This window comes from Toxotes jaculatrix, chromosome 9 (assembly GCF_017976425.1).
Source record: "Toxotes jaculatrix isolate fToxJac2 chromosome 9, fToxJac2.pri, whole genome shotgun sequence".
Lineage (NCBI taxonomy): Eukaryota > Metazoa > Chordata > Actinopteri > Toxotidae > Toxotes > Toxotes jaculatrix.
The window spans coordinates 7876776-7996373 of NC_054402.1; the positions used below are offsets into that span (position 1 = coordinate 7876776).

General features: G+C 41.5%; 7 protein-coding genes, 1 long non-coding RNA gene and 1 other non-coding gene across 14 annotated transcripts; 6 read left to right on the forward strand and 3 right to left on the reverse strand.

The window, feature by feature from the left end:
* Window positions 1–7012: 7012 nt before the first annotated feature.
* trnak-uuu lies at window positions 7013–7085 on the reverse strand. The gene has a single exon. It is a non-coding gene; the product is annotated as a tRNA-Lys (tRNA).
* Window positions 7086–13783: 6698 nt separating this feature from the next.
* On the forward strand, window positions 13784–18650 carry nek3 (NIMA related kinase 3). 3 transcript variants are annotated; one of them, XM_041045526.1, is made up of 14 exons: window positions 13784–13822; window positions 13961–14084; window positions 14456–14549; window positions 14666–14763; window positions 14872–14955; window positions 15327–15394; window positions 15502–15588; window positions 16244–16298; window positions 16545–16745; window positions 16999–17113; window positions 17265–17417; window positions 17544–17675; window positions 17864–17981; window positions 18255–18650. In XM_041045526.1, the coding sequence occupies exons 1-14, from the start codon at window positions 13785–13787 to the stop codon at window positions 18319–18321; spliced, it is 1434 nt and encodes a 477-aa protein (XP_040901460.1). In that variant the 5' UTR covers window position 13784; the 3' UTR covers window positions 18322–18650. The 3 variants fall into 3 exon arrangements, with proteins under 3 accessions (XP_040901460.1, XP_040901461.1, XP_040901462.1); XM_041045527.1 differs by having other exon boundaries at window positions 13790–13867; XM_041045528.1 differs by lacking the exons at window positions 13784–13822; window positions 13961–14084 and having other exon boundaries at window positions 14478–14549; window positions 14638–14763.
* Window positions 18651–29617: 10967 nt separating this feature from the next.
* lpar6a (lysophosphatidic acid receptor 6a) lies at window positions 29618–32200 on the reverse strand. Its single transcript, XM_041047163.1, has one exon. The coding sequence runs from the start codon at window positions 31352–31354 to the stop codon at window positions 30254–30256; it is 1101 nt and encodes a 366-aa protein (XP_040903097.1). The 5' UTR covers window positions 31355–32200; the 3' UTR covers window positions 29618–30253.
* Window positions 32201–33413: 1213 nt separating this feature from the next.
* Window positions 33414–41134, forward strand: LOC121187142. Its single transcript, XR_005894576.1, has 3 exons — window positions 33414–33613; window positions 35129–35170; window positions 40049–41134. It is a non-coding gene; the product is annotated as an uncharacterized LOC121187142 (long non-coding RNA).
* On the reverse strand, window positions 37033–45332 carry rcbtb2 (regulator of chromosome condensation (RCC1) and BTB (POZ) domain containing protein 2). Its single transcript, XM_041046271.1, has 12 exons — window positions 45146–45332; window positions 43548–43682; window positions 42530–42680; window positions 42083–42249; window positions 41833–41991; window positions 41403–41510; window positions 41162–41304; window positions 40621–40811; window positions 40038–40164; window positions 39128–39267; window positions 38895–39025; window positions 37033–38782 (listed from the first exon to the last, which is right to left on the reverse strand). Exons 2-12 carry the CDS (start codon window positions 43671–43673, stop codon window positions 38642–38644), a joined length of 1584 nt encoding a protein of 527 aa, XP_040902205.1. The 5' UTR covers window positions 43674–43682; window positions 45146–45332; the 3' UTR covers window positions 37033–38641.
* Window positions 45333–46893: 1561 nt separating this feature from the next.
* On the forward strand, window positions 46894–87407 carry fndc3a (fibronectin type III domain containing 3A). The gene is made up of 26 exons (XM_041046021.1): window positions 46894–47311; window positions 50480–50623; window positions 60658–60733; window positions 69830–69906; window positions 70013–70259; window positions 70550–70849; window positions 71383–71441; window positions 72620–72786; window positions 72901–72960; window positions 73051–73189; window positions 74019–74072; window positions 74197–74321; window positions 74503–74677; window positions 75226–75312; window positions 76947–77085; window positions 77732–77800; window positions 77926–78044; window positions 79063–79168; window positions 79387–79562; window positions 79707–79820; window positions 79971–80120; window positions 81514–81860; window positions 82442–82654; window positions 82955–83121; window positions 84449–84573; window positions 85825–87407. The coding sequence occupies exons 2-26, from the start codon at window positions 50513–50515 to the stop codon at window positions 86146–86148; spliced, it is 3726 nt and encodes a 1241-aa protein (XP_040901955.1). The 5' UTR covers window positions 46894–47311; window positions 50480–50512; the 3' UTR covers window positions 86149–87407.
* Window positions 87408–91190: 3783 nt separating this feature from the next.
* On the forward strand, window positions 91191–94996 carry mlnr (motilin receptor). Its single transcript, XM_041046739.1, has 2 exons — window positions 91191–91971; window positions 94689–94996. Exons 1-2 carry the CDS (start codon window positions 91191–91193, stop codon window positions 94994–94996), a joined length of 1089 nt encoding a protein of 362 aa, XP_040902673.1.
* A 4338-nt stretch (window positions 94997–99334) lies between these two features.
* Window positions 99335–113297, forward strand: zgc:153184 (uncharacterized protein LOC751652 homolog). 3 transcript variants are annotated; one of them, XM_041047105.1, is made up of 6 exons: window positions 99335–99461; window positions 110242–110328; window positions 110531–110602; window positions 110775–110843; window positions 111861–112073; window positions 112748–113297. In XM_041047105.1, the coding sequence occupies exons 2-6, from the start codon at window positions 110308–110310 to the stop codon at window positions 113189–113191; spliced, it is 819 nt and encodes a 272-aa protein (XP_040903039.1). In that variant the 5' UTR covers window positions 99335–99461; window positions 110242–110307; the 3' UTR covers window positions 113192–113297. The 3 variants fall into 3 exon arrangements, with proteins under 3 accessions (XP_040903039.1, XP_040903035.1, XP_040903036.1); XM_041047101.1 differs by lacking the exon at window positions 99335–99461 and adding an exon at window positions 99985–100149; XM_041047102.1 differs by lacking the exon at window positions 99335–99461 and adding an exon at window positions 99985–100149 and having other exon boundaries at window positions 110245–110328.
* A 1333-nt stretch (window positions 113298–114630) lies between these two features.
* LOC121186694 (TPA-induced transmembrane protein homolog) lies at window positions 114631–118331 on the forward strand. 2 transcript variants are annotated; one of them, XM_041045464.1, is made up of 7 exons: window positions 114631–114991; window positions 115393–115470; window positions 115752–115838; window positions 116135–116267; window positions 116550–116710; window positions 117182–117252; window positions 117357–118331. In XM_041045464.1, exons 1-7 carry the CDS (start codon window positions 114923–114925, stop codon window positions 117541–117543), a joined length of 786 nt encoding a protein of 261 aa, XP_040901398.1. In that variant the 5' UTR covers window positions 114631–114922; the 3' UTR covers window positions 117544–118331. The 2 variants fall into 2 exon arrangements, with proteins under 2 accessions (XP_040901398.1, XP_040901399.1); XM_041045465.1 differs by having other exon boundaries at window positions 114631–114985.
* The last annotated feature ends 1267 nt before the right edge of the window (window positions 118332–119598 follow it).

Sequence of the window (119598 nt, forward strand, 5' to 3'; positions counted from 1 at the left end):
CAGCACACCTGACTTGACTCATTTAATCAACTGATCTCAGTCTTCAGACAGTTGATTGGTCAAACTGTGTGCTCTTGATTGGTTGGAACAAAAACCTGCAGCCACATGGCCCTTTGTGGAACAGTTTGGACACCCCTGATCTAATGGGTAGAACAAAAAAACAAATGCAAATTTGCCAAAACTTAAACTATATAGACAAAATAACAATATATGTGTATCTCTTTGGAAATGACAGGGGTTAACTTTTCTTTTTCATTCCTGACCACAATATTCCGGATTTGGGAAGGCCAGCAGGATTATTAGCAGATCAGCTTTTCAGCTGTAGTATAATTTGGTCTTGGAAGGTCAGCTCATGTTACACTAACTCACACATCTTAGCAAGAGTGTTCAGGCTGGACCCAGAAAGTAGGACACGGAATAAATATTGTCTCTTTTTCTCCCTGTTAATTTTCTTTAACCTTGAAGGAAAATACCGTGAGAGGAAGAAAACATGGAGAGAAATCAACAAAAACAATCAAACCACTGAGTGAATGCTACTGAAGTTACGCTGTGGCATCACATTGTGCAGTGACTTTTTTAATATTGTTGGAGCGGGGATTATTAAAGGGAGAAAGCACGGAATCACCTTTAGAGAGTTCAGCTTGGCAGCCAGTTAGATCCTTCCACATCAATTAATTCTTCCTAATTAATTTTTTCCCGACAGTACCCTAGCGAGATAATTACTGCCCTTAAGAACAACTCTGCTTAAAAAAAGGTTTTGTGCTCCTATAACACCAATCTCCATAATGATATTGCATTAATTGATACTGCTGCAGGAAAGAATGATAGGGAGCCATGACTGCGACCATATAGACCCTGTAGAGGAAAACAGTGGCCTGTCACCCTGGTAATCCACAGAAATCATCAGTTGTAGCAGTTATTTTGTTGTGTAATGTGTGTGAATCTACTATCTTATTGATTTAAAATAAAATACCTATGTTTTGTTTATTGTTTCCCATTAGCAATTTACAGTATGTCTGCTGTAAGAGCTCTGCCCATCACCAGGTTTATGTGGACAGGGAAATAAAGGGAGTTCATGATGACATACACCAGACAATGTGCATCAGCAGAGAGGATCAGAGACTGCTGCTCAAAGCTCACACACAGGAACAGACAGATTACAACTCAAGGCTCACTGCTTCACCTACAGGGACACAGAGTGGCTGCGGTTAGCAGGGTTTTCAGTTTGTTTGAACTCAGAATAGGTAATCCCCATTCTCAGAGTGCATATCTGAGTAACAAAGAAAATACCATAATCTCCTCTGTATTTATAGTACCACCTTAACTTTTGAAAGGTAAGGTGCACCAATACAGGTGTTTCCAGTCTTGGCTGATTATACCTCTTCCCAGGTTGAGAGTGGGTGGAGCTATGCTGGGAATCACACAGTATCATCTGATTCCAGAACAGGCCATTTTCACAGCAGACATTTTGACTTGTCAGTGCAGGAAAAGCACAGGTGACACTCTGTTGTGTTCCAGTTCCAGTGTCCCAGTCAGCCATGACAGTGAGCAAGTATGCACAACACCCAGGACCCTGAAACCAAATGGAATTCAGTCATCATTCAGCTCATTATTTATACTTGTGCCTTTCCTACTGTGGCATGTCAAAATGTCTTCTGTGGAAAAAAGGGCCCATGATAAAGGTATAATTTGTTCTGTCCAACCTGTGCAAGAAAGCTAACAAGAGAATCCAAAAGAGATGTCAATCAAGAATGATCTGTATGTGCTCACACAGTCTAATCAGCCAATCAAATAATTAAAATCACCTGTGTGGTTTTAACATGGGTGCAGGGCCTTCAAAGTAAAATGTGATTCTCAAAAATTGGACAAATGAGGAAAAACTGTATTCTGTAGCCCAAGCTTAGAAGTCATCTGTCTTAAGGATGATATCTCCTCTATTTTATTAGCAATTTATTTATTTAAAATAAATTCACAAAGGACAGAAGACTACTTCTATGCTGCCCTCATTCTCATTTTGTAAGGTTCTAAGAGTGTCTCAGTTGCATGCCTCAGGTGTTTTCTATTTGCCACCTACCTTCCATGACATCAGTAATAGAATACACCTGTGGGCTAAATGTCTGGACCACTTCATTAACAACAGATGTAAATTTTTCAGGATAGAGAAGTAATAAACATTCAAATCCCCAAAGGCCTCCCTAAATTCCCTCACTCCCCTTCTTTATCACTTCATTCTCTCATCTCCTTCAGGTTATTTCCTGCTAAGAGTGGCACCGAGGGATGACAGGAAAGGAGCAGAAGAAAAAAAAAAATAAAACTTTGGTTTCCTCCCACAGATGTCTTTCTTGTGTGTAGTTAGCATCAGTGAAAAACAGTGAGATGCAAGCTGGCGTTTCCTTTCAAGCTTCTACAGTGAAAGTTCAAACCCAGGAAGCAGGATCATTTCCAAACCCCTGAGCCAGACCGCGACAGAAGGGACGGGCGGCGGGCATTGTGGGTAGCTGAGAGCCCCTGTGTGTGTGTGTATAAAGCCAGACCGCGACAGAAGGGACGGGCGGCGGGCATTGTGGGTAGCTGAGAGCCCCTGTGTGTGTGTGTGTGTGTGTGTGTGTGTATAAAGCCAGACCGCGACAGAAGGGACGGGCGGCGGGCATTGTGGGTAGCTGAGAGCCCCTGTGTGTGTGTGTATAAAGCCAGACCGCGACAGAAGGGACGGGCGCCAACTGGGACAGAAAATGTATGACAAAATGCCATGATGCTAACACTTTGGTTGTTAGTTTTTTTTTTTTATAGTGTTGTACTTAGATTTCCTTTAGTGTGTTTTCATTTGTGTGATGGATTAGTGCTATTCAGAATATTTATTCTATATTTTATTGGTATATTATTCTTTTATTTTCTTTATTATTCTAAAGTAATAAAATGATAGTTTTTATTTTATACTATTATTCTCTGCTGTTGTTATGTGTGATTGTGTATATTTTTTCCACTTTTATGTATATAGAGTATATTAATTTAATTTCTGATAACTTTCATTTCTAAATTGTTTTGGCAATGTTGGAGTTGGAGATTGTTATAATATAGATATTGTTAAAACATGGCTGTTTGTGTCAAGTGTCTTTTCTTCCTTTTGGGGGGGGGGCGCTCGGAGGGGGTGTCGCCCAGGGAGTAATTCAATGAAGAACCGCCACTGTGTGTTGTGGTGACATTTTCCTATGGTATTTCTGTGGTACTCAGAGATTTGTGTAGCATTTTGGGACATGTACCACAAGACCGTGCCACAGGTTCCGTTGTATTTTACCACATGTTCACTGGTACAATCCTGTGGTACATGTCCCAAAATAAAAGCACAAGTCTCCAGAGTACTGGAATAGCACCCCTGGAAACATGAACACAGGAAGTACTAAAAGAACTGCGGTACATGGGGTAGCCTTCAAATGATATTTTATCACAGGGCATTTTTGTGAGGGAAGAGCTAAAAGAACTAGAATATTGTTCTTATAATCACTGTGTGGACAGAAGACAACGACCTGAAAAATAGGGACATGGTGACAGCTTCCAAGATAAATTACCTTTGAATCAACGCATGCTCTGAGGATGGTGATAAAAACATTTATTTATGATGCTCAAATGGACCTTAAAGTTCAGACAAACTTTGTGGATTGTCCCACAAAATGACCTTCACTGTCCACAAACGGCTTCACTGACACAACACAGCAAATTCTTTGTGTCTTTGATGTTCATCTGTAACAGCCTGATAATCAGACTGAATTGCCCTTTCGTTTCAGTTCATTTATTCGTTCTCTTTGAATCTTAACAGTTATAGAAACGTGGGCGTTGAATCAGAAGTTTGGAACCAGACTACAACTTTAATGTTTCCTCTAAGAGCTTGTTTATTATATCAGAGGCGTGACTCTGAACACAAATTCTTGCTCTTTGTAGTTTTTTGTTTTCATTATCTAATTTCTCACAGGGCATGCATTTGAAGATTTAACACTGTCGTTTCAATTACACTAAAATGTGCCACCTGGGTAAAGAGATGTTGTTACAGTCTATTGTAACAGTATCTCATAGACCTACGTATTATTTTATTATATCTAACCACCAAGTATCATGTCTTCCCACCATGGTCTCTGGTGGAATTAAGTATTCACCCACTCAAGCAGTGGATTTCCAACCATCCCCAGTGAAGAACCATTTGATGGCTTTTAATAGAAATTTCTCTTGAACTGGCAAGGCATCAAGATTTTTTTTATGTTACAAAAGATGTATTTCACTGATAACCTCAAACATAAAAATGTAAGTGAAGATTAAAAATGACAGATTTTACGACATGAGCAACTTTCTCTGCAAACATTTTGACATTACAGAAAGTCATTCATGTTTGGATTCTCTGAATTCTTTAGCACTTGACCCTGTTTTTCTTTTCTCATTTGAGAGTTATCAAGCTGCATGTGAATGTTGCTGGTAACTGGTAAAATACCATGAGTTCTGTGGTTCTGTTACCTCAAGTTTTGAGGTAACTTCCACTGGTACTTCTTGTGTTGTTGGCGGCGGCGGGCATTGTGGGTAGCTGAGAGCCCCTGTGTGTGTGTGTATAAAGCAAGACCGCGACAGAAGGGACGGGCGACGGGCATTGTGGGTAGCTGAGAGCCCCTGTGTGTGTGTGTATAAAGCAAGACCGCGACAGAAGGGACGGGCGGCGGGCATTGTGGGTAGCTGCACCATTAGTGTTCCGTCGGTTGTGTGTTGTTGTTGTTGTTGTTGTTGTTGTACCGCAGGAGAGGAAGAAAAACCAGAGTCAAATTCCTTGTTTGTATGTACAAACTTGGCCAATAAATCTGATTCTGATTCTGAGAGCCCCTGTGTGTGTGTGTATAAGGCAAGACCGCGACAGAAGGGACGGGCGGCGGGCATTGTGGGTAGCTGAGAGCCCCTGTGTGTGTGTGTGTGTGTGTGTGTGTGTGTGTATAAGGCAAGACCGTGACAGAAGGGACAGGCGGCGGGCATTGTGGGTAGCTGAGAGCCCCTGTGTGTGTGTGTATAAATGAAGACCACGGCGGGCATTGTGGGTAGCTGAGAGCCCCTGTGTGTGTGTGTGTATAAAGCAAGACCGCGACAGAAGGGACGGGCGCCAACTGGGACAGAAAATGTATGACAAAATGCCATGATGCTAACACTTTGGTTGTTAGTTTTTTTTTTTTATAGTGTTGTACTTAGATTTCCTTTAGTGTGTTTTCATTTGTGTGATGGATTAGTGCTATTCAGAATATTTATTCTATATTTTATTGGTATATTATTCTTTTATTTTCTTTATTATTCTAAAGTAATAAAATGATAGTTTTTATTTTATACTATTATTCTCTGCTGTTGTTATGTGTGATTGTGTATATTTTTTCCACTTTTATGTATATAGAGTATATTAATTTAATTTCTGATAACTTTCATTTCTAAATTGTTTTGGCAATGTTGGAGTTGGAGATTGTTATAATATAGATATTGTTAAAACATGGCTGTTTGTGTCAAGTGTCTTTTCTTCCTTTTGGGGGGGGGGGCGCTCGGAGGGGGTGTCGCCCAGGGAGTAATTCAATGAAGAACCGCCACTGTGTGTTGTGGTGACATTTTCCTATGGTATTTCTGTGGTACTCAGAGATTTGTGTAGCATTTTGGGACATGTACCACAAGACCGTGCCACAGGTTCCGTTGTATTTTACCACATGTTCACTTGTCCCAAAATATAAGCACAAGTCTCCAGAGTACTGGAATAGCACCCCTGGAAACATGAACACAGGAAGTACTAAAAGAACTGTGGTACATGGGGTAGCCTTCAAATGATATTTTATCACAGGGAATTTTTGTGAGGAAAGAGCTAAAAGAACTAGAATATTGTTCTTACAATCACTGTGTGGACAGAAGACAACGACCTGAAAAATAGGGACATGGTGATCATCATGGTGAATTTTTAAAGCAGCACAAACAAGAAAAGCTGCATCACAGCATTTCTGCATTTATAATGCTCTAGCAGCTGCACAATCCCCCACAGTCATGCCTGTTCTTGTGCAAACATGATCTTCTCAGCCCTATCAAATACTTATATAATACTTTGAAAATACAATTATGTAGTTTTGGACTCAAAATTTATCTCATTAAAATCAGCAGCTGGAGGTCACGGTTGGTCCACTTCTAAATTTGTGTTAAATTTCTGTAATTCAAGGAGCTAATTGCCGTCTGGTTTCATGGAATAGTTCAACCAAACTGCATGAAACTACCATCAACGTTTATAGAAGCTCAGCTGAGGTGTGTACAGAACCTCTTCCCAAAGTTAACCAAGATATCTTTTTACAGCTCTGAGACAAGCATAAAAAAATGTCCATTACATTTTCACAAATAGCTTGTGCAGCATAATCCAGGACAATAGGACTGTAGACAAATTGTTGCACCATGCTCAATATTTACCTCATTATTGCCTTTATTTCCCCCCAGTTGAAAACTACTTGCTGATAGGTGCAACCGGAACTGCCAGAGAGCAAAAAAACAGGAGGTAATGAGGCAAGTATTAGACGTTTGGACCCACTACACAGTCATTTGGCTATGAAGCACTTGGTTTATGCTGCACAAGATGTTAAGGGAATTCTGCTGAAAATTAAAGGAGCATACCGGTGTGTTTTGAAGTCTCAGCTCCTTCACTACAAGTCCATACACTTTACATTTGCTCTGAATGAATAAATTAATGTAAAACTATTTTTTTTTCTCGTCGTGATTCCGGATCTGCGCTCACACATTGTCGTTTCTAATGCCAATGTGCGGTTTGTTGCAAACGATGTAGAGGCGATGTAAAAAGGACACCAAATGCATAGTAAACTGCCTGAAAAAAACCCCCGCTGAATTCACTGAATAAGATTGTACTCGTATAGTCTAAATGTTTACATGTGCCAGAGTGTTTGGGCGTTTCACCTGGGAATCACTTTTGCTTTACTGTACGTTGTATTTGCTGGTTTGAGGTGTTCAAAATATCTGCCGCCCGAACAGGGACTTGAACCCTGGACCCTCAGATTAAAAGTCTGATGCTCTACCGACTGAGCTATCCGGGCTCTGCTGCAAAATGAGCGGAAAACCATTCAAGAAACTTAGGCAGAGGTTATTGTCTTAGAAGACGTCTATACACATACACGTCTGTGTGACGCTACTGCTCGATTACTTTTCCATCATGGCCAACATTTTACCTCTGCCACCGTGCAGGCAGGCACATTTCTCCCACTCCTGCTTGCTGTATTTGATTTTGATCTGCAAGTCACCGACCCTAACCCGGAACAGTGCGGATCATTATTTCAGTTTCCCTGGCAGCAGCAGTGGAGGTTTCTGGCACGGGCGAACCGGACAGCCGCCCGGGGCGGCATCACATGGGGGGCGGAAAATCATCTGCGCCGCTAAGCTGTTTTCTATTATCTATCACATTACTGTGTGTGGGGAAATTGACCAATTGGCGACTTCCCCATCTCCCAGCATGCACCACCAGCATATGCATGTAGAAACGGCACCCTGACTCAAGGTGGTGGTTAGGTTGGAAGAGTGTGGGAGTCGTCCCTAGTGATGACCTAGTGGTCCTCTAACACTTGAGGCTCCGACACATGCGCGGTAGCTCATAAGGCAAGTATATTGAACCACTGTGCCGAGGCGTGGTTTGGTCACTGACATGTGAAGCACATGAGTGGCGTTCGAAGCACGCCACTCAAAAGGGGAAAAAAAAAGAAAAGACATGTAACACTAACTGCCATGTTTTAACACACACATAACAACAGCAGAGAATAACAATAAAATAAAAACAATATAATTTTATTATTTTAGAATAATAAAGAAAGTAAAAGAATAATATACAAATAAAATATAGAATAAATATTCTGAATAGCACAAATCCTTCATCACACAAATGAAAACACACTAAAGGAAATCTAATTATAACACTATTAACAAAAACTAACAAAAACTAAAACCAAAATCTGACCTTTCTGGCCTTCCTTGATGCAAAATCATCAATAATATCATCATGTGAAACCTGCTCCCCTATTGAGTGATTGATACCAGTGGCGGGTAGACCCTGAGTGGGTCACGGTGCCGCTTTGTACAGCCATGCCCAAGAGGCCACCATGCCCCCTGGGTCACGGTGCTGCTTTGTACAGCCATCAGTGGAGCGTTTGGGAGCCATCCCCATCTCCCAGCATGCCCCAGCAGAATATGCATGTATAGACGGCACCCTGACTGAGATGAGAGTGCCTGGAGGATATGTGTTGTCCACCAGAGTATTCATTGTTAATGATGGCTGATTGAGGCTTTGTTGAAGCTTTGTTGGCCTGATATTTTGTGTTATGAATCATAAGCTATCCTAAAACAAGTCTAAAGAGTCCATAGCTTAAAAGATGTTGGGTGTTCAGTCCCCAGATGGCAAATGTGATCTCATGCTAAATGTCTAATTCATGAGCTAAATAACACCTAACTCTGACGGGAATCAAACCCACGCTACATTGTTGCAAGACAACTAAATCAGTGACAGGGTTTTGATACCAAATGAAGCAGTGAAGTGTTTCATATGTCATAAATCACGTGATTTTTCCTAACCAAAACACAGAAGTCTGACTCCGAGTCTGTCATGGAGCAAGATAAATAGTACTTTTCTGTTTGATGGCACCAGATGATAATGTGGTTTCAAGTGGATTGATAATAACAACAACAACAACAACAATAACAATAATGATAATAATAATAATAATAATAGGAGACCATGTTTGTCATTTGGCATGGCTGACTGCAACCCTATATAATCTTCACTTATATTTTGTGTTGTGAAACATTGAAATGGTGCTGGTACATTCATGAGATATGCTCTACAAATACAGACTGATGTTATTTTCACATGGTACTGGTGCAAATACAGATTATGTCATGGTATGTTTTGGACTTCGTTGGTAAAGAGGTTTATGAGTACGTGGGTAAAGAGGGTGTGCTTGAAACAGGGCACTTTGCTCAAAGAAAAGGGCAGTGGGTGTGGCTTGTGTAACTGCTTATGAGTTTTTATTAAGAAATAACAGTTTTTCTACAGTTTTTTGACTCTATTTTCGGGGGGGGGGGGCATGGTGCCGTATTGTATGGCTGTACAAGGCGGAGCACCCTGACCCTGGGGGCATGGTGCCGTATTGTATGGCTGTACAAGGCGGAGCACCCTGACCCTGGGGGCATGGTGCCGTATTGTATGGCTGTACAAGGCGGAGCACCCTGACCCTGGGGGCATGGTGCCGTATTGTATGGCTGTACAAGGCGGAGCACCCTGACCCTGGGGGCATGGTGCCGTATTGTATGGCTGTACAAGGCGGAGCACCCTGACCCTGGGGGCATGGTGCCGTATTGTATGGCTGTACAAGGCGGAGCACCCTGACCCTGGGGGCATGGTGCCGTATTGTATGGCTGTACAAGGCGGAGCACCCTGACCCTGGGGGCATGGTGCCGTATTGTATGGCTGTACAAGGCGGAGCACCCTGACCCTGGGGGCATGGTGCCGTATTGTATGGCTGTACAAGGCGGAGCACCCTGACCCTGGGGGCATGGTGCCGTATTGTATGGCTGTACAAGGCGGAGCACCCTGACCCTGGGGGCATGGTGCCGTATTGTATGGCTGTACAAGGCGGAGCACCCTGACCCTGGGGGCATGGTGCCGTATTGTATGGCTGTACAAGGCGGAGCACCCTGACCCTGGGGGCATGGTGCCGTATTGTATGGCTGTACAAGGCGGAGCACCCTGACCCTGGGGGCATGGTGCCGTATTGTATGGCTGTACAAGGCGGAGCACCCTGACCCTGGGGGCATGGTGCCGTATTGTATGGCTGTACAAGGCGGAGCACCCTGACCCTGGGGGCATGGTGCCGTATTGTATGGCTGTACAAGGCGGAGCACCCTGACCCTGGGGGCATGGTGCCGTATTGTATGGCTGTACAAGGCGGAGCACCCTGACCCTGGGGGCATGGTGCCGTATTGTATGGCTGTACAAGGCGGAGCACCCTGACCCTGGGGGCATGGTGCCGTATTGTATGGCTGTACAAGGCGGAGCACCCTGACCCTGGGGGCATGGTGCCGTATTGTATGGCTGTACAAGGCGGAGCACCCTGACCCTGGGGGCATGGTGCCGTATTGTATGGCTGTACAAGGCGGAGCACCCTGACCCTGGGGGCATGGTGCCGTATTGTATGGCTGTACAAGGCGGAGCACCCTGACCCTGGGGGCATGGTGCCGTATTGTATGGCTGTACAAGGCGGAGCACCCTGACCCTGGGGGCATGGTGCCGTATTGTATGGCTGTACAAGGCGGAGCACCCTGACCCTGGGGGCATGGTGCCGTATTGTATGGCTGTACAAGGCGGAGCACCCTGACCCTGGGGGCATGGTGCCGTATTGTATGGCTGTACAAGGCGGAGCACCCTGACCCTGGGGGCATGGTGCCGTATTGTATGGCTGTACAAGGCGGAGCACCCTGACCCTGGGGGCATGGTGCCGTATTGTATGGCTGTACAAGGCGGAGCACCCTGACCCTGGGGGCATGGTGCCGTATTGTATGGCTGTACAAGGCGGAGCACCCTGACCCTGGGGGCATGGTGCCGTATTGTATGGCTGTACAAGGCGGAGCACCCTGACCCTGGGGGCATGGTGCCGTATTGTATGGCTGTACAAGGCGGAGCACCCTGACCCTGGGGGCATGGTGCCGTATTGTATGGCTGTACAAGGCGGAGCACCCTGACCCTGGGGGCATGGTGCCGTATTGTATGGCTGTACAAGGCGGAGCACCCTGACCCTGGGGGCATGGTGCCGTATTGTATGGCTGTACAAGGCGGAGCACCCTGACCCTGGGGGCATGGTGCCGTATTGTATGGCTGTACAAGGCGGAGCACCCTGACCCTGGGGGCATGGTGCCGTATTGTATGGCTGTACAAGGCGGAGCACCCTGACCCTGGGGGCATGGTGCCGTATTGTATGGCTGTACAAGGCGGAGCACCCTGACCCTGGGGGCATGGTGCCGTATTGTATGGCTGTACAAGGCGGAGCACCCTGACCCTGGGGGCATGGTGCCGTAGTACAACGAAATGCTCTACAAATACACACTGATGTCATTTTCACATGGTACTGGTGCAAATACAGATTATGTCATGGTATGTTTTGGACTTCGTTGGTAAAGAGGTTTATGAGTACGTGGGTAAAGAGGGTGTGCTTGAAACAGGGCACTTTGCTCAAAGAAAAGGGCAGCGGGTATGCTTGTGTAACTGCTTATGAGTTTTTATTAAGAAATAACAGTTTTTCTACAGTTTTTTGACTCAATCGGTTTCTTCTTTTACAAACTATTTCCCCAGCCTTGGAAAAAACCCGTAGGACTATATATCTATATAACTCTCTATCTATATCTGATATATTATATATCTACTGCTCTATCTACACTGATTGTCCAAAAATACACTATCAACACCACTACTAACACCTAACAACCGCAACAAACCAACCTACTCTGCAAAGAAAAATTCAAATGACCGCCACTATATAGAGCTATCCTATCCCTGAACACACTCGATCCCACCACGTGTTTTACATGACAAACCGAACTAATCAGGCGATTCGTATGACGTCCGAAGCACTCACCTGCTTCAAACGTCAGTACTCGCGTGACCAAACCACACCTCGGCACAGTGGTTCGAGACAACTGCTTCATGAGCTACCGCTCATGTGTCGGAGCCTCGGGTGTCAAAGGACCATCACTAGTTTGGGGGGTTGTGGTCAACTCAGAAAATGCACTGTCTTTTCAAAGTGGCAGGAATTCCAACTTCCACATTTTATGGCAACAAGAGAGATAAGTCTTTGATTTTTTTGCAGATATCATATTTGTGTTGCTAAAAAACATTTTTTTTCTTTAAAATCAAAGTCTTGACTTCAGTTCAATATGATTTTAATGATTTTTAACGGCACAATAATTTTAACCCGTCCAAAACACATTTTTGATTCAATGTCCTTTGTAGTGGACATCAGGACTTATTAACCCCTGTTTGTAATACATTAGGGAGCAGAGGGCTAAGTGAGGCAGAGAGGATTTTGCTAAGAATTGTGGAAGGAGACAATGAAAGAAGTTTTAGTTCAAAATGGATGGATTAAATGGATTAAATTTATATGTCTCCTTTCTTTATCACTTAAGTCAGGAGGAGTCAAACCCACGAGCGAGGAGCGTGTTGCCTGTGTATGGGAGAGATGCAGAGAGATTGATTAAATATGATGCCTGAGTTGAACCCATGAGTGAGGAGAGTGTTGCCTGTGTATGGGAGAGATGCCTTGGTCCTGTTTATTCCCACGACTTGACATTAGTTGGCGTTTGGCCAGTCCAAACTCTTCGTGTGTTGTTGTTGTGTGGTGTTTGTGGGTTGGTTATTTGTGTTGTGTGGTTTTTTTGTTGTTTGTTTTGTGTTATTGTTGTTTGTTTGTTTTTTTTTTTTGTTTTTTTTTTTTGTTTTTTTTTAAAATATATATTCTATAATTGAATCTTTTGAGCAGGTAAGTCAGAGAGGAAGAGCAGAAAAAATTGAGCCTGCATTATTTTGTAGACATAATAATATTACCTAATATATTGAAAACACAAGTAACAAAAGAGGAAACGTTTAAGTGTATTATACAAGCACTTCAAAAACAGACCAGGGGTCGGCAACACGCGGCTCCAGAGGCTGGCTCTTTCATCCCTCTGTTGTGGCTCCCTGTGACTTTGAAAAATAAAGAAAGAGCATTTAATTTAAATGTATTTTTATTTTAGTTCGTTCATTTTTTAAATATAATTCTGAATTTGAGGATTACGGTCATCTTGTAACATTAAAATAAAACGCTTTTAAATTTTTTGTCGCTCCAAATATGCGTCACAAAGGCCGCTGTGCGACACCCGGTGCCAACATTTTCAGGTTGACAGCTGACTGCATGCTCCAGTACACGTGATTAAAGTGATGATGGAACACAGAAGCAGACGGCATTTTTGGTTCGCTGCAGGTGGATAATTTAAGTTTGGATTTTTAGTTCATAAGTACGAGGACTTAAATAGACATTGAGTATTCTATTTTTAAGTTAGCATTAACCAAGCGTCTTTTTTCGGACTTCAAAATGTTTTTGTTACATGCAGAAATAATGTTATCCTCATTTTAGATGTCCTAAAAAATGAATAAATAAATGAAATAAAATAAAAAATTAAAAACGGTGCAGCCGTGGTGGAGCAAGTTAAGAGTGCGGCTTTGGAGATCGGAGGGTCATAGGTTCGACCAAGCGCAAAAAAACCGGATATGGTGGTGGTGAAGGAGCCTCCCCTGCCTCTGCGACCGTGGCTGTGGTGCCCCTGAGCGATCCACCTCAGCTCCCCGAGCGCCTCACTAGGCAGCCCCCTGCCCCAGCGTCTCTAGTGCATGTGCATAAGTGTGTGTCTTTCGTTCACCTGGTGTGGGTAAATTGCAAAGAGTAATTTCCCCAGGAGGGATCAATAAAGTACTTTAAAAAATGGCAAAAGGGTTTTGTTGCTCCGGGTGTTTTCTTTTCTGTGGGGGACGGTCCAAATGGCTCTTTGAGTTTAAGGTTGCCAACCCCTGTGTTAGACTAACAGGGCAAATGATTATAATATTATTCTGGTCGTTGGGGAAACGTATGAATCCCTATCTAGGATTGATTAAGACTTGATAATATATTGCCATCTAGCGGTGGCACCGCACAGTACAGGTGTACATGTTACTACGTCATGCAACAATGAGGAAGTCGCGGCCAAACAAACAGCACGCGCACAGGTGGATTATTTTTGGTGCATTCGTGTTTGTAAATGTCTGACTGAAGTAAGAAAGTGCGAATGTAAAGTGACGTGTCCACCGGCTCAGTGTGTTGTAGCTGGATGTTGTTATTATTTGTGGTCTCTCTCTTTTATAAAGCTGCTCCATGGAGACATATTCACTCCTGAGAGTCGTCGGTGAGGGGTCTTTCGGCCGGGCTTTGTTAGTCCAGTGTAAAAGCAGTCAGGAGAAGTATGTGGTCAAGGAAATCCAGCTGCCAAAGGTATGTGCAAACAAAGGCAGTGATGTACCGGAGATTTATCCTCAGCCTTTCATCGATGTCACTGTTTGATAAATCCCGTTGATTTTATTTTGTTTTGTAATACCATACACGTGCTTTTGTTGTGGAAAAACTTCTTAACATAATAATAAAACATTGATATGCTGGTTTTCCACTACGGCGTATGTAGAGATACCAACACTCTGCAGACTACATTTGAAACCAGTCTTACATATAGACTCTTCATTTCGGATGTGGAAATGTCATTTACACTGTGCTGATAACCTACGAGACTGCTGCCTGCCCAGAAACATGGGGGCTGTTTGTTTTGCATAATGGGAAATGCATTCGGGCTTGTATTTGCATTTTTATAGAATCAGTCCAAATTGGAGAATTCAAGGAGAGAAGCCATCCTACTGTCCAGAATGAAACATCCTAATATTGTGGCCTTCAGGGAGGCATTCGAAGGTATTCACAGAAGAAACACTCCCTTTAAAACGTATTACAAGACATTTTGGACTCTTGTTACATACAGTTATTATTATTTGGATTGCAGAATAGGCAATGTGATTGTGTTTGTTCAGCTGATGACCTCCTGTGCATTGTTATGGAGTACTGCAGTGGAGGAGACCTGCTCCAGAGGATCCAGCACCAGAAAACTACGCAGTTTTGTGTTGATGATGTAGGCCATGACTATCTGCAACTAATCTCACAATTTTATGTTATTTTATGTTTTCCCTTGTCTTTTAAAATTTAATTTCACTGAAAACTTTTTTTTTTTTTTTTTCAGATCTTGAGGTGGTTTGCTCAAATGTGTGCAGGTGCAAATTACATCCACAATAAACGGGTTTTGCACAGAGATCTGAAGTCCAAGGTAGTCCAAGTTTCTAGAAATGATAGTTTATAATAACTCTATATCTTAATAGATTGTGCTTTATGTCTAAAAGCATTTGTTGTCATACATAGAACAAAGATTATGGAGTCATGAGGAAGATCAGATTTTCTTTATGTTTGCTGTCTGAATCAGAAAAAGTCAATAATTTAGTTTGTTGGTTGGTTGCATGTTGATAGAATCTCATCAGTGTGAGCGCTGCAGAGTGAAATGAACAATGAAGAAATTGCTGATAGAGACACAATCGCAACATTATCTCCCACTTATGCATAATGTCATCATTTTGCCATGCTTGGCTGCTCTTATTCTCGCTTCACATTAAATCATCACTTCTCTGTCATTTCCTTACCCAGAACATTTTCCTGACAGATAATGGGACAATCAAGCTCGGGGACTTTGGCTCAGCGTGTATTCTGAACAGGTGCAGGAAGAGACTGGCAGCAGTTTATAGTTTGCCGTTTATGCACTTTATTTGATTTGCTGCTGTTGCAATTTTAACTTCCACTCATTTTTGTTATTGTGTTATAGCTCCAAGGCTTACGCTCATACTTATGTTGGCACACCATATTACGTGGCTCCAGAAATCTGGGACAACAAGCCATATAACAATAAAAGGTATGTTACCATGTCTGTTTAGCTGGATCCTTGTTTTGATACGGCCCGAGATTAAATTAAAATAACATGAAACCTTAATAACATCAGCATCAGTGTCCATATGGGGACATTGGCTCATTGCAACAGGAAGTGTTAAATAGATAAAGCAAATAAACATCCTCCAAATATATAAGAACAACATATAAGAGCATACAAGTGCTAATATATGAATATATGAATACATAAATATGAATATGCAAAGTGCACTAAAGAGGGCCATATACATATATAGAAGGTGTCCGGGCTTATGAGAAAAGGTATACAGCTTGCAGGTATAGTAATATTTACAGATCTTTTTAAGGTATCTACAGAATGTGCGAATTAGAATATATACAAAAACTCATAATCTTTCCTAAATTTCCATGTTTGCCTACAGTTCCCCTTCAGGCTTGATTTTCTGATGGCTTTGCATTAGCCAGTCTTAGATGCCGGGGTGTCAATCAGTGCACCAACAACGAGGAATTTTCAAAATAGTCTGTGTTCTCAGCTAAGTTCTCATCTAAGCAGAGATTATGCAACTCGTACGTGGGATAAACAGTCTTGTATCTCTGTGCCAGTACATGACGAATGTCTGGTGTGAATGAATAACCATCTCTGATGTTTATGTGTTCTGCAGTGATGTGTGGTCTCTGGGCTGTGTTCTCTACGAGCTCTGCACCCTTCGACACCCGGTACTTCCCCTCCCTTCTCTCTCTGTGTACCACAACATTGACTGTGGGCCTCTCTCCAAATACAGTCAATGAATCATTGTGTGAAACACTTCTGTTGTGATCTTACTGCACAGCGAGGCACAGCAAAGCGATGGAGGTCTAGTATCTTCAGCTGAGTTAGATTATCTTCTGTGTATTTTTTGTGGCTCAGATGTTGCCGTGTGGCCTGTTGTCCCAGAGATCCTCACATCTCAATCTTGTGTCCAGTTCCAGGCATCCAGCTGGAAGAGTCTAATTCTTAAGGTGTGTCGGGGTGCGTACCCTCCCCTCCCCAGACACCTGCCGTACGAGCTGCAATACTTGGTCAAGCAGATGTTTAAGACAAACCCAAAAGACAGGCCGTCCCTGCACACCATCCTGACCTCTCACCGAGTTTCCAAACTCCTGCGTTTGCATATTACCTCCCAGGTAAAAACAAGCTTCCAGCATGTTGACAGTTACTCAAGCAGTTGAACCCAAAGTGATTTTATGGCTGCCCATCCATCAGAACGACATGCTGTCAGGATATGGTGTCAGAGTGAGAATTTAAACTCTTACACAACTTCCCCAGCTGTGGTGACCCTGTGTGGAATCTGACCTTTGACAAGTTGCTGTTAGTTCAGATGGCTGCGGAGCTCATGTTATGTGTTTCATTTACTGCACTGCTTTGGATCTTTCACAGCTGATAGAGACCGAGGGACAGGGGAGGCGTACGGGTCGATGGAACAGAGAAGAGGGGAAAAAGGTGGCTAATCTTCTGGGAGAGAAGAGTTTAATAAAAACGTCAACATTTGGAGGTAGAGTCAGAGTTAACAGTGTCATCATGAAATAAAGGACATACTTGTTAAGTCTGGTATCAACTTGCACGTGATTGTCAGTGAGAAAACAAGCAATTTTCAATGTTATCGCCATCAAACAAGAATTATAACAGAAAACCTCTCACCCCAGGCATGGAGTTATCTGAGGGTCACTGTGAGAGCAAAGAACCCGGCCATCGAAAGCAGTGGGCCGCTGCGCCATCAGACACTGTGCTGCAGTCGCTGGCCAACGCCAGCCTTGTCTCATCTGACAGCATGAAATCAACCAGCCAGACTCTCACAGGTTCCACTCATGGAAATGTGATAGCAGTGTCAACATTTCAATTTCCTGAAATGTACAAAAAGAAAAGTAGTCTGAAGAATGAAATACAGTATTAGAGTTTTGTATCCCTGTTTTTTTTTTTTTCAGGTGTGTCAGAGGAGCCTGAGGTCAGCAGGCAGAGGAGACAATGGGAGAGGGATCCTCCTGAGAGGCTTCTGAGTCTGCTGGAGAAGGCCCAGCTGAGCAGAGCCTTCAGCACCTTTTTAATAAACAGAAGGGGTTTGTTGAAATAACTGAATCCATTCCATGTAATTTTAACATGAGAACTTTTGCTGTAGAGCACAACAAATTAATTAGAGACTTTTTTCCCTCAAAGACTCATTTCAGTCATGTTATTATTATTATGTCTGTGCAGTAGATGACATAGTGTAAGTATCCGTCTATGGTGTTGTGGTTTCCATTTACAGGTGACAACCTGCTGATGGGACCCCTCTCCCAGCCGAAGGGTGACGACACTGACGGTCCTGAGTCGGAAGTGGCCGTAGACGAGGACCGGCTAGAGCCACGTTCTGACGATGAGGACACGTAAGTAACCATGACTTCTTTCTGTGTGGTTTTATTTTTCTACTGACCTTATTTTGTGTGGTTCATCCCTCTATGTAACAAATCATGTAAAGATGTGGCTAGTGGCTGGTTGATTGGTTTAAAGTTGTTTTGGATGTCCAAACCAAGAGTATGAGAGTATGAACATTATTTACATTAATAACCACATTAGATATTAATGTGTTGAGAGAGTGGTCCATGAATATCTGTTGGATCTCTGATGAATGTATTGTACTGTATTTTCTCTCATCACAGGGACTTTGAAGAAGAATCTCCATGTGACTGGATAGATGAAGCTGAAAAAATGCTTTCAGAACACTAAAGTCTCATTCCCTCTAAGCCAGCACTACCACAAGGCTGTCATTATTAATGTATACAGTTGTTTAAAATTCAATTTCCAAATGCCAAAATCATATTATTTGTATGTATGACCAGACCTTACATACATCTTACGTATTAATGAGGACCAGTCTTTAATAGCTGGTTATACGCAAGATAACAATCCATTTAAGCTCAAACAAAGTTCTTTTTTTAATATATTGTATGATTCAAGCTGTGTGCTGTTTTGTGTGACCTCGATCACACGGCTGCAGCAGAACACTAATATTTGAACTGAATATTGTTCTTTTTTACATAAAGATTCTTGGCATGTGTCTGTGCTCTGTCTCTCATTTGATGATTTGAACATCTGCTGTGTACTGTTAAGGTGACCAGTGATAACATTCCCAGTAGACCAAGGCCGTCTGGAGGCTCCTGTTTGGCTTGTCGGGGAAGCAGGAAATATTAGACTCAGAGTAGCCGGGTCTTCATGGGGTCACGCCATTTTGAGCCCACCCTCAACTTTTGATGTCCGCTTCCTCCTCAGTATCAAAAGTAGACTAAACATGTTCAGTCATTGGTGTTCTTTGTGTTTTATTCTTTTGGTGAGACAAACCATACATCTGGCCCCCTCTATCTGTTCTGTTATTTTTAATTTGCTGTGACTACAATGGTGCAGACACAGAGATGACAGTGCTGGTTTTTGCTACAATAAATGCTGGTTATATACCACTAGGTGGAGTTTAAACACTGATGTGAACCTTGCAGAGTGGAGAAGAGTGTGAAAAGCCACATTCTGATTCAAATACAGTTAAACCTGAACCAGAAAATCTTTTCTGTAAGATGCAGTCAGATAAACCTGTGAATTCTTGCCCTGTTTGTATGTGAATTTATGAGAGTATAAAGATATTTAATATAAGGGAACAAGTAGAGCCTGTTACGCTCTTTGTTACACCAAATTAAAATATTGATAGTAAGAAACAAGGGCAGACAGTAGCTTAACCTTGTGTGACAACAGCGAGATCAAAATCAAACCTCGCCCACGACAGTTTGAGCTCAACAGGATATACATACTACAAAACCTTGAGTCAACAAAGCCATAATGGTGCTGATTCACGAACAGTCACACCAGGGATGGATTATCCTGTTGCCAAAGTTCCTCCAGCATGAGAAACCTCCCACTGGCTGACAGGAGGGTTCCACTATATGTAGTAGTGTGTAGTGGCAGTATGTCTTTTGCTAGATAACTGCCCATTATGTGTTTGATTGAGGAAGTTAAGAGCTGCAGTTTACCCCTTATCTTGAAGCCACACTGAATCCCCCTCTAGAGCTCAGGCCCCAGCGTCCTGCTTTTTTTTAAAAAACTATATTTCCTCTTGTGTACCTCCATGTCCATGTTCACAGAAGATACAGATAAAGTTGTGTAGCACTGCTGAGCTACAACATGTTCATGCTGTGTGCCCTGCAGATGGGGAGGGTTGTCTCCCATCAGTGTCCATAATGGACTAGACACTGTCATTATAGCTCAGTCATCTAATGTAAACTGGGTAGTCTGGGGGACTCTGGGATTATGTCATTAGGGGATGTAAGTAAGTCTTTGAACCACAGTACTCTTTTACATTAAACAGTTTTAATCTATTTAGGAATTTATTCAGAATTGTTGGTTTGGATTAAACTGAGTAGCTGTTGCTGTAACTAGTGGGTCAAGGGTGAGAGACCTGGCTTGGAAAAAATCCTGACTGAACAGTTTTATGCAGTTGTACTGCATAAAATGTAGAGGCAAACAAGCAGATGAACAGGAGCTTCCTCTTGCAGGAAGGATGTGAAGTCGTGTCTGTTGTATCTCAATGGCTATAAATGGGTCAAAAACGAATTTCTGTTGAATGAACGAATGAATTCATCTGTGCAACATTCCCACACTTATTTTTAATCAGTTTGATAATCTCCTTCATTGCCCTGAGTGGAATGTGATAAGTGTGAAAAGTGAAATGTGCAACAGTCCCACAGTGTTTTGTGGTGATTATTCCCCTGTGACCTCACTGCTGTGTTTTTGTTGACACTTTGAGCAAAACCACAGCGCTTTGGTGTTGCAACTCGCGTGCAAGTGGGACAGCCCACACACAAAATCTGTGGAACTGAGACACTGAGGTAGTACTTCCTCACTGTCTTTCTCTGTTCATCTTAACTCGCCTTGCTCATTTTTAAAACACACTACATCCTGTGTTTCAGAAATGTACTCAGTAAGGTTGCAGCTCTAGCCCCTGCTTGGACATCTAATCTGAAGTGCTTCATTGATTTTCTTCCTGCTCATCCTGGTGTCCTGATAGCAAACAATCAAGCAACTTCCCCTCTTATCAAATGATGCACAAAAGGCCTTTCACACCTCGACCCTCTGCTTCTGTCATCACCCTTGATGAAATATTGATGCTTGTTATCTGTGGTAATCTCTGATCACGTTTAGTCTGTGTCTCTGTGTCTGTTTTTGTGGCCTGCTTTCTGAGTGGTCCCAGTTTCACTCAGGAAGAGCTCTGCAGATGCAAGATGACCCAGCGATCTCTGTCTGGCTTCTGATGTGGGTACTGATCTTTCACTTTTCTTGTTCAGAGCAAATGCTTATTCAAAACTGGAACTTAGTCTGCACACCTCTACAGTGTGTTTGTGTGTGTGTGTGTGTGTGTGTGTGTGTGTGTGTGTGTGTGTGTGTGTGTTTTCTTTTTAAGATGTTCTGCTACGTCAGTTTCCAAGCTGCATTTCGGTTTTCAGTGGATATTTATAGCCTCACTACCACACAGTGAAGAAAACAATGAAACTTGTTACCATGACTCACCCAGTAAAGAGAAGTGTTTCATGGGGAGCAGATCTTCCTGTTAATAACAAAGCACTTAGGCGCTGCAGTTGGGAGTCTCTTTGCAACTATAAATATGGGAGCTGTCATTGTTATGATTATTTCAAGCCCTTTGCAGTGACCCTCCATTGTCTGCTGCCATTGTTTTGTTGCTCTGTATCAGACAATAGAGACTGTTGAGGCCAAGAAGGGTTTGTCATGGAACAGCACAATTCATCAGATGTTGAAAGTAAAAAGGTCAGGAGCAGTTAAATTTGGATCTTGGGTTATGTGGGACAGTGCCGGCCCTGCGCCTGTTGTCGGCCCATTTGCAGGTTTAAACTCTGCTGTTGTTTGTGGCTCACATGCCTGTTGACTGCTAATGGGCCGGTCTAGCTGTAGACAGGGTCCCAGGATCTGCTGGTCTGTCCTGTTGCTATCCTTCCTTTGAGCCAATAATACATCAATAGCAGACAAAAGTTTCAACAGACACTTTAAAAGCTTTCCTCTTGTAACTTACATCCAGTTTACTGAAATCAGCTGTTTTTTATTTGTTCTATGAAGTAAGAATTATATTGCTCCATTTAAGTGTATTTAAATTTGATATGCATCTTTTTGTTTTCAATCTCAGGTGTAGTTTTAAATGTTCAGTTTAGTCCTTATTCCTTATTCCATGTGATGGGCTGATCAAAGAGATGCTTTAAAAATGTTCTCCTTTTTTGTTTCTCTCTGTCAAATGTTTCACCCTGCCATCTTATTGCTATTTTTATTCTATGGAAAACAGCAGTTGTGGTTTTGAACTGAGCTGCTGCAATGACTGCACACACTACACACTACATGCAACTGTAGGACACGCCCACAGTGAAGAGAGTTGCAGGTCTTTAGCTTTGCTCTTTAGTCAGAAAGAACAGCAGGTAAGGATTTTTGCAAAGTAACTCAGTATGTTATATTTGAAAAAACAAAGCTGGTGTATCCTTTAAACTGAGCTGAAGGCAGCATTTTTCATCTGCCCTTAAATGAGTATTTGTGGTGTGTTTCACATGAAAGGTTTAATTGGTTGTGAGGAAAATAGAGCTTCATTAATTCACAAAATGAGTTTGACACGGATTCATTCAAGCTCGAAAAAGATACTACAGCCGTTCAATCTCCAACATGAATTAAACCATTCAGCCTTGCGATTCTGTGTAGTTGCACAGTTAGTGTTTATATCTCATTGCTCTAGAACAGTCAGCGTACATCCACACAGCACAAGTTCAAACAAGAAAGAATGATCAATGACACGTTAAAGGCTAATGTCTTTATCAGTCATACCACTCGGACTTCCCGAGTGAATGTGCATCTGTTCTGTCTTTGTATGTGCTGGAAACACTTGCACTTGAGATGTGTTGAAGGACCATACTGGTGATGTTTCATGTTCTGCCCCATTTACTAAGTCACACATGTATTATATACAACAATTATAAACAACAACAGTGCTCCAGTGTTTCAGATTTTCCAACATATCTTTGTCAAGGCAGCCATCAGCTTCCGTCTATTACCATGTAGCATGGAAATCATTTTATACACTGTTGAAGCTTAAAAGTTGACTTTAAATTTGTGTAATCTATTACATTCCTTCATACGTTTTCCTTCCACTAGGGAACAAAAGCTAGAGTGGGAAACATGCAAAAAAGTTTTATTGCACGTTGCCTGTTCCTCCTTGTTTGCCTGCCTGGTTGTCAGCTCATCTGCCTGTGTGTACATTTGTGTGCGCATATGCCTGTTATTTTTCATTTTCAGTTTGGGTCCTCCCTGTATGTACTGATACTGGCAATCCTGACAGAATGAACCAACCATGGACCCAGCAGAGCCTTCTGAAGATGGGTTTTATGATTTGTCATATACCCTTGTTTGCTTATATGGACAGTGGAAAAGAACCCCAAAAAGGTCTCTAGTCTCCAGGTGACAGTCCCTGCTGCCTGTCCTTCCAGACCACGAGTCGGCTGTTGTCTCAGCCAACGACAACCAGCCAGCTCCTACTGCTGTTGTCTCAGCCGACGTTGGCCAGCCAGATCATCAGGCTCCCCGACCAATGATCCACTTGTCAGCCTTTGTTGCATCTAGTTCTCATCCTCACTTGTCAGCCAGTCTGGGCCTCCCATTACTGGTCACCTCCTCTAGACCCCAATACCCAGCTCTGCCTACTGTGGGTTCCTGCCTTCGCTGACACCCACCAAACCAGTTTCGTCTGTCTGTCTTGCCCCTGAGCCAACTGCCCAAGGTGTCCTCCTCATTGGCTCTCCAGCCTTCAGACTGTCTGCCAGAGTGGTTCCGCCAGTTTGTCCTGTCTCTGAGGTCTTCTGCTCTGCTTCTATCTTGCCCCCAGGCCATCCACCTGCCTCCTGCTTCCCTCATCACCCAGGTCTGTATTTAAAAATTGCTTCTTTTTTTTATCACTTCCTTGTTGCATATTCTGCTTTTGTTCCCTAGTGTTTTCATTTGTGCCAGCTACATGAATTTTATTACATGGTGCCTGTACCTGCTTGTTTGCCTGCCTGATCGTTGACTCATCTACCAGTTTTGATCAGCTTGTCAATTTTCTTTAGAAGTTACTTCACTTCATCAGCCTGTCTTGTGAGTCAGAGCTAAAACTTGCAAAATGTTCCCTTAATGCAGTGGGTCTCAAACTGTAGGGCATAGAGCCATCCATGACACCACCAGATAAATATGTCAGTGAAACCAGGTTGAATGAATTTGATTTATGCAGGAAAAGAAAACAAGAGTTTGCTGATGCTATTGTGCTGACCTTTATTTCACTAAAATTCAACTTGGATCCCTTTTTATTAGTTGCTTCGCCTGACACTGTTAATGATTCATAACAACTGTGTGTGAACTTTTTTTTTTTGGCTTCTGTAAGGGGGTATGCCAGAAAAAAGTTAGAGAACTGCCTCAATGTGTAATTAATTGGAAAAACAAGTGAAACAGCACAATCAATACATGATTGTCAGATATTGCATTAAGAGATTATCCTCTTCTCTTGTTTCATGTTACCTCTGTTGGCAGTGGAATTAACTTGGTCTTATCTGTTTGCTACATGGGGCTAATTGTGTGGTTTGTTTTAGGGTGATGCAGATAACCTTGGGTATCAATGAGCTGTGCCCTTCCCACCCTGAGGCGACAGTTTCAATAAATCAGGTGTCCCTTCAAGACCCTGATTCAAAAGGACGTGAGGGTCGTATTTTAAGCATGTCATGTTTAAGTTTGAACAGAATCTCGCTGTGTTCTTTTGGGGAAGGCAAATTCCTCTTTAAAAACAAGAATGCATAGGGTAAACAGCAAAGATGATTAAATTTTACTGAGAATTGTTTCAGACAACGGCTGGGTTGAGCAGATGAGGACATCACCTCACTGAAATTAAATGGTGATTCTCTGTGGTTAAAGGAGGCTGAATTCTGCTGAGGAAGAGAAGCAGGAGAAGAGAAGAAGTATTGTGTGGACTGTGGAAATTCCTCATGGGGAACATGCTGACCCACAGGCTGACCTGTAAGCGTCAGCTTTTATGTGTAGTTGTGCTGTGGAGTGTGCTATGGGCATTTGTTTATGGGTCTGTGCTGTAGCATTACCAGAGCATATCACTAATCCTGCCATGTGCTTGGTGGAGCCACTCCCTAAAACGTGAGGGGTGAATTTAATACAGCTTCAGTACAACTTGTCCCAATCAGATCTTTAGTTACTGTATAGTTAAATTTGGCAACATTTTCATCAATTTTATGTGTGTACCAAGATGTTTTGACAGGGCATGTAGGACATGTGGCTGTTCTGGGGTTTGACCCTGTGACCTCTCCTTTCTCTCATGAGACTGTCAGTCGCACCAGTGAGCTACAACACAGGATTAATGAGTTCACATCGGCTGGTTGGACATTGTTTAAACCCCCAGGAGTCTCCAGAGGAGGAGCTCCCAGCTAAGGAAACCCCAACCTGTCCCATCAAGCAGATCATACCTAAGCATAATGTTTTTATTTTCTCCAACTGACTGTAATACTATGTTCAGTGATGCTGAAACACACAGACTGAAGCAAGATCTGCAGAAGATTTGATGTACTGTTATATCTCATGTGAATGTACAGTGAATGCATTGGGATTAGAGACCACTTACAGTGTAGTAGACAGGGGTGTTCCCAGGAAATAAACCTGTCAACCCAAAAATATGTGTGCAACAGCATAAGCATGTTAGTGTTGATGGGAATTCCCAGCAGGATTCACAGAATAACCTAACTTTCGATAAGTACCTTTTCATGCTGGGACTTGAGGTCTCTTGGTTTAACACGAAACTGTGTAGGCACTTTCCCAGGTATTTCAACACTTTTACTAAGGTCCTCATTCCCACACATACACACGCACACACAGTCAAAATGAAAGAAGTTTATCACTAAATTTGCCCTCTGTTATTGATTAAAATCAGACCACACCATACTTTAGTTAGTTTGAGCGTCAGAGCGTGAATCATCGTCTGTCAGATCTGTGCAGTTTTACAGGAAGTTTTTGGCTGGTGAATTAATGTCATGTATGCTCCGACCACCAGGCACAAACAGGCTCTGAATTCTTCCCTTAAGGGAAAGACTTGTCTGGTTGACGAAGAGAAGAACAATGATGGGAACTGTGCGCACACTCTTTGTCATATGTGGTTGAAATTTCCTAGTTTTATTTCAGTGCTGCATTGTTGAAATACACAGCCAGACCAGCATGACCTTTCCACTTCGCGTGCTACATCCATTACGGTACCCCAATGAAGGGAGTGTTTTATCAACATGCTGTTTATGCTTTCTGTTTCATTCCATAGATGTTATGCAACCAAGAGCTGATCTGGTCAAATACTCCCTCCAGGGACTGATAAGGTCTGTTTATGGTCTGAGGCGACAGAGAGTTAAGGAGGATTACATGTGACCGTTGGTGCAGTTATTTAGTTTACCTCCCTCCTTGCAGACACTAAGCTCATTCCACCGCTGGTTCGCTGGTTATTAGTTCAGTGCGGCCTCTGATTTCAGAATGAGTGAAGCTGTTGTACTGGCACAGGCAAGATGGTTCTTTTTTGTCAAACCACATCCTGACAAGTGATTACTGAACTCCATGTTCTGTCTCCTGCATTGTGTGCTTTTATTGCCCTCTCCTTCCCTGTCAGGAAAATTGTCTTGCAAACAAGCAATCTTCCCCCCTGGAGGGTGACAAACTTTTTATAGAACAATAATAATACCTGTTTACCCCGAAACCAAGGTGGGCCTGTAAATACTGGAGATGTGGACTGTGGGAAAATAGTGCAGATAGCTAAATGGGCACTGGCCACATTAGTGTAATAACAGTTATTTCCTCCTAAATTTTTCCTGTGAGCCATGCAAGAAAAATGGTTGACTAGCCTCCACAGAGACCCCCTTGCCCCCCAGATCAATTTAGTAGGATAGTTGCTTCCCATGTCATGTGATCCAGAGCTGTGAAGTGATTCTTAAGACGAGGATGTCACCCCCAACCTCCTTCTACTGACATGAGTTCTCAACACACCAGAGGATCTCCAGTCAATTGGGACTGACAGAACTTCAAAGCAACCATTAAGAGGCTCAGTGGAGAAAACATGCTGTATTTACCACAGGGGAAATATGAACCTAAAACGATAAGATAAAGGCTAGACACAGGCTTGCTTTAGTCTCCCGTGAGACTTGGAGGATCGCACTGACTGTGATGACCCTGATGAAGACAGCTTCTCAGACGAAACATAGGTGTTGGTTTATGTGACCTTGGAAGATTCCAGCAGTCACTACAAATTACTTATTTATATGATATATCCCTAAGGGCTGTTTTGTGCGAATTAAGCAGATAAAACTATTGGATGTCAAACCTTTAAATATCATAATCTTAGGAGCAGGAAAGTTTACTTGTGTGGAATTGTTATATTTTCTTCGCATTACTTTCACAATACAATTTCAGAGGTCCTCGGGCAATCTCACACTGTGCTTTGATTCATCTGAAATTACCATGAGACTGCAGAACAGAGCATATGTGATGACAACCCGAGCAGCGTCTGTGTTTTCTCACCCTGCAGACCTCAGGGAAGGTGAGGTCAAGCTGATTAGATAACTGTTGTGGATGCAGAGGAGCCTGCTGGGCTCATGTGACGGGTCCGACCCCTGATACAGTGTGAGTGTGCTCATACAACCATTAGACTCGAACAGTTTCATGTTCTTGACATTAAGCAACACACTTGCTGTAAGACAGGAACAACTGAGAAACTACGTGTAAGTCACTGTATATGAGGGATGTGGTTTATTTTACAAGAGATTTGGAAATATTAAGTAAGCACTGTATTTATGTACCTTATTTATTCATTATTTATTCACTCTTGGGGCACAATTGCGGTTAAAATGTTGAGATAATCAGTTTGTTTGTCTTCACTGTGGTCAAACTGTGATTTCCTTTGTTTTCCTCTCTCAATCTATCTTTTGAACCAGATGACAACAGCCATAAACATTTGGTGGTAAAGGCTGCGTGTGCTGAATATACAATACACCTGAATATACAAGAATACTGAGTGACTCATCCATACAGATATGAATAATGATCAGTGACCTGCGGGTTTTGTCTTTAAGTGAGTTATTAAAATGTGAGATCAGCTCTGAACAAGTCTGGTCACACTTTTAGAAAGCTTGTGGTCGTGTTGCAGTTCCTCAGATGACAATGCTGCTTTAAGATGTCCTCCTGTGCAGATGATGTGAAGTGCCTCAGTGTCATATTGTACTTGTTTGTTTTCACAATAGCCCAGGTCTTTAACCCTGTCCTTGACTCGCTCACATGGTCTCAGAACCAGAGTTGTAGGTGGGGCATGAATAAAGAGCCGCTGACTGACCTTCAGGTTATGTCAATAAAGTTAGAGCAACATGTGCTTTCTGTTATTCACTCTCACGCTGTGCCGACTCCTCACTGGTGCCATATCTACGGGTAAAAATGTGAGTCTAGAAACTGAATTTGAATCATGTATACTGGAATTGCTCAGATTCAGAGAACTGTTTTTCACATTTTTGAGATTTCGCAAAAATTGACATACAGTTGATGGTGTGGGTTCATAGAACCCCTTTCAGCCATTTAGCACCTACTGTATAATTTCCTTTACTCCAACTGATCCACTGACGCGTAGAGATTGATACAAATGGAAGTGCTCGTGGTGTCATGTATAGAGAACTGAAGGGATTTTTTGTGCGTGTGTGAGTTCTCTGAATCTGAACAAATCAAATACAAATATAAATGATTCAAATTCAGTTTCTAGATACACACTTCCGCCCGTAGACATGGCGTCAGTGAGGTACAGATGGCAATATCTCTATATAATCAATGATCTACCCTTGATTGCTCTTCCTCAGCACTTCCTTCAACTAAAATTACAGAACTGAATTTCAATTGAGAGAACTTAAAACAGAAGTATATAGAGAGTGTAACTTCCAGTGAGGATCAGTTACAGTTTTGAAGCAAATTTAGTACAATTTCATCATATTATATTCCGTTTAACTGGAATTGAGTTCCATACTGAATTCAACTTCAAATTATGTGATTCCTTTAATTGTAAGTTACTTTGGATAAAAGCGTTTGCTACATGATTAAATGTAAATGTGATTTAAATTCAATAATGCATTTATTAAAGTTGAGCAATTCAAATTCAGATATAAATTATTCAAATTTATATATATACACAAGGGTGTGAGCATGCCTGCTTGAATGATAAAGCTTTGTTGATCAAAGACATCCTGATTTATTGTGTAGCTGTACTGACTGTACTGTTCTGGTGCAGAAGACCAGTGTTGTCAGTTTCAATGTTAAAAACACCATGTCCTTGTGGGGGAGGAAAAAACATTTTGCAGGATGATAAAATGGAATTCCTATCTAGGTTAAGTTAAACATGAGAGACACTGCACTGTTTTAGCTCCTTTCTAGAAACAGCTGATCCACTCTTTAAGGAATTTCACTGTGGCATTTGGTCAAGTTATGCTGCTCTTGACTTGATGGTTCTTGTTTCACATTTACATACATATCTATTTAATGTTTGCCTGAAAATCTGTTTTTGTCTGTTGTTAAGGACTTCCTCTTCACCATCGCTGGCGTCCACACAGGAACTCGTCACTCCCCAGTGGGAGTAAGACAGACATCATCATATTTTCTACTTCCACTTCTTTACCTCCTCATTTGCACGCAGGACAAGCATCAGAGAAGACGTGCAGTAGTTAAATGGTGGGAAGTCAATTGTTTGCTGTAGTGTGCTATATTACAATCCTCATATGTTTTGTACAAACTAGAGGTGGACCAGCAGTCTCATTTGGTATAACGCTGTAAATGGACAGGTGCTGTACTAACATGTAACTCTTGAGTTTTGGTTCATTATGTTGTGTTCAAGTTCAACATTCAAAATGAATTACATTCCAGATAAAGGGCATTTTCATCATTTAAAAGACAAAAGGTTTCATTTAGTTTTAGACAGTATATGACTTTTATTCATTACTGTGGCATGAGTGCAGTATCTGGAATTCCGTATCAGTGCATTTAATGGCAATTAAGTCATACAGGCTACAATGAAGTGACGCCAGAACAAAAAAGGCACTTCTGTGACCTATTTGTAACACAGAATTTATGAAAAAAACAAAGCCCTGTACAATTTATAACTCGATATAACTTTGTTAATTTAATAGATACTATTCTAAAGTTAGCACCACAGCTTACCAATGCACATATATACAGACACATGTAGCATTCAATATCATAATTGTCCTGTTGTTCAGTGATCACATTCCCTTCCAGGTCACTGGTAGAGTAATTGCGCTTAACATAATTTCCACAGGAAAGGGAAATTAATAAGCAGTAATAAATAAAGCAATAAATCCACAGATGTGAACAAAGGGTCATGTAGCACTAATACTGCAGAGTGGAGCCTGTCAATGACAGGTCCAAACATTCGCCCTGAGATGCAGACTAAGATCAGTTAATACTTCTTTGGCACGTGCTTCATTTATGCACTCCAAAAAAAGTCCATTCCCATAATCTCATGGAGGTTTGTTTTTCTATGGAAATGTTGATTTAATACGTAAGTAAAACAACCCCACCATCATACTGAAGACTCATTATGGAAGACTTTTGCTTTCAGATTCCTCAGGCTGCACTGCAGGTTGGAGCTGGTTTCTGACTGCAGGGCCTCGGAGAACTTGACATCATACGTATGGCTGACCTGGGACTTCCTCTTGATGGAGTTCTGGATGGTCTCTGAGGTGAAGTAGTAAACAATGGGATCGAAACAACAGTTGGATACAGCAATGCAGAGGGCTATCGGGTAGATGGTTCGGACCACAGACTCGACAGAGCAGCCTGTTAAAGTTCCGGTGCGGACCAGAGCATAGAAAACCAAGTTTACATTGTAAGGAATAAAGCAAAAACAAAATATAATGAGGTGAACAATTATCATGCGCAGGATCTTTGTTTTGTTCAGCTTCCCCCCACGACTGATGGTTTGGGGCCGACGCAGGGTTTGCAACACCATTATGGAACAACAAACATTGAGTAGCAGGGGGATAATGAAGCCCACAGTTTCTATGAATATTACCACCTTGGACAGGTGAGATTTCCACTGCTTGGAGGAGAAGTTCTCGAAACAGAAAGTAGCATTTGTCTTGTTGTTCTCTTGTGACGTGGTATCCAACATGAACCCTGTGGGGAGACTCCCTGACAGCACCAGCACCCATACAGCAGTACAGACTATCCTGGCATTGCGTTTAGTCCTCAGCGTCCTTGAACGAAAAGGATGCACAATGGCTAAAAAGCGGTCCACGCTAATGCAGGTGAGAAAGAGCATGCTGCCGTACATGTTGGTGTAGAACAATGAGACGGAGACCTTGCACAGCATGCTCCCAAAAGGCCAGTTCTGGTTGATGAAGTAGAAGACCCTCAGAGGCAGTGTGAAGACAAACAGCAGGTCAGACACGACCAAGTTCATCATGTAAGTCGTGGTCTCGTTCCTCAGCTTCAGAGAGCAGGTGAATATGTAAATGGCCACAACGTTGGTGATCAGTCCCACCACAAACACAATGCTGAAGACAGTGCTGTACAATGGGTATTTGAACCCATCGTTCTTATCACAGGTGGAGCTGTTTGCTGAGATATTTCCAACCAGTGCTAAGGTGAAACTGTTTGTTGAGAGGGTAGTGTTGTACATCCTGAAGGACAAAGAGTGGAGGGATCGGGGTGCTATTAGCTGTATAATGAAAGGGCTGCCCTGCACAACAAATCCACCATGAACGGAGAGAAAAGCAAAAAAAGGATGCGTTGAAAGTCATTCAGGGCACGAGCACAGATATTTCTTTCCAACACAATTGTCCATGTTAGAGAGGACTGCTGCACATGGGTGACATGATTCCCTCCCACGTCTTGATGTAGTAATTTTGGGGGTTATTTCATGTTGAAAAGACCCCTCCCAGAGGACAGCGATTTGGGCTGGTGTGTCCTCCCCTCCCCCTGCCTTATCTCTCAACCAAGCTGCACCCCACAAGTTGCAGACAGAGCTTTACTTACTCAGATAAATCAGCCATACAAATGTGTCCCCTTTTAACTCAGGAAGTCCACAACCACCACAAGCTGCTGCGTCCACAAAAGGAACGATGGCATATCCACATTCAGGTCTGTTAGAGAATGTCCTCATTGCATAATCCCTTCTCTTTGTCAAAACTAAGTCTTGTCCTTTTCAGGTCCACAGCAGAAAAGTTGTCTTCAGCTTTCCACTTCTCACAAAGTCTTGACCACAAACCACAAGGATTCTTCCCAGGAGCAGAGCTGGAGCTGGAATTGAGCTCCTAGTCTCTGTGTGTCACAACGTGAGTGTGTTTGACTGTTTGTCTTCAGGGTCTATTTCCTGCCCCCCCTCCCCTCTTCCTCTGTCCTACTAACTGGCTGAGTCACTCAGAATCCACTTCTCTGTCTCTCTCTCTCTCTACTTGTCTCTCCCTCTGCCAGCCTCAGGGGTTTTGCTCAGCACACACCATGCTCAGACAGAGTTCCTACTTCTCCTTTGTGCCTGTGTAGCAGACAGTTTTTGTACTTTGAGTGGATAGCAGCTGTGGTAACTCCTCCCACTGCCTCTAGCCCAACTCCTCCTACTCCTTTGTCTGCTCTTACAGTTGGAGAATCAACTAAAACAACACTCACTTTGTGAGGGAATTCATGAAGATTTTATAATGTGCTCAACAGATCTTCATGCTTGGATACACATTTAAAATACATGTTGTGAGACGTTCTAACTTGAGAAGCAAGTGAACGAAAGCTAATTTTAATTGAAAACTAAATGTAATATCACCAAAATTGGGCTTATTTTAAAGCAATTTTCCATATCAACTAAGCTGTAAAAATGTGCTACTGCAATTCATTTTTATATATTAATTAATTAATTAATTAAACTATGATGTGGTGAGAGAAAATCACAGGCATTAAAATGTATATTGTGTATTTTTGTGACTTCTCAAACCCATTATAACCCCTTGGAACCCCTGGAATTTAACTACATACATTTACACAGAAACTCTACTTTTGCAACCCCACTGCTCCTCAGTGGGGGAATATTGTACTTTTTTATTCCATCACATTTAGCAGCTCTAGTTACTCATCAAGTTGCATATCAAGCTATTACATAAAAAACTTAAGATGATCTTCTAAAATGCCATACATTGTTATAGGCTGTATCTGACTAATTATAGCCCAGTGATATAATACCTGGTAATATTATATTTGCAGGGCAGTTACTTTTACATTTGATGCTTAATGTACATTTTCCGCCCACTGTTTATGTGCTCAAATAACATTTTGAATGCAGGAAGCAGTATTTGTTAATTTGCTACAAATAGATGAGAAATAAATCAGAATATTTCTTTAACCACTGTACAACATAACAGAATTGAAAAATCATTTAAAAAAATCTAGTTAATCTTGTTATTTAAATAAACTGCTGTTTAATTTGTTTTTTTTCTTCATCAGCTTTACTGAGGACAGGAGGTCCCTCAAAGGTCCCTGAGAAGGTCACTAAAACCCTGCAACTGCCTGAGGTGACTGCATCCACAGGTTTGATGGGAGGTACAAGAACTGTCTCCTTGTTGTTGCCTCTTGTTGTTGACTGCCTGTGTGGGCAGCAGCTCTGCTAAAGAAGAACAGTGTTTTATTCTGAAAGGGACATTGGAAATGAGACAGAACAGAGCACTTTCTCTATTCAGTGGTTTTTCAGCTGCCCGTCAGTCCATGCCCACAGCTTTCTCGTCTCAGCGCTTTGTGAAAGTAGCATTCAAGTTCTCCTTTAATAGAAATGCTCAGCTTGGCAGTCAGTAAAAACACTGCGGCTTTTGTCGAGGTAGCTTAGCAGGGAGGAATGTGAAGTTTATAAATAATTAGTCTCAGACAACTTGACACGGCTCACTTCTTGATTGGCAGTGTGGTGAGTGAATACTGGAAATTGTTTCAGTCTATTTCTGGTCTATTAAGTGATTGTTACTATTTCAAATAGGAAGTACACTACCTGGTTGGGTTTCCCATCAGTTAACACATGCTTGCCTGGCAGATCAAACAAATGTTCTCTCTTTGTAGTTCACATTTGAATAAAATCTTGCAAAATGAGATAATTTGTTCAGCTGCTTTTTGATGGCTACAATAATATTTAACAGTTTGGAACTGACTCCAGTGGAACAAACGTGTGCTCTAGTTTAGTAACATGACACTAATCCAAAGATGGTTCATTTTGACTTCACAGAGTTACTTACATTAGTCAAACAAATGAAGGAAAATCTAGCAGAGAATCAAAGAGACAGTGGGTGTTTTATGGCCAGTGTGCCTCTCTTTGTCAGTCCACCGCAAAATAAACAACATCAAGGCTAGAGTGAAATGTTCAAGAAAATAGAAAAACCTGTACTATTGTCTTTGACTCGCAAAATAGTTCTATCCAGCACATAAAAACAAGCTCTTCACATGCAAGTATGTGGTTGCTAAACAAAAACATGTGCCTGAAAGCCCTGGACTGTTAAATTTCTCACAATACCAGGAAACAGTCTGGCACCCTCAAGGCCAAGACTGAAGGCTTTCAAATACAAGAGCAAAATGCATGCAAAAGATAGGAGGTGGCATAATGCTGTTGTGTAATGATCATCGATGGCAGTCACAAGTGTGGTCAGACAACAGGTACAGATCTGATGACAGCCTCAAACAAATCAAGAACAAAACAGGAGAGTTGCAACATGAATTCACCATTAACACTGAATGTTTGCACACAATATAGACTCAAACTTACTTAATAGTACTTATGGATTGTTTGTTTATTGCCTATTGTTTATGAATTTGTTGTGAGAGACAGAGCAGGTAAATTACACTTAGCTAGCTGCTTATATTGAACATATCCAGTGACAAATTCAATCAGCCTGGAGCACATTTAGGTCATGTGACCAATCCAGCTAAATAAATGTGGCACTTAATCCCACTTCTTCTAGGCCTATCTAAAACAACACATCCCTCAGCATCAAAACTTATCGTGTCATCGATCAGTGCTGCATGAAAAATGAGCAGCGCAAATGAAAACTGCTAAAGAAATGTCTACATTCTGGCTTTCTTGTGACTCAAAGGAGAATTATAACATTATTGTCTCCATCTTGGAAAGTTTACTTGCACCTACTGTTTAATTTATGACTAAATTTAAACTAAGATGGAGTCTTGATATTTGAAAAACACAAGCAAAGTCTGCTGTAGGTCTTTGAAGGACAGCGTGCTCCCCCACACTGCCTTATCAGCTTAAAGCTTTTGACTGCTTTGTAAGTCAAACACTCCCCACCCACAAAAACTTTTGGTACGTCCAACAACTGACTGATGGTGCAAACTGAAAAAAGCCCTTTTACTGCATGTCTTATCAACTCAACATAAACTGGTCTTAACAACTTTTTTTTTTTTAACTTGCCAATCTCTGCAGATCCAAAAGCCAAGAAGCTACATTCATCATGCAGTGTTACATGTAAGTAAATGGTCTGCTTAAAAGTCTTAAAAGTCTTAAAAGTCTTAAAAGTCTTCGGTTTCAGGCACAAACATGATCAGGGCCGTCCAGTTTCCAGGCACCACAAGCCCAAACATATTTCATTTTGCCACTTCACCGTTTTCATGTTTCACAGCCTACTGTAATCCTGAGTGCTGATATTTGCTGATACTTGTCAACAGGTGTCACAGATATTGGGGCTGGAAACTCCAAAAAACGATCAGATAGTAGCAGCCAGATCAGATCTGCTAAACGGATGTGGCGTTATCACTTTTCAGTAATCCAATACCAATGACCAGTGAAGCCAGCCACACAGAAGTTGCTCCACCCCACTCAATCTATATTTCAAATTTGTAATTAAGTATTTCGAAGTTGTAATTAAGTATTTTTACACTGTCATACTGCTGTTCTTGATTAAGTAATCAGTCAGAGTACTGCTTTAAAATCAATTCATAACATGTATTATATTTGTCACAGTGTAGTGGGGATTGTATGTGGCAGAGTGCCAGTTACTGTTTGCATCTGTGTGCACTTCCTCATTTTCATATAGAGCAGTTCTGTGTCAACTATGTTGAGTAATTTTGTGTCACAGTGTACCCATGTTCAGTCTTAGGCTTCCTCCAGATAACATTTTAATTTTGCATATTATAATATTAAAAAGTCCGTAACCCACAGAGAACCCCATTAGGGTGAAATTAAATGTATTTGTTCTATTTTGTTGTATAGTCTACTGTATTTGCGTAACATAAACTTATCATAAAAACTTAAAATTAAAAGCCAAAATAACCTGTAAGTAATTTCATGTTTTTACTCTTGCTTGCAGTATTGCAAGTGTTAAAGATGTCTCGGTTCCCCCAGCTAACTTAGTAGCTCAATCCCCAGAAAACCTTAAACCAAACAGCCTTCAATACTGTATATCACAGTGGGCGTTATCCTCAAAGCCAAACAGACACAAATTTAACATCATTTGTTTTGGGAGTAGACATTAGCTGGGACCGAGTAACTGAATTATCGTCTGTTAGCTGCTCTGGCTTTCATCACAGCATGCCCCAAACACACCATCTGTTAGGGCTCAGCACACTATGAAGCTTATAATTCTTAGTTTTACTTGAGACTGTATTAAAAAATAAAATCAGCAGCTTGACAGTGAACATTTGTCCCTGTTACTCTGACCACATCCTGTAACTCCCCAGAAAGAAATTCAGCTGAAAGATGTGACACCACATTCTGTAAGGTGCACATGAAGAAACAAAAGGTCATACTGGCAGAATATCAAGAGGTTCCTCTTGCAGGAAGACTCTGAAACCATCTCTGTTACACATCAGTTTGCAAACATGAGTAGGATTATGTTGTGTTGTACATTATCCCTGCAATATTTCTTTTATACGTGATTTTCCAAGTTTTATTTGCTTGCATTTCAGTTCCTGACACAAGTAGCATATTAATCCATTTCAAATGTTTCTCTGGTCGTCTTGAGCGGAAACGCATGCCTGTGTTAGAGCGACATTAATCTGCAGATAAGTGACAAAGTAAACTTTTGGTTAAAAAAAAAAAGTGTTACCAGAGTGAGGCAGGTGTGAAAACCACCACATGCACTCGGAGTACGGGTTCAGTACAGAAATGCCAGTGTGTGAAAACATATTTGAGTACTACACACTGATGTCATTTGGCTCACATTTGCTATTGGTAAAACACAGTTATCAGAGTTTGTGCTTTGTAACCCACAGCTATACAGTAGAGGCTGGATATTCTCTTTACAGTTTTACATTGAGTATATCTGTACAGTATATTAAGGCTGTGAATTATTTCACGACAGACCATCAATCACAGCAAAGACACATAGATGAAATTATACAGTCATTCACTTTAATATATTTTAGATTGTCAAATGTTAGTGCCACTGTCAGAAGTGTGCAGCATTTTCCATACAAAATAATAACACAGGCATGTTTTAGTAATTATCAAAATGTTTCAAAAAATACAATAATTGGCTTGTTAAAGTAAAAGCTTTTTCTTACATTCTACAGATTTAGGAATTTAATGTGGAATTATCTGGTAACTACATTTAAAATCCTTGTGGTCTTATACTGTATGAGACTTGGGCTATATTTAACACGGTCACTGTTGGCATTTACACTAAGCTAGCACTATTTAATTACCACAAGGTGCTACCAGGGGAGAGATATAAAGAAACGCTTGTAAAAAAGAATGAGAGGTTTTCTTCCAACATTTTAAAAATAAAAAAACAAACAAAAAAAAAACAAAACAACAATGAACAACCAAACTTTTGTAAACATAGCAAATTGCAATGAAACACAACTGTAAAATCAGCTGCATCCACAGTGTAACATCATCGACAGGCTACACAGGAACCAGTATGCTTGTGTAAGTCAGACACTGTTTCCAGCTGCACAGAGAGGATTAATCTGAAGACAAGTAAACACGCGGTAGGATCTTATCTGATCTTATCTGTCATAAAGTGTAACGAACTGCACATTTTTCTATCAGTCTTCTGACAGTGGCTAAAGACACTGTCAACATGAAAACGGCGCAAATCTAAGTCAATAAAAACAGTAACCCTAACTTTGGATGGCAAAGACGAATAACTACAATATAAAACAAAGTGGCAAAACGTGACACTGACTTAAACAAGAGAACAGATATGATCATGGGACTATGATTGTTCAGAAAAACAAGGAAACTTAAGTTGCAGTTTTGTAAAACAGAAGAAGAGCTTGCATGTTTTTTTCCTCACTAAACACTACTTCTCAATCCAGAATGTTTGAGAGTCAAGGCTTCAAAGAAAAGCAGCACAATGTGAAAGGTCAATTCATGGCTGACTTGTTTGTTGCTGATCACTTCCTGTCACCACTCATCAGACATCATGTACTACAGAACAATATACGCATTGATCATTTGTTTTACTTTCTGAGAAAGGGCAGTGTTCTAAAAAGAATTACTTACGTTTGATACCAAACCCGTGTACTGTGGTGAATTATTATTAGCATGCAGTTTTTCAGTTATAATATCCGAGTGGTTACTGCTGTGAGGAAAGCCCCTGCACCACATTTGTCTGGTGACAAGCTTGAGCAAACAAATCAGACGCCAAAATCAGCCAACCATATAGTCTGTAACACGAAGGTGACAAACAGACAACCACTGAAGCACATCTTTCTGTTCGGCCTCTGCGCTGTCTGCTTATGACTGTGCAAGTGGTGTATTTACCCCACCAAGCAACCAATGTGTTTGGGTGAGGTTTAGGGCAGTAATACAGAAGCATGAGTTAGAAGGTGAAACCTTAAACCACTGCCTCTCCAGTGTTTACATCCCCAGCGACAAGACTTTGAACTGGTGATCAGCCTCGTGTTTACTTTGGTCTAGGGTTGACTCTCGGTACTTCAGTGAGCTTAAACCTCATCATGTTGAATCCATCACCAGAGGGGCATTCCATAGTCAGTTTTTGAAGGCCCCGTAGCGGCTGGCTTTGCTAATGAAGTTCTTGAGCAGGTCGTGGTCCATGTCTGCAAAGGCCTGGGTCTGCGTGACAGCTGTTAGGTGGTTGACGCAAAACTTGAAGCAGAACTCCTCCAGGTCCTAAAAATGAAGAGGGCTGTCTGGTCAGTGCTGAGGAGTACAACTGACTAGCTACTGTGAAGGCACCCACCACCATGGTGTCTGACTGTGTGTCGGGGGGCTATAAGCTTACCCGTGCCTCATACTTGACAGCAGCAGAGAGCAGAGTGATGGCGTTCTCCTCAGAGATACCTCTTTTGATCGTTTCCTGGCACAACCTCTTCAGCCTCGTCTCTCGGTAGAATGTAGCCAAATCTAGCAACCCTGCACACACAAGAGCAACACACAAGTGAGTATGTTAAAGGCTTTTGTGCACTGGCTTCACTTCTAGAGTGTAAAGGACTGTGGTTATATCTCTGGGCTTACCAATAGCATCCTCTGGTGGCAGGTTAATAGTGTCTGTGTAGAGATACTCCAGAAAGGCTCTGTACACCAGGTATGAGAACTGGTGGATTTCTATGGCGTCCTCGTCTGTTTCGTTCAGCAGTGCACGGAAATGCTCACATCTGGAGAGGGAAGGAAAGGAGCTGACGTTTCCTGTGACATACCTTGAGCCTACGTATTGCAAGTTGTGCCTATTTCACCCTACTGATGCTTTGCACATCATGCAATACGCCGCTTCCCAAGAAATCAAATCAAGGTTTGCATTCATTTGTTGTCGGAGATATAATTATCATTGTGAGGCAAAGCAGTGCAGTCTGCAAATTGTAGAAAAAGTATATAGAAACAGCTATCAGCTAAACTGAAAAAACACATTCTACAAGTTTGTGTAGTGTTAACTCTAGACTTGCTGTTCCAGCAAACATATCATTTGCATGTGATTTTGCCAGAACAGACGATTTTTTTTTTTGCCGTTGCATATTCGTGTGAACATGTGCACTAAGGCTGATGTCGCAGACAGTCTGGCTCCTTCCTACTGACAGTGCAAAAGAGCAAGTGACTGGAATGCTGATACTTAGTGTCCAAGTGTGGCTATAAAAAGAAAAACGGGAAACACTAGGTCTCTGTCTTTGCTTCCCCATGACATGAACAGGAAAGATGAGGAAACACTGTTTAACACATGGCATTTAAACACAGGAAACATAGCATACATACGTTGTTGTACATATGTTAAATGTTAAAAGCAAAGCTGAAAAGAGCTCAGCAGCCCCACATGAGCACTGATAAATATTTTAAAACGTAAATATTAAGTTCCAAAAACTAATTATAAAACTACTCATACTAACCAAGTAGCACAAGTTCACATTTTCACTTGTTGGGTCTTTGTTTTCTGTACCTGATTTTCAGCAGGGCCTTGTGAACATGGATACACTTCCCATCAACCAAGAACTTCAGGTCTGAAATCTCTGGGCTGTCAAACTCCTTTTTCAGAGACTGGGCCACCGTCAAGTAGTCATCGCCATCTGATGAAAACAAAGGAAGCAAGTTTTTCCACTGTATTTCAAAGCAAAGATATAGCACCTGTCTACAGGGCAAGCAAATACATTCTTTTATTGAAATCCCAGAAATTACCGTTTTAAATGATACCTTTAGACCCTCCAGATATGTAAAAAGTATATTCTATAGAATCACAAATCTAATTGGAATCACTATTTGTTCTTCAAACAGATAAACAGATATCCCTAACCCTTATGAGATGATTTCAGAGGCTTATTAGTTAAAGAGAATTTTCAGAGGGATGTCATTAACTTTACAAAATGGAGCATACACAGAAAATAAGATCTCAAAGATAAGATAAGATAAGATAAAAGGCATGATGCCAAATGGTTAAAGCAAAAATTCATTGATTATTGAAGATATTTGAGTTCTGGGGCTCTTCTTCAGTTTTAGGAATCTTTATATTCTTACACCACACTCACCTACTGAGAGGAGGTGCCATGTGACTGCCGGTGTGGCGAAGCATGCAAACACATCATCTGTGGTGCTGAAGTGGGTGAGGTGGGGGCTGGCCACGGCTTGACCTCGACACTGACCCCACATCAGAACCTGCCCGCTCTGGGTCTTGGCAGCTGACGTGTGGCTGGTGTGACATGCAGCCACCTCCACCATCCTAGTGACAAGAACAGAATTTATACCTTGAAGTGTTATTACCACACAGCCTGCTTATGCAGGTTGTACGTTGAATTATGTCAAATATGTCGAGTATAGAGGCAAAGAGGGCATTTTAATTATAGACAAAAAGAAGCAGATTTCCACAGTGATCACCAACCAAACTCTTGTTACTCCATGATGTTTAACCATATATGCCTTTGAATCACTAAGTAACTAATGGACAGTTTTTTTAAACTGTTCTCACTGGATGTTGTCGTGCAGCCTGTAATGCAGTGACCTGTTATGCTGGCAGAAAGGTGTCACTGCTTTAGTCAGTAGGGGTAAAAAAAAAAAAAAAAAAGTACTAACCTCTCCTTGTCTGTGTTTATTTGAGTGGGAAGAGCTTGGTTACTCTTATTGCCTGTTCCCAGCTGCCCATATGAATTGGCTCCCCAGGCATAAACAAACCCCTCATCTGTAAGTGCCAATGTATGTGCATATCCACAGGCAACCTGTGCATGGAAGGAAGAGTGTAATTAAACTGAATGTTAACCGAAATAAATAATGGAAAACAGAGCTTCCTAAGAATTCTCTCTCTCTAGGCTCTTACCTGGACGATGTTGACACCTTGGAGAGCAGCGATCCTGCACGGTGTCTGCTGATTTCCATTGTTGCCCAAACCTAGCTGTCCGTTGCAATTGTAGCCCCAACCATAGATCTACAAACAAGGGACAAATTCAGATGATGCACACACTATGTCAAGGCTTTGTTAGGGGATGTTTAATATTTTTGGTTAATCGGTTTCAGCTTTTACTAACTTTTATATATATATACATTTTAAATATATCAGTAGCTCATTTGCATTTTCTCAATTTTTTTTCTCTTCACTTTCTTTTAGTGGATATATGTACATTCTGTACGTTTTCATCAGCCAACCCCCTTCAAAAACAGTTGAGGGCTGCTGACTGCCAAAAAGTTGACATACTGAGAGCTGATTCACTTATTCATGTTAACATCTGCAGATTAATGTGACCCATTACCTCTCCATTGTCCAGCACAGCCATAGAGCACAGCTGACCACAGGCTATGTTAACCACCACTTTGTTCTGCAGGCAGCTGCTGACCCGGCGTGGGGTCGGCTGGTTGGCAGTAGACCCAGAGCCGACTTGGCCGGAGTTGTTATAACCCCATGCATACACCTGGACACAGAGATAAAATTACCACTTTCCAAAGAAGTACACAGATAAAGCAGGAAGAAACTAAAGTAAGGACACGACTTAAATAAATTACCTCTCCATCAGTTGTGAGGGCGATAGTGTGGTGGGAACCACAGGCCACCTCTGTCACTCTCTTGCTAAGGAGGTTGGTGGACACCAGGGCAGGGGTCAGACCGTGGTTGGTGGTCCCATTCCCGAGTTGGCTGTAGCCATTATGGCCCCAAGCAAACACCTCTCCATCTACACAGCAGCAGGCAAACTCTTACTCATGTTGTCACAGTGGTTAATATTTTACGACACAGATAAGAAGCAGTCGACCTTACATCATTTACAGAACAAGCTTACTCTCATTAGAAATAACAAGTGCTGGAAATTTTCTTAAACTGGCTTTTATAAAACTGATGACTTCAATGTATTTGCAGAAAAGCAATCATCTGAACTTTTGAACTATTATATATTAATATAAAGCGGGATCCAAATATTCCCCTTGGGACAAGTAAGTGTTTTCTGTGCTGATTACCTGCAGTGGCAATGACCACATGCGGTCCTGTTCCATAGCTTAGGGACACGATCTTCTTTCCACACAGGACATCAATCCTGCGTGGTTCAATCGTGCTTTGAAGATCTCCGAGCCCTAAACATCCACTGCAGTTGGTGCCCAGAGCAAAGACCTACAAATAAAAAACATCACTGCTGCTGAGATGCTTCTACTATTATTAAATGATACATAAATGTGACATTCTAGTGTTTACTGATATATACTGATAACCCAGTACATATTTGGTTGGTTGACATACTGAGAGGACACTAAGATAGCAAGATACACTGGTTGGATTATAATAAAGGATTAATGAAATGGAAAAATGTGAAAAACTATTTCACAGTCTTCAGAAATATTCTCACTATCATTTAATTTCTCTATTAGTTTTCATCGAATGTCTGTAAAGTCTCTAAAATGTCAGAAAATGGAGAAAAATGTCCCTCGTGACTTTCCAGTGCCAGTGCAGAGATTTTGACAATTCATTTTGTGTCAGGTGATTAACTGATTAATGGACTAATCATTTCAGCACTATTCACAGCCAAATTAAACTACATCTGTAGCCAAACTGTAATATTTTGCGAGATTCTGTTATCAGAAGTACTCAGTAGCATCTGAAGTGAAATGCACCAAAATACATTTTTAAACCACAATAAACTGCTCTGAGACATAAAGTGTTTGGGCTGCAGGGACAAACAAATGAGCAAGGGTGGAAAGATGAGACACGCTCTACACCTTTCCACGGGATAAAAATGGAGCTTGCTAGGGTATTAGGCCTGTATGGCTAAAGATAGCCTCATTCTATCTGCTTATCCCTGTGCCTGGAACTGCACCTTGCATCAAACAGAGTGCAAGAGGCCTGCAGCATTTTTCTATCCACTTCTAAACAGAAAATAATCAAAGCGGTATTATGAAAGGAGACTAAGTCTATCGAGCCTTGCAACACATTTTAATGTAAAGAAAAGGATTTAAGTAGCTTTGCTCAAATCCCAAGTGTTACCTCATCATTAACTGTGACATAGAGGGCTTCATTTGCAGCACTGCCAAAGACACAAGCCTGCCGGATAAGCCGTAGTTCCTCAGGAGGAAGGAGTGCAAATACTGGCCACTTCCCAACGTCCAGCATACTACTCAGCTGTGAAATTAGGAGAAAATACAATTAAACAGATGTGAATATGAGTCATCCAGATATTCTGATTTGAAAATACAAATGTACAAAAGCTGGAAGTGTGTGAACAGGCCTTGGCGGAAAGATTAGAATCGAAATCTGCCAAAACTGTTGTATTGTGTGTTGACTGCATTTATTCCAAGATTTCCTTTAATGTGCATGTTCACTAAGAAGTATACTTTGGGTATTCTTTGAAAGAATGAACTGATTCATACAGACAAGCACTGAGTCCCAGTCAAGCAGAAATATGTTGAAGTTGTTGTGTTAAAGCCATTCTTGTTAATAAATCCTTGACTGAATTACAAAAAAACAAACCAAAAAAAAAACCCTCTCGTTTTTATAACACAGTTATTAAACAAATGTTTATTAAACAAATCCTACCAAAAGAAGGTCAGACTGCTGAATGAAAAAAGAAAGAGACATATTGGAAATTGTGTATTGTCCAGCCTGTAGCACCACATGCATAAAGTAAAAAACTGAGTGGATAAATTATCAACTAGGTTTTCCATATCTCAGAGGTGCCCAGGGGGCACAGACAGCAACTGGGCACTGAGCCCAGTTTTGCAGACAGATTAAAACATGTATGCCTGTTGACTGAGGTAAACCTGAGGAAGTGAAGTTTAGGTTGTGTTATCTCTACATTTTTTCTTTCCTCTACCATAGATAAAGCCATGACAGAAGCTGAACCATATGTAAAGAACGCAACTTTTCTTTTTAATTTACACCATGATGTTCTCGGGGTGGTACAACCAGACCACATAAATGGTTTTGAAATACGCTGTCTGGGCCTCTGTGTTTATTGGAGATCATTCATCAGCTTGGCTCAGTTTTTTTTTCCCAAGTTCAATACGTGTTCATAAAACCTGCTCGTCTCTTTGTGTAGTTGCCTTCTTCCAAACTCCTATTAGACGATGTAAGCAAACAAAAAACAAAAACATAGTTAATATAACTAACATTATGCAGCAATGCTCGGCTTAATTAGAAGCAACAGGCACGCGTCTTTATCAAAACTAACGAATTCAAAAGTCACAAAATGCTCTGAAAATTACTTGCTTTATCTAAGTTTCAGTTGCATCTGACAAAACCGCAGCGATCGTATCTCAGAGAGCGATACTGCGTGAAGTTGCACCCCCATCTCACCCCTCCCCAGCCATACACAGCTTCTGTGAGATGATCAACACTTCAAATCGAAAAAATGCAGAAGAGGATTCAAACATACGATACAAAAAAAAGCGCTAGGCATGTGGCGGAGTATGACTTGCAGCCTTGGTTTACAAGCTAACAACATGAGAGTTAATGCGTTATTACCGTTAGCGGCAACTGTCCGCTATAACATTAATATCCAACAAAAACAAAAAAAACTAATAAAAGCTAATTAGTGTATATTATTGCTGCTGGGGACCGCCGATGGATCTAACTGTTGACATTACCTTGCTGTTGTTCTAGCTAGTGTTTAGTCCGCGATGTTGTTTTCTAATCGTCAGTGACATCGAAAAATTGTGAGACAACATATTTGGCGAATCAGGTTGCTGATGAAATCATCTCGGCAGTCTGATATGCTATAAAACTTCACATCATTCGCTGTGGTTGCACCTTGTTATAGTTAGCTTTAATCGCTACACCACCGACTGAAAAAAAAAATACACCACCTCCTTACTTCCTGTAGTTAGATGGTGCGTTCAGGAGAGGTCGGGGCTTGGAGCTTCCAATGTTTGTCTTTTCTTATTTGTTTTTTTCTTATTTATTACTTATTTCTATGCCTTCTATGCCTGGACTCTTCTTACTGAAAACTGCACAGAACAACAAAAGCAAATGTTAAGCGGGAGAAATAAGACACATGCAGAAAGCAGCTTTTATCAGTCTGTCTTAAAGGATTTTTATTTATTTTATTATATTTTATTTTATTTTATTTTACTTTTTTTTTTTTATCTTTTGTGTTTTTATCTTTTATGTTTTGTGGATGGGGACTTCTTTTCACGTTGAATCTCACTGACTGTTGTGGTTGAAGCAATATGGTACTTCATAAAGTCCAGCAGGTGGAGCAGTGGAGAACCTAGTCTTAGCCTAGTAACGTCGATGCGTTACACATGAGCATGTTTGACAGACGCTTATTTCACATGCTCACATTGTATTTGAAAAGAAAATAATATATATCGATAAGTATCATTTATGCCTTTGAAAAATTATGAAAAATTGTGAGTAAAGATTTCAAATACATTTCAATTTCATGTGCCCCTTTTGATGGATACATAAGGGTTCAATATATTGCAGGCAGAACTATTAGAAGTGTGTGTGTGTGTGTGTGTGTGTGCGTGCGTGCGTGTGTACTCATGTTTGTTTCCTGTTTCCTGTCCACATAATTGTGCATGTATGAATTATTTTTAACTAAAGGATGTAATGCTGAGGAGCTTCACACAACAAAGAAATGCTGTACCGGATTTGCTTAAAATTAAGTACTGTGGTACTGGATTATGATTTATGCATCACTTGTGATGTTACCTGTCAAAACTTAGTATCCTTAGACATGAAACATGTCTTAACTGTACATAGAAAATATCTATACTTATACTCGCTTACTAATACACTCACAATTGTGACAGTGACAGACACATTACCAAAGTGCAAAAAGATTCTTGAGACTTTGAGAATTTGATGGGAATATTTTATTTAATTTAAAATGCAATGTAAAGGACATTGACAGTTTACTTATTGGTACTTAATGCAATTCTATTTCCCTACAGGGCACACCGTAAATATGAATGAACAGCACCAATACTACTTTTGAGGCTGTTAAGGTGGACCGAAAATTGCCATTTAGAAGCTGGCTACGCTTCAGCAGTATGTCGGTGCATTTATCGCTCGGCAGAGGAAGACTAAGTTTGGACTTCAGTGAATCATAGCGGTTTTCTCGCATCACCACGTAGTACACACATTTCTCTGTGACTGACTTGATGGGCGAACCGATCACAGACACGTCAACCTTAAGGTTATCCTTACAGTCATGAAAATGTGGGAAGACATTAAGCTCATTACAGCTGTAGCATAAATCGACGGCGTCCGCGATACAAACCAAATTAAACTAATGTTACAATATTAGAAATATTTATCTTCGCTATCTTGGAATTTGGGATTCGTCATGATTTGCTGTAATACGCATGCGCACAGAGCCCAGTAAGCGATGGCGAAATTCCTGCCTTTCATGCGAGGAGCAGGGTTTGATGGAAAGTTATCTCGATAAAATTGGCAATTAGGCTAACATTATCGACACTTAGCATCGTCGCTGTCGCTCGCTAGCTACTTCTATTTGTTTTAGGTGCAGTTAAAACAAGCGATCGTCGTCCATATTACGAGAAAAGCACACCTTCATCTCGCTAACCACTAGCTGCGTAGCATTAGGTAGCTAACGCTAGCATGTCACATTTTGCCTTGCCCTGTGTTTATCTAGGTAGCTAGCTAGTTGTCCGTCTCAGGTGTTGCAGAAAGTAGCAGGTCGTCGGAGCTCGCTGACGTTAAACATTTGGGGAAGAGCTGCAGAGGAATCATCACTGTGCATCGGCGTGTCAGTCAAGACTGCTGCTGCTGTGCCGACTGACTGAGTGAGTAACGTTAGCTACGCTATTGATAATAACTCACTTGTGTTGCTGATAGTCTGCTGTGTATAAATTGTGTCTCTTAAGGGGACTCGAAATAAATGTTAAGGTTATCGTTTGTTAATGAGCCTGTCTGCAGTGTAATACTGCAGTTAGATAAGGCACAGCCATGACATAACGCTAAGCACACACACCTGTAGCTAGAGTAAACAATTGTCTTGGCTGCAAGGTAGCTAACCTAGTTAACTTAGCCATGGTATGTAAGGGACATTACCGAACATTGACTTTATTATTAATGGCGTGGTATCTTATTGACAGACTTGACGGCAATGATGTTAAGTAACAGGGTTAGCTAAGTGGGCAACGATAAGGCTGAGTCAGATACATGCACTAAATGGATAGCCAGCTGTTACATTGTGTGAAGCTGACTGGCACAGGAAAACTTTTCTCCAGGTGTTCCAGCTGAAACCTCGCATTTAAGTGTTGGATACATTCATTCATTTATTTATTTACAATCAAACAAACAAACAAACTGATGGCTAAATGTTCCAACTCATTCTACACTTGAGCCCTTATTTTTCCTCACCACGCTCATGATTATGTGTATGCTTTTGTCTAGTTCTTAACAATGAGAAATAAGCAGAAGTGTTGACCGGACTGAGTAGACTATTATTCTAACCATTCAGGGTGTTTTCCGTTTCACCAAAACTGTAACCGAGAAACAGCTGTTGTGTCCTTATCGACTGCTCTCTTAGCCACAGTCAAATTATGTAAAATCAGGGTAACAGACATCAGTAACAGATGTTGCAGCAATTTCGATCTAGAAGTAATGTTTATTGCGCTGTAACGGGAGAGGCTGTGCACATGCTTTAGTGTAATGCAACTGCAAAGGGAGTTTAATACCAGAGTCAGCTGGTGTTTTTCAGTGGTTTTTAATAGGAAGCTGTGGTGATTTATGGTTATTTATCAATAGCTTTCATAGCCACATAGTTCTCTAGAGGTGGCATAGGAGTAAAGAATTGAAAGTACCAATGTGGCGTTCTCAAATTTCATCGCAGGTATCATGGCACTCATGCAGCATCCACAGGTCACTCCACGTATTTAATAACTGCGGTGTACAAAACACTTTTAAATCACCCATTCACCCTCATAAAATGACATCATATTTGGATGATGAACTCTAAAATCTGTATTTCCAATGTGAGAATAGAGTTCCACTTTGGGCTTTACCAAGTGTGTGAAAGGTGGATGGTCAGGGGAAAATGGAAAGATGTGCCTGTGATCAGGGATCCCCCTTTGTTAGTTCTCCTTTCACTGACCCCTAGGTGGATGTTGTTGGATGTTGGATGAGTGTTCTTAGTAAACAATTTTGACAGTATACATGGATCTACTTGAAATTGGCTTAGGGTAAAATACCAAGTGATTGCAGTGATTGACCTGGAGGCCTAATAACCACAGACAGAGCCTGCCATCATCCAAAGCTTGCTAGTAATACTAGGCTAATCTCATGCCAGTCCTCTGCTGCAGCAATAGTTCCCTCAAATCCAGTTCATTGACCATCACGCTGTAAACTGACTTTGTTGTTTAAGCTTAAGGAGGGGAGGGGCTAAAGCTAACAGATAAGCCAGATCACTGTCAGGTATAGGGGCGCATGCGCTAGATTGTAATTAGGTTCAAGGACGCATGTTACAATTCTCTCATAGTGTTGTGTTACATTTGACTGAATATTTGTGAAACGTGATCCTTTTACAATATTTTTTCACAAGTGGTAGGGCTTCAGTGTGGCTCTTTACCTTTTAAGTCTTATTTCATTGCAATGTCTTGAAAGGAGCTGCATCGTCTCTGGATACCCTCATAGGGTTTGAGCTTATGTGTAATCCCTCTTGGTTGAGCTGCATTTGTTGATTGCTTGAATTTAGTAGACATAATCAACCGTCATGGCTAGCTTTTGGACATTTGTGTTATGTGAAGGATGTGAAAACGCTAGCAAGAATAACACTTTGATTTATTGTTGTTAACACACTAACTTCGTGTGTATTACCTCTGAGAGGACACATTTCCTGATGTTTACTGATAGACTCTTCCTCTGTAGTGGACTGTTACACACAAGCTTCTTTTTCAGTATATCTTGGTTCATAGCTTGTAGAGTAGACAAATATCAAACAGGAGTAACTGACAGCATAGATTCCCACGACAGCACAAATGGGAGTTTCCAATGACTTTTATCTGCATGGCATGTTTATATCCTATAAAAGAAAATAGATGAACTCTCTCTCTCTGATCTTTGATCAGGACTGTAACAGCAGGTCTAACCTGGCTGTTCTCTGATGCCAGCAGAAAATATGTTTCAGAGTAAGCTAGTGGGCAGCTGTGCCAGAATATGCTGCCAGTGCATGACTAGCAGTGGAAAACAATGGATCTGTTTGGAAATTAATTAGGATGTGCGTCAAATTCTCACCCAGTTCGATTCAGCTTGTCACTGTGTCCTCACTGGAAACAAATGTGCATTTAGAGTTTATTTGCTTCATGGCTGATGTCTTGTATACTAGAGGAGTCATCATTTTAAATCACTAAATATAGACCAATACCATAAAATGAAAAAAAATCCATAGGGATAGCAGATGTGTGTGCGCTATGTGTGTCCCCATTTCCTAAAAATCTTTGTTTTTTCATTCAATTCAAAAATGCATGCAGCATATTTAGAAAATGATTAAGATGTATGATAGTCGTTGATCGTAATTTGTACAAATACCCACATCCATCCATCCTTCATCTAACCATTTTTTTCAAACATCCTGGCTACATACTTGGCTAAATCTCATACCCAGAAAGAATAAGAATCCACAGAACTTTTGAATTTTTACCTATATTAAACAAAATATATGCAGAAAAAGATAAAAAAAAAAAAACTCTTTCATGGTATTCACAGTAAACATAATCGTAATTTTAACAAACATGCAGCAGCACACATTTTTTTGTCTAGTTAATGTAAATATTAAACAAATATAGTTGGTCATATAGTCATAATGTACGCTAGGAGAGTAATGCTAGTAAATGTAATGCTGTAGGGTAAATGTAGTTCTCAGCACAGGTTTAATGACAAGAGAAGACAAGACTGCAAACCTTTGTGGTGTACTTTGTGCATTTCCACTGATTGCTGTGTCTTTGTTGCAGGAGTACCTCTTCAGTGGTGTGAATGAGGGAGACATGGCAGACCACACCCCACCTCTGGAGTCCGGCCAGCTTCTCAGCCCTGAACTCCCAATCCTGGCTTCACCACCTCCCCCAGCCATGGTCAACGGGGATGGCCCCCAGCAGGTACAGTCAGACCTCTCTGCCCTCATGTATCTCTGCTATAAGTCACACTTGCTGCATCAAGTATGTTGTGCTCAAATGGACTTTTAGCAATCTGCCTCATAATTACAGTTGAGGGGGTTTGTTCTAAGTGGCACCTCTGGCTTATTTAGTCTGTTGTTGACCTTCAGTGTGCAGTAGTTTAACCGTTGTGTGATCGACTCCATGTACCTAAGCCTATTATAAGGCATAACAGTCAGATATCAGAAGTATTTGTGCAGTTGTGTGCATAACACTTGACCACTTTGCAAAGCCAGGAATATTGATGCCTGAGAATCCTACTCCATTCGTGGACGTAATCAGTCAAATTGAGAAATTTTAGGGGCGTCACTTAAAGCACTTGAGCACGTACTTTACAAGTAACAGTAACACCAGAGGCTCTGACAAAGCATGTGGTTTGACCAGAACCAGCAGGGAAACACTAATTTTGATATTCAGCCTGATATGCAGTCCAGCAGAGGCTGGGGTCAGGGTTATGTGTAGGCAATAATAAATGCAAAAGGTGCAGATCACTGCATGCAGAGTGGTGTGATATGACGACTACAGAAAAATGGGACCTTACTTTGTGAACTAAAGTTTTCTTTTTCTTCTTTAATTTTGTAATATTTAATTTATTTTATATTTACGTTTTGCCTTACTACAGTAGTGGAAGAGTCAAGATTACAATATCTCAAACCCAGCTGTATTTTCAAGAAAATTCCTTTCACTCTGTTGTGTTGCTATTAACTCAATCTGATTTAGTGTCATAACTGCAGAACGGTTTTCTGATACATTTACATTGACAGCAGCATACAGTTTCTACCACTCCTGAAACCCAAAGTGTTCGGTGGCTTGTTTCAGTTGCTCACGGAGCATATTTCATAGGCAACAGGTGCTTGTTAGTTATGAACTATATATCTCTCAGTTTTGATAGCAACCTTTGCTGAATGGGTACAGGATATAGGATGATATCCCCCTTCGTCTCTTGTCAGTATCAGAGTGAGACTGAGTGGCCCTGACGAGCCTGGGTGATTTCCCTGTCATTTTGATGGTCATCAGTTCGATTTGCTTAAGTTTCCGTGAGCTTCCTGGGGGATTGCATGGAACCCACTGTGATATCTTTTCTGCCATTTCCTAATCTTGTGCACTCTATCCAGATAAGACTTGCTCATATTAGCACTGCCCTATAACTTGCCTTTCCATCCATCTTGTCATTTTCCACAGTGGAAAATCCCACACCTGAATCAGGCTTTGTTCACATAGAGATCAAATTTTGCTGGTTGTGTTGGACTGTGAGGGCGTTGTTCTCATGGAATTCAGTTACCTTACCACCTCCCACAAAGGTTACCTGATTATCTGAACATGTCCCATGTCAGTGTTTACAGTGTTTTATAAGAGCTAGAGGAATAAAAGGTGGCTGCTCCTTCCTGGATTACAACATTACCACCCTGCTGTTCAGACCAATTTGAGACATTGCATGTTCATGATCACTGAAATGTACTGAAATGTGTCCCTGTGAGGAAGAATAACAAGTATCAAGTATCGGGGTGTTTGTGTATCCCTCCCAAACACATCAACACCCACGTACATAATCCACAATTAGTTACAAAAACAAACAGCAAAGAGAGGAAAGATCTTTTTAATATTACATTAAATAGGACGTGTGAAGTTTGAATGGCAGCAGCTACAAACCAATAATATCAATGGCAAAACAGCATTTTCTTTTGTATATTTTCTTTTGAGTAATAAGGATCAATATCCAAAAGAAAGGATGGCGGTTGCCACGCCAACAGTGAACAATAGCCAGTGATACACAGGACAACCTTTTGGGTAGTGTCCATGCTGTTTTTTTCACTGAACTGCTGCCACAACTGGATGTTATGCAGTGCAGTTTCAGGGTCATTATCGTCCATCTGTAACAATCATTTTCAACAGCGCTGTATGGGCGGATGTCCTGGCAAGAAAACATAGTTTATTACTTCTGTTATTACCTTTGGCCATGTTGAGGAGTTGACGGTCTGTGTGGAGTTGCTAATTCTAGCATCGTTAACTTGCCTCAGACTGACCTCTCCTGTTTGGGATTTTTTTTTTTTAATAAGAAGAGTGGTGGGTCCTGGCTCTACATACAGTGCTTTCTGTTATTAAGGAAGTTTATAGTACCTTGTATTTAGGACAGGGAATTTAGGTTGACTGATTTACTGGTGTCAGTGTCTGACTCCTGATCACGTGTGATGCAAAAAAAAAAAGAAAGAAAAAACTCCCATTTTGCATCATTCAGTGTAGATCTTTTCAAGGATTGTTGTTTGCGCGTTGCTGTGACTAAGATGTAGCTTATGTGTGTTGTGTGTCTGAGGAGGTGTGTAAATATCATGACAGCTGCAGAGTGAGGAGCAGGAACCACTGGAGGGGCCTGGGCCCTGACAGAGTGAGGCAGGACTGTGGTGACAGTGAAGAGGATTCACAGCGATGGCTGACCCCCCTGTTTCTGACCTTTAGTTCGAGAAGCTGCAAGGACACCTCATTCTTTGTTCTTGGTTTCTTTATCCCAGTCTCGGCTTGGTATTAACGCTCTGTTTGACCAATTATTCTGAGTCAGAGAGGAAGCTGTTGTCTTGGGTCATTACCTGGGATGATTCCGTTTTAGAGATGACTTTGGGTACAGTATGATTCACTGCTTCCATCCATTTAAGCCCCCCCTTAAGTTTTTCCTGCTCTTGTCATTTGGTTTGTAGCTAAATTGGTAACAGATGAATCAGTCGGTTTCTGTCAATGTTTAAGCCTAGCTAATGGCTTATGTACTTAGCTGTTGTCTGTGCTGATGGTTATGTATATTTTCTTCCATTTTGTTCATTACTGTTTTTCATTAGACCTGCCATTTAATGTTTTCATGCTCTTTGTGCTTGTGTTTTTATGTTCCTTGTCTTTGATGGTGTTTAGGTCTGTGTTTGTAACCTGACAGACTGTAAGTGATAAAAACACTTTTGAGAAAGAATCGAAGAGCTGTTAGTAGAAATGGTCCATAGGCAGTTATTTTTCAGATTATCACTCCTTCGTACAGACTTCTTGCTGTGAGGTTTTTCTGTTAGGACGTTTTCTATTCTGATGTTCTTATATGAACATAATCATATTGGTTTAAAGTATTTTATGACGTGAGCTGAGATTTAAAGAAAGAGAAACCTAATGTTTAATCTGGTCGTGTGTGAGAACACTCAGCATTAAATAGTAACAACACAAATTGAACAGGGAGCACACAGCCATGAGTGTGTGGTCTGCTTGTGGCTACGAGCCATGCGTGGGCTAATGTTACTGTGGGATAGTGAGACCTCACTCCAGACTCAGCCGTCTTTAGTGCTGGCCCTGTATGCTATAGCCAGACACAGGAGACAGGGCCCTGGACATGTGCCAGAGGGCCTGAGATGTTGTGACAAAAATGCAACCCACTCTGCTTGTCTCCTGGTCAGCCACTGAATCATCTGAGAAGATGGGGGTGAGCCCACTATTTGTCAGCTATTGTGAGGAGGTGGACAGTGTGTGACTCAGCAGTGTTTAGAATACTTTCTTCTGTGCAAGGGTGACAAACCATATATGTGTGTGTGTCTGTGTAAGGAGAAAATTAACAGAATGTTCTGTTTCTTTTTCTTTTTTTCATTTAATATAATTGTAAAGTGATTTTTTTATTGTAAATCTTAACAAAAAATAATTATAAAATCATTTTTATAGCACAATCACTTAATTACTTTCTTCCACTAAACAAATGACAGTTGTATTCTTCATTTCATATATAAAATCTGAAATCATAATTTCCTCATCAGCATTTTCCTGCTGACTCTGTTTGGCTGGGTGAAGGGTCAAAAGTCTATGGACAAGAGTAAAACCTAAATTTTAATGTGTTGGGAGTCCAGAAGGAGCACATAAGAGTTCATTAAAAATGGCCAAATGGAACCCAAGGACAACTCTGACAGAAGTACAAAGTGCCTTCACTGTGATGAGAAATTGCTCTGGAAGGGCTACACTCAGTGCAGCACTTCACAAGTCTGGCCTATGTGGTAGAGGAGCCAGATGGAAAGCACTCCTGAAGAGAAAAAAAAAAGCACATGACAGCATGCCTGGATTTTGCAGAAATTCATGTGAAATTTTCAGAGGGCACGAGCCAAAAGATAATGTGGTCTGATTTAACAAAAATGAATAGTTCAACTGTAGTGGAGATCTCTGTAACAGGACGACCACATCCTATCTATCATCTGACACCAGCTCCACTGTGAATTGTGACAATGGCAGTGTCAGACTGTAGGGTACTGTTTGATATTTTTTTATTTTTTTTTTTTAGAGATGTTAAAGAGAGCAAAGACCGGAGCCAAATATCGTCTTGGGTAATATCCTCTCTTATTTACATGGGTGCTGATTTGACATTTAGCAGGACAATAATCCTAACCATGCACCCAGACTGTACGAGCTTAAATAACATTTTGTGGTTGCTCTGATAAATACATATAACAGATCAAATCCTCTGTGAGTAAATATTGCTAAGAGGACAATGAATATTTACAAGGATGTGCTACAGCATGAACATCTCTTGGAAAGATTTTTTTTCTTGCCTGTTTCTATCTGACTAGCCCATCATGCAACGTTACCCAGGGAATCTGGAGGGTGGAGGATCATCAAATTGCCTTGAATTACCATTGCACACGTAAGCGTATGCCATCAGCTGCAGGGACAGTGTGTTAGTGCCTGGCTAGTTCCGACACTGGCAGAATTTTCCCTGTGTCATTTGGCTCCTGTTTCCTGTCCACTCAGCTGCTATGTCACATCAACGCACAGTAAACAATTAAGAGGAACAAATAGTGAGAAACCTGGTCTCTGAGTCACCAACGGCTGAGAAACGTCAGAGCTAACAGCCATGAACGCACAGAGCAGGCCCATTCTCCTGGGTAATAAAACACAGCAGTGGCCACCTGTGTGACAGTGTGTGCAAATTGATCCACACTATCTTTGCATAGGGCTCCTACATGGACGTAAATCTTTACAGTGGTGGGAACAAGATATATTGTTTAACTTTCGAAACATACTGCTGTGTAAATCTCTGGCAGTGTACAGTTCTTGTTCACTTAGTGTATGTTTTCTTCCATTTAGTTTAGTTTAGTTTAGTTTAAAAAAAGATCATCCGTGTTGAATGTGAATGTGACCAGGAAACCATCGCACATTGCAGTGCTTAGTCATCTGTGTGAAAAGTAACCTTTGCAGTATCCTAGCACTGTTTCAGAGTCTATCCACTTCCAAATGAAGTCATCATACAGTTGGTCTGTGTGAGTGTGGGGGAGGTTCTTCTAAAATCATGCTATGTCGTGCTTCAAAAAAGTTGAACCCGGTTCAGCGTTTGCTACAACGCAGTTTGATGTCATCCAGAAAGGCGCAGCGTTGGCCAGTCACATACAGTATATTCAAGTGGACTTAACAGATTGTATCTCGCCACTACATGAAATGACACACCTCCACCAACACAGGCCCTTGCGTTGTTTTAATGCAGGGTAAATGTCTGTCTGATTGCAGCCTAAGGGTAAATGTGACTGACAGTTGCCTCAGGCAAGTAGAGTTCTCTGAAGAGGAACCTGACTAATCTAAAAAAAATTGTTAATATTTTACTGTCATTTTTTTTCCCAGCAATTGTAAAAATGTTTTTTTTTCTCAGTTTTTGTACTAGATATGTTGTAGACAATGTTTCTTAAAACCTGGGGAAACTACAGGTTATACCTCTGCTGAATGTCTGACATTGACGTAACATTATGAAGAAAGATGTTGAACTACAAACCTAAATAGTGAAGAGAATATTACCAGCATAAATGAATGAAAATGCCTAACAGTAGTAATCTGTCCATATTCTAAACCTAAAACACTTATCACATCACAATACGACACATTATTATGCTGTTGTAACTTTGAAAGGAAAAAAATCCAAACATTTTGGCCAAGACCTGATTTCAATTCCAGGTCGTTTATGCAAATTGTCCTAGCCTCCATTGGTGCAGTAAACATGTGGGGAATGACAGCAAGTAATTAAAAAAGGGTGCATGCTCATTCAGAAGCACTGTTTTGGGTTTGTTGTTTTGGTCGAGAGAAGTCAAAGGTATCATTTTTATTTTATTTAGTTCATTTATTTGTTGAGGCTGTTGAACGCTATTTCAACTGTCTACAGTTCAATGAATTGAATATCTAATGTGCCAGTGCTTTGCTGTGGTTTTCAGTCACTATCAAATTAGAGAGCAATTCTCCATAAATATTTTGTGGACAGACTGAAGTTTTGCTCTGCCAAAATAACATCTTAAAATTTCACATTTGATTGCAAAATGTATTTTAGATGTTTGGAAAAAAAACAAAAACCTCAAATCAGCCTGAAGGGGGCACTATCCAGATTTCACTTTGCCTCACTGTAGTGGGGGAAAAAAAAAATCCAGATCAACAGATTGTTGATTTGATCAAATCAGTACTTACGACTGTGCGCTGTGCAAAGTGTGATTCTTTTCTTAACATTCTTCTAAAATTAATTTTACTTCGTATTTCTCTTAAGTCATCTCACTTCATAAGCCTGTTGTACTTGTTGCCCTGACCATTTCTCCTTGTAGCAACATTTATCTAATTCCTTAAATAAAACCTTTTTCGTTTTACAGAGTAAAATGAAGCGGAGGTTTTCATTTTGTGGAGGATTTTGATGTTCCATTTGCACAGCAGTATTAGTGACGCGGAGTATCTGTTAACTTGGCACATGCTGATGAAGTGATCAACACTGTCGCTTTAAGGAATGATCCGTTTAGAATGAATGAGGACAGATGTTACAGAAGCAGCGAATACTTGCAAGCCCTGTTTATTGTGTCGCTGTACAAATAGTGCCTCTGTTTTGACTGTCAGTGGGATGCTTTGTGATCTTTGAAGACAGTAGAGAACTCGAGGCTGCAATTGTTGCCAGCAGTGGAGCTCTGCAATTGAACTCCCACAACCTCATCTCCTCTCACATCGATCGGAGTATTAAGAGACGGTGTATGGCATGTCGCTCTGTGAATGGGAGAGAGAGCCAGTAGAGACTATGAGGGGGAGGGAGAGAAGGGAGGGAGGGTGAGGGACTGTAGCGTAGTCGTGTATGTCAGCCTCAGAAGCTGCGTGGGTCGCTCAGCTCCCTCACGCCATTGTTGTTGTTGTGAAAAAAGGCTGAACAAAGGACTCCCCACGCTAAGGAACCCTTATACCTGTGCCGGCTCAGCTGTGCTATGATCACACCCTGATGGAATGCTATTGAAATTAACCATATTAAGGAGCATAGCAAGCATTAACTGAGCTGGCAACACTGTCAGTGACGGGGGCAAGGAGGAAACTGAATAGCAAACTGAGGCATCATCCAAAGTCCCTCTCATTTTTGGTCCCGTCTTCTTGGGTTTATCCGCCTCCTTTTCTGGAGAGTGGCGACTGCTGATAAGGTTTCAGTCTCTCCTCTGAAGGTTTGGCACGGACATCGCTGAGGCTTATTTGTTGAAGGGGTTGCTGTGGATACTGACGGTAGGGAGGCTGCACTGGAGCCAGAGGATAGAGTGAACGAGCCGCCTGCAGCACAGAGTGCTGCTATGGAGCAGATGAGGCTGAATCAGACGAAGCAAACATGAGATTCACGCCACACTTTTCGTGAAGGCTGCATCCAGTGCAAGAGACTCAGCCCCATCTGCTTAAATAGCTCCTTCTGCGCTCCACGCCTCTTGTCAGCTTCTTCCTGGATTTTGTGCAGGAGCTGATGGAAGTGGAAAGTGGAAAGGATCAGCTCAGCCAGATGTGTTAGCATCGCAGGTCATGTGATTTCTCATGAGGGCTGGGTGAAGTGGTGGAGGGTCTGGTAGACCCTGGAGCATCTTTTCCTTTCTCTGTGACTGCGTGAATAGCAACGCCTGAATGAGAAAAAGCAATGCGGGCAACAGTAAGTAGCAGTCAAATCTTTTGCAAGCATGATTTCCTTCCTTTTGATTTCATTAACATTCAGTGAATGTCACAATATAGATTTCAAACACAACTTCCAATGTAAAGATTCAACTGGAAAAGAGAGAAATCATCCTAAGAGGGGTGTTTTCTTCACACAGAAAGGGTTGGACAACAAACATATACATCCACCCGATTGTGAAATGCCTAGACTTTGATCCCCCACCCCCCACCACCACCATCACCACCATCATCTACACTTGCTGCTGACGCTGCTTGTGTGGGTGTGTATGAACATATGAGCTTCTGTGTGTGGCAGTCAAAGGGCTCTTTCCTCTCCCCGCTGAGCACATGAATGGGAGCAGTGTCAGAGATGGAGGTGCTGATGATTTCTGTGCTTGAAGAGAACCATAGCCAAAGCCCTTTGCCAGGGGAGTGTAGATTCTATGACAGCGACTTCCACAAGAGTGAGGTAACTAGCGCCCACACACAGTGCCGGACAACAAAAGCCTAGTTATGTGTGTTCTTTTGACATTTATAGAGATAAGTTAAGGCAGTGATGGCTTGGAGATGATTTGAAGGGCAAAGTTTCAGGTTATCTTAATTTTATCAATGCAATCTGACCTGTTGATTAAGTGAATGAAGAAAATGTGTTTGTCTTCTGTTAATAATGGTAATAATGTTATTTACCTTTTGTAAATAACATTGTCAGAGATGTTGAAACGGTTTGAAAAGTTGGTTTCTCCTGCAAAGATGCACCTTTTTCATGAGGCTTCTTGTTCAATTCTGACGCTCAAGTCTGTTGTAATGACACAAGAAGCATGACTCAGTGTAGGGTAGCAGTGTGTACCTGATATTTCCAGCAGTCATGATGAACCCTGTGAATGATGCGGGATAAAAATAGTTCAAAATTGTTAGGTTAATGGTTACAGCTTCAAAAAATGCGTCGAAAGCCTGATAACTAAAAAGTAGGACAGTTTTTTCTGTACATTAGTACCATGTATGGGCAGAAACAGTTCAGTTACAAATCATGATTCCTCCACAGTCAATACAAGACATAGAGGCTAATTGTTACTGATTATTTTAGTTTTTAATATGTTAAAAGAGGGTTGAAATAACAATCACATCATTTGCTGTCTGGCTTTTTACATGTTTCATCTGTAAGCAACATCTGTCCAATGTTCCTGAAATATACAGATTATTCTTGTTTTTATGTCTAGTGACACTGAGTTTGCATATATTCCCAGAATTGGGAAAGATAAAGGTGAACTTACATTGCATCAACACAGACTCTGAGAGTTATTAAGCACAAGTTAAAATTTCTACCGTGTCATCGAATTAATTAAAAAATGGTGCAGCTGTTTAAATATAGTGTTGTGGGGTTATTTTTTTAATCATTAACCATGATTAGCTGTAGGGAGGGGTTGCATGCCAAGCTAATATTTTTCTGTTTGCCATGTTGCTGCAGTTACTGGTTTATTTAAGTTGTCTGTGTAGTCTGTAACAGGATTTGTACGACCAAAATGAATTCATAATAGATATTTAATTTAAACCTCTGTGACAGTGAGAGTTGATGTAGATGTTACATCAGACACCCCCTCTCACACGTACGTACTATACTATTCATGAATTCAGTTACACAGGTATGGCAGTGGTTGTTGTTTAGTCTCCCATATGAGAAAAAAAATAATCTTTTGAAAAATCTTTTTTGGAGGTCTGATACCTGTTTAACCCCCTTTGAGGCTCCTTCTTGGCACTGTGAGACAGATTTGTACTCAACAGCCAATCAGGGCATCACACTGTGGTCCCCTTTTAATCCCAGCGCGTACACTGCTTGTTTCCCCTTTTCGCTCAGCTACTCTGATGGATTTCTCCTACGAAGAGTCTGCCACCCTCTGGTGTTACTGGATGTCAGTGCTGAAGACCTAAACCTGCCCAAACTGCACCTCACCTCTGGTCACCTGTGACGACCACAATGACTGCTTTTGGTGCCTCGGCTGGTGCCACCAGTCCGAAGCTGAAAACTCAACTTAGATAGTCAAATAAAACGTATCTTTGTTTCTCTACAGGTAATCCTGGTGCAGGTAAACCCAGGTGAGGCCTTCACTATTCGACGAGAGGATGGTCAGTTTCAGTGTATCACAGGTAAGATGGCTTTCAGTCTGACTCTGTATTTGAATGTTCGTTTTCTAATAGGGCTGTCACTTTTTTTGGCGATTTAGACATTCATTAGAATGTGATGGAAAAACGTAATATCCAAACTGTAATCACCTGTTCTAATTTACAGTTTGCAGTATATAAATGCAGCGGACTGTTTGAAATAGTTTGCCTTGTGATCCAGCAGGGGGCACAACTGTACGTCCCTTTTCTCATGCTAGCTTGCTCGTCTTGGCTTCCTCCGATGTTGAATTGTGTTTTTTCAAGTGAAGGAGTCACAGTGCATGCAACAACAAATGAACAGTGAAAAGCGCTTTCTGATGGAGCCAATCACAAAGACTTTGTGGTCGAGCGGCAGATGAACATGAGCGAAGCAAGGTTGGAGAGAGCCAGACTCTATATGGAAAAAAGTACAGCTTGAGAGATTATGTAACTATATATAAGTGGATTGGTATATTTTAACAAAATTGAGCTTCTGCAAAAAGCTATAAAATGCTGCTAAACCCAAGACAATATACCATCACCTTAATTCTTGAGGGTTTTTTTTTTTAAACGGTAACTGTGATGTTATTTTTTTATTGCTTTTTATTACAACACTTTCAAAAACACCAGTAATTTTTCCCCTCAGCTAGTCTGTCTTTAATTTGACAGATGATAAAATGAACTGTGGACCGATAGACTATCATTATGTAAAATAAACATATGGCACAATTACTGTGTGTTGGTAGAGGAGTTAGGGCAGAACGGTGGCGTCGGAGTAAGATGAGTTACACACTCTTATTTGTCCTGATGTCTGTCATTTCCTTTTCCTCAGTTGTTAGTGATTGTGTTGGCTTTGTGACAGCAACAATGAAGTCTGGCTCCAACACGTCCCTGACATTGTGAATGGAAGACAGCTGGAGTAGTTGTGGGGAGGTAGAACTGTGGGCCCTTAATTGTAAACGATTATGATCAAATGTAGTTGCCCAGGAAAACATTGATCTGAAAATGATTTGCTTTGTTTATGGCTTGCTCCACGGACACCCCTCCATGTACTGACATTTCTGTGAGCTCACAGCCACTTTTTTTTTCTCTTACATTTTCCATTTAGTTTGATAAAGAAAAATAAAGGATGTCAAAATAATAACGGTTTGAGTGAATAATGCTTGCTACCCTTTGAGACCACAGCAGGCAGGCACTCGACATTTTAGCATAAATCTAATGGCCCATGTATAGCTGAGTACTTACTATCCCACTGCTGAAAGACAGAGAAAAGTATTTCTTGTCCCTAGCCTTTCACTAGGCCTTGTAACATAAATGAATAACAATGGGGACAATAAGTCTGTGCAGTGGGCCTCAGGCAGCCAGGTTTAGATGACAAAGGAGGAAAAGCAGCGATAAGAAGTGATGCTGCCCAGCCAGGAAGCCATCATACAGTTTGCTCACGCAGTGGCTCTTCCCCATACTCCTGTCTGACTGAGCTCCCACACTGGCCCCCCATTACGAGCTGAGTAAACCTTCCTAATAGGGAGTGAGCATACATAGTCTCTCCATCAGAGGAGAAACAAAGAGCTGAGAGGTGCCACATAGATCAGTGTGACTGCTACTAACTGGCCTGTCACAGGGTGCGCTCATCTCTCTGTGACGTGAATAGAGGGATGACTCACCGCTTGCGGTGCAAGGAGGGAGGAAGATGACTGTGTGTGTGTGTGTGTACGGGCATGCATGCATGTTTGCGCATGTGGTTGGTTGGTTTGATTTCTTGTGTGTTTACAACAACAGACTATCCCTGTTCACTTAAGAGTCTGTTCTGCATATGCATGCTTCACCTTTAACCGTAGTATGTACTGACGAGGGACGGCGTGACACAGTTACAAAGCCAGGAGGATCTGGTTTACATGTATTTTTCTGGACTTGCTCCATCCCACACCAATTTGTGTATTCAGTCATGTATTTTTAGCAGCTGGATGTGCGTAATTGCTACGTGTTAGTGCATGACAGCCTGATTAATACAAACAGACATTCTTCCAAAATGCAGTATATAGCAGGCATTTGCCTTTTTTTTTAATCTGCCGTGTAGGAGGGGCCTTCAGGGAGGGTGGCTAATTAGAGTGGCCATTTAGCGTCTTCCTGCTCTCTGTCCTCCTTGCCATAAGGGGAGTTCTGTATGCGAGTGGACATGCCCTCATAGTCTCAACCAGGACCCTCAGAGCTCCTTCAAAGTCAGCCTTTCTCAGTATCTGCCACTGTACATTTGAAGGCTGTATCACTGACACCAAGTGATAGGCCACCTGATAAGCTTGGTCACTGATGAGGCAAGTCAGCATCAGGACCATTGGGTTGATTAGATCCTCTTCTTTATCTGACTTAGCCCGCCGGTGATTCACATCACTTCGGATGATTCAGTCTCTGGTTGATGGCTGAAAGCACTGTCTGGTTCCACTGGGCTTATTGAGCCTGATAGAGATGTGCCTTCTCCCACAAAAGCCAAGACAGTCATTCTGGCATCTCAACAGGGAGCTAAAAAGAGTGTGTGTGTGTGTCTGTCTGCACATTAGTATGTGCATGCATACACCTGGCTCAGTTTGTAGCCATGCTGCCCATGTCCTCTACCTTTTCTCTCAGAGATAGATAGTGGTAGGTCAGCTGGCCCATCTGTCTACTTGTCTCTTATCTCTAATGCCTTAGCTGTGAAACACCTCATGTCATTCCTGATGGTGCTGCAGATGTGCTTAGTGTGTTTTCCATCAGCGAGACTTGAGGCTGTCATGTCCCCTGTGCCTGAAACTGAGCTGCCGGGATGTGCACTGTTGAACAACTGATTTGAGACTGTGTGGTGACGGTGTATCCATACTGTCAATACGCTGGTATAGTCTGACTTAAGAGAAATTCCACAACACAAATTCATATTATTGCACTCGCTTTTACACAGGATAAGAGCCACCAACAGTTGTTTAACAAATGAACAAACAGATATTAAGAGAAGTTAATTCTCACTTCAGCCCAGCGGGCCAAACTCAACGTGAAGTGGGTGAGTTAGACACAGCCCCCGACCCAAACAGTTTTAATGGACTGTACTGGAGAGTGCTGTATCTTTATTGGAAATATTTTCTTCACAATTCTCAATAGGTGTAGTGAAGTGACTGGAAAAATCTAGATGATAGTCTTTTGTAATTAGTGGAGGTGAAGAAGTCTTAATTCTTACTAAAGACAAAGATTCAGAACACGTTCAAGATGCTAAATCTCCCCTGCCTGAGACATTCTGTGCCAGAATGCATTTGGCACACTGTCTTTTGGATAAATTATATGATCTGTAAATGCTATATTGCCAGAAGAGCAGAAATCCAGGAAGGACTTTAAACTTGGTTTCCAAGTTATTCCAAGCGAAATAGTTGGATTTAAGGTGGGTAAACATCAGTAGAAAATATCAGCAGCTTCACTAGAAGAAATATCAATATCAGCTTCCCAGAACCATATCTTTCCTTTATTCATCCATTTACTATTGTAGCTGTTGAGTGGGTAGCAGTGACTCATAACCATCATGGAACAGTAGGCTTGCACTGGGGGGCTAGTGGCACAATTATTGTGTTTCCAGTCATCAGTCTATCATTTTAGCTGGGAATACAGAATTTAAAATCGCAAAGGTTTACATGATTATATCCTTTAAGATTAAAACTATATTCACAATTATGGTATGGCTGCGCCTCACCCCCAGCACCCTCTCCCACACAAAACTCATCACATATGGTTCTCATAATTGGGCTGCAAACATCAGACACATTAGCCACATTAGCACATTATTTTTATACTCACCACCTCCCCCACCTAACTCCAAGGACATATACACAAACATGTGAGTGTGGACGCACACACAAGTGTGGTTCATTCACAGCTTCTGCAGTGAGTAGTTCTAAGAATGACTGAGCTTGTGACTCATTCTCCCATTGCTGCATTGATACCAAGGGAGAGGGAGAAAGGGTAAAGAGGATGATGGAAGATAATGAGAGGAAGGGTTGTTCCAAAAAAAAAAAAAAAACCTTTTGTTTTTTTTCTAATTTTAGTCAGGGGTGGGATGTTCAGAGTGGGGTGATTTCATGTCCACTCAGCTGTTTTTGTATTTGTTAAATGATCAGCATCACTGGGTTTGTGAGGTTAGCTTCTTGTTACAGGAGGAGACAGTGGTTTTAGAGTGGAATCATCATATCCTGAACAGAGCCAAATAATTCATTATTGAAAAAAAAAAAAAAAAAAAAAAAATCCGGCCCCTGTGGTCATTGCCCTTCTCTCGTTCTGGGTTTGTCTGGCTGAGAGCAGCAGCAGCATGTGATGTTCTGTAATAAGCCCAGGCATGAAGGTTACTGATTCCCTCCCCTCCTGTAAACGTCACTCATGCCAGCGGGGTTGCAAGAACCATGCGGATGCCTTGAAATATCAGGAATTCAAACAATTTTCTACTAACACCTAAAAAAAGAAATAGCTGTTCTAATTAAACCATTCCATTGTTTACCGTGCAGCTTCCTTCCTTAGGCTCTGGTTTGCACACTGATCAACAGAGACTGCCCGTTTCCTCTTTTTCCTTTGGCTCTCCTCCTCTATCTGCCTGAATAGGTGGTGGTTGGATGCTCACAGGCATGTTTTGGAGTGGCCGCCTGGCTGTGGCTTCGTAATCTGCTAATAGAATGATACACTTATTGCAAATTGCTACCTTCTTAATTGATGGAAGACCTTTCCTGCATGCAAGAAGAATGTGCCATGCCATGCAAAAAGAGAGCCATTTGCCACAGTATCATCGCTAAAAAAATCAAGGTTAGGGTTTTATCTCACAATTAGTGCTTTTTTGTTTTATTGACAGTTCAGTACTTAGCCTCTTTCCCTTTCTTGGTTGTAATTATTAACCTCTTGTCAGTTAATCTGCCCGGCTTCCCTTGCCCATGCTCTTTCTCATCTTTATTTGTGGACTGAGACAATTTATTAGCTCTGATTAATAATCAAGCCCGCTCCATCTTTATAGGCTCACAGTTCATCATGTTGCCACTGAGAGCTTATTGAGAGCTCCCACATGAAACCACACTGGCTCTCTTTCTACCTGTCTCACTCTTGCCATCTCCTTTCTTTGTTTTTACACCCCTGCTTTAACCCAGCTGGCCTCTATCTGGCTTGTCTTCTCTGCCTCTTTTTATTCTCTGTATCTAATCGAGGGTTCATTTGTACATCCGATTAAACCTGACAGTTTGCTTGGACTGTTAAGGTTATTTCAGAGCCACGTCTGCCAAGTTTCCTCTGTTTGCCTTAGGTATGCCTTAGAAGACCTTTGTGAAGTCCCACTTGAGTTTGTTTGTTATGATCTCTATCCATTTTCAGACAAGAGGAAACAGGTGGGTGCTCTAAGTGGTCTTGCCACCTTTGCGCATCTGTGTATGTGCAAGTATGTGTGTGGACGTATGTCCAGCCTTTTCATAAGTCTGCCTCTGCTTTTTCATTTAACCTAAACAATTATCCACATCTCCCCGCCGTAACCTCCAGCCCCCTCTTGACTCAAACATGCTGCATCGGTTCAGATCCTGTCGGCTTGCAGCAGGAGGCAGCGAGGTGAACGCGGGTTATGTGATGTTGATGGGAGGTGATGGTGCTCCCAAAGTGTTACCTAGCCTCTGTTTACACTGCCAGAATCGGCAACATGTTTGTGGCTATTCTTGGCTCGGTGGCAGCCTGCCGTTTTGTGGAGGAGGGCTGATGTTTTTCCCGTGGCTGCTTCCTCTGGAAGGCTGGCACTCCAAGGCCACGTCAGCACAACCAGTGCTCCAGTTGACTCAGGGGGGAAGGGAAGGGAGGGGGAGGGGGATGTGGCCTTTTCTATCTGATCTCTGTCAGCACTCGTGCGTCAGTCTGATGTAAAAGAGAGCCCCCCCCATTCTCCACCCTACCTCTCTCCTCTCTTTTCCTCTCACTCTCTCTCTCAGATGTGTGTGTGTGTGTGTGTGACCTCCCTCACCCTGAGCTTTCTGCTGGTCCTCTTCTCACCACACTCTCCAATGCGGCACATACACAAAGTCTTTTGCTGTAAATGGGAAAAACAGTGGCATATAGAATGCTAATATGATTCATCATATTTCCTGTTAGTCAGCATCAGCGACACTAACTGGACGTGCCGTAATCAGTCATCACACAGGTGCACAGCGGCACCTGGCATAAGCACAACATAATTTATTGGTCTTAAAAGTGAGTGGAGTTAACAGTACACAACTTTGAACTCCCACTCAAATGTTATTGTAATCCGAAATCAATGGGGGCTGAGCCAGCGTGGCTGCCTTCATTCAACCTGAGCTCTCCCATGCTCCCTGAATGGTGATTTTTGAAAAGGTTGGGAAATTCACCGCTAGGTAGGGAAATGACTCACTCCTTATCACTATGCTGGCTGCTTGCCCTTTTGATTTCAGTATAAGAGGCCTACCTGCTATCGGTTTTGTCCAGTGAAGTTTATTAGCCGGTAGACTAATGCAGTATGTTCCCAATGATTTTTATACCAACAGAAAGTCATAAATTGTGAGACCATCTGGCATCAGATTGTAACATTTAAAAGAAGTTTTAAGAAGAGTGCATCTTCTGTCCCACAGTACACGTTAAATAGAGCGTTCCAAAGACTGTTTTGAGAAATATCTATTTGGTTGATTTATTTTGAAATGTGCACATTGTTTTTATCAGTTTGAAATGTTATCCAGATTTTATATCTAACCCAAGCCTTTGCCAACCTGAAACCTGTTAACTTAAGTTTCCAAGACTTTTCAAAAACTAAAAATAATAGTATAATAATGATATCTTTACTTCTGCTTATAAATACTTTACACTGTAATGACAGAACATCATGTCAAACATTTCATCTCTTTTTACTTCAGGCCAGCTCTCTCAGACTAATTCACACTTGACCAGTGGAAACCAATGTACCATGAATCTAGAAAATAATAATTTATGGGCATGCACAGAGCCATGAAATGAGCAAGTGTGCTCAGAGCCAGTGATATGAGCATGGTACGGTACAAGTGCTGTTCAATTAGACAGGGCAGTAGCAAATTGAAAACATGTTACTTACTTTGCTGACATGTTGAATGTAAGCACCTGTCACCTGCAGCTCTTCATCTGCCAGTTCACTGTGACTGCTTCTTCTTCATCCCTGCCTTGAAATGTCTTTCTGCCTTGAAACTCGTCCTTTGATTAGAGCATAGAGAAATGTCCAGATCTCAATGTACTGATTTTTATTATTTTTTTTATTGAATAGCATTTAGTGCTAGCCTTGGAGACAAATTGTACTGTATTTCCTGTAACTCATACATAATGAATTTCACTGGTGGAAAATTTTTTATATTAAACAGTAGAAGTAAACTGTGTTTTGTTTACATCAGCAGAATTAAAACAGTTAATACAGCTTCAACAGGATGTAAGAGAACAGATGAGAAAACAGCGTGGCTGCGGAAAGTAAGAACAGGAAAGAGCAGAGTGGAAGACATCTGCAAGCCACAGACACTCTTACATTAGACAAGAGCTACAGAATTACTAAAAGCATTACACAGCAAAACAAGATGATTTGGCTGAGTGTGGAAACTGCCATTGTTTAGCTCTACAATACTGCTGGTCAGTATAGTTAAACCCTGTTTGCATCTTGGCTGGTGGGAATATTTTTCTCAATATTTGACAGCTTTAAAGCACTTAGGAATGCCAGGTTTGAATTTGAGTGCGGTGCATCATTGCTTTAACTAATAGACAAATTAGATATATTGCTTTGCAAACATAGACTGTCTCTGTTTTGAGCTGTTGAGTCCAGCAGTGAATTCTGGATCTGAGTTATTCTGTGTTGAGCTGTTTCTCTCCCCTGAGAGGTGGAGCCTGGACTTCAGCACCTGAGGGGGTGGTGCTAGGGTTTAGAAATGGGAGGTTTCAGTGTATCATTACACAGGCCAGCCTCTGTAGTCATGGGTCCATTGTGGCTGGTCCTTTAAAAGTACCTTCTCCCTGCTTACACCAGCTTTCACAAAATGAAGGAAAACTCTTCCTCAAGCAGGCTGCTGGGAGGTCAGTGCAGTGATCTATTTGCTCTGCTGCATGACATCTGGCGCTGGGGTCCTAGTGTTTATGTCTTCGGTTTGTAAGGAGAGAAATGTGCGAATGTGCAAACTTGGCACAGAGGTCCCTCTCTCTTTCTCTCTCCCAACCTTTCTGCTGAGCTGTCACTTCTCTGAGCTGAGCTAAGCCGCTGCACTGGCCCTTACAACAGAGCCACGCAGGAAACTTTGTTGTTTCTCAGCACTTTTGTAAAGTGGTCTTCTTGCATCTTGCCAGTATTCTAAAAAATGCATTTCTCTGCCTTTTGTTATTCATAGATATTTTAAAAAATTGAATAGTCATTGAAAATGCAGCTGGTGTGGGGATTTTCCCCCCTACAGAGATAACATTTTAGAATGGCTCTAGTGAAAACCTGCCAAGCATTGTTTGCTATTGGAGGCAAAATGGGAGGAGTTATTAGCTATTGTGCTTGTCTAGGGTTACACAAGTAAAAGCAAATTTATTATTTGCATAGAAGGTTTAAGGTGATTGACAGTTACTTTGAAAGCTTGAATGGACAGTACAGAATTACAAAAGCAAGAACATATCTGATCACCAGGTTTAAAATTCTGGGTCAGTTTTGGATCCTGTTAAGAGTCAGTTGCTGTACCAAACTGACCGAAACTGGCTTTTTTCTCTGAAATACTTGTAACTGATGGCTCTAACACAAAACCTGATGTAGCAGTTACCATTCAAGCAGCTACTATGTTGAGCCACAGTGAGGTTATCATTTACACAAAACTTTCTGATGTTGGTGTGAGCTTTAAAAATAGCTCAGTTTATATTTATGCATTTATATGTATGAGAGAGATATTTTTATACAAAAAATTGGGCTTTGTATGAAAAATGTTTTAGCTGTTGAGCTCAGACTAGGGCTTGAATGAATCGGGTCAGAGTGGGGCTGCAATTTCAGCTCTGTGCGCCACTGTGATACTCAACACATTTACCGCAGATGAAACACCCGTCTGCCCTGAGGGAGAGTGTTTGATCTTGCTTCTTACTTTTTCACAGGTCCTGCTCAGGTTCCCATGATGTCTCCAAATGGTTCAGTGCCTCCAATCTATGTGCCTCCTGGATACGTTTCACAGGTATTCATTCTATACTATTTCCAGTGCGGCGTTTTTGATTGGGATCTTGTCAAACTCAGGGCAGCTTTGATATCTGCTTTCTTTGCTCTTGTTTGCTTCTTCTTAGATCATAGAAGAGAACGGAGTGCGGCGGGTTCTGGTTTTACCTCAGCAGCCAGAGTTCCACCCAGGGGGGCACTCCCCTCTCCACCACCCTCCACCTCCACCCCATCCCCACCTGCCTGCCTTCATCCCACACCCTGCCATGATGCCCCCACCACCCCACCTGTACACAGGAATGGCGGGGGGCGTGGGCGACATGAGTTCTCAGTACATCTCCCAGTACCACCCAGCTCATATCTACTCAGAGCAGGGTGAGTTGGAGCTAGCAGAGTCTGGACTATATTGTTGTGTTAAGATGTTATTTATTTCTTCTCAACACTTTATTTGCACAGTCTAGTTAAACAATCAAGGCCTGAGTCAAACTGTTCAGTCTTTCAGTTTCTCAGTCTTAGGAGGTTTACTGCACTACCGCCGTTGTTTATTTGAATGTCTTTCTCATAGTAACCTGTGAGTTTACTGTTTTCAGCCTGCTTCTCTTGCTTTTTTGTAGTTTTGTGTGTTTAAGTACAAACTCACAAGTGTTGCTGTTTTCTTTCTTCAGTCTCTGCAGATTCTCACTCCCAACACGGACGCCCACCGTTTGTTCACAGAGACGACAGAACTAGCAAAACATATGAACGTCTGCAGAAGAAACTGAAGGAGCGTCAGGGAGGCGGAGGAGGCGGGCAGGTGAAGGACAGCCCTCCCCTTTCGCCACAGAAGACTTGCAGTAGCCCCCCGACAGTGGACATTCACAATGGCGTCGGAGGGAAAGGGCTGGAGGCGGAGCAGGGGCCGCTCAGCCATGCAGTGGCTGGCCCTGACAAGCAGGCAGGCAGGGGAAAAAATGGAGAGTCAGGAGGTAAGGAGGTTAAAGGGTAGAGGTTTGTCGAAATTTACAGTTGGGCTGACGCAAAGCATTTTCCGGATGTTAAGAGTGCGTTGTGTTGAGGTGCTGAGAATTGTGCCTCATTAGCTGCAGCAGCTGGTGGCAGCGAGGGATCAGCAGCATTATTCTTGATTACATGAACTCTGACTGCTCATTAATCATGGAGTTTAGCACTGCTTCACCAGTGACACCAGTGCATGATTAAGGAATTACTGTCAAATTTGAAAGTGGTGGAAAAAATTTCACCCTTTGACCACATGAAGAATTGCAGAAATCTAAGAACACTGAAATATGAGCAATCTACACTAAAATGTAATGGGGGGTGTTTTTTTACGAAAGCATACCATTATGTACCACATGTTTTTTTTTTTTTTAATCTTACTTCTGATCATTTTTAGAGAAGGGAGATGAAATTGTTTGTTGACTGTGGCTGCACGGTCCAGAAATGTTACCGCAGCATGATGGTGGTATTTTCTATCCATATTTATCTGTATGTCTCTCCTCAGAGCTGGACGAGGAAGCTCAGGCCCTGCAAGCACTATTGAGTACTATCAGTAAACCAGTGGTTAGTATTCACTTCTGCTATCTTTTTAATATAATTTGCATGATTTTATGTGACTATTAGCGCTGTGTTCATGAAAACTTGTAATGATGCAAATGTTTTGCATCATTAAACATTCTTTTAACATCCATGATGAATTCTTGCTGACATCTTGCTAATGGAGTCAGAGCTGCTGACTATCATCCATGTGGGGATTTCTATTCCCCAATGTGCCACTAGCACACCACTGTGCTAGCAGTTACTAAATGTTTAGAGTTTTGCTTTGAAAGAAGTACTGATTTTTAACTGAAGTAAGCTCTCACATCTTCATGGTACTGTACATGGTGGCACATAGACATCCTTTTACTTTGTCTTTAAATATAAGATTACATATTCGAGTTTTACTTAGATAGAAATATATACGTTTATGTAAAGGTCACATTTTATTCTCTGATCTAGCCCTTGAAAGAAAATGGTTTATTGGTACCAAGTTCAAAGCAGCATCACAGATAAATGAAGAGGAGAATTGCTCTTTTGCCAGCAGCTGGGAGGGAATCCGTAGAACTAGAAATAGAATTTCCTTGACCTCGTTTAATATGAGATTTGTCACACGCTGTCACTGAGGTCTGAACTCCTTGTAAAACTCACAAAACAAATCTATTAGAGAGTTGATGGATACAGTTAAGGGAGGATGTCTTATACAGAGAAGGCTTGCCTTTTTCCATCTCTGCTGCCACACTGTTTTGTTTAAGGACTGTGGAAAGTAAAGTAGTAAGGCCCACCTTACCAGGGCAGCAGCTCCTCCCCTCTCTCCAGGACAGAGGGGAGGAGGTGCAGACTTGACCTGATTGAGCTCTTCCACATGAGTCCCTCCTGCAGTGTAGCTCGGGCTATTTTTAAATCTCCTCAAAACAGAATTAAAAATTTTAGGATTGCACAGCACATCCCTACCAAGTGCAGAAAGAAACTGTCTCCCAAAGTGGCATGAGTGAATATATTGATCCCCCTCTTTTTTCTTCTACCAAGCAGGTTGGTTTTTGTGATGGTGTGGTGCAGTACTAATGACTAGATCTTGACCCTCTTTGGACTGTGACTGTTTTATGAATTTAGGAAGGTTCTGTGGTTAGAGGAATAAAAATACCGTGTCCTGGTTTGATGGTGTTATGTAGAGTTTATTGTGACCCATGAAACTTTCACGATAGGTGTCGGACATCCAGGCCAGAGGAGCAGTCGTGAGCTGGAGTGCACCCACCAGAACAGAGAGTGACAGCAGCGGCGTTGAGGACGACTGCAGCCCCCTGGAGCCCTTCAGCTATGAGGTCTCCGTCTCATTTAACGGCAAAGATGGGAAGTACAAGAGCATGTACTGGTGAGCACAAGCAGCAGGATCCCATGAGGCTCGACAACAACTGTTGTTAGAGATTTTACATGGACAGTTATTTGAGTCAACACTAAAGGATGTTTTTTTTCCCCTTCAACGCAGTGGGGAAGAACTAAGTGCTACTTTAGAAGACCTTCGACCAGCAACGGACTATCATGTCAGGTTGGCATTACCCTCCGACTGCTTTTGTTTTAACTACGGTGTTAATGCACAGAGGAACACTGTGTAACTTCTTTGTTCTCCTTTCCTCAGGGTCCAGGCCATGTGTAACTGTTTACAGGGAAACCCGTCGGAGGCTGTGAGCTTCACCACTTTAAGCTGTGAGCCCGATCCTCCCAACCCTCCCAGGAAGGCCAGCGGGACCAAGAATTCACTCGTACTCCAGTGGAAGGTAAAAACAGTTGGATGATTGATGGAGTTAGGGTTTAACAGAAAGCAGCGATTTACTGAAAATTTGAAACATACAGTAGATGGATCAAATATTTAGACCATGGTCTCTTTTGTGTGCTGTAAAAATACCTTGATGTTACAATTAACTTTGTTTTAAGTGGCAACCATAACGTATTTAATACAGGTTTTGTATGTGATACCTGCCATAAAAATGTCCCTTTATCCTCTTAGGTTAGTTTTAATGTAGGAGAAATGGTTAAAGACTAAAAGCTTACCCAGCTAAAACACTTAAACTGTCTGGGAAAAGAAGAAAAAGCGATTCAGTAACAGTTTCCCCTTCCTCAACAATTGTTGCTGAGATTCCCTTCAGTGTGGTACTTTATCTTCTCTGGCTTAATTAAAGTTGCTCAATTGCTAGCAGTAAAAGATAGTGGTTGCACAGATCACTTCCCATGTGTGAGGGCTTAGAGAGGCACTTCAAGAACAACATACATCCTCAGCAAACACTGAATTAATTAAACCTTTAAAAAGTTTGCCCACCTGGATGCAACTTATTTGTTATTAGTAGCAATAAGGATTGCTTCTTTGCAGTTAGTGGCAGTTTAAGGAAATATTTAGCATTAGATTTTCAATTAAAGATTGTGGCACTTAAGCTGTCTAGAAACTTGCTACACTTACTTCACTATGCTTCAGTTTGTCTGATACATTTGTTATTTATTTGTCAAAACAAAGAAATAACTGGGAATTGGTGTTTATATTAGTAATATGTGTAGTTTATATATTTATCTGATGGAAATAAAATAATCAGACTCTGAATGGTCTATTTACAGGCTCCATGTGACAATGGTTCCAAAATCCAAAACTACATTCTTCAATGGGATGAGGTAATTTTTTTTTTTTAATTTATCATGAAAGAAATGTTGAACATTGCACCACACTCATATGTTTTATGAGCAACTGAGATTTTGAGTTACTAGTTCTCAAAACTAAAGACTTTGTTTTCTGAAGGGGAAGGGCACTGGAGTTTATGAACAGTGCTACTATGGGCCTCAGAAGCAGTACAGAGTGACCAAGCTTTCACCGGCTTCAAGATACTCCTTCCGCCTTGCAGCCAAAAATGACATGGGTGTAAGGTATGTGCCCTAACATGCTAGATTATTTCCTGGTTGGCACCCTCCCTGTTGTCCATTTTTATGTTAGTGTTCTTCCATTCACTGTCTCTGTCTTTGTGCACGTGTGTCTCTCACTCTGTCTCTCCTGTCTCTTTCTCCCATTCTCTCCCATCCTCTGTCTCTCTCTCTCTGCCCTCCCCAGCGATTTCAGTGAAGCGGTGGATCTGTTCACCTCATGCAGTGTGCCATTGCCACCCTTCCCTCCAGAGCTGGAGATGGCGGGGGTGACCTGGCTGTGTCTGAAGTGGCAGAGACCCACTAGCTCTCCAAAGGAGGATGAGATCTACTATATTTTGGAGATGGAGGAGGAGGGCTCGGTATGTTTCTCACAGTGTCTTTTTTTTAAACAGAAAAATCTACTGATTGAAACACATGAATAACTTGCAACCAATGCAGAGTGCTTGCTGCAGTTGCAGGGCCATTACTTATTAGAGACGGGTACTTCCAAGTGCATCTCTTTGACTTTGTTCATCTTCAGACAGCATTAAATATGCACAGCATTAACAAAGTACACTTACTGCTTCCATGGTTATAATCAGTGAATAATAGACATCCATTTTCCTGCTTGATATCCATCCTCACATAGTTACTTAGTGTATTCAGCTGCTCTGTTATCCATTTCAATCCAGCCGAAAGGTAAAATAAATTCACATCTTATTTTTGTGATACTTCAGTAGCTTGCCTACACCACCTCAGACAGCTACCTGCTGACATAGGCCCTGCCAGGGAAAACAGAAAAAAGTTCCTCTATCCCCTGTAGCTGTTTGTCTCCTGCAGACTTCTGTGCTACAATGATTGTCTCATAAGTCACTGCTCACCTGCTCGTTTTTTTCTTTCCTCCCTTTGTCATTTGTCTTTGTCTCAGGGATACGGCTTCCAGCCAAGCTACGACGGCGACGAGCTCTCCTGCACCGTCAAGAATCTCCACAGGAGTACAAAGTACAAGTTTAGGGTAAGGAAGCTGTGATGTTTACCATCAAAGCTGGTGAGCCACAAGTTTATTTAGACTGCAGTGGAGTGTGTATGTATAGAGGGGACAGGCCTCAGGCAGGGAGGGTGCATAGGCCCACAGTGGCCCTATGACTCATCTGTTTGCAGGATTCTGCCAGCAGGGCGGTGGGTAACTGACAGCATAAACAGAAGCGCTCATCACATGTGGGGACCCAATGAGAAGCTAGACAAGCAAAGCGTTTAAGCTACAGTAGCTTTGAAGCTGGCATTAATGTGACCAAGTTTAGTGTCTTTCTCTCTGTCTCACTGTATTTCTGTCTTTGTCTCCCACTGTCTCCCTCATCCCCTCCCCCCCGCGGCATTCTGACATTCTCTTCTAAGATCTGACTCTTTGACTGTTGATTATTTGCTAAATGGCTGTGATGAATCGCAGGTGTATTGCCCGTGTGTAGCTTCTGTGCCAAAGATCCCTGTTGTTGTCCAAAAAAATATTTAAAACATTTCAGTGAGCCACGCCGTTACACTGGTTTCTTTGATGTGATAAACACCGGCTGTATTTTGAGATGATCTCACATATGCCATCCTACTTTTTAAATACTTACTATTGTGTATTAATGCTCGGAAAACAGTCGCCAACAAATGCACTGTTTACATACCGTGTCAGTGTTACAATATACAGTGCCTAGCTGAAATTTTGTAGCTCTTTAAAAAAAAAAGAATTCTATTTTTATTTGTTATAGAAGATTGAAGGTCTTCTCAAGAACCAAGAGTGACAGTGTAATTCGCTGTTGGTATTGGTCTTTTTATGAGATATGTTGGCAATAATAAAAATATAGAAAAACACCAGTCAATTCACAGCAGAGTGGTTTTATTTCAGAATTCATGTGTAACTGCTATATTTTGCAACTAGGTCACAGTTAATTTGGCTAATTAGCTGTGTTATACTCAAATTAAACTCTGTTATTAGTTGAAGGAGGAAGGTGCTTCACAGGAACTCAAAGTGACCTTCTACTCAGTACTTGTTTCTTGCCTGCAACAAAAGACAACAGCAAGTTCTCCTTCTATCTGTCCAGCACTTAAGAATATGACATTGTATAAATGCATAGACAGATAATAGACCTAGTGAGCTTTACTCTTGTAGCCAGAAAAATTCACACCACAACCCATCCACTCAAGACTCCCGCCCTCATTTTCAGTTATCCAGCTGTGCAGTACAAGGGGAGGCTGGGTGCTGTGAGGGTTTGTCTTGGTACAGTATGTGGATGAGCTGAACTCAGCAGGCTCACACAGATTTTCACATAATTGCAAATGTGCCGCACTGAAATGCAAATGCCGCTAAAGCATATTGCCTCTTTTTTTTGTATCGCAGCGCTTTTGGTGTCTAAACGGTTTTGCTGAAATGTATGTGTAGATTTAAGGAGCTTAATCTTTTTGATAATGTGGTATTTGTCTGAGGCCATTTTGGTTGCAGGCAGAGAGTGTTACACTTACCGTCTCTCAGATCCCTTCATTACCCGTCTCTGAGTCTAGTCAGAGCTTGTTATCAGGAAAGATAATGACCTTTACACACTTGCCCTTACTGACTGACAGGAATAATATGACGTCTCACTGCTTGTATTCATGCACTGTCTCCAGGTGGCGGCATACAACTCAGAGGGGAAGAGTAACCCTAGCCAGGTGATTGAGTTCATCACAAACCCAGACAGACCCAGCAGTCCCTGCAGGCCTGTCATCAGAGGAAGAGTCCTGCCCAACAGCTTCAAGATGGCCTGGGGTGAGCATTTCCCACCATTTGCCCTTCCTCTTATAAAAGCGCTTGAGTCCTACATATAGTTGACAGCGTGGCAAGGCAAGTTTACCATTTCACTTTTCTCTCTGCACTCTGCCTGACCATAGATGAATCTGCTAGAGACGGATGACATTCCAAGTAGTCCGTACGATAGATGACTGACAGTTCTCTCCTTCATTCAGACATCAGCATGAGTCCTTCCTACACCTCACTGGACAAACACATCACTCACTGCTGAATTTGTTCTCTGCTTCCAGTCTTCAGAATGAGAAAAAAAAAAAAAAGTCTGCAGATCTGAAAACGCTGTCAAATTCCTCTTTGTTTCTACTGAAATGAGTTTTTGAAGACATTTAAGGGCCATATCATTGGCAAATCATGCCTCATCTACATTTATATTTCCTACTAGCTATAATATTAAAGCGTTTTGGGAATTATTAAAGGCAGTAGGTTTCGCTCTCTTGAAATCACTCCCCATATTTCATAGTTTGTTGATTTGCTTCAGTGCACATTCTACTGGAATTAATCAATTTACGAGTGGATTTTAAGATTGAACATAGGGAAAACTCAGCTTACTAGCATTGCCAGGCTGCCTGGGTGAAGATTTATAATGTTTCTTTGTTTTGAAATTTAGAGCCCCCAAAAGATAATGGTGGAGCAGAAGTCACAAAGTATGTTGTGGAGCTGTCTGAAGGCTTAAGCGGTAAGTTACAAATGGTGATAGTAAAAATGTTTAATTATTTACACTTAAGTGAAAATTTACAATTGGGCCATTGGAAACAGTTCACTGAAATAATTCAAATTTATTTGAAATATTTTTGTACCTAGGCTTGTCATGGGAACTGGTGTACTCAGGGCCAGCTATGGAGCATGTGTGTGAAGGCTTGAAGCCCGGCTGCTCCTACCAGACGCGAGTTTACTGCATGAGCGAGGGGGGGCAGAGCCCGGTGAGTCATTCAGCATCAGTACACGTGCACGCACAGCAGCACGCGTGGTCCTGTGTTTCGTCACAGGAATTCAGTGAGTTTGCTGATCAGTTACGATTTTATTTGCTAACACAAAATCAGATTTTTTTTTTAAATTTAAACTAAGTTAAAATGAACTTATAATTGCAAAGCTGGATCACCCCAGATAGCCAAGATGTAAACAGACACACTTCTCATACTATTTACTACAGTCCACTCAACGATGCAGCTATATAAACCAGATTTTTGTGTACTGTTCTCTATTGACTTTCTTATTATTGATACATTTCTTGCCTTTTACATATACGGTAATTGTTAGGCCAGGCTGCCATGATTTTCACCATATCCCATGGTTGATCTGATAAATTTTACATGACTAATTCTAGATATGCACTCTATTTATGGTGAGTTTTAATAGGAAATTGTCATTCACCCAGTCCCCCGTTTTGGGAGATTAGACTATGCTTCCCGGTGTGCAAGTACAAGGCAAAGCCCGCTAATCGATTAACCCTCCCTGCATGTGTCAGAGGATGTTTTTCTTAATTAGTTCAGTTCACAGACGCTCTTCATTAATTTCTTCATCAGCTGTTAGTGCATGCATTTATTCATGATGGAGCTTGTAAAGAAACATGACTCATGGTGGTGAGCTCCTGCCTTTTGGTGCAGCACAATGTGACATAACAATCACATGTTTGCCTTTTGTCACTGAAGTTGAGTTTGAAAAAGACCTATTTTCCACTCGCCAGACAATCTGTCTAACTTTATCCACGGCTTTGTAAGGAAACCAGAATGTTTCTTTGTTTGCCGGTGTACCTTTGACTGATGCATTCACATTTGTCTCATTCCTGGTCTGGGCTGAATCAGTCTGATAAGCTGGTATAAATGACAGTCTGTATCCAGGGTGTTTGTGTTGTGTGAGAGAGAAAGAGAGGCGGGGTGTGAGATTGTCGATTTGATATTTTCTCTGAGTCTTAATTGGTGTGTTGTCTTCCCTCGCAAGCTGTCGGAGACCCTGCAGGTCCAGACTCCCGCAGTGCCCCCAGGGCCCTGCCAGCCCCCTCGGCTGGTGGGCAAGCCCAAAGCCAGGGAGGTGCAACTGCGCTGGGGTGAGTCATTCCTCTCCAACTCAGATCTGTGTGGGATGTATTCTAGCTTCTGTTGATGCTTTTATTTGTCTAGCAAAGTACCTCAAAGCAGTGAGCTTTGATTATGCAGTTTGTATTGTTTGCACCTTAATCTTTGTAAATATACTGTATTTTTTTTTTCTTGGACAACCTTCCTGAAGTATATTGATTTCTAAACACTGTTTTCACAAATTTCCTAGGTCCCCCTCAGGTAGACGGAGGTAGCCCAGTGTCCTGCTACAGTGTAGAACTGAGTGGGCCGCAGTCTGAGGAGAGCAGGGAGGTTTACGTGGGTCCAGAGCTGGACTGTTCTGTGGGAGGTTTAATGCCTGGCAAAACCTACAGCTTCCGGCTCAAGGCAGCAAACAAGGCTGGGGTGAGAAGGACTGTCAAAACTGATCTGTCACTATCTGACATTTTTTTACTGAAACATATTTTCAACCCTCTCTCACTGAATTTGATTTGTTTAATATTAGATTTTTGAGTTGTATTAAATTTTTTTCTTCTTTGGTGCCGATAGTTTGGGCCTCTTTCAGAGCGATGCGAGGTTACAACCGGCCCTGGGGCCCCTGAGCAGTGCAAGGCTCCCTCCACCACATGCAAATCCCCCAGCTGTGTTGTTGTGGCCTGGGAGGTAAGGCTGGCAGTTCCCCCCACTGACGTACACAAATTATAACATCACATGCATCATTTTGAGAATATATCAGATAACATACACTGTGTTATTATGAAAGACACCCACACCATCGCTTATGTTTAAGTGCTGATGGTGTTTGTCCTCTAGGCCCCTCCCTGCAATGGAGCTCCAGTGACAGAGTTTCGTCTAGAGTGGGGAGCTGCTGAGGGCAGCATGCAGGTGTGTTACAGTGGGCCAGGACTCAGCCATGAAATGAAGGGGCTGCTGCCTGCAACCAGCTATTTCTGCCGGGTACAGGTGAGCATTAACAAGCACTTTGAATCATATCAGTGATTATTTTATGAATCCAGGGGCGTCCGGTGAAATGAAGCCTAGTTGAATTTCACAATAAGATCACTGAAACAACAAAAATTTTCCCTGTGTGGGTCTGTGGAATTTAATCTGATATAATGAGTGGGTTTGTTTCCCGGTTTGAGGTGAATTTTAACAGCTATGTCAGTATAAAAATATGCAAATTTCCTCCTCCTTTTCCCCCACTTCATTTTAATGGAGAAAGTTTTATTCATTTTTTCTTCAATTTCTTAAACGTATCATCACTAATGCTGCCAGCTTTGTTTTAGACCTTTGATCGGCAAAGCTCAAGCAAAGATCAGCTTTTAAATCAGTCATGAGATCCACCCTTGGTAGATTTAGAAAGGTATTAAAAGTTCTTAATTTTAGCTTTTAGAAAGTACAGATGTCCTATGCCTAATGTGCCTGGGAACAAAGACACAAGTAAAGAGACAGGTTTTAAGTCTTCAGCTCTGTCAGGTTTCAGAGATTCTTGAAATGATATGGAGAACAATTGTGAACTGTCAATTGATTTTTAACACTTAGTTCTTCTCACATCAGCACAAAGCGGTGAGTCAGTTTTAATTTGTTAAGCAACTGCATAGCAAAAGATACAAAGATTAGAAATTGCTTTCTTTTTCAGGCCTTGCTGAAGCCTTGATGGCTATCTAATGCTTGCTAAGAGCTACTTTACCACTGTTTTTATCTTGAATGCAACTGGTTCACAAGTTACTGCATCGTGATGAATAGAATGATGCAGCAACAGGTCAGACCACGTCTATTGTGCTGCTGCACTGAAGCCGTTTCTAGACTGTTACCAATGAAGCCAACGTTCATATAATGGAAGAGTCTGGCATTAAAACACTGGCTTTGTCCTTTGGGTTCTGGTTCCATCTGAAATTTCAGGCCGTGCTGTACTTTTGCAGCCTCTTTGTGGTCTAACAGGGGAGGAAGAGAAGAACGCTGGCTGCTTTATTTTTTTTCCCCTCCCCACTGCCGTTATTGGTCCACGGTACAGGCAGTTCTCATCGGGTGCAAGTGCTCAGACCATCCCTAAACACTATATCCTGGTCAGGCTATAAAACCAGGCTTTCATTATAATAGTTGATTAAAAACCTAACCCACATAGTCCTAGTTTTTCCAAATATGTAAGTTTATTATATTTTTCCACTCACTGGGACTTGGCTAGAAAATAAAAACCACATACTTCTTAGGACTTGTTGAAACCCTCACCAGCTACGTTTACATTGGAACTCCACCTTGTGGTCAAAGATGGATGTTACATAAGTGTCCATTCGCATCACAAGTGATAATTCGCATTGTCTTATTTAGCTGACTCTTGTGTCTTGCTGTTGTGCAGGCTGTGAATGTGGCTGGCGTGGGGCCCTTCAGCGAGGCAGTGTTATGCCAGACACCCTGCTCTGTGCCTGCAGCCGTCAGCAACATCTACGCGCTGAAGGAGTCCGAGCTGCAAAGGTACGAGACTCCAGTGGACGCAGATGAAGATGAAGAGGAGGAGGACAGCAGTACCCGACCGCCACCGCTCTACTCTCCATCCACCTGTCTGGGTATTTGCTGGGACCCCCCGTGTGATCACGGCTCTGAGATCACCTCCTACCTGATTGACCTCGGAGAGCGTCAGCCCATCGTCATTGGTCCTGTCACCAAACACATCATCCAGCATCTGCAGCCTGACACCAGCTACAGGTTGGTGCTTCCACATCATAAACTCAAAGGGCTATTAAACCTTGTAATACACACGTACTACACACATGGCACCTTTTATGTCTATTGATGTCAATAAACAGTTTTGAAACAGGAAACTCAAGTTATCTCTTTTATGGTTTCATATTTAATGTAATTCTTTTCCTGAAATGACATCTGTGCACAGAATGTATTTTTCCCTTGTTTAATTACATGTTGTTTATTTTAAGCCCTCACAGCACTGTGGCAGTTCCACAGTGCTCTCTGGAAGCTGTAGAGCATATTTTTCATTGTTTTGACTCTACACATTGGACTTGTGAGGGAACAAACACTGAGGTTGAATTAAAGTGCTGACTCAGCATTTATCCAGTGTGAGTGTGTTCAGAACCAGATATGGAGCCAAAACAACATAAAATGTGTGACCGTCAGACTACTTACAGATTTTACTGAACAGAGGCTGAACAAAAACATCTGCAAGGGAGATAATATACTGTTAATGCCACTTTGGCAGCCACTGCATGTGTTTCTGCTCAGCTCAGATCTTGCAGCTCTCTAATGTTTACGTCTGTCTTCTTCTTCCTCAGGATTCGAATCCAAGCCCTGAACAGCCTGGGAGCAGGCCCTTTTAGTCACACCTTTAAGCTGAAGACGAAGCCCCTGCCCCCGCAGCCGCCCCGCCTGGAGTGCACCGCCTTCAGCCACCAGACCCTCAGGCTCAAGTGGGGCGATGGCCCAGCCAAAGCCACCACCTCAGACGCCCTCCAGTATCAGCTGCAGATGGGGGACAAGAGCGGCAGGTCAGTGGCCCATTAGTCAGGCGAGGGGAAGTGACTTGACAAGAGATAAACCAATAAGAGAGGAGACTGATGTTTGAGCAAAGCCTTCAGATAACTATTTCAAGGAGGGTGGGGTACATAGAAAGTAATGCATGAGACAGAGTGCCTCATAAGGAGACAGGAACTGATGATCTGCTTTATGCCACTGTATATTTCCTGACAGACGAGTCACTCAACTTGTTCGCTTTTTGTCATCTTTACCCTTTTGCTCATTAAATCCTCTCCCTCTCTTTCTTTCTTTTCATGTTCCTGTCATTGCAGATTTATATCCTTGTATAAAGGACCATGCCACACACACAAAGTCCAGAGGCTTAATGAGTCTACCTCTTATATGTTCCGCATCCAGGCCTTTAATGAGGCGGGCGAAGGGCCCTTCTCCAATGTTTACACATTCACCACCCCACGCTCTCCGCCAGCCCCTGTGAAAGGTACAGTGGCAGCTCTTTCTTTCTTTCTTTGTCTCTGTTTTCTTTATCTCTTTCTTTGTCTTCCGTTCTTTCTATTTTCTCTCTCTCTCTCTCTCTCTCTCTCTCTCTCTCTCTCTCTCTCTCTCTCTCTCTCTCTCTCTCTCACCCATTCACTCTGACGTTACCTGATGTGGATCAGCTCTTATTATCCTTACAAACACTCACTGTTGACATACAGACAGCCGGTGTGCTCAGCTTTTAACCCCACACTGCGGTGTGGTCTCAGCCAGCCTCTGCAAAGCCTCTTTTAATCCTACATGTTGAAGTCAGTAATGAGGACGTGGGTTTTATTTTCAGTGCGGCACCTCTTGTGAAGCAGGCCGTCATGTGCCAGTTTGTATGTGTTACTCAACACTGTTCGTCTCCCCACACAGTGAAGTGGGCTCTCAGCTATAAACTGTTTGAATTCAGACAAACCATTTCAACATGAAGTCTAAAGCTTAACATCATAATACCACAAGGGATTCAAATTCTCCTTGCACCGGTATTTTTATGTGATCACCGGGGCACATTACCACTTCAGTACAACCACGTATTTTTATTGTTTTTGCTTAAAATGCCACCTACCTAAAGAAGAGCATGACTCATACTTATGGCACTCTGCTAATAGGGAAAAGTTACATGTAGTTGTATAGAATTCACTCTTAATTCAGCTGAGTCACTGTACCTGTCAAAGCAAGTTCTGTAAAGCAAGTGCTTTCTGTAGCAGCCGCCCTTTTAAAAATCCTCCAAAGCTCTGATTCAGAACAGAGAGTTCACGGCACATACAAAATTCCTTTTCCTACTCTGATGTGTATATTGTCTTTTGATTTTACTTTTTAATGTTAAAGAATTCAAATCTACAGTCGCAGGTTGCAAATTTGCTTGTTCTAAATTCTGTCCGCTGTTTTTTGTTTTTTTTTTAAGATTACGTTGCATGTCGGACTGGGTTTAAACCAGGTTATTCTAACAAATACATAGAGGTCAGTTAGTCTTAGTAGCATGTGTGTACTTACACTGTGTCAAGACTTTTCAAATGATGACAGTGATGCTCAAAAATTGCTGTTGTCGTTGTGATTTGCATTTCCACCTGTTAATATTAATATGTGAAGTAAATCTACAGCAATTCATCTTCGTCCTCATTAGAAGTTGGCCATTTCTTGATCTGACGGTTGAGCTCTTGTTCTAAACTTGATATCCAGCGGGTGAAGTTCAGTTAATGCAGATGTCGCTGGCCTTCATTGTACCTTTCATTACATCTGCGCTCTCTTCCTCTCACTGACACCACCTTCACGCTTTCACGCTCCAGCCCCTAAAGTGGAACGTCTAGATGACAACTCCTGCGAAGTCACGTGGGAGGCCCTACCGCCCATGAAGGGGGACCCGATCACCTACACCTTGCAGTGCATGATGGGAAACTCTGAGTTTAAACAGGTACCGACGTTGTCGTGTGAAGGTTCAGTACTCCCTCTTTGTATTTTGTGTCCTTCACTTGTTACCTGCGTGTGACCTGCCATTTATCTCAGTGGCCTTTTGATGCAGATCAGGATGCAGATCAGGATGCAGATGGCAGCGTGGCATTGCAGCGTTTTGTATTAGTCATTGCTGGCTTTAAATTGCCCATTATGCAAAGGTCATTGATCCATGAGGTATCCCAGGTGTCTAGCCACTGTCAGCACATTCATCCCTCTCGGTGGCCTCCAGCCACGTTAACCTGGAATAACGGCCACTGCAGGCTTATGCAAATCTCACCACGTCGTAGGTGGCGATTGAATCAGAGAGTTGAAATATGTGGCTGCCATTCCACATGAGTTTGTTTCCATTTTTATTGTCGGTCACAGTGGCCTGGAGTCAGTGTTCAAGAAAGGGGAATTATTCATTTTCTGAGGATAGGAGTTTGACTGAGGCAGTTTGCCTCAGTCTTTGCACCAGCCAGGCCAGTGTTGATTGGCTGGTGTATAATTTTATAGTTATGCTCGTTTGAAGCCGAATTTAAATAAAAAAAATAATAATAATAATAAAAATGAACTGCTTACACCCTCCTCTTGAATCTTTTTTTTTCAGGTTGGGAATGTGTTAATTTCACTTTTACACCTACTTTTATAATTAAATGTAAAGTTATATCACTCAGTAAAAGAGAATTATCAAAAAAAGTGTCACTCTGGCAACCAAACAGAACAGGTTCACAAGGCTCTCTAAAAACTCGTGGGTGTGTCAGCTGGGTAAACAGTAAAGGCAGATGGCTTCCCACTTCATCCAAGGCAACAAGCAGCATAACTCTAACAAATAAATCAGAATATAGTCTGTAAATTCAAAAATAGTCAAAGCTAAGAAAGGAACTGTTTTTCCATTATGCCTCACAAAGACTCGAAAGGATGGGAAGGATTTTGTCAATCACTACAAGTCCAGTAAACCAAACTAATTTCACTAGTATTAGTCACTAGGTTCAGTGTATCGAGAAGATTCATTTAAGCAGCTGAATTACAGTATTTCCTCAGTGATATATTATCACAAACATGGAAATGAAATGGAGGGAAAGATAGAAAAGACAAAGGATTTATTTGCCCAGTTAAGAAAAAAGTTTGCTCATGAAGGAATATAACCAAACAATCTTTATTCACACTATTTCTTGTCTTATTTTCAGTTTCTATTCACATGTCCTCTCCCCTTCCATCCTGTTTGCAGGCCTACAAAGGCTCTGTCACATCCTTCCATGTGCAGAACCTGCAGCCCAGCAGCGACTACCGTTTCCGGGTGTGTGCTATCAGGCAGTGCCAGGACGCCCCAGAGCTGAGCGGTCCCTACAGCCCCACAGTGACCCTCTCCCCCCAGCGGAATGACACGGCGGTGGGCGGCGGCACGGCCGGCTCGGGTTCCAGGGCCGGCACAGAGTCCAACCGAGCCAGACGGAGCCTGACGGACGAGCAGTGTGCTTTCCTCCTCCTCATGGTTTTTGCTGTCATTGCCATCCTCATTGCTTTTGTTATCCAGTACTTTGTCATTAAATGAGCAGTTTGCGCCACCCAGCTGCAGGGTTATAGCTTTATTCTTTCCCCTTCTCTCTGTTGTTTTGTATTCTTCATTTTATACTCATTGTTTTCTGCTGTCAACAGAGTAATCGCATTACACTCATTGGGGGCGTATGGGGAGGAAGGGCTGGTAAGCTAGAGCTGAGTAGCAGTTATAAATTGAGGATGTAACACCTTATTTGACACCTGTGATACCTTCCTGACTCTCCCGCCTTTGTCACCCTGCCCCAACTTTGTGGTATCTGTTGTTCAGTTAAGATTTCTGTTCCATTATAATCAGCTTCCTGCGTGTAAGGAACTCAAAGAGCAGGGATATGGTTTATTTTGGGAGGAGGGTCGGGCGCTTCGACTCACGTACTTGTTGATTACAGTATGATATGTGTATAGAAATAGTCATTATTTATATTTCCATTTAAGTGTCCAGTATGAAACTGTTTTTTGATAGATGTGTTCCAAAAATAGTATGTAGGTGTGTCATTAGCCTATGTGCTATTTGATCCTGGGACCTGGTGGGCCAGTGTTTGCACAGTGGGGTGCGTGTCCAGATGTGTATATTGTATGTAGTTTGTGCCACCGAGGTACACGGCTGGGAGGGCTTCAGGGCCAGATGAAGGGACTTAAGCCCCTGCTGGAGTTTAAGGGGGTCTAGTGAGAGAAGAAACAGAAATGAAAATCTTGCTCACGTCATAGAACGTTCATTTAGCACTTTCCAACCTTTTTGATGTTCAGAATGTTTAAGGATGCAAAAATGACTGGAGAAATGTTAGTATATTTTTGTACAGTGAAGACACAAGGACCTGTAAGTTTGAGGAAAAAAAAAATGCTCAGCATAAAGATAGAAAACAAACAAAAACCAAACTAACAGTGAATTCTAATTATTTTTACTATCATATAGTTATTCTGTAGCTTGTTTTTACAATCATGCAGCTGCTTTACTCCGAAATATTGTTGTTCAGCACAAAAAATGTATGCTTAACTGTATGTTTTGTTTTATTTTGTTTTTGTTTTTCCCCAGTAATTGATTTTGCACCTTAGTGAAAGAAAACCTTGACTGATGGCGTCTTGGTCTTGTGATGCATTTTATAGAACACACTTTGAGATTGTGCAAGCCCTACTTGTGTTTTGGGTGTTTTAAAAGTTGTAGTACCACATAATGTGTCACTGAAACAGCTGATCAATCTCAGCAAAAAAAAAAAAACAAAAAAAAAAAACAAAATTAAAGAAAAAAAAATGAAAAAAGTATGTACCAGTTGTTTCAGAGGCCTTAATTGGAGAGGAAAAAATCTCGGGAGAATTTTCTTAATTTCTCTTAAGTTTTGAAGTTTTCTTTTAGTGTTAGAAAACACTAAACTGTGTTTTATTTCCTTTTATTTTTGCAACATTTATTTGATGTTAGTAAACGTATGTAATCGTGAGCGAAATGGAAAGTAGTTTTGTGTATTACTTATGATTTATTTTGATTTTTTTTTTGTCAGGTCATACATGTGTGAAGTATATTTTTTTATAATATTGAAGTAATATAAGTTAATACTCTCCAGAGAAAATAATAAATCCTGAGTACTCATGAATCATGGAACGCAAATGGCAGATACAAAATATCATGTACTTCCTGTGAATCAAAATTTGCCTTTTCTCTGTGTGTTAAGTATTCGTAACAGATTGCTAATGCTGAGTTTTCACTGGTAATCTGGCTGTAGGGTCTAGTGTTGTTTGGTTTTGGGCAGATAACTGCTGTTGCAACCGTAAAAATGAAATACAGGTACCTTGCAAAACGTCTTGGATAATTACATGATTTGGTCTTTGAGACATTCTGCAAATGTCTTCTCTTTGTCAGTTAATGAATTCAAATTCCTATTTTTGATAGCGATTGCAGCGTGTGCCATTTTAACACCTCTTCACCCTGGGCTCACTACCTTTGGCTGGAGAGATTAACAAAATGCTACAAAAATGAGTAAAATATGCACAAAAATAGAGACCATTTTTATGTAATTTTAATGTTTGCAGTTACCTCATACACCGTACATTCCAAAATGAAAATTTGTTATACTATACATACTACCAGACATATCACTTTAAAATGTTCGTTATGGGAAAAATGTATAATCATAGGTATGTATCTAAAGTGTATCTGTATAGCCATGATATCTACAAAGGATCCATGCACAATAAAAGATTTATAATTCTTACTCATGTGTGAAGCTTGGGTATATGTCTGTCTTCAGTTACTCGTCAGCTATAACGTGGCTATGATAACACTCGTTTTTGAATGGCTGACAGGTGTTTGTTTAATACCAACGTCCAGAGATAAGATATCTACAGGAGAACTAATCCTCGTGAAACTGACCATGACCATAACACAGATTATTATCTAAAAAGGTTTAGGAAAATAATAGATCAGTGTTGATGCACATAAAGTTAAGTATGCCAACACAAAAAGTCCTTTGGCTGTGTTTTATGGTTCAAAGTAAACAAGGTTTGACAAGTAATCAAAATCCTCACATTCAACAAAGAGAATGTGAGGTTGTGGGAAGAGATATGTAAAGGAACACTAATTTAACTATTTATAATACTTTTAAAACAAAGCAACAAAATTAAATGAAAGAGTTGAATTGTCAGAGTTGACAGATTTTCTCCAAGCAAAGTAAATTTAAATGGAAACAGCTTCCATTCTTTTCTTTCCTGGGGTCCACTCCCCTTTCCTTCCGTGTTTCCTTTTTCATTCCATTCTGTGTCTCAAGACAAGAAAACTCGAATCCAAGCATTTAGAAGAAACATGGTTGACTCCCAGTCGAATACAGAACATTAAGACTTCAATCTTAATGTAATGATAGGGATACTTCTTCTGTTGGGTCTCTCTTTGTTGTCATTTCAGAGTTCAACGCTGCCGCTACACTTCACAGTGTTGTGCGCATGTACTTGTGTATGTGAGAGACACTGCTGAATGAAAGCTTCTCAGATAAGATGTAAGACTTCCACAAGTGTAAGTGGAGTGAAAAGGAGAGCCACGATTAATGAGGGTGAAAGTGGACTTTCTTGTCCCAGTCACAAGTCTCTGGCTTTTACTAAAAAAAAACACACACACACGCACACACACAAAATGGCCAAACAAGCTTTCCTGGTCCTGTTGCTTTGACAGGAGTAAACAATGACAGAGAAGGGACGTTCCTGCTGCCCCTCTCAGGTCCGAGTGGAGCATCCGGCTGCGGGTCAGCTCAGTGTAAACACACAAATACGCCCCCAATGTCAGTGTGACTCTTGTTGCAAAGGTTCATTTAGATCTAATGGATATGGTGGCTCTGAACAAATAGAGCACAGAGATGGTCATCCAGCAGGTCACCCAGGCTTTGGGGATTAATGCTGCTTCGGACACAATACAGGAAAACCTGTAGATCAGGATCTGTGCATGTTCATGATGTAGATTTTTCACTTGCAATGGACCAGGTGGGGAATGCTGGTCTGTAAAAAAAAATAGAAATATAGGTTATAGGGACAGTTTAATTCTCAGAAAGAAGCAACAATTTTCTGATTTCCATTTTGATCTGCAGAGCCTGCAATACTCTTTATCTCCCTTCAAAATATTAAATCTGACGGAAAACTCTAAAGGTTGTTTGGTTATATTCCTTCATGAGCAAACGGTACTCTAATATTGAAAACCAAACTCCAAACCTTAACCAAACACAAGAATTCACAGAAAAATCTCTCAGATCAACAAATTCACAAATCCCGATTCAGACTGCCAGATTTTACACTCAGGATTTTTGTAGACTTCTGACCTTTTTAGGCCTCGTTTAAGCAAAGTGTGTGCCATTCCTTTAAATGGCATTCCTCTCTAACCAGTGTTGTTGAAGTTAAGTTTGTTATAACAGGCGTGATAGGTAACTTGAGGGTGAAGAGGAAGAGATGAGCTGATGGGGAGTGTGGAGTGATGAAGCCGAGCGCAGAGACAGATGGGGCCGGTGGACAATTAAGCAAACACAGAACTCATTTTTCAATGACTACTTCCAGAAGGCTTGGCAAACACCCTGGAATTGCAGTGACTGATGCATTCATTAATAATGTTATATAGCCCTCTCTATGTGTACTGTACATTTTTTATGTAGTTATGCTCAGTTCAGATTAATATGATCTTCAATCTGCATTCATGCTCCCAGAGGAGCGGCAGTGGTGGAGGGTTCCCTCAAATCTTATTCCCTCCATCTTATGCCTTTTACCGTCATCCATCCCGTCATCATTTGATTAAGCAGATTACTTAGACGCACACACAGCAGACTGCCTCCCTGTTGCTCCCTGACTCCTTAGGGTGCTGTGGAGGAGGTGCTCCTTTCTTCGTCTCTCACCAGAGCCCGACTGGCTGTTGAGGCTCAGGGACCAGCTCTGCCACTTCTCTGTGATTCTCTTACTGCTGCTGCTGCCTCTGCTGCTGCTACCGCTGCTGCTTCTCTCCATCTACGCACAGTAACACAACAGAGACCAAGAAAAAGTTAAAAGGTTGAAAGATCCAGCTCTGTTTTAAAGGTAACGTCACCAGCACACATTTCTTTGACATCACCAGGATGTTATTTTTGCTTTTCCAAGGTTTATGGATCACACTGGTGAGTTTGCATGTTTTAAGCCTATACTACAATCTGTTTTTACTTTATATTACAGCTAAGTATTTCTCAAAAATCGCATTGATGTGTTGATGTGTTTTGAACGTATTTAGATGTGTGTGTGTTTATCTTTGTCAGAGATCAGCATTGCTGCACGGAAATGCAGAGAAATCATTTAAAACAGATCCTGTTAACGGACGTTCCTAATCTACGTAAACCAATGTTTATTGGTTTTCACTAATTCATGAAAACACACTACAAAACACTATAAAATCTCTACATCATGTCGGCAGTAATGTAAAGTCTACATAATTTGTACTTGAGGAGATAAAACACACAGGTTTGGTCTTTTAATGTCTCATTTTTCTCTCTTCAGCTGCCTGTTGAGTCTTGATTTCACACTTTACCATACCAGCACTTAGTGGTGGTTGGCATGCCCTGGACAAGACCGGTGGACTTTCATGCTGGTGGAGCGGAGGCCATGGACCAGTACAGCACAGACGACCACCACTACGAGGGCTCCCTGTTCCCCACCTCCACCCTCATCCCTGTCACTGTCATCTGCATCCTAATCTTCATCGTTGGGGTGACGGGAAACACCATGACCATCCTCATCATCCAGCACTTCAAAGACATGAAGACCACCACCAATCTCTATCTGTCCAGCATGGCGGTGTCTGACCTCATCATCTTCCTCTGCCTGCCCTTTGACCTCTATCGCCTGTGGAAGTATGTGCCCTGGCTGTTTGGGGAGGCGGTGTGTCGCTTCTATCACTACATCTTCGAGGGCTGCACCTCGGCCACCATCCTCCACATCACAGCCCTGAGCATCGAGCGCTACCTGGCCATCAGCTTCCCCCTCAGGAGCAAGGTGGTGGTGACCAGACGTAGGGTCCAGTACATCATCCTTGCCCTGTGGGGTTTCGCCCTGGTTTCTGCAGCTCCCACTCTCTTCCTGGTCGGGGTGGAGTATGACAATGATACACACCCGGACTACAACACGGGTCAGTGCAAGCACACCAGCTACGCCATCAGTTCCGGACAGCTGCACATCATGCTCTGGGTGTCCACCACATACTTTTTTTGCCCGATGCTCTGTCTCATCTTCCTCTACGGCTCCATCGGGTGCAAGTTGTGGAAAAGCAAAAATGATCTGCAAGGCCCCTGTGCATTGGCCCGTGAGAGATCACACAGGCAAACAGTCAAGATACTGGGTGAGTGTTTTTTTTTTTTTTTTTCATATCTGAAGACAGGTTAGGTAAAGAAGACACCTAAACCACTACAACTGAGAGTCAGTGTTCAGATGGTATTTTGCCCTTTTTTTCAGTGTAAGTGTTACCCTCTGTATGTCAGAATTCAGGTTTGTTCAATCAAACAGACAACTGTTGCAGCACTGAGACTCAACGCGCAGACATTTCACATTATCCAGAATGACTCCACCTGATTCCCTCTTTCTAAATCTTCTCTCTCTTTTTCATCTCTAAAAAAAGCAGACAATTCAAATTCAGGAGGGAGAGCATATGTAAAAAGCTTAAACAAGAAAATTCTTTGTTTTGCACTGTCAAGCAAAATAAATAAACAAGTGAGTAAACAAAAACAGAACTTACAGATTAGAATCGAGGACTTTTTTTTTGCTCTAGCTCAGCTGAGTGTGTGTTTGCTGTGGCAAATTGAACTCTTGTTTTCGCATATATTTAATCCCTGTGTGGTCTTAACATTTTATATATGAAATGTGTAGAAAGCAGCTTAGCACGTAAATCAGGACAAGATTCAGTCCAATGAACGGTTTTCACAAGTGCTGCAGAGGCTGCTGTGCCGGGGAGGCGCTCCCTTCTTTAAATGTGTGAGGTTAACAGTGCATTTCCCAGCCGCTTCAGGAACACCCTCCTTTTATTCTGCTTATCAGTCACTTAGGTAGGATTGACCTTGCTCCATATCACAATGGCATTGAATGAAGACACATCAGTGATGTTATGTAGGATGACCAGGGGCCAGCCGACAGGTGATGAAGATAAACTTTGATGAGAAGGCCTCTCTTTCCCCCCTTGTTGTGAGGAGTGCACGGCGAAGCTCAGGCTTGTTCTTCCTGTTTTTCTTGATCTTCCTTTCGAAGAGCTGCCAACTGAGTACAAAAGAAATGAAGAAATTGTCTCGCATGACACTGTGCCCCCTCAGTCCAGTTTCTTGATGCCATACTTTGCTATGCTTGATGCCATACTATCAGTGGCCGGGATGTAATCCGTGACTTGTGGCCGCCACTTTCAGACTTTCAGTGGCATCGTGGTGAGGAAAATCGCTCCTCAACTCTGCACAAGATGTAGCCTTGCTTCGCCTCACCTATGCACACCCGCTACGACTAGTAGCCCTATGTAAGTCAGTCTCATCTATGCTTTTCCAGTTGTCTCCATATTTACAGAAACCCAAAATGGAGACCAAGTTTGAGGAAGAAAAGGCTGCTGCCATGTGTGCTGTTGTTGATGTCAGCTGGTTAATTATTCTGTTTTGTCTGAAACTAATCATGTCCTGCCACTGCACATACTGATTGGCTTAATTTGCAGCTCTGGCATTCTGTGCAGGAAACCCTGTTTTACAGTAAAAGACCATGGCCAGGCCAATCTGTATTAACCAAATACTAATCAAGATGCATCCATTAGGACATTAATGCTGTTCATTTACTGAGCATACACTGCACAGAGCTCACGCTGTCAGGCTTGGTGCCATTTGTATTCACATTGAATGTTGAATCCCAAAATGGATTGTCATCAGAAACCTCCATAAATCCTCCTTAATGGAAATTTACATGCTCCTACAGTATTGGGCGCCTTTGTCATCTGCTGGAGTCATGCATCTCCAGAGTTGCTCAACTCACACGGCAAGACATGACAAAACTGTGGCGTCTGTTCTCTCTGTAAATCGACAGCGTACCCCTTCAATTTATAGATAACTGTTATTGTTAATTAACAAATAACTGGGTTCATGTAGGCCAGATATACCTCTTTTAATTATTAAATTGACATTTATTGTCCCTACTTAAATTACTGCCTCCATCAGACAAACTGATGGCAATTTTATTTGCAGTGGCTTCTTGATCAATACTAGTCACTTAGTAATTGCCTCACCCACCACTGAGATTTCTGGCTTTCAAACCTTGATAAAGCTTTCCTCTATTTTTTTTTTTTTTTTTTTTAAATTTATGACATATTCTCTCCTCTCTGGACATTTCTGTTGCATATATGCTCTGATTAGCTCCCTACTCAACTGTATGGTGAAAATGTGTTGTTGGAGCCAATTACAGGCCACCATCGCTTAAGGGAACAAGAGAGGTTGTGCATGTGAGTTGTTTGTGTTTGTGCGTGGGCTGAAGGAGACGTTATTTTGATGTTGCTGTAATTGCTGTTGGTCATTAATAAATGTCAAGGGTGACTATGGACAATAGATCACAGGCTGCTTAAAGACCCTGAAAACCAGTCCTCTTAATCAGCTTCTTATACTATATGAGCCCAACATGAACATAAGAGCAGGCCTAACTCTCAAACTTGGAATAATGTTGGCTCTCACTGGTTTGTAGCAGACAGGGCTCTGCTGAAAAAGGCACCAATCTTAATTAAACAATATATGAAACAGAAATGTTTACTAGAGAGAAGCTGCCATCAGTCAAATCTGATCAAACTGCTCCCACTCAGTACTACTGAAGCAGATTAGCTGAGGTTTTACTAAACTCTGAGTTTGAGATTTTGTTACCTTTGGACAAAATCCCCTTGTTTCCAGACTTTATGTTAAGCTCCTGGCTGTAGCCTTATATTTAGAGTAGAGATATTAGAACAGTATTAGTTTTCCCAATTATCTCTTATTCTTGTCTCTGATTTCCCAAAATGTCAAACCATTCCTCAAATGAAACTGATTTCCTCCTTCAACCTCTCTTCACTCTCAGTGGTGGTGGTGCTGGCCTTCATCATCTGCTGGCTCCCGTACCACATCGGCAGGAACCTCTTTGCCCAGGTGGACGACTACGAAACAGCCATGCTGAGCCAGAACTTCAACATGGCCTCCATGGTGCTCTGCTACCTCAGCGCCTCCATCAACCCTGTCGTCTACAACCTCATGTCCAGGAAGTACAGGGCTGCGGCCAAACGCCTCTTCCTGCTGCACCAGCGGCCCAGACAGGCTCACCGTGGCCAGAGACAGCTCTGTGTGACAGACCACATCTCCACACTGAACGAAAGCCTGACTGGGGTCTGAAGGTCGTCAACACACTGACGTGGTGATTTTTACAGGCGTGTTTGACTTCATCACCAAGGGAGAGTTCACAGGTTTCTTTACAGTTTGGGAGTTGCAGCTATAGAGGAAACCTGCTGAGGATATGTAGAGGGGGAATTCAGGGCTCAGAGCTCCCCTGCACCTCAGTGCAAAATCAATTTATTACTACTCAGCGGCATTCTGTTCACAGGCGCTGGGTGACAGTTTTCAGCCATGGCACATGTAATTTTTGTGTCGAGACAATAGGAATTCATTGCATTCCAAGCAAAATAAGTTGTCATTTACATTTTCCTGTTTCAGCATCTCATGCAGAAGTGTTTACCTCCGCGTGTTTCTCTTGCTTGGTGTCAGCACTTGTTGAACCCATGCACCATTTCAGTTCACAATTACCATCAATCTGCAGCACTGATTAAAACGCGGTCCCTCTTCGTTGTTGACAGATGACGTACGTTTTCCTCATTTGACTGTTCATTTGTAATGTTTAATTGTAGTCTCAGCTACGTTCTGTTGTAAGATTGAATTTGTTTAATGTATGGTGAAGAGTTGTTATACTGTTTGTTGTTCTCATAAATCAAGAAAAACAAAACAAGTAAACCTATTAGCTGTGGGCCATTAGTTGTGCAGACTTGAAATTGGGTATTCTGGTGTGTATGTGTGTGTACATGTGGATGTTTTCAGGGCTGTGTGCTATCTCTCCAGTGAATAGATGGAACATGACTTGATAAAAGCAGATTAGTATGAAAATGGGGCAGTTGTTGTCTGTGTGTGTGTTACAGAGGCCACCTGAGCCCTGAGGTTTTGGGGCTGCATACGTGCCGGCCATCACATGTAATCTGACACGGTTATTATATTACCTGGGCTCTGAGTTAGATTTACAATGGAGGACAGTGTCCCTGCATCACCATATTCAAAGTAATGGCCACTCTAAGTGCATTTCAAAGAGGAAAAATATATTAGGTTGTCAGCTGCAGCAGAGCTTATTGCTTTTATTGCCCCTACTTGCATAATCTTGACACCATTGTACAATTCTTCTTTGAGGTTGCATTGTGAATTAGAAATTGTACACTTTTGTATCACCTGCACTCTGGCAAGAGAGGCAACATCAAAGTTATGTATTTTTAACCTGAGCGATGTCTAATCCCAAAATAAATCTAGACTTTTCCAGGTTCTGTTTGCCACACATCTTGCTCTTTAAAAGGAACTGTCATGATTTTGCCGATGAATCATCGGGCCTTGGTTTGCACAAATACAAAGAGACAAAGTCGCTCCGGGGTGACTCATCTTCATGACAGCATTTTCAACGAGTCATTCATCTCTGCCAGAGGAGCTGAAGCAGTGGGTAAAAGCTTATATCCCACAGACCATCCTGCCATCACCTGGGGAAAGATCAACAAGCAGCACGACTCCTCTGTTGGTTATTTTCTTGGCTGATAATGAAGAGAGTGTCTGCGAGACGACTTGTCCAGAGCTGTCAACACCTCCTTCGGGCCTTCTTCACACCACCTCAGACCATTCAACATTAGAAACATAGCGTTTGTTTTGCCTCTACTTTTTAGGCCATGACTTCTACTAAATCAGCAAACCTCTTACATATTGCACACTTCTTTTGGACCTGTAATATGAAAGCAGTCTCGTCGTTAAAAAGTCTCATTTTAACATTTGGAAATAGTTTTAAGATTGTTTTGTATTATAAAAGAAATATACCAGATAAAAGAACTTAATTTAATACTAAACTGCAAACAAGGGTCAGTGGAATGTCCTGAATTGGCAGAAACTATAAAGATGTACACAGATGTTTCCTTGTAATGTCATGCCTCTCTGCTTTGCAATATGTTCTTTCATTTGCATTCGTTTTCTAATGAAACTGAATCTGCCGTTTAAGTTTCTCTCTTCTGGGAAATGTTTCTGTTCTGACACAGCTGCACGGACCATCATCATTTCACTGTGATGGTCCTTTCCACCAGACGGGGGAGCCAAAGTATACTGCGACCAGGACAGACATGCTGTGTAAGAACAGTATGCATGTGTGCAGAGCAATATCAAAAATTTCCTGGGATTTAGATTGTTCAAACATTGCCTTCAAACTACATAAACACTGCTCTTGTAGATAAAAGCTACCAGTTTTCACTTCTCCTTGTAAGAAATCCTTTATCAGCTTCCCCATTTCAGCCCATTTCCACAAATTATCAGAAACACATATTCACTTCCTGTTTGGCTCCCTGTGCCTACTGGTCCGTGTATGTGGCTGCAGGAAGCAGGGCTAAAATGGAGGTTATTTAGGAGAGGGGTCTGCAGGACTACTCTCTCTAGAGAGTGTGCAGAGGTTCACCATCCTCCCTGCCTGTTTTTCTGTTGTATCCAGGCTACTCTCCTCATGACATCTGGTGCCATCTCTCTCCTCTCTCTCTCTCTCTCTCCTCCTCCCCAAACCCAAAGCTCTTCCCAACCTAAACCGACTGTGAGGTCAATCATCCGTAGCACTGCAAATGTTCGCTGTGAAAGCTGCTTTGATAGAGAGCCCAGGAAATTTGACAGCCACCTATTGATCACTTCCTCTCCGCTCTCTTCTTGTCACAGCTGGGTGACAGTAAGACAACAAACACAAATGTGACTTTGCCTTTTACTAACCACTAACCACTAGGCACTCCCACAGGACTTTCAAATGCCTCTAATGGCAGTAATAATGATAATAAGCTTCATTTATAAAGCACTAATCACATCGTCTTCTAAAGCTTTTAGTAAACGGTTTCCATTGTTTAATGAACCATGTTACACACAGAGGAGTCAGCTCCCTGTTTCTCTCCAAATTAGAAGAGTTCCCTGCAATATGGAGGCTAATTTACATCTACTTGGTCTCTGTGAAATGTTTGCCCATGGACAGTGTTTGACTTTAGGTCACCTGAGAGAAAAATGTCAACTCTCTAGAACCTGTTTCTCTGTCAAATTCAAACCTGTGAAACTGGATCACAACTTGCTTTTGGCTATTTGGCAAGTAAACAGAAAGCAAGATGTAAGAGATGTAAAATAAACATTTTATGTTCTGACGATAATCAGAACAAATTTTTTCACATAAACAGATTCAGCAGTTAATTTACCAAACTAAAGGGATGCAACAGTAAACGTATTTTTCTACACCATGACTGCGGCTGTAAGATAATGTAAAGAATATTGTACCAGCAGGAGAAACGGCCTCTCGCACAGTTGTGTGGTGTGCTGCTGGTGAGGAAGCCATGACGAAGTCAGTCCATTAGATGGCCCCTCTACATATCCACCTCCTGGCCCCAGGCAGGACAGCAGAGTCGCTCCCTGATCTTTCATCCTTACATGAGCACACAAAATGGGAATACTTGACTTAAAACAGTTAATGGTATTATTTACATGTTTGCCAGCTCACATTGCTCACATCACAGGGAAACCACAGAGAACATGCTAAATGCATTACATTAGGAAAAAAAACAAGCTGCATTAGAAATAAACAACGGTGAAAGCAAACTCTTTCAGTGCCCCTGCCTTTAAAATATGTGTAGAAGGAGGTGAAGCTTCAACTGCAGGCATTTCAGACATGCACATACATAAACCTGGACCAAATGGTTCATGCGTGAAGTGCAACTTCAGCCTATCAATAGTTTTTCTTGGAGAAAAAAAGAAAAAAAAGAAAACTTAATCCTCAGCTGTTTTCCACTTTTGGCATTTGCATTTTTGTTACATTAAATTTGCATCTAAATATTGTCAAGTCTGAACGTCAGACCTTTAGACACCCTGCAAGAACTGTTGTGATGTAGTGTTGCCACAGACAGTGAAAGTGGTGCGAACCAACCGTACCACAGAAACATGAGCGCCTATAAGAATATTAGAGAGATTTGTTGACAGGGTGGACTCACTGTGGATGAAGGACCACATAACCTAAACTCAGTCCCCCATAAGTTTCTTAAGCAGAGCACAGTTACACTCAGTGTTGTAGTTAGTGGACACTGCTTTCAAAATAAAACTAAAAACGCTGAGTGAAATTCTAGCCATAAAGAAATATATATATATATATATATATATATATATATATATATATATATATATATATATATATATATATATATATATATATATATATATATATATATGTATATGTATGTATGTGTACTTTCCAGGCGAAAGTCAATGTATGGTTTAAAAGGGTAAATGAGACAAATTTGTGTGTTATTCAATTGCACTGGGTAGAAAACCGCTGCTTTGCTGCTCCCTGTGGACAGGAACTGGAAAAAATGTTGCTCATTTCGATCACCTGTGTCGCAGCAGGTGTTTCCCGTCAGCTGACAAAGGCAAAGCACGTGGCGACATCACTGATTTGGATGTGGCCCGGGAGTAAAACATGCTGGAAAGTCGTGGCTCACAGAAAGAAAGAAGAAGACCTGCAGCAGTTCCCTGCCTTCTGTGGCATCCTGTGGTCTGATTGGTAAGTTTTGTAAATTATTTGATTTGGGTAACGACGTTTTTCACCACTGTAGATTTGTATTTCCGTCCCAGTACTGTTAAGAATGTGAGGCTACTGTAGTTGTCTCCCTGTGCTCTCTGTTCACAAGCAAGAGTATAATTGTCGGCTTTTTAAATGTATGTGCTGTCACTGTGTCCAGCAAATGGCGACAAATTAACAACTGCTCATCTACATGGGTTTTTGAGGCTCTCCATACTTTGCTTGTTGGTTTGCAGAAAGTGGTTAAAATGTCAGCTCAAGTTCCCATTTGCCAAACTTGCCAACATACGGGGGGCAAGCAAGTTCAGCGTTTTCTTTGCTCTGCTTCCATGATCAAGTTGTGTTTGGGGGTGGGGGGAGTAAAAAGAGGTTTTATTTTGAAAGTCTTCAGGAGAAGTAGTATTTTTGTTTTTGTTTTTAAACTGGACTGGCTTGACAGTGCTGAGGGAGCCCAATGCGCGTAAAAGTTGTTCACTCCTCCCCCAAAGTCCATGAGGCAGATTTGGCTCCAGATATAAACACAGAGCTCCTCTCTGTCGCCGTTGCGGTCCTCAGTCTCCACTCAGCCAGCGGACAATTTGCTCCAGCAGGCCGAAAAACAGAAGGAACAAAAAAGAGAGGAAAAAAAAATCAGGAGGGGACGATCTCTGGCACATTCCCCAGGATGGAGGTAACAACCATATGACTCTGAGAGTAGTTTTCTGTCGTAGCCTGTACTTTTAAGCCACTTGAGCAAATGCTTTTAACATTTCGTGTGGTTTCGTGCAGCCATAGTGTGGTTGAAATTAATACATTACATCATAGGAGCTCAGTGACTTCATAGTCATTTTTAACGCTCTGTGGTATCACGATGATATTTCTGGAGGGACTAAATCCCGTGTGTGCATATATTGTTGATATAGTGATATTGCCTTGGTATGAGTAGACCTACGGAACATTACACGTGTAGTTGTGTTCACCGCTAATAGGATAAAAGTTCCTTGAGATCTTTATTGCATGTGTGATATATTATTATTATATGATATAATTATATCTTGTTATATATTACGTATAATAGACTGGCTGCATGTGATCTTTATATAATGTAATTTTAAGCTCTGTTAAGGGATGACTGTACTTCTCTTTTCTGCGGGTGCAGTGTTTGAGGTCACGACTTAATAACAAGTCACCGCGCTGAGAGAAAGGAAATGGAGCTGACTGAACATCTGTCATGAGCTGGTGTTGTGTTTGAGTAAATACCATTAGTTGGATTTGTCTTCACTTTAAGTGAGCATTTCGCTTTTAAGTCTGAATCTTTTAATCATCAGCAATTTCCCAAACTATTGTGCCCTCAGCTGACGAGCTGTGCTGTCTCTTCTCAAAGGCCAAACTGTCCTTTACCCACTTGCAGTGGAGCTAAAAAAGAAAAGGCGTGCTTCTTTATGGTATAGGAGGCCTGTCCTGGTTTGCTCACAGGTTTGTGGCCTGCTCCCTGCAAAAAAAAATAAAATGAAATAAATGCTGTTCCCTCAGACTTTTAACATCATTCTCAAGTATTTAATGTCATGTGGGGAATAGGAAGCGAAACGCCCATTTTTCTTCCCCACAGCACGTGAGGGAGCACATTAGTAATCGACCACAGAACTACTCTCACATACTTACACCGCTCAGCTTTAGGACTCAGATGTGCTTTAGGCCAGGTCAGCTTGGATTTAAGACCTTATTCTTCTTTCCCTGTTGCCAAAATTGAGAGAAAAGAATTTGGACTAACCCCAAATCTGGTAAAGATGAAAGAATGTTAAAAAGAGAGAACAGGGCTTTCTTAGGCTAACATTTTTTTTCCCCTGGTACAGAATACTTACAGTTTCTGTGTGATAAAGTTGTTTTGAGAGAAAACCCTGAACCTGTACGTAGAGGCTGAGCACTGAGAGGGTGAAAGCGGGTTCAAATGTTATCACATATCTCACAATCTCAGTTTTCACTGCAAGCTATTAATCTATCAGCACTGCAATTAAAATTCAGACTGAATGCTCTCTTACCGCTTCTTAACGATCTGATCTTACTTAGCCAAGGTCACGTCTGTTTGTAAATTCGTTACGAATTTAAGCATTGCTCAGTGATTTCATGGTCGATTTCTCACGTCAAATTTATCAGAAACGTATTTCTGTTGATATTTAAGGTAAAATGTGACGCTTCAGCGGCAGCCACCATGACTTTCCAGTCTTAAAACGTCCACGGGTTCAGTTCACTTCACTGTCAGGCTCACTTTCTTGATGTTTCAGACAACTGAGACCTGTCAGTACTTTCTTGCAAGGTCATCTTGGTTTGCATCCTTTCATAACCCCCAAGGCAATGTTTATTCAGTCCTGTTACTTCAACACAATTTTTTTTCAGATTGTTGTGCAAGGGTGTGTTGCTGCTGTTGAGTTTTGCTCTCATTTTTTGATTTGAAAACTTCCTGTTTGTTGAGAATTGGTAATGGTAAACGGTCTGATGCCTGAAATGAATTTAGGCAGAACAGCTCAGGTGTTGGACATTACAGCCTGCTGCAGCTTCAGTTTGAGTTTCATAGGACGGTAATGCTGCATTTTGCCTAAAGCCCCAGCAAACAGGCATTAAACTGGCCTGTAAAGTCAGTCTCCCACTCACTGTCATTTAAACTGCTTCAGGCTTGTGCTTTGGTGACATCACATAGTGCTGATGCTGCGTGTTTCTAGTTTTAGGAAGGAGATGTTCATGGACGCATTAACGCATGGAAAAAAATTTGTGTTTCCCGTGTTGGAATGAAGGAGACAAACTGGAAATTTTGTGTGTGTGTGTGTGTGTGCATGTGTGTGCATGCACCTGAGGATTTGTACTGCATGTGTGTGTTGGGGTTGTGGGGTGGAGGGTAGTGGTTTTCCTTTGATGGAAAAACAACACCACAGCTAGAGGAGTGAGTATTTGGGAATGGCTTGCCAACCATATGGTGTGCACATTTATTATGTAATCCATAGTAAAGTTAAGAGACCAGTCTGTACCAGCCAGACATTTCCTAATGAGTTAGTTTTTTCCCCTTTTGCTTTACAACAGTATGTTATTGAAACAGTGTCATACTATTATTATAATAATTATTATTATGAACCAATATTTCTACCCCTACTACAACTACGGCTTGCACTGGAGTCTATCACTAGAGCTAGTTTATAATTGAGTGTCATGGTAATGAAAATAAAGACACATACTGTAGCATCCTGTAGTGTAGCAAACTTTCTGTGACTGTCATGGGGTGAAAACATCCACTTGTCAGAGCTGGATATTATCAGTGACAGATGCAGTCTTAGGTGTTTTGCTGAGGCTGTATATTGAGCTTTATGTGTTTCAGTCCAGCATGAATGGTTCACTCTGTCCTGCACATAAAACAAACACCTAACTGACCATGAAGCTCAGTGGAATGTAAAGCATCGGCATCAAGGAAACCCTGCGAAACCTTAGCCCGTTCTCTAAGTCACAGTGTTGTTATGGATCTCTGTTGAAATCACATTGTACACTGGAACGTGCATAAATCATATAAATGTTCTCTGATTTTACAGCTTAGACAAATTTATTAAAGTCCTGTGATTAAAAGGCTTCTGATGTGATCTCATGTGACTTTATAAATTCAGATTGCACTTGTGCTTCCTGTCGTTCTTTTTTTTGTAACATCCTGCAGTTCACACCAGCTTTCTCTGATAATGTCTCTTTAGTATGTTTTCTACCCTCTGTCCACATATTTCAACTCTGTCATCTTTTGAAACAAGCATTGTACACTGACAAAAATGTTGTAATTGCAGAAATGATTTGGAAAACAGAAGCAAACTGCAGGAAGTGTCTAGTTGCGTTCTGCAGAATCTTCATATTTTTGCTGTAGTTACTGCATTTTGCCTTTGCTGTTTCACAATACACATAGTTTCCTTGGTGATAACAATGTGAAAACTAGAGCTAGTTTTGTCCAAAAAGAACTGCTGTTCCCATGTGAGTTAAGCTACAGACACAAGAAGGTGCAATGTGCTGATAAACGTTGAGGAGAAAACCTGCAGTCAGTTTATACAAAGTTTCAAAACACTCAAAATAAGGAAATGCATTTGACACATTTGTCAGGTTTGACAAACATGCACAATGTGTTTAGGCTGAAAAACACTGAATGTAAAGAAAACAGTTCACAGGTCAGAATGAATACTCAGACTGGTAACTTTAAACTAGTTCTGTAGCTCTGTGTACCCTGGAGGTGATCAGATCCAGTATCAGCTGGAACATTTTCAGCAGGCTCTTACAAACAGAGGATATACTGTATTTGCTTAAAAAATAAAATAAGCAACTGACTGTCTTTTGATTGCAGTGCCCACAGACTTGCTGACTGAAGTATTTAAATAGTTTGCAGTAGATGTGTGATCACCTTAAAGTAGAATATTATATTGGTTATATTGTCATGTGGGAAAGTTTTACACTCTGGTTTATTGCCTGTATTTACATCTCCATGCTGTCTTACACAACTTAAGGTAGTTCTGCGGAGGCTTGGCCCGTTGGAGGATATTTGCACCTTAATGACCAATCAAATGGTTCATGAAATCTCATAATTCCTTAACTGCTTTAGCTGCTTTTTATTGCAGTTGTTATTCTCAAACATTGTTGTTCTTTGTGGCCATTACAGGTACATGAACTATACATGCAGTGTGTTTTTGTTTCTTCTCTAAGTCCAGCAATCAGGGATGAGTTTATGTCAGTTCCTGCCCTTCTGAGTTTCAGTCCAAAGCTGTGTGTGGGGCAGACAGATAGCAGGGGTGGGAGCTACAGAGAAGATAGCGAGGAGCACACTGTGATCTGTACAAATAAAACACACATGCCGCTGGCCATTAAGGAAGTTACATCACGAATGGATACATAGAGACTGAGGGGAATTCCTTGAAATATGGAGGGTTATTTTAGCTATCCACACCACACATCCCAGCTCTTCATTATCAGAGACGACAAAAGTCTAAGTCGTCATGTGAGAACGTACTTGAGGCTGCGCATGTTGTTGCCATCAAAGTTGGTTAGGTTTGAGCAGGTCCGTGAGGCAGCCTGTGTCAGGCTGTACGCTGGCTCAGACAGCTGCAGCTTGTCAAACATGTTGGATTTTGTAAGCCTTAAGTGTACAAACTTGAGATACATGGAGACGGTGAGCCAGGCAGAGGATGAGGAAACACTATCTCTCTCTGACGCTGTGTCTTACTTCCAAATCTCTCTGCAGAACAGTTAACCCATACTGCCTGCACCTCCTCAACCACCCTCTTCTAAATTTGGCATCTAGCCACGCTCTTTATTTCCTTTTTTGGCAGAAAGGAGTGCAAACACAATAAGTGCTGCAAGCTGCTTGTACTTTGCAAGTGCCATTTTTTTTTTTTTGTTTGTTTTTTTTTGTTGTTGTTGTTGTAAGTCAAGTTTTGTATTTTTACTTAAGGCTGTGCGTCAAGATCTGTCACAACCTGATGTAGATTATGAATATTTCTGATTTCCTCACCTGTGCTTCATTTAATGTGTGCAGCATTACACCAGTAATGGCAGAAGAAAGTGGGAAAAATACTGGAATTTTTAGGCTTTTGTAGCTTAGAGGGCAGGTGTATGCTGCAAGTTTGAGCATGTTAGAAACCCATTTATCTTCTGCAAGTAGCAGGTAAATGATAGCGAAAGCGAAAAATCTCATTAACATTCTCTGCTGGCTGAAACCAAGACAAGTCAGAATCAGAGTAGACTAAATATAAGTCCACAATCTAAGTAGAATGACTTGGTAATTGGGCTATGACCTGTGACCTTTTCACGATGAGAAGGTCAGTCTAACCAGTTTTGGATAAAGTCTTAAGATCTTCAAAGTAAAAGCTGCAATACCGTGATGTAGAATGTAGAATGATGTAGTCCCACAAAGTAAACAGACAAAAAAAATTACAAGCAAAATGTCCAAAAAAAAAAAAACAAAAAACAGTTAAATGACTCATGATAAAGAATGAGGTCTAGTACAACAGCCCTGTGATAAATCCTACCATCATGAAGGTTATAATTTTCAGTTTTTGTTGAAACAGTTTTAGATGGATTCAACTGAATGGTCCCTTTGAAGGCTGTAGTTTGTGGTGCTGTTGAATTGTATTGTGTTACACTGACAGATGTTTCTATTATTTTGTCCACTTGTTTAATTCGGCGGCATTAAACTAAATAACAAACACTGGTCAACACCCCTTTCTATAATGCAACAATTATTTTGAATACATGCACTTATTTTATACACTTAATGTACTTAATCACTCTCCACCACTGAATTTGTTCACAATACCGCCCTGTCACCCCCCCCCCCCCCCCCCCCCCCCCCGTGTGGCAACTGTGCCCTTCCACATGTGTCACATGTGCCCTTTCCCATAATGCAGCAGAATATTTGTTCCTAAAGTATTCAGTCTGCTATGGATGAATGGATGCCAAACCCTGTGGCTCTCAGTCGCTGCAGGAACGACACAGCTTTGTAGTAGGGAAGGTGCAAGGCTTTACTGAATGATGTCATCCCATGTCTGAGCTGCTCAGCCTCCACGTCAACCATCTGATCCACAATCCAGATGGTTTTTGTCTTTGTGATTCCTGGATCAGAGCGGATGAGAATACCAGAACACCGTGCAGGATTCCCACCAGATGCTTGTTTGAAAATTTTCTTGCTTAGGTTCAAACATCTGGAGGGAGTACTCTCTGCTGTGGGCTGTTTGCATTTTTGTTAAGTTTTCTTACTCATCATTGACTCTCCACTACCCCGCCTTCTCATTGCACAACAGCTCAGATTACCTTAAACAGGCTGCTGAAGTTATCACATTGAAATATCGCATTGCATTCCGTGGACAGGTCTGGCTCTGCCATCTTTTCTCATATCTTCATAATTTGTCAGTCAAATTGCAGAAATGGAATAACGTATCTCAACAGCTTATTGGGGCCTTGACTCGTTTGGTGTTGTATTTATTTGCTTATTTTATTTAATTTTTTTCTCCATTGTGCAGGACTAGTCATGTCTGTCTGCCTCCCATTTCCCAAGAGGCAGCAGCAGCAATGGCGTGTAGATGAGTGCATCCGTTTACCTCATCCCTCTGATTGAGGCCCTTTTCTAGCCCACATCTGTGCACACAACATGTGAAAACACTCAAATACAGTGCCAGTGGAGGGTAGTGGAAAAGTGAGATATTCAGATGAGGTCTGGTCCAAAAACACATCATGTTTTCCTGGAAAGGCAGCGAGTGAGAAGGTGCCTGTCTGCTCTCTTACCACTTAACAAGTGTAGGCAGAACGGAGCTGCTCACTGTGGTGGTTTTCCCCCTGGCAGAACACGCTGACTTGTGAAAACAATGTCTGCAGACTCAAACTGAAGCCATTACGCTTGGTGAGCTTATTGAACAAGATCTTGCTGAACAGCTGTGCTTTGGAGTGCTTTATTTATCTACACTTTCACAGATTTCCACCGTGTGGGGCTCACCAGCGAGAGCTTATGAGGATTGAGAGTAGATCAGAAAGTCATTCCCACAGAAGGGTTAAAGATCCTGAGCCAGACATCATCTTTATCAGCTCCGTGGTAGATTACATGGCCTGTTGCTCCCTGACCGCCGCTGTTATATCAAGCAGATATGTTAGGATTTACTGAGACTAATATCATGTGCTTCTTCTCCCCAGCCTCTGGAAATAGGAATCACAGGAACAGACAATGGCAGGCTTTGTGTGATCTGTTTGTCTCTGTGTTCTCTTTCCACATCTGCCAGTCATACAGTAAACCTCGTGTCTCCATCCACAGACTGGAAATTAAGATGTTGTTGGGATTAACCTTTACTCGTCCAAACACAGCTCACTGAGGACGCTCTCATTTTTCCTGCAACACTCCACTTCACATTCAATCCAACATACTTTTCTGTAGGGTTTTCAGGTGTGGTCATGTGCCATGTCGGCCATATTGGGAGGCCATCGGCTTTTAGCAGCAGTGGCTCTAAACAGCTGATTGCTATCAGTCTGTCCATGGCACCTCCAGAGGGCTCCATGAGTTTCCTGGACCGAAAAGCAACCTATGAAAGTGCTTGTTATGTTATATTTATAATATTCAGTTATTCCTGATGACATTGCTGAGACTCTCTGCAAAAGCTGGACCAATGGCAGTAGATAAAGCTAGCGGGTTAGTTAACGCCAGTGTACCATATGAATGCAGTCAATGTGTAAGCACACGCTTGAGCACCAGGATGCTAACTGCAGTTCTGTAAAGCAAGCAACATCTAAAGGAACTGTGGGGATGTCAGAGTTCTGAAATAGTTTTTTTTTTTTTTTTTTTTTTTTTTTAGCATCGACCCAGGCCCGTTTTTGGAAAAAAAAAAAAAGAAAAAAAAACCTCAATCACATGGTTAAGGCTTTTCTTTAAGAAGCTTTTTTCATCGTTTCCTTGTTTAGACATGCTCAATTGCTCTGTATGCTAGATTACAGTATGTTTCAGATGTGGTCTAGTATATCCAGGGACACTCTCTTAGGAACTGAGGGGTTACAGAGCAGAGCTGTGATCCAAGCTGCCTACACAGCTCTGGGGCTTTTTCCCAGGCCTAAAGCCCCAGAAATAGTTTGCCCTGTTCTTTCCTGCAGTGAACCAAAGTTTCCCACTCTTCCAGGGAGCTTGGGGTCCCAGCTGAGTTAAACATGTGCAATACTGATAACCTACCAAAGGCCATGTATGGCTCACTGAAATAATGTGCCTCTTTTGTCATCTCAGTGAAAGTGAGTGAAATTGTTTGAGCTTAACTGAGGGAGAAAGATGTCTGCATTAACATTTTCAATCAAAAGACAAAGACAAATTATTAAATTAGTATATTTTATATATTCTGTATTTTGGACAAGGTTGCTAACAATGTCTCTATACAGTGTTCTTGCTTAAATCATTGCAGATAAAAAGCTAACAGATCAACACAGATGAGGCCTTTTGAATGTTCATGTAGATCTCACATTTTAAGTGACTTGAGCAAATAAATGAGAAGTGTTTAAAATATGGAAAATCTTTGCTGTACATGACCAAATTCCCTTCCCAACATTTGCAGTAAAAGTGAGGGTGTTCCCCTCAGCATTTACAAAGAAATTTAATGTTTTTACTCTGTTATCACTTTTTGAAGTGAAAGAAGAAGAAATAACACTGGAAAGAAAGAAATTGATTGTATGTTGGAGGGGTCAAGAAGGCATTCTTCCTTGTGTGTCATTTAAATAGTTGGACAAAAGAAAAATTGAAAACCTTGATTATTATTATTTTTTTTCAACCCAAAACATTTGAGCAAGAATTTAACCAAACAAAGCCCCACTTCCTTTGCCTGCACTGTTGTGATTCCAGTTTGTGCTCTGAAGGAGGCCTTTGTTTTTGAAGGACAGGAAAGAGTTAAACAATTAGAGGTTACAAAATAATGGTGTGGAGGGTGGGTGGTCCCTGGTGATTACTATTTATCACGGATGAGAAAAGAGCGCTCAGGAAAAGGGCTGGGATGTGGATTAGGACACAGAGCCAGCGCAGAGGAGCATTCGCAGAGGCACTTCAGGGCTAGCTGATGCTGTAATACATTTGGGTGGAGGTTGCAAGGTGGTGAGGTCATGTTGAAAAGAAGGGGGAGAAAAAAGGAAAAATAAAGCGTGTGATTAAAATGTGGAATGTGTGTGTGTCTGTCTCACAGTCTGAGACACCGAGAGTGTGCAGAGAGGGAGGGAACTGAGAGCGCACACCCAGGAAATGTGACAGAATTGGCAGCTGTGAGGAGAAGCATGAGCTTTTTAGTGGTCAATAAAAGCAGGATGGAAATGACATGTAGCATGAAAGCCAGAAAGAGAAGGGGAGGAGCACCACAAGCAGTGACTGTACAATGCAAATCATTAAATGGCGACATGATGCATGAGAATCCGCACAGTTCTGGCACAGCTCAGGCTGTAAACAAATAGCCCGACCCATTCACAGTCCAAACACTTGGCACAGAAAGGACTAGAACCTTGAAAACACAGTAATACTGGAGTGTTGTTTTCAAGGCTAACATTCGTGCACATTCCAGCCTGCAGCCATCCGCCAACTTATCACTTAGGCCACAGATATGTGGAGTGAGTTAATGGTCATCAAAGGGCAATGTGGAGGAGGGAAGTTTAGCAATCAGCTTGGGAATAGTGGGAGAGACAGAAAGTAAAGGGGGCCAAAATGTGATAACAGTGTGAGGCTGCAAGGACAGGTCCCTCCTGTCACAGGCTGCGGCGTGATGTTGAACAGCTGCGGAGAGAGGGGCTCACTTCCTGTGTCCAAACCCACAAAATGTGCTTTTTAGGAGAAGAGATGAGTTCCTCCAAGGACAGCACTGAACCCACTGTTTAATTTTTTTTTTTTCTTGGTTGCATATTCACCCTCCCTGCTGTTTCTCAATCCATCTGCATTTTACATAGTAGAGAGAAGTGAAACATGTTCTTTATCTTAGAACATCTGGTTCAGCAGCTCTCTGCAGCATGACACTTTTAAATACAAATGTGTTGGTTTTATAGCAGTCTTTATTCAGAAGGTGACTCCCCTATGTAAAGTTCTTCAGCTTTTGTGGCTCATCGAACAGGGCAAAGCCATGCCATGCATATATCTGACACTCCCTTTTTCAAAGTTACACGTGTTACACTGTCTGTTGGAACTGTATTTCCCCAAGAGTGCCACTATGAACAAATTCACTTGGGACGTTTGTATTATGAAAGTATTTTTCAGGTGTTTTATTGAATTTTTTTTCTTTTCCAGAAGGATTCTCCATCCAAGCCATCTGTGGCTGAGCTGGCTGGAAGGTTCAAAGGTCAAATTCTACCAATGCCCACCTCAAATGACGAGGCAAGGTTCTTAATTTATATCTGATATGTAACAGTAGCTATACAAAAATATACAGCATAAACAGCATGTTTAGCTGTGTATAGCAACACTCTGCATTCAGTACATAGCTTATTTTCATACTTAAATAAGTAGTTGGGGAACACACACAGACTGCGAGTGTTTACAGATTTTATTTACATTTCTTACTCCTTTGCGTTTGTAGTTGCCCTTTCGCAGAAGACCTCCATGTTCCCTGAAGTTGCAGCATCAAAAAGATGATAACGAAGAATCGGATGTGAGTAATTTTGTTCCTTTACTGATCCATGTGCAACAGATCTGGCTTCTTGTTGTACAAAAGAAATCCCCAGAAAACAGACTTGATTGGTTTACTGTACCTTTTCATCGCAGCCTCACTGTGTGTGAATCTGTCTTTTCATTAGCTCTGGTCTGACTGTGTTCACTTGCAGAAAACTGTCGTCTCCCCGAAACCCTTTAAAATCAAGATGAAGAACTCCCCCATCATTGAGAAACTGCAGGTTGGCGCATCTTGCAACATTTGAATATTATGTGAAAATGAAATGAGGAAACAAAACAACTGCTTGCCTCACCAAAGATGTGTTCTTATAGGATGTCACCTTCAGTCAGGAGTTTTTCTTAGTGGGGAGATTGAGATATTTAAAGCATTACTGCCACCCTCTGTTCAGTTTACACTGGTACGTGAGCTGCTTGCATGCTGAGAAAAGGAGGAAGGGCTTGTCCCTGATGGCAGAATCGGCTCAGATTAATGAGCTAATGGGATCATGGGCCACCCAGCCTCTGCTGATGCTCCAGCTCACCACCATTATTCCTTTAGCTAGCAATTAACACTGTGGGCAGCCATGGGACAAAAGGGCTGCCGTTTCTCCCTCTTCCTCTTCTCTCCAGTGCAGGTAGGCTACTCTCCTCTTAAACTTGAACAGTGGTTCGGGGCCAGCTCGGGGTTTTATGTAGTTCAATTCTCAGACTTAATATGACAGGTGCTGTTTGCGACACTTAAAAGGGAATTTCAGGACATTCTCCTGGCACTGAGTTTTCAAAGCAGGAAGGTGACAGGCAACATCAGAGCAGTGTCCTGTATGCAGACCTGTGTAATGATTGTAATAATGTCCTTTATACTTCAGTCAAATCTATACATTTTAAGGGGGAATCATGTCCACTTAGCAGCCAGAAATACTATTAGTTGTAAACTTTTAATCTTTACATAGAAAAAAACATACCAGTGTTTAAACGAATTACATTGTTTAATCGTTCAAGCGATATCTCTTCTCCTAATGAGTCTATTTATGGTTCCTAATAAAGTGAATCCTATGTTGAAATGAACCTTGTTTACACTCGAAGACAATCTCAAGCTTTACTCTCATCTCAGGTTTGTCATATATCGGTTTTGAAAAGTGTTAAACAAATGCAGTTCCAGTAATTAAAGTTGTTGTCCTACAGTTACATTTCATTAGAACACAATGTACTAAAGAGATTACAGTGTCCAGGTTTCAGGATCTTCCCTTCCCCCCCTGCAGGCCAACCTTGCTTTGTCACCCACTGCTCTTCTGCCTTCACCCAAGAGCCCTGAGGTGAAGCTACAGCCAGCACCATTGTCCCCCACCACGCCCTGCAGCCCACTGAGCCCCCTGATCTCCACCCTGCGGCCCTCACATCTGTCCAGTGAGGAGGAGGATCCTGTCAGTTTCGACAGCCCTCCTGAAGGCGCCCCACTGCTAAGCATCAACAAGGTAAATATACTGACTCATGCGAAGCTGCACATTAGCTTGACAATATTCAGGACAAATAAATCTGGGCTATTTTGTTACAGCATCTCCTTATATTGCAGTTGGACTGGTTTTATAATATTACTGTAAGTACCATGCTGCACACCATGACTTTCAGCTGGCCAAAATATATCCCAGACCATACTATACCATTCTAATATTTTTTAACATTATAATAATAATTTGCAAGCATTAGTACTGTTATGTTTTATATGTTTGTGTGTGTTTTTGCTTGAGTTCTGAATCAATAAATGACAAACATGAGCTGCTGTCACATTGAGGCCCTCCAAATGTTTCTCACGCTATTCACCGAGTGAGCTGTGACGTCCCAGCCGGACACATGGTCCTCGTACCTGTTGACGTGTTTGTGTCTGTTTAAGCAGGCCCTGGATAAGCTGGAGCAAGATGCCACTGTAGTGCACGAGTGCTGCTGCAAGGGGGATTGAAGATGTAATCCCCTTAGCCTAGTTAGAGTGCCTGGGTACCATTATGTGCAGTGCTGTCACGCATAGGTTGATTAGACTTGGACAGTTACCAGAAATCTTTTAATCATACAAATTAATTAATTGATATGAAATATAAATTCTTCCTTTCTTAAAAATGCTACACACTTGCACTGTTTTTTTCCCCCCACACAGACTCGTGCACGACTGTCATTCAAGAGGCGCCCGCCCACGAGACAGCACAGGAGGTCAGCTGGAGAGGAGGCGGGAGCCTTCGGGAGCGGCGCCTCCACCTGTGAACTGTACAGCCCAAATGAAAATGGGGACAAAGACCAGGTTTTTGACAGCCCAGCAGAGGAAGCTGAATGTGGGCAACTGGGCAGTCTGAAAGAAGCTGAAGACAAGGACGCTGACTGTGATAAGACAGAGGACCAGGTAGCAAAGAGTGACCCAGACAATAAAGGAGATCCAGAGGAGGAGCAGGAAGCAGAATGTGCCCAAAGCTCTGAGGCTTTGGAGGACGAACCGCAACTTTCAGAGCCTTGCCCTGCAGAGCAGATAGAGGGCAATGTTAAGACAGAAGAAGGCCACGAGGAGAGGCCTCAGGAGGCACACCAAGAAGGAAATGACGGGGTGTGAACTGTGAATGTTTATGTTAAGGAAAAAAAATATATATATGTATAAGTTATTCAGTGCTTTGATTAAGAGAACTTTACTCCTCAGAAAGAGTTCATCTGTTTTAAATCTTGTGGTACATGCTCTGTTCTAAGTCCCTCTGTCACCCTCTCTAGGCCATGTATCGAACAGGTCTGTAAACCCTGGAGAGCGGTGAGCAGCAGCTGTTCAGCACATGGAAATAAGTATCATTGATGCTGTATCCATGATCAGAGGAAATGCCCATCATGTTGTACCAAGTCTGCATAGCCAGACTCCTGTCTTTATGACAAATAGATTTTTCTTTTTTTTTCTTTGCTGAGATTTGACAAAAGTCAAAGACATTGTTAACAGTGCACTTCCATACACAAATCTTTGAAAAATACTGAATGCTGGAGTGACAAAAGGCAGAAATAATATTAGGTTTCATATATATTTTACCAGATATATAAATGTCCTGGCATCGTAATAATTCACTGTCACTTTAGGTTGAAATTATATACTTTGCTTTATTTTCTCTTCATGTATGTTGGTCGACATGTCTGCTTGTCTCCTATTTTGTATACTACAAAATATCTAAATCACAGTGCTACTGTGAAGTGGCTCAGGTCATCGGAGATTATGCATAGAAATGCTAAGAAAATAAACAGCTTCCTTCTTATGTAAAGAAAACCTTATGATACACTTTTGTTCTGCTTTTGGGTTTGTTGAGTCATTGTGGGTCAAAATTTTCTAAATCCTAGACAGTAGACATGTCACAGAATTTGTATTTTATTGTGTCGTCTCAAATTGTTGTTGACAATTGTTTTTAAATTACTTTAATTACTTTTTAATTACTTTATTGTTCCCTCCTTTATGTGAACTTTGCTGGCCTCTTCTGGTAACCTTTAAGAATAGAATTGCAAGATAGACATATTGGTGAAATGTATGTCCCCTGCAATTTGTATAATCGGTGGCCTATTTGAACCCTGCAACCCACCGCAACCCGCATCGCGCCACCCACCCAAAGGTAGCAGCAGGTGTAAAGACTTTAATGAAAACAAAATAATTGAATAAGCAGTGACAGAAGAATAACTGGAATTTTCTGTTATTATGAATATATTTCATTTGATAAATATATCAGCCTCTAACAGCAATCTTGAGCCATCACACCTAAATATCTAATCATAAAATCCTAATGACCTTTACCTGTGGGTAGGTGTAGGGGGAAAGCTGGACCACGCGGAGTGCGTTCTTTAAATGCCTTTACTGTGGGACTTTAAGTTTTCCCTTTTATTCAACTTCACAACGTTTCTTGACGGCGAGGCTGGTTGTGAATTGTAGTAAAGTAACATCCAAGAGAGTTGTGTCATGTTCAGAAAACCCCGACTTCTGACGTTTCCTCCCCCGTTTCCTTCCTTTTGACGACGCCTCCCGACGTAGCGAAACTTGGAGGAAACTCACCTGTCTGGTTGGAAAAGACGAGCAGTGGCAGGAGAAACTAAGGGCTAAAGAGAGAAACTTTCCCACGGGCTGTCAGCTCTCACAGTTGCCGCCGGGTTAATTTTTTTGTTTGTTTGTTTTTGAGGAACTGTCGCTTTTTTTTTAACTTCAGCTGGGACATTTATGGACCCGAAAACCGAGTTGTTTCACTATCAAATACCATAACCAATAGATACTTCCGGGGTAGGGAATACAGCTAGGCCATCTGTAATAACTCCCGTTTAGTAAGTGGGCATGGACACTGAGCTGCAGCCAATTTCGAGGAATGGGAACGATGGAGCTTCATGTTCTTCTAATGTACGGGTGAGTTCATGACATACACACATGACAGTTTATGTTTATGTAGAAACTCGAAAAACAGTCCTTGTGATAATTATTAGAAGCAAGAAGCACTTTATATCTATGTATTCGTTTCGAATTACTGTATAGTCACTTGTCAATTAATCAAGAAAATTATACGTGTACAATGGTGTATTTGTGTATCTATTTCAAGTAAGGGACCTCCCCTCAGACTTTGTGGAATTGTGAAGGGAACGCTTCGCAGTTTCTTATGTTTTATAGTCAAAACAGCCAATTAAGGAACTGAGAAAATAGAGTCGAGAGATTGAATAACGAAAATAAAAACGTAGTCGCAGCTCTGTGGGACATACATCATCATCACTTTACATGAAAACTGCCATGTAATATTCCACGATGCTTGACAGGTGACAGCAGGTAATGGAGATGGTGTGGCCTACGGGACCTCCGAGGCGACAGAAGGAGACAGGTTGCTTTCTGTACAGGTGAGCTTTCGTCGAGGTTGTGCTCTTGTCTGTCTGGTATTTTGTTTAGTTTCGTTGGTAATAGTCTGTTAAAGGGAAGAAGAATAGAATAGCACATGTATTCTGGATAGCAGGAAATCTGTAAAATATAAAAGATGGAGCTCTCCTATCCATGGCAGCAACTCATGTCATTCACTTATGAATCATTTTCCTAATGTATTCATCTTCCCCAGCTGACTAAGATCCATTATGGTAAAGAGTGGAAAGTGCTGCATATCTAATGAGCCATTATGTTTTGTCAGGTTAATGGCAATAACGGGGAGGCAGGGCTCTCAAGCCATACAGCAGAAGCTCAAAGGAATCCGGGAAATACACTCACTCCTCAAGAGGTTTGAAGACTTTTAGTAAAAAAAATAAAAATAGTTTGGAGTTTGTTGTTTCTTGAGCATTTCCTCCTACACTTGGAATAAAGGAAGTATAACTTTTCTGTAACCTTGCAACAGATCAGAGTTATTTCCTAAACCACCCTCTGAACACCAGAAGGAACTGTGCAGCTATAACTAACCTCTGTTGATGCCATAGTGTTCAGGAGTTTTCTACTTGTGTCTTGATATACTTGTCATCAAACTTGCACCCCCACAGACTGTTGCCATATCTTGACAAAGCAATTTCATTATGCTTCTAGACTGGCTCCATACACAGGATAAGGAGAGAGCTCCAAGAGAAAGTCTGCTGGAAAGTCAGGCTATGGATGGTCATTGCCTTCATTTTTCTCCTCATCATTGTTGTGATAATTATTTCACTGGCAGTGTGCTCAGGTAAAGTTTCATGATGCCTGGTGGATCATGCTGCAAAGAATAAGTGAATGAAGTAGGAAGTCAAGTAAACAGAATAATTCTTTAAAAGACTTTGGGGTAATTTATCATACTTGAAAGCACAATAACAAAACATCAGCATCAACATAACGTCAACACTTTGTGCAATGAGCCCATAAACTGTTTCAGAAGTATAAACAGTGCAAAAGGATACAATTCACATAGAGGAGTTACGTTTTCAGGTTTTTCTTGAGGTTTTGACCCTTTTTTTTTTTCTCCTGACAGCGATCCATGAGGATGTGGATGAGAAGTTTGACTCTTCGTTGTTCAAAGTTCCTCGATATTTCAATGGGAGCTTCCAACTGCCCAGTTTGATCTTTACGGAGGACCTTCTCGACTTTTCCTCCAATAAAAGCCAAGAATATACTGCTGATCTTCAAAAAAAGGTTTGGCCAATCGTGACCTATATTTCAAATAATGTACTTTATGAATTCATATTAATTTGTTGCGTGTATGTATAACCAATTATGTGTATAGTTACAAATATATAAACTGTGGCATATGCTGGCAAAGGGGCTGACTTTTATATAGGACTGACATATATAGTGTGTCCTCCTTTCTTTTGCTATTGCTTCAGTTGAAACCCAGCAACAACGCACATATTAACAGTATGAATTGAAAACTTACTTGATGCATACTGTAAAATGGATTAATATACAACAACTGGGATAAATGTACATGTACAGTACTGCACTCTAGGTTTAATTTTAACCGTGTTATAAAATCACATTTCTCACTATAGCCTTATTTGGTTTTATTTAGTGACACAGCTGCATATCTGTTTTCATGCTAGCCCTAGTATCAGCAAAACTGTTTCTCACTGTTTGCCTCTGCATGTTCCAACCTGCCATACCCAGATGGCTGACATCTACACATACTCCCCTGCTCTGGGGCGATACTTCTCCAAAGCTGAGATACATGCTTTCCGGTAAATACACATACACCTCTAAATGAAACCACTGCTATCATTTGTGCATTTTACAGAGAAGATGTGTGGTGAGCTTCAGGACTTCTGCTTTACTCTGCCCACAGGAACGGTTCAGTCGTTGCCAACTACCAGCTGACATTTCTCATGCCTGAGGAGCAGCAGGATGAGCTGAAAAAATTTACTCTGAGCAGGGAGATGGTTTACAACGTGTTCAGACAGTTCCTATACGACCAGGAGCCGCAGAGCTCTGGGTTGATGTATATTGATCCCCTTTCCCTAAAAATGTTTTGAACAGAGTGGTGACAAATGTTCACAAACAGACTGGAAAACCTGAGCTTCTTGCCTTCTTTGTCTTTTAAGACACTCACCAAACACTAACCCCCCTACAGTAATGTGGGTTTTGGTAACACTCCTTCACACTCCTGTTCCTACAAGCTTGTTGACAGTTTGCACGTCATGCACCATTGTGACAGGAAGTTGCACACACAGTCACACAAGACCAACGTTTGCAGGTTTGTTTGTAGTTCATATAGATCATCTCATCATTTGTTCCATTTAACAGGCTTGGGAGACTGTTCTTAATGAAATCAGTCAACAGTGCAGTAATTGCTGGGTAAAATGGAGCTGAGCAGTTTAAAGTATCAAGGCTTTGCTTAGTGTGTGAAATACAGTTTCTCCTATTGTATTTGGCCTTTTTTTGTACATTGTCATGCCTTTTTAAAATGCAGGTCTATGAATTGTAAGAGTATTGGGATAAATATCAGTACTGTAATTATTTATTTTGATTCCCTGACTATCACTGTAGTAGTGTTTATGTTTGCATATCTGTGGCATTATTCTGCTTCACCAAACACGATTTGCAAATTAAAACTGTGTACCACTGTGAAATCATTTGCCTAGAAAAAGACAAACGCTGTAGGAAAATCACCTTTAGAGAAATACACAGGGAAATAAGCCTGCTGGAGCAGTCATTTTGAAAGTGAAGGCTGTAAATATCCATATAAAACCATACATTCCCTACACAAATAAATTATACTTTATATGCAGTATATCATTAAATGTATGACTTTTTTTTTACATTTCTCTGAAGTTTTGTTTTACATACAGTTTTCTGCCTTGTTTTCTCTGTCTTTATTCCTTGTGGTTGAACAGTAGAGGGAGTTCATATCCCACATGCAACAGTGAACTGTTCCCCTTGTTATTTCTCACCTGTTTCCTCTGGCTCTGTTTGCAGAGAACCATCGTGACTTTTCATTGATATCCTGCTTCATTGCAGGTTGTTGCAGTTAATAGCACAGGTGATATATCACACATTTTTCAACCAGTACTGTGTCAGTATGTCACAAAACAGAGTTCAAGTTTTTTATCAGTTTTATGATTTTTATGGTAAGAATATCCAAATAATAAGGTTGATAATAATGGGTTGAATAAAACAATCAGATAAACAAAACAAAAAGATAAATGTGTAAGGTCTATAATTTCTCAGATGGAAGATGTTTTTTCATTTACAGAATTTGTCACTGCTGAAACTTCAGTTAATGTGTAGTTCGGTGTAACAGTTATAACAGTCATTCATTTACATTATAAACTCAAAGTCAATGGTCAAAGTCAGAGCTGTATTTTTTTCCCTCAGTATTCATACTACCAAGATATGGTGTGAGCAAGTATGAGGTCGATAATGAAATTATACTTGAATGTAAGTTTTAGGGTTTTACATAGAAATAAATGATCATCCTGCTGATAGTGCACATAAGAACCTAATGTATCCAATTTCAGTGCTTTTGTATTTCACTGGAAGGCAAAGTTAAATAAGATTTAACCCCACAACCACCTGGGTTTTATGAAAGACTTAACACTGGGTGTTCTGAACAGACACAAGAAGAATCACTTGAAAAGGAAATGCAAAATTCTTAATAATACTAAATAAAAACAGTACATGGAAAGAAATGCTGAGAGGGAAATGTCCACACTGCATGACAGTCACATGCTGGCCAAAAGGTCAAGTTTAAACAGCAGCGCATCAGGGGGATCCAAGAGGTTTCAACAGCTTATTACTGCACATAAAACCAAATCACTCCACCTGCTCTTTGAAATCCTCAAACATTGCAAATATTGGTATAAACAAGAATGAACCTGTGTGTTTCTGTTTGGACTGAATTTATTGATTCAGACTGGACAACCTCTGTTGACTTAAATTGTTCTGTACTATATTTAGGGTTAGAGAGGGTATTTTCTGCAGGTGTCTATCTCTGTTTCATTAAACTTTTCTCCTAATCTGTTGTCAGCAATTTGAGATCATGTGCCATGGCACACGGCAACCGCATGGATCCTGGTTGTGTATACCTG

Coding starts and splice junctions, on each gene's coding strand:
- nek3 (XM_041045526.1), top strand. CDS start 13,785: ATGAGGAAGTCGCGGCCAAACAAACAGCACGCGCACAG. Junction 14,550..14,665: donor CTTCAGGGAGGCATTCGAAG/GTATTCACAGAA, acceptor GTGTTTGTTCAG/CTGATGACCTCCTGTGCATT. Junction 16,299..16,544: donor TCTGCACCCTTCGACACCCG/GTACTTCCCCTC, acceptor TCTTGTGTCCAG/TTCCAGGCATCCAGCTGGAA.
- lpar6a (XM_041047163.1), bottom strand. CDS start 31,354: ATGTACAACACTACCCTCTCAACAAACAGTTTCACCTTAGCACTGGTT.
- rcbtb2 (XM_041046271.1), bottom strand. CDS start 43,673: ATGCTGGACGTTGGGAAGTGGCCAGTATTTGCACTCCTTCCTCCTGAG. Junction 42,681..43,547: donor ATGTCACAGTTAATGATGAG/GTAACACTTGGG, acceptor TTTTATTTGTAG/GTCTTTGCTCTGGGCACCAA. Junction 42,250..42,529: donor TGTGGTCATTGCCACTGCAG/GTAATCAGCACA, acceptor GCTGCTGTGTAG/ATGGAGAGGTGTTTGCTTGG.
- fndc3a (XM_041046021.1), top strand. CDS start 50,513: ATGGCAGACCACACCCCACCTCTGGAGTCCGGCCAGCTTCTCAGCCCT. Junction 69,907..70,012: donor CTCCTGGATACGTTTCACAG/GTATTCATTCTA, acceptor GCTTCTTCTTAG/ATCATAGAAGAGAACGGAGT. Junction 78,045..79,062: donor GCGAGGGGGGGCAGAGCCCG/GTGAGTCATTCA, acceptor TTCCCTCGCAAG/CTGTCGGAGACCCTGCAGGT.
- mlnr (XM_041046739.1), top strand. CDS start 91,191: ATGCCCTGGACAAGACCGGTGGACTTTCATGCTGGTGGAGCGGAGGCC. Junction 91,972..94,688: donor GCAAACAGTCAAGATACTGG/GTGAGTGTTTTT, acceptor CTTCACTCTCAG/TGGTGGTGGTGCTGGCCTTC.
- zgc:153184 (XM_041047101.1), top strand. Junction 110,329..110,530: donor TGCCCACCTCAAATGACGAG/GCAAGGTTCTTA, acceptor TTGCGTTTGTAG/TTGCCCTTTCGCAGAAGACC. Junction 110,603..110,774: donor ATGATAACGAAGAATCGGAT/GTGAGTAATTTT, acceptor GTTCACTTGCAG/AAAACTGTCGTCTCCCCGAA.
- LOC121186694 (XM_041045464.1), top strand. CDS start 114,923: ATGGACACTGAGCTGCAGCCAATTTCGAGGAATGGGAACGATGGAGCT. Junction 114,992..115,392: donor CATGTTCTTCTAATGTACGG/GTGAGTTCATGA, acceptor GATGCTTGACAG/GTGACAGCAGGTAATGGAGA. Junction 116,268..116,549: donor TTCACTGGCAGTGTGCTCAG/GTAAAGTTTCAT, acceptor TTCTCCTGACAG/CGATCCATGAGGATGTGGAT.